Genomic DNA, 144,179 nt, shown 5'->3' on the forward strand with positions numbered 1-144,179 from the left:
ATGGCAATTTTAGGCCAAGTTAGGGTGAAAAGAGTAGAGTAATAAGAGGTGACAGAAGCCCTAGCTTGGCGAGAAGACGGGACAATAAAAAGACCTGAAGTTTTAATCTTACGAGTATTGATTTATGCAATAGTTACCTTAAAGATGCCTATTATTTACAAACAGCCTCGAAGGGACCAAGAGTGACTCCTGTTTGGTTTCCTTTGCACTCCTTTCTACTTCTTTCCTCCTCCACCTTTTTCCTCGTTTCATCTTCGCACATTTCCCTCACTCGATGTTCTTAACTTTCCTCTTCTTTCCTCTTTCCTTCTTTCTCCCCCCTTCCTTCCTTCTCTTCTTCTTTACTTCTTCCCCCTTCTTCCTGCCTTCATGCTTTCCTTCCTCCCTCCTTCCCCATCTATTGCTTCCCACTCCTTCCTTCCTTTCTCCCTTCTTCCTTCCTGCCTTCGCGACTTCCGTCAATCCCCTCTTCCTTCACTCTTATTCTCGAGTCATCATTCCTCCCTCCAGCATCCTCTTCTTCCTCCTCCCTCTCTCCTTCGTCCCTCCCCCTCTCTCCAATTTCGTTCCCCCTTCTACGTTTCTTCCATTCTACCTTTTCTCTCCGCCTTCCTCCACTCGTCCCTCGGCTGTTGAATACGAGACGGTCAGAAACAAATGATACCAGTGAAATCTCTCTCTCTCTCTCTCTCTCTCAGCCAGTGTTTTCAAATCCTCTTTGCTTAAGGGAGTAGATGAAAGAGAGAGAGAGAGAGAGAGAGAGAGAGAGAGAGAGAGAGAGTGAACATGAGGAGGACGTAAATTAGTATTCCTTGTCTTCATCGACAGGGCAGACATGCGAGGGACAAGGTAAAAGAATTGAAGAAAGATAGGAAGAGGGTAAGAAGTCACGAACGATATATATATATATATATATATATATATATATATATATATATATATATATATATATGGAGCCACAGTGGTAAAGTGTGCGTTTTCGCACACTGGAGAGCGAGGGTTCGCTCCCCTCCAGGGTAATAAACTTTGGAAGCGTTCTCCCGGCCATGTACTGCATTGGCGGACACCAGGGGTGCTGTTATTGAACCAGTGTCACATACTGTAAAGAATGTTTTCACCCACTCGGCTTGCGCGGGCCGATTACACTTGGTTCACAGACTACACACACATCCAAAGCCTCTACAACACTACAATTACACTTACAAGCACTTCTCATCCTACATACAATCTCTATCAGACAGCCTAAGCCACTTGGTAGAGATACATTGGTTGTATCGTCCTTACTTCGGTCGGGATATGCTGATCCTGCAGTGGATACTTAAACGGCTCATGATGATGATGATGATATATATATTTATGTTATGCTAGGTGCTTAAGGGGCGGCTTCCCGTCCCTAGAACGCCTAGAGTGCAGCTGGGTTCCCTTTCTAGACCGGAGCTTAGACAAACAAGAGAAAGCCAGGGCATAAAAACACAGGGCAACAACCTTACTCGTGTATTGACAAATTCAACTGCTGTGGGACAGGTAGACAGTCTTACACAATCTCATAGGCAGAAATCAATACATAGGCTGGTATTAGCGTGTAGGGTAGAGTACAAGAAACTGGATGTACAGGAGTCTACCTCCACTTTGTTTCACTGGGGGAAGGGGAGGTCCAGGGCTTACAACTCTCGGCCTGGGATAGTCCCTTCTTCCCGCGGCCACGTGACCACTCTCAGGGACGTCATCTCTCGGCTGGGGCTTGGGCTGTTTGTGGCGAAGGGCCCCTTGCTGTCGGGGCTGGGGACTAGGGTCTGGCCCTCGGGACTGGGGCCAAACAGGTGTTGGAGGCACTCACTCAGGTGCCTGGTGGAGGACGGGCATCGCCTTTGTTGGGGTGGGGAGTGGGCCCACCCGGGGGTCCGGGGGACGTCCTCGGAGGGCCGTCAGCTGTGGTCTTCTGCTGGAGGCACCACCGTCAGGGCTGGGCTGCGGAGTTGTCCCCAGCCAGAGTCCGTCAGGTGGGCGTCCTCTTCCTCCAGACGGAGGGAGAAAACCCCAGGGACAGTATGGGGCCTCTCCATCGATCCTCGGGGCAGTGGTCCTCCTCCTGGAGGTTTCCTCGGTCTGGGTGGACAGGAGAGTGATCTGTGCTCCTGCTGGAGGGCAGGACTGAGCACAACTCATTGTCTCATTGTGGAGTCACAGGGGGCGAGAGTGTCACGAGTCTGCGCGATTTTATACTTAAATAAACTCATGATATTAAACTTTGGTGGGAAACCGTGAATTCTAGTGGAATCCCAGTATGTATCACTCAGTCAACCGCCACGTATTCAGCCAATTGGGAGTGTTCTCAGAACAATTCTTCACTGTTTCATAAGTGATCATCTTTGTGCGCAACATTAGCACCTCCGCTGAGTGATTTGTTATGGGCGTGTTTTGCTCATTCTAGCCGTTTCACGTGGGTGTTATTGCTATTGAGTAACTCTTATCTGTCCCTCCAAGCAGACCCTTCAACTGCATTTTTTTTTTTTTTTATGCGAGGAAGAAGGGACCAAAGGCCACGAGCCCGCAATAACTGTTCCTTCCATGAGAAAAACAATATACAAGAGAGAGCTAAATTGAAGATCCTGCTGGACCGTGCGTTACAGAAAGCCGATATTCTTTTGCATCGTCTCGCCACAGAAAGGCGCGGGGAAAAGTATGGAAGTTTGGATCCTGGATGGACGCCGTATTTGCGCAGCTGCACCCACTAACAAAGGAACAATAATAATCTTCCACATCACACCGTTATTTGGTTACATCGTTACCATCCAGCGCTGGTAATGGTTTCCTGGGTTACCGGAAACCATTAGTCATGTCACTCAGGGTAGATTTGCGTGATGTGGAAAGAATAAAAGTGACAGGAAGGTAGGGAGAAATAAGAGATGAAGACAGACAAAAAGAGTGAGTGGAGGATGGTCGCCACCACACACCACCACATTGCAAGGAGTAATTGTAGATGGACAGACAGACAGGCAGATAGATGGATGAAAAAAAGATAGATGTATAGGTAGGCAGACAGATGGATAGATGAAGATAGTTTTATAGACAGATAAATATTGATAGATGGATGGATGGAGTGAAATAGAATAAATAAATAGATAGGTAGACAGATCGATTGGTATATACTGTAGATAGACATACAAGTGCACATACAGGTATATTAATAGATAGATAGGTAAATAGATAGATAGATGATTAGGCACGTAGATAAACAGATGGAGAGAGAGAGAGAGAGAGAGAGAGAGAGAGAGAGAGAGAGAGAATTACCTTCCTTTTCACTCTGTAATTTTTATTCCCCTTCCTACGATGTTCAGTTCATTTTCATCTCTCTTCCATCCGACGATTTTATTCAGCCTAGGATGGCCAGGAATAATAAAGAAGTTGAGTAAGACTATAAATTACCCCATCCTGTTAAAAAATAAAAAATCCCCATCTGAACCTATTAAGCCCTGGAATTTCCGTTTCAGTGTATTCTTACCACCTCCAGACGATTTTATTCAGCTCAGGATAGATTTAGAAGTTGGAGTTTAGGTACAGCGTTAACAGACCCTTATAATATGAATAAAATCGTCTACAGGCAGCAAGAATGAGTTTAAAATCGATCTTCATCATCCGACGATTTTCCTCAGCTTAAGACAGGAGTTTGGAACTGGAGGGGTTTAGAGTATAGCCTTAACAAACCCCTATCATACAAGAGGGTTTTTCCAGACCAATAAAACCGTGTGGAAGCAGCAGGAAGGAGCTTAAAATCAACCACAGCGTTAATAAAATCGTCTGGAGATAATATATAGGACATTCAAGGGGGTAAAAAATCTGAAGCTTGTCCTTGGTGATTGGATTAAAAGATTGTAATCGAAGTGGCATCGAGGCCTTCGTTGCGTCTCTTCTTTACCGAATTATTTTGCGTATTACACTTTAAACTTATATCTTTGTGTGTGTCGTTATAATGCTACGATATTTTACATAATAACACTGAAGGTATTTAAGTGCAATGCGCAGAATGAATCGCAAAGGCAAAGGTAATACGTCATTGCTATTCTCGTGAACCTTTGCAACACCTCTTCCTTAGAAATTTGTGTTGAATATTAGAGCCTAATATTCTCCTTCATTTCATTGATATCTGTTGACCACCGGCATACACCGCAAATACAATACACAAAGAAAAACAGTGTGACATATGAGGAAATAAACCATACACCTTTCACCTCAACCTGGCCCACTTTATCACGCATCAGCACGTTGATTCATGTAGCTCAGTGGCAGAAAAAGACAATACTGTGGCTTTACATTCTTTCCATGGTACTTCTTTGTGACTAGCACCATATTGTAGTGTTAATCTCCTGTCACAACTCAGCTTTTAAGATGAAGTGATGGCAATTTTAGGCCAAGTTAGGGTGAAAAGAGTAGAGTAATAAGAGGTGACAGAAGCCCTAGCTTGGCGAGAAGACGGGACAATAAAAAGACCTGAAGTTTTAATCTTACGAGTATTGATTTATGCAATAGTTACCTTAAAGATGCCTATTATTTACAAACAGCCTCGAAGGGACCAAGAGTGACTCCTGTTTGGTTTCCTTTGCACTCCTTTCTACTTCTTTCCTCCTCCACCTTTTTCCTCGTTTCATCTTCGCACATTTCCCTCACTCGATGTTCTTAACTTTCCTCTTCTTTCCTCTTTCCTTCTTTCTCCCCCCTTCCTTCCTTCTCTCTTCTTTACTTCTTCCCCCTTCTTCCTGCCTTCATGCTTTCCTTCCTCCCTCCTTCCCCATCTATTGCTTCCCACTCCTTCCTTCCTTTCTCCCTTCTTCCTTCCTGCCTTCGCGACTTCCGTCAATCCCCTCTTCCTTCACTCTTATTCTCGAGTCATCATTCCTCCCTCCAGCATCCTCTTCTTCCTCCTCCCTCTCTCCTTCGCCCCTCCCCCTCTCTCCAATTTCGTTCCCCCTTCTACGTTTCTTCCATTCTACCTTTTCTCTCCGCCTTCCTCCACTCGTCCCTCGGCTGTTGAATACGAGACGGTCAGAAACAAATGATACCAGTGAAATCTCTCTCTCTCTCTCTCTCTCTCAGCCAGTGTTTTCAAATCCTCTTTGCTTAAGGGAGTAGATGAAAGAGAGAGAGAGAGAGAGAGAGAGAGAGAGAGAGAGAGAGAGTGAACATGAGGAGGACGTAAATTAGTATTCCTTGTCTTCATCGACAGGGCAGACATGCGAGGGACAAGGTAAAAGAATTGAAGAAAGATAGGAAGAGGGTAAGAAGTCACGAACGATATATATATATATATATATATATATGGAGCCACAGTGGTAAAGTGTGCGTTTTCGCACACTGGAGAGCGAGGGTTCGCTCCCCTCCAGGGTAATAAACTTTGGAAGCGTTCTCCCGGCCATGTACTGCATTGGCGGACACCAGGGGTGCTGTTATTGAACCAGTGTCACATACTGTAAAGAATGTTTTCACCCACTCGGCTTGCGCGGGCCGATTACACTTGGTTCACAGACTACACACACATCCAAAGCCTCTACAACACTACAATTACACTTACAAGCACTTCTCATCCTACATACAATCTCTATCAGACAGCCTAAGCCACTTGGTAGAGATACATTGGTTGTATCGTCCTTACTTCGGTCGGGATATGCTGATCCTGCAGTGGATACTTAAACGGCTCATGATGATGATGATGATATATATATTTATGTTATGCTAGGTGCTTAAGGGGCGGCTTCCCGTCCCTAGAACGCCTAGAGTGCAGCTGGGTTCCCTTTCTAGACCGGAGCTTAGACAAACAAGAGAAAGCCAGGGCATAAAAACACAGGGCAACAACCTTACTCGTGTATTGACAAATTCAACTGCTGTGGGACAGGTAGACAGTCTTACACAATCTCATAGGCAGAAATCAATACATAGGCTGGTATTAGCGTGTAGGGTAGAGTACAAGAAACTGGATGTACAGGAGTCTACCTCCACTTTGTTTCACTGGGGGAAGGGGAGGTCCAGGGCTTACAACTCTCGGCCTGGGATAGTCCCTTCTTCCCGCGGCCACGTGACCACTCTCAGGGACGTCATCTCTCGGCTGGGGCTTGGGCTGTTTGTGGCGAAGGGCCCCTTGCTGTCGGGGCTGGGGACTAGGGTCTGGCCCTCGGGACTGGGGCCAAACAGGTGTTGGAGGCACTCACTCAGGTGCCTGGTGGAGGACGGGCATCGCCTTTGTTGGGGTGGGGAGTGGGCCCACCCGGGGGTCCGGGGGACGTCCTCGGAGGGCCGTCAGCTGTGGTCTTCTGCTGGAGGCACCACCGTCAGGGCTGGGCTGCGGAGTTGTCCCCAGCCAGAGTCCGTCAGGTGGGCGCCCTCTTCCTCCAGACGGAGGGAGAAAACCCCAGGGACAGTATGGGGCCTCTCCATCGATCCTCGGGGCAGTGGTCCTCCTCCTGGAGGTTTCCTCGGTCTGGGTGGACAGGAGAGTGATCTGTGCTCCTGCTGGAGGGCAGGACTGAGCACAACTCATTGTCTCATTGTGGAGTCACAGGGGGCGAGAGTGTCACGAGTCTGCGCGATTTTATACTTAAATAAACTCATGATATTAAACTTTGGTGGGAAACCGTGAATTCTAGTGGAATCCCAGTATGTATCACTCAGTCAACCGCCACGTATTCAGCCAATTGGGAGTGTTCTCAGAACAATTCTTCACTGTTTCATAAGTGATCATCTTTGTGCGCAACATTAGCACCTCCGCTGAGTGATTTGTTATGGGCGTGTTTTGCTCATTCTAGCCGTTTCACGTGGGTGTTATTGCTATTGAGTAACTCTTATCTGTCCCTCCAAGCAGACCCTTCAACCGCATTTTTTTTTTTTTTTTATGCGAGGAAGAAGGGACCAAAGGCCACGAGCCCGCAATAACTGTTCCTTCCATGAGAAAAACAATATACAAGAGAGAGCTAAATTGAAGATCCTGCTGGACCGTGCGTTACAGAAAGCCGATATTCTTTTGCATCGTCTCGCCACAGAAAGGCGCGGGGAAAAGTATGGAAGTTTGGATCCTGGATGGACGCCGTATTTGCGCAGCTGCACCCACTAACAAAGGAACAATAATAATCTTCCACATCACACCGTTATTTGGTTACATCGTTACCATCCAGCGCTGGTAATGGTTTCCTGGGTTACCGGACACCATTAGTCATGTCACTCAGGGTAGATTTGCGTGATGTGGAAAGAATAAAAGTGACAGGAAGGTAGGGAGAAATAAGAGATGAAGACAGACAAAAAGAGTGAGTGGAGGATGGTCGCCACCACACACCACCACATTGCAAGGAGTAATTGTAGATGGACAGACAGACAGGCAGATAGATGGATGAAAAAAAGATAGATGTATAGGTAGGCAGACAGATGGATAGATGAAGATAGTTTTATAGGCAGATAAATATTGATAGATGGATGGATGGAGTGAAATAGAATAAATAAATAGATAGGTAGACAGATCGATTGGTATATACTGTAGATAGACATACAAGTGCACATACAGGTATATTAATAGATAGATAGGTAAATAGATAGATAGATGATTAGGCACGTAGATAAACAGATGGAGAGAGAGAGAGAGAGAGAGAGAGAGAGAGAGAGAATTACCTTCCTTTTCACTCTGTAATTTTTATTCCCCTTCCTACGATGTTCAGTTCATTTTCATCTCTCTTCCATCCGACGATTTTATTCAGCCTAGGATGGCCAGGAATAATAAAGAAGTTGAGTAAGACTATAAATTACCCCATCCTGTTAAAAAATAAAAAATCCCCATCTGAACCTATTAAGCCCTGGAATTTCTGTTTCAGTGTATTCTTACCACCTCCAGACGATTTTATTCAGCTCAGGATAGATTTAGAAGTTGGAGTTTAGGTACAGCGTTAACAAACCCTTATAATATGAATAAAATCGTCTACAGGCAGCAAGAATGAGTTTAAAATCGATCTTCATCATCCGACGATTTTCCTAAGCTTAAGACAGGAGTTTGGAACTGGAGGGGTTTAGAGTATAGCCTTAACAAACCCCTATCATACAAGAGGGTTTTTCCAGACCAATAAAACCGTCTGGAAGAGCAGGAATGAGCTTAAAATCAACCACTGCGTTAATAAAATCGTCTGGAGATAATATATAGGACATTCAAGGGGGTAAAAAATCTGAAGCTTGTCCTTGGTGATTGGATTAAAAGATTGTAACCGAAGTGGCATCGAGGCCTTCGTTGCGTCTCTTCTTTACCGAATTATTTTGCGTCTTACACTTTAAACTTATTTCTTTGTGTGTGTCGTTATAATGCTACGATATTTTACATAATAACACTGAAGGTATTTAAGTGCAATGCGCAGAATGAATCGCAAAGGCAAAGGTAATACGCCATTGCTATTTTCGTGAACCTTTGCAACACCTCTTCCGTAGAAATTTGTGTTGAATATTAGAGCCTAATATTCTCCTTCATTTCATTGATATCTGTTGACCACCGGCATACACCGCAAATACAATACACAAAGAAAAACAGTGTGACATATGAGGAAATAAACCATACACCTTTCACCTCAACCTGGCCCACATTATCACGCATCAGCACGTTGATTCATGTAGCTCAGTGGCAGAAAAAGACAATACTGTGGCTTTACATTCTTTCCATGGCATTCTTTGTGACTAGCACCATATTGTAGTGTTAATCTCCTGTCACAACTCAGCTTTTAAGATGGAGTGATAGCAATTTTAGGCCAAGTTAGGGTGAAAAGAATAGAGTAATAAGAGATGACAGAAGCCCTAGCTTGGCGAGAAGACGGGACAATAAAAAGACCTGAAGTTTTAATCTTACGAGTATTGATTTAAGCAATAGTTACCTCAAAGATGCCTATTATTTACAAACAGCCTCGAAGGGATCAAGAGTGACTCCTGCTTGGTTTCCTTTACACTCCTTTCTACTTCTTTCCTCCTCCACCTTTTTCCTCTTTTCATCTTCGCACATTTCCCTCACTCGATGTTCTTAACTTTCCTCTTCTTTCCTCTTTCCTTCTTTCTCCCCCCTTCCTTCCTTCTCTCTTCTTTACTTCTTCCCCCTTCTTCCTGCCTTCATGCTTTCCTTCCTCCCTCCTTCCCCATCTATTGCTTCCCACTCCTTCCATCCTTTCTCCCTTGTTCCTTCCTGCCTTCGCGACTTCCGTCAATCCCCTCTTCCTTCACTCTTATTCTCGAGTCATCATTCCTCCCTCCAGCATCCTCTTCTTCCTCCTCCCTCTCTCCTTCGCCCCTCCCCCTCTCTCCAATTTCGTTCCCCCTTCTACGTTTCTTCCATTCTACCTTTTCTCTCCGCCTTCCTCCACTCGTCCCTCGGCTGTTGAATACGAGACGGTCAGAAACAAATGATACCAGTGAAATCTCTCTCTCTCTCTCTCTCTCTCTCTCTCTCTCTCTCTCTCTCTCTCTCTCTCTCTCTCTCTCTCTCAGCCAGTGTTTTCAAATCCTCTTTGCTTAAGGGAGTAGATGAAAGAGAGAGAGAGAGAGAGAGAGAGAGAGAGAGAGAGAGAGAGTGAACATGAGGAGGACGTAAATTAGTATTCCTTGTCTTCATCGACAGGGCAGACATGCGAGGGACAAGGTAAAAGAATTGAAGAAAGATAGGAAGAGGGTAAGAAGTCAGGAACGATATATATATATATATATATATATATATATATATATATATATATATATATATATATATATATATATATATATATATATATACATATATATATATATATATATATATATATATATATATATATATATATATATATATATATATATATATATATATATATATATATGGAGCCACAGTGGTAAAGTGTGCGTTTTCGCACACTGGAGAGCGAGGGTTCGCTCCCCTCCAGGGTAATAAACTTTGGAAGCGTTCTCCCGGCCATGTACTGCATTGGCGGACACCAGGGGTGCTGTTATTGAACCAGTGTCACATACTGTAAAGTATGTTTTCACCCACTCGGCTTGCACGGGCCGATTACACTTGGTTCACAGACTACACACACATCCAAAGCCTCTACAACACTACAATTACACTTACAAGCACTTCTCATCCTACATACAATCTCTATCAGACAGCCTAAGCCACTTGGTAGAGATACATTGGTTGTTTCGTCCTTACTTCGGTCGGGATATGCTGATCCTGCAGTGGATACTTAAACGGCTCATGATGATGATATATATATATATATATATATGTTATGCTAGGTGTTTAAGGGGCGGCTTCCCGTCCCTAGAACGCCTAGAGTGCAGCTGAGTTCCCTTTCTAGACCGGAGCTTAGACAAACAAGAGAAAGCCAGGGCATAAAAACACAGGGCAACAACCTTACTCGTGTATTGACAAATTCAACTGCTGTGGGACAGGTAGACAGTCTTACACAATCTCATAGGCAAAAATCAATACATAGGCTGGTATTAGTGTGTAGAGTAGAGTACAAGAAACTGGATGTACAGGAGTCTAGCTCCACTTTGTTTCACTGGGGGAAGGGGAGGTCCAGGGCTTACAACTCTCGGCCTGGGATAGTCCCTTCTTCCCGCGGCCACGTGACCACTCTCAGGGACGTCATCTCTCGGCTGGGGCTTGGGCTGTTTGTGGCGAAGGGCCCCTTGCTGTCGGGGCTGGGGACTAGGGTCTGGCCCTTGGGACTGGGGCCAAACAGGTGTTGGAGGCACTCACTCAGGTGCCTGGTGGAGGACGGGCATCGCCTTTGTTGGGGTGGGGAGTGGGCCCACCCGGGGGTCCGAGGCACGTCCTCGAAGGGCCGTCAGCTGTGGTCTTCTGCTGGAGGCACCACCGTCAGGGCTGGGCTGCGGAGTTGTCCCCAGCCAGAGTCCGTCAGGTGGGCGCCCTCTTCCTCCAGACGGAGGGAGAAAACCCCAGGGACAGTATGGGGCCTCTCCATCGATCCTCGGGGCAGTGGTCCTCCTCCTGGAGGTTTCCTCGGTCTGGGTGGACAGGAGAGTGATCTGTGCTCCTGCTGGAGGACAGGACTGAGCACAACTCACTGTCTCATTGTGGAGTCACAGGGGGCGAGAGTGTCACGAGTCTGCGCGATTTTATATTTAAATAAACTCATGACATTAAACTTTGGTGGGAAACCGTGAATTCTAGTGGAATCCCAGTATGTATCACTCAGTCAACCGCCACGTATTCACCCGATTGGGAGTGTTCTCAGAACAATTCTTCACTGTTTCATAAGTGATCATCTTTGTGCGCGACATTAGCACCTCCGCTGAGTGATTTGTTATGGGCGTGTTTTGCTCATTCTAGCCGTTAGCAAGTGCAGCTCGACACTTGCCCCTCTCTCACGATTTGAACTCAGTCAGGATTTGAGCGCCGTGCAAGCAGGTTAGCAGCGTGTGTGGCAGAGTCCTTCCTCAGCCGCCATCCAGTTCCCGCCGCCGCCGTTGTCCAGTTTCTGAATTCCCACCTAGCGTGATTTGGTGAGAGGCTCAGCGTGTGCAGCATCCTTCCTCAGCAACGACGCCCAGTCATCCACTTAGTCCACTCTCTGACCAGTATTTCTTTTCGTTTTCCTAGGTTTAAGAGTTTAGCTTTTGAATGAGCGAGTGAGTGCGATCTCCTTATTTTGAAGTCATTTGAGACGCATGTAATGTAAATTTATTTCATTGTAATCAATAAATTTACAGTTCTTTTCTCTTGAGCTTAATGTAATGTAAACTCGTGTTTTATTTCTCCACAAGTTTATTTCACTTATAGCTCCTAGTTTGCATAAACGCTTTGCATTATTCATAACTGGTACTTAGGCCAGTCCTTTTGTATTAAGCTTAAAATCCGTTGTGCAACCAGGAGTTAATTGCACCAGCAAGAACCTGTTTATCATTAATAGCACTAGTTATTGATTGTCAGGGGTGGAGTCACTTTCTCCAGAGGCCAACAGTACTAATAAACAGCACGAGTGAGTCATTAGTCTCTGCTGTGTACTGTTGAGAAAGTTTATAAATTCTCGTCCTTAGAGAATCGGCGAAGTAAGCCGGCATAAAGTAATCATTGCTTGATTTTCACAAGTCAATTCTTTGTCTTGTTCTCAAGTATTATTGAATATTATTGTTTAATATTCCATACTTACAAAAACCCTGTGACAGAGAGACTTTGGCGTCTCTCCCCGGCACGGCTACAGGCTGTCACTGGGTTCCCTTGGGCAACAGACAGAGGGTGGCTACAGGCCATCCCTTCACTGTAGGCGTGGCAACTGGTCGTTGCCGGGACCTGACTCCCTGATGGAAACACAGGTAAAGTGCAGCTACCGGCCATCACCTGCCTGTCGGTGTGGCTACCGGCCGTCACCTGCCTGTCGGTGTGGCTACTGGCCATCACCGAAGTCCCACAAGGAGGGCAATGTGCAGGAGAGGAGTGGCTGCAGGCCGTCTCCTCTCTACAGGCACGGCTACAGGCCGTCGCCAGTGTCGTGCCCTCCAAGGCAAATACAGAGAGGGGACGGACTGGTCTCTCCCCAGTGCGGCTACTGGCCATCGCTGATCTCTGTAGAGGGTGTGAGCAGCACTGGCCAGAGCGGCTACAGGCTGTCTCCTAATTAGTGGCCTGGCTACAGGCTGTGGCCCTTTTTTCAGAGTGGCTACAGGCTGTCTCAGGTAATGCGTGGCTACCAGCCATTGCTGGGGAGCTGCTCGGAAGAGTTAGACCAGTTCCACCCCGATCCTGTCAGTGGTCAGCTTGCCCAGAAGGTGGTGTACTTTGACTAATGTGGTGGCGGCGGGCGAGTTCTGGGTAATAGGGGCGCACGGCCCAGGTGAACTTACGTCCATATTGCCCGGACACATTGCGCACATCGTCTAGCCCTCCATGTCCTCCTCCTGGGGGTGTGGTGGAGGCCTGAACTGCCACAGCCAGCATTTTACCACCGTCGTCAGGGAAAAAGTCACGACCCTGTGACTGCAGGTAGTAGGTGTCGGTGGTACTGGTGGAGAGGGCTGGTGTTAGATGCTGCAGGAAGGCAGTCCAGTTTGAGGTGGTTTGAGTTTCGTCAAGATGTGGGTCAAAGATCAGAAAAAGTGTAGAGGGCTCGGGGGCCGTGAGAAGGAGTTGTAGGAGGTGATGAGGGCCTCAGACGCGGTGCCTCCTGCCAAGGAGTGCCAAATTGGCGTGTTGTAGTCTCACGGTGGGAGGTGTTGCCTTCTGCAGGGGATCAAGCTGAATGCTGGACATTGAGGCAGTGGTGGTGGTTTAATGCCAGGGTAATACGCTGTCATATTCCCTCGGGGCAAGAGATGGGGCGATTTGGGTTTGAGGTAGCATGAGTGTGATAGCGGTCATGTTGGGGGTGTGAATGGAGGGGAGGTGTGGTCTGGAGGCAGAGGTGAGGCTGGTGGTGCAGTGCAGGAGTGGTGGTGTATCTTACGGGAGGGCCTGAGAGGCGGCCGGAGAGGGTGATGGTGGGTTGTGAGGTGGGTGTGTGACGTCTGGGTGTGCTAGGGCATGTGGTGTAGTGTTGGGGAGGGTGGGTTGGGGTGGAGGTGTTCAAGGTGTTGTCCTGCGGGTGGTGTTGGAGGGGGAGGAGGAGGTGGTGCTGGTGGTGGGAGGGGTCAGTTTATGGGCATGCGGGGGGTCCGGGTTCCGGGGGGTGGTGGCTGGGCGTTGGGTGTGGGAGGGGAGGGTGGTGGTGGGGTGGTGGGTGGGTCGGGAATTTGCGGTGCAGGTGTGTCTAGCTGTGAGGTGCTAAACGATGTGAAAGATAGCGGGGTCAGCGTGGGTGAATCTAACTGTGTGGTGCTATGTGGTGTGACGTACAGCGAGGTCGGGGATGAGGGGGTGGGGGAAGTGGGGAGAGAGGGTGAGGGTGAGATGTAGCAGTTGTAGGAGTCAGGGGGAGGAGCGGGACAGGAGGCCGGAGGTGGGGAGGAGTGGGGGAGGAGCGGGGCAGAGGCTGGGGAGGCGGTGGAGTGGAAGGGGCGCACGTGTCAATTTCTCAGGGTGTGGGGAGTGTTGTTGTAGTCTATGACTACTTGATATGGATTAGGGACATGGGTGATGGTGTATGGGCCTATGTAACGGGGGGAGAGTTTATGTGGCATGGGGAGTTTAGCTATCATCACTGTATAGCCCGGTTTGTAAGGGTTGGGAGCGGCATCTGGCTGGATGTCCAGGCCATTCTATAGATGGTGGAGTCACCTCTTGAGGTGGTGGAGAGGATTGGATGTGGGTGGTGGGCAGGCGGCTGTAGGTGTTGTCATAGGGGTAGTAGGAGAGGTGCTTCTCCAAACACACGCTCGTGGGGTGATGTACCGTCCTCCCGTGGGCGGGAGTTTATCCCCCACTGAACAATTTTTACATGGGCTGGCCAGTCCTTGTTTTTAGTTTCCTCGATCTGTTTGCGGATTTGGTTCATGATGGATCGGGGGCTGCGTTCACAAATGGTGTTTCTCTGAGGCCAGTAGGGGGAGGAGAGAGAGATGTGATACCCAAATAAATATGAGAGTTCCCACCAGTTGTTGCTGGTGAAGTCTGGAGCATTGTCGGAATGTAGGGCTTGTGGGATTCCAAAGTAGGGGAAGACATGTCAGATCAGGGCGTCGGCTACAGATACAGCATGATGTTCTTTCGTGGGACAGGCGATGATGAATTTCAAATACGTGTCTACGAAGGTGATGATATAGCAGTACCTGGATCTGGGTGGCAGGGGTCCTACAATGTCTATCGAGAGCAGCTGCCAGGGTTAATGGGTGGTAAGCCGTCCTGAAGGGCCAGCCATGTGGGTGGTATCCTTGCCTAGTGCACAAGCTCGGCAGGATTGGATGATTTTTTTGGCAAGGTTGAAGGGGTTAGGGGTCCAATATGTGCCATTAAATACCTGGAGGAATTTCTTCATGCCAAGGTGAATGCCATTGTTGGAGTGGAGGTGTTTCATGGCATCAAGGGTGGTGTCGGGATCGAGGGTGGTGTGCCCGGACAGGGTGAAGAGGTGATTGCCTTGGCAGTAGAGTTTGTTGAATAGGTGGGAGGGGATCCAGGAGGGTCTGTTTTTGTCCTGCCAGTGCTGTAGGAGCTCCATGTCATGTTGAATGGCATGGATGGGGAGCTGGGATAGGGTTGGTGTGGAGTTTGCTGGGACGTTAGCATATTTCATAGTTAAATTCCTACAGGGATTCTCACCACCAAATTAGCTGTGCATTGTGGGTGTCCGACTGTTGGAGCCATTGGAGCAATTGATGGTCCATGATGATCATCACATTTGTCCTCAATAGGTTGCCCCGGAAGTGTTCGAGGGACCACATAATACTCAAGCATTCCTGCTTGGTTGTGGCATAGTTTTGCCCGGTCTGGTTGAGGGTGCAGCTGGTGCAGGCAGTGATGTATTCTTGTCCCTCCTGGACTTAGGCAAGGATGGCGCAAATCACTACTAGGGAAACGTTGGCATATAATTGGAAGGGTAGGGAGCAGTCGGGGAAGGTGAAGATCGCGGCTGTTATGAGTTTGGTCTTAAATTCTTGGAAAGCAGCTTGTCGCGCCCCAATCCAGGCAAAGGGCTCTCCCTTCTGGGTCAGGTCATGGAGGGACTTGGCGATGTTGGCAAACCCTTTGACAAAGCATCGGTAGTATGAAGGGAGGCCCAGGAAGGCTCTGACCTCATGGACGTCTCGTGGTAGGGGAATACTCGCGATGGAGTGGAGTTTGTCTGGGTTGGGGGATATTCTGTCTCAGATGATGTGCCCCAGGAAAGAAACAGTTTTAGCAGCCAGGATGCACTCAGAAGGCCAGAACTTGAGGCTGGCCTGGCAGATTCAGCGAAATACTTTCTTGAGGTGCTGGAGGTGATTGGCACAAGTTTTGCTAAGGACAATCATATCGTCCAGGTATGCCAAACAGATTTCCCAGGTGAGGCCTCTGAGGACAGACTCCATTAGTTGGGAGAAGGTAGCGGGGGCGTTGCAGAGTCCGAAGGGCAGGACGTTGAACTCATAATGCTTCTCATTACTGGTGGAGAAAGTGGTTTTTCCTCTGTACTCGGGGCATACAGGGACCTGCCAACACCCTGACTGGAGGTCGAGAGTGGAGAACCAAGAGGCGCCATACAGGGAGTTGAGGGAGTCATCGATCCTGGGGAGAGGAGTGGCTTCCTTGATAGTCACGTCATTAAGGCGGTGGTAGTCCACGCAGAAATGCATGGTGCCATCTTTCTTCTTGACGAAGACGACAGGGGAGGACCAGGGGCTGGTGGAGGGGGAAACAACGCCAGCATCGAGCATTTTCTGGACCTGCCGGTCTTCCTGAGCTCGTTGTTTTGGGTTCTTCCGCTGGGAGGGCTGGAGGATCGGTGGTCCTGTAGTGTGTATCTTGTGCATCAGGTAGATGGTATGGCCGATATCTGAGGAGCCTGATATGAAGAGGTCCTGAAAGTCCAGGAGGAGATGGTGCGGTGTCCAATTGGTGGGGGGATAGGTGATCGAGGACGGGGGGCAGGGGGGCAGGGAAGGAAGGGGGAAGGGTAGTGCTTGGGTCAACTTTTCCCATTTCTCCCACTAGAAGTCCCTTAGGTAGTGGGAGGGGGGGTCATGTTGATGTTCATGATCCGAACTGGCGCGATGTGTTTGGGGAGGAAGGTGGGGGGCAGGAGGCAGGCCGAGAGTGGTCCAGGCGGCAGGTCGGGGGAGAACAGGATGGCCTGTTCAGTGGGAGCCATGCTTTGTGATGAGGGAGAATTGTTACGGTGGTGGCGGTGGTGGCAAGGAAGGTGGGAGGGGGCGGGTCAGAGGGGGGGAGAGATGGGGAAGGGGGTGAGGGGGTAGGGCTAGGGGGGAGGGTGGGGAAAGGGGGGAGCAGCCGTGCAAGTGCACACCACCCTAGAGGGGTCGGGAAAGGAAGGAGGGGTTGGGGGTTTCCAGAACTAGAGCTGCCACTTGTGGCAGTCAATGGTGGCTTGTAACTTTTGCAGCAGATCCAGTCCCATTTATCCATCATAATTACGACAGGAGTTGAGAACTATGAACTTGTGTTACGTTGATGCTTGCTGGTGGGTGATGGTGCGTACGGCTCGGGTTTTCCCACGGATGGGTAGGGGGCCATCCCCTGCATCTATGAGATGGGTTGACGTAGGGAAAAGCAGGCCAAAAACCGACTTATGACAGGAGTAGAAATGGCTGTATACATGATCTGGCAGCTCCCGTGTTGACCAGAAGCCTTGCTTTTACCCCGTTCAGCCTCGTCTTGTCATAGACTGGGGGGCAGTATCTGAGAGAGGTGGCCCCTGCCACCATGGGGAGGTGTGGGGGCAGTCCTAAAAATCCAGCTGCTGTTGGGTTTCTTCCTCCTCCAGCTCCATTTCCCCGGGGTTGGTTTCTCCCGTGAGTACGGGTTCATCCTCGGGGCCCTCACTTTATAAAGAAGACACCTTGCATTATCCAGGGGTGATTAGTTTGCGCTTGACAGCTTTGAGCTGTTCACGGATGTCATGCAGTGGGCATCGTAGACTGCATGCAGAGAACTCCTTGGGGTTGATTGAGATGAGGTTCTGGTTCTCCTTGTGACTGGGGCACTTGCTTGTGGGGTAGGCCCTGGGTAAACTGGGTGCAGGTGCTGGGCTGGTCTGGGGTAGCGGTGGTCGGGGTTTGTTGTGCGGCGTGGGTTTATTCGGGAGGAATTTACTGACCACACTAATTTGTTGAGGGGCGGAGTGGGAGGTTAAGGGTCGTCGTATCAGCTGGATGTCTCGGTTGAGGTCTCTTGTTGGGTCATGAATTGTGAAATGTTCTTTGACCATGCTGGGGAGGACTCTGACGAGAGTGTTGAATGTATGTTGTTCCCAAGTTTCATCATCTGCTTCCAGGTAAGTGGGGGTGACGAGTCGCCTGGCCTGGATCAGCATGTCGTCCAGGTTGCTGTCGTATGCTAGGCTATCCAATTGAGATAGCGCTGCTACCTTTCCCAATGAGGGTGTGATAGCCTGGATTACTAATATTGTAAAGTTTGCCCATATGAGTTCAGGGACGACTTTTGGTGCGATATAGGCCACGGCTTTGCCTAGTAGTGGCAGTGTGACAGCAATTTTCTGCCTGTCATCTTCGAACCCAATATCCAGCAATGGCTTGATTATTGCTAGATAAGTGTGGATTTAGTACTGTTCTGAGTCGAATTTAGGCAATTGTACATGAGGATTTGTTGCCATTTTGACTGATTTCCCTGTCGGTCCTTTCTGTATATGCCCGGGTCAAGAACCATCGCTGTCCACCAATGTCATGCTAGTTGTTTAAGAGGCGGCTTCCCATCCCTAGAACGCCTAGAGTGCAGCTGGGCTCCCTTTCTAGACCAGAGCTTAGACAAACAAGAGAGGGCCAGGGCATAAAAACACAGGGCAACAACCTTAAACGTATATTGACAAATTCAACTGCTGTAGGACAGGTAGATAATCTTACACAATCTCATAGGCAAAAATCAATTCATAGGCCGGTATTAGTGGGTAGAGTATCGCACAGGACACTGGATGTACAGGAGTCTAAGTCTGGTTCAGGAGGGCAAAGCACTATTACACTGTCCATGGTGAGGAGACATTGTCATGAAGCGTTCACTGTTCTGGCACTAAGTTTTTGAATAAGTACAGAGGTAGGTGTTCCTGACTCTGCACAAGGGAGGGGACTTTGTTACAGGCGCTGTTATGGGGGGTGGGGTGACACTGTTGCCTACTGAGATAGATGAGAATGGCAGTGAATTAGTGGACATTTGTGCTGGGAGGGGGTTGGTGACAGCCAATACCCTATTCAGGCATACAATGATCCACAGGTATACAAGGCAAGTGATGAGAAGGGAGGGTGGTGAACTGAATGAAAGGAAGTCAGTGATTGATTATGTGTGTGTGGATGAAAGGATGCCAAGAATTGTAATGGATGCAAGAGCTTATAGAGGTTGGGGGAGTGGACTTTCTGACCACTACTTGGTGGTGGCCAGAATTAGGATCCAAGTAAGATGGAGAAATAGAAGAAGGGAAAGACGAGAGGAAGGAGTAGTTGCAAGGAGAGTGGAAAGGTTACAAGAGGATGAGAAAAAGGCAGAGTATAAGAGAGAAGTGGAGGAACGATTGGGCAGATATGAATTGGAGCAGATGGGGGACGTGGAAGGTGTGTGCAGGATATTTACAGAAGAAATATGTGCAGCATGTGATGTGGTGTGTGGGAGGAAGAGAAGACGGAGGGGGGTGCAAGGAACAGCATGGTGGACTGAAGAGGTGAGACAGGCTGTGGCAAAAAAGAAGAATGCATACAGTACAATGAATGGATGAGAAATAGGGGCGTGGAAGAAGTTGAGAGGCGGAAGAGAGAGTTATATGTAGAAAGAGAGAGGTGAAAGGATTAGTAAGAGAGAGTAAGATGAGAGTGGATGGGGAATTTGGAAGGAATTTGAGTGTAAAGTGGAGGGACTGTAAGAAAATGTTCTGGAAAGAGATGAAGAGAGTAAGACAGGGTGGAAGTGAGGTTAACAGGGGACCGAAAGATAAAAATGGTAGATTGCTAGTGGAGAAGGAAGAAAAAGTGAGCAGATGGAGAGAACACTTTAAGGAATTGTTGAACATACTGTACAGGATGGAAGTAATGCAAATATATGTGGCTGGGGAATGGCTGGGAGAAGGAGGGAGGTGAGAAGACAGGAAGAAATCAGTAGGATAGAAGTTGTGGAAGCAATGAAGAAAGTTAAATTGGGGAAAGCCCCAGGAATTGATGGAGTGTGTGGTGAAATGCTGAAGCATGGGGGAGAGATAGTAGTAGAATGGATGTGGAAGATGTGCAGATTGGCCTGGGAGGAAGGTACAGTCCCGGAGGATTGGAAGTCAGGTATAATTATTCCCTTGTACAAAGGAAAAGGGGAAAAAGAAATGTGTGGTAATCATAGGGGCATTTGTCTTCTTAGTATAATAGGAAAAGTGTATGGTAGGATACTTATTGACAGAGTTAGAGAAAGAACAGAGGAATTAGTTGGAGAAGAACAGGGAGGCTTGAGGAAGGGAAGAGGTTGTGTAGATCAGATATTCATTCTTAGATCTTTAGTGGAAAAGTTTCTAGAAAAGGGAAAGAAGTTGTATGTGGCTTTCATGGATTTGGAGAAAGCATATGACAGGGTGGATAGACAAGGATTGTGGAAAGTATTAAGAATATATGGAGTAGATGGGAAGTTGTTGAATGCTGTGAAGAGTATGTATGACGGTGCTAAGGCTGCAGTGCGTGTGGATGGTGAACTAAGTGAATTTTTCTCTTTGAAGATTGAGTTGAAACAGGGATGTGTCATGTCTCCATGGTTGTTCAATCTGTACATGGATGGGGTAATAAAAGAGGTACAAGGTAGGGTAGTGGATGTTGGAGTGGCCCTGGTGAGAGAAGATAGTGTTTGGAAACTCCCTGTACTGTTGTTTGCAGATGATACTGTGTTTTTGAGTGAAGACGAAGGGGAGCTGCAAGGCTCGGTGGATGAGTTTGGGAGTGTGTGTAAGAAACGGAATCTAAAGGTGAATGTAGGGAAGAGTAAAGTGATGGTCTTTGAGAGAGGTTAAGTCAGTGAATGTACAGCGAGATTGGATGGTGAGGAATTGGAAAATGTGAGTACGTTTAAGTACTTGAGTAGTGTGATGAGTAAGGATGGAGGTTTGGAGGGTGAAGTGCTTGAAAGGGTACAGCAGGGAAGAAAGGCTGCTGGTTCCTTGAAAGCAGTGATAAGTAACTGGGAAGTGAGCATGGAAGTGAAAAATTTACTACATGACAGTATTGTGATACCAACTCTAACGTATGGAAGTGAAGCTTGGACGTTGTTGGAAGGACACAAGTCAAGAGTGAGAGCAGTGAAAACGAGTTATTTAAGAGGAGCCTGTGGAGTCACATGGAGAGACAGGCTGACGAATGAGGATATAAAGGAGCATTGTGGTGTGGATGTGGATGTGATAGGAAGCGTTATGAGGAACACACTGAGGTGGTTTGGCCATGTGGAGAGGATGGAGGGTGAAAGACTGACGAAGAGAGTGTATGTGAGTGAGGTGAAGGGAGGAAGAGGGAAGGGGAGGCCAAGGATGAGATGGAGGGATGGGGTGGAGAGGTATATGAGAGAGGGGGGTGTGAGTTGGGAGCAGGGCAGTGAAATGGCAGGGGACAGGACGACGTGGAGGCGATTTGTTTGTGGCCACCCCAAATGGGATTGAGGTGTCTGGCAATAGATAGATAGATAGATCTTATGTTCTTACTTGGCCTCACCCTACACTTACAGCTTGATTTCTCTGGGGAGCCTGTTCTTTTGCACTCACTGGTCTGTCTTTTCTGGGCCTCACTGTACACATGCAGTATATTAAGTTACACTCACTCTCATGCCTCGAGTGCCGGCCTCACTGTTCACTGATAATTCACTGTCATTAGGTCCACTTTGTTTCACTGGGGGAAGGGGAGGTCCAGGGCTTACAACTCTCAGCCTGGGGCAGACAGAGGCCCTTTGGGAGTCCCTTAGTCCCACGGCATGAGACCACTCTCAGGGGTGTCATCTCTCGGCTGGGGAACGGGCTGTGTGGTGAAGGGCCCCTTGCTGTCGGGGCTGGGGACTGGGGTCTGGCCCTCGGGACTGGGGCCAAACAGGCGTTGGAGGCACTCGCTCAGGCGCCAGGTGGAGGACAGGTGTCGCCTTTGTCGGAGTGGGGAGTGGGCCTGCCTGGGGGTCTGGGGGACTTCCTCGGAGGGGCATCGGCTGCGATCTTCTGCTGGAGGCACCACCGTCAGTGCTAGGCTGCGACGTTGTCCCCTGCCGGAGTCTGTCAGGTGGGCACCCTCATCCTCCGGACGGAGGGAGAACAACCCCAGGGACAGTATGGGGCCTCTCCACCGATACTCAGGGCAGTGGTCCTCTTGGAGGTTGCCTCGGCCTGGGTGGACTGGAGGGTGATCTGTGCTCCTGCTGGAGGGCAGGACTGAGCACAGCTCACCATCTCATTGTGGAGTCACAGGGGGCGAGAGACTTTGGTGTCTCTCCCCGGTGCGGCTACAGGCCGTCGCTGGGTTCCCTTGGACAACAGATAGAGGGCAACCACAGGCCGTCCCTTCGCTGTCAGTCCAGCTACAGGCCGTCACCAGGACCCGACTCCCTGATGGGAACACAGGCAAAGTGCAGCTACCGGTCATCACTGAAGTCCCACAAGGAGGGCGACATGCAGGAGAGGAGTGGCTACAGTCCGTCTCCTCCCAACGGGCGAGGGTACAGGCCGTCGTTGGTGTCATGCCCTCTGAGACAACGACAGAAGGAGAGGGGACGTACCGGTCTCTCCCCAGCCCAGTTACTGGCCGTCGCTGGTCTCTGTAGGGAGTGTGAGCAGCACTGGGTGGAGCAGCTACAGGCCGTCTCCTAATTAGTGGCCCAGCTACAGGCCATGGCCTTTTTTGGGTGCGGCTACAAGCCGTCACTGGTGCCTGGCTACAGGCCGTGGCCCTTTTTTCAGAGCGGATACAGGCCGTCTCTTTTGTCTCTGAATGGCCACAGTCCGTTTCAGGTAATGCACAGCTACAGGCCGTTGCTGGGGTGCTGCTTGGAACTGTTAGGCCAGCTCCACCCCGATCCTGTTGGTGGTCAGCTCACCCAGAAGGTGGTGTACTTTGACTAAGGTGGTGGCGGAGGGTGATTTCCAGGGAATAGGGGAGCGCGGCCCAGATGAACTTATCTCTATATTGCCCGGGCACGTTCCGCACACCTTCTAGCCTTCCATGTCCTCCTCCTGGGGGTGTGGTGGCGGCCTGAGCTGCCACAGCCGGCATTTTAATCCATCCATCCATCGATCATCCAATCCTGCATTGCCCCATGAGGACCGTAGGAGCCTGAGGCTAGGCATTTGGTCTCGACATTTAAGATGAGAGTGACCAGCCTCACTCATCCCTGAGTGGCATTACATGAGCAATCAACCCCAACCACCTCTTGGATATAGACCTTCACCGGCCTCAATCCAACTGGAGCGCAATAATTACCCACTAAACCACCAGCTGCCAAAATTTGGTTATATGGTTACCACCCAGTGCAGTAAATGGTTTCCTGGTGTACAAGTAACCATTTGGCTTGTCACTCAGTGTAGAGTCACCCACAGGCAGAAGGATAAGGAAAGAATAAAGGAGAGAAAGACAGAAGAGGGAGCGAAAAGTCACCCGTAGGCAGAAGGACAAGGAAAGAATGAAGGAAAGAAAGACAGAAGAGGATGGAAGGAAAGAAGGATGGAAGAGAGGAAAAGGCAGACACCCGAGAGCAGCACTACATCAAGTGAGTGGATGGTGAGCGCCCCCACCTACTACAAATATATATATATATATATATATATATATATATATATATATATATATATATATATATATATAGATATATATGATGGTGATAGGGCTGCAGTGCGTGTAAATGGTGAATTGAGTGAATTTTTCTATCCGAAAGTTGGACTGAAACAGGGATTTGTAATGTTTTCTTGGTTCTTCAGTTTGTATATGGGTGAAGTTATAAAACAGATAAAAAGCAGAATAGTGGATGTTGGAGAGGCCATACTGGGAGAGGGTAGCGTTTGGTAGCTTCTTGTTCTGTTGTGTGCAGATGTTACTGTATCGTCCAGTGATGACGAAGACGAGCTGCAAAGCTTGGTGAGTAAGTTTGGAAGAGTGTGTAAGACACGGCATCTAAAGGTGAATGTAAGGAAGAATAAAGTTGTCCTCGAGAGAAATAAAGTCACTGAATGGACAGTGAGGCTAGAAGGTGAGGAAATGGAAAATGTGAGTGCATTTAAGTACTTGAGTAGTGTGATGAGTAAGGATGGATGTTTAGAGGTTGAAGTGCTGGAAAGAATACAACGGGGAAGAACGGTTGCTGGTTCTTTGAAAGCTGTGATGCAAAACAGGGAAGTTTGCATGGAGGTAAAAAAGTCGCTGCATGAAAGTATTATGATATCAACTTTACCGTATCGAAGTGAAGCTTGAGCCTTGTTGGAAAGACACACATCAAGAGTTAGGGCAGTGGAAATGAGTTATCTGAACGGAACATATGGAGTTACATAAAGATACAGACTGACAAATGAGTGTGGATGTGGATGTGATAGAAAGCGTTAATAGAAATACATTGAGGTGGTTTGGCCATGTGGAGAGGATGGAGAGTGGGAGACTTACGAGTAGAGTGTATATGAAGTGGAGGGGGGAGAGGGAGTGAGGCCGAGGATGAGTTGGAGGGATGGAGTGGAAAGGTAAATGTGGGCGAGGGGGGTGTGAGGTGGGGGGAAGGACAGCGAAATGGCAGGGAGCGGGGTGCCATGGAGGCGATTTTCTTGTGGCTACTTCTTACGGGATTAAGGCGTCTGGGTATGTATAGACAAACAGACGAATATAGATCTGTAGTTTCTTTTCGTTTTATTTCTTTTTTGTTTGCCCACTGAGTTATGAAAATCTGAGCCAAATTCAAAGTAGAAAGAACATAGTCCCATCAATATATATGCCCATTTGTCTAACGCATCATTTACCATATCCATCCACCTTCGTCTTGGACACCCACGCCTTCTCCCACCTTTAAATTCACCCAATTGTACTATTTTACTGCATTTTCTTCATCATTCCTATCCACATGAAAATTCCGCATAAGCTCATTGTCTTCTATCATATCTCTCGTGAATCACATTGTTTCTTAAATTATCCACTAAAAGGAACTCCTGTCAAATTCCTCAGCAGGCCCATTTCCACTGCATTTTCTCGTGAATTTTCACACTCACGTCGTAGAAAATTTCCACACTCTTAAGTCAGTGTGGCCACTTACTGCAGAGAAACGCCTTCACGCAGTGGCACAGACTTAACCTAGTGGTTCCACTCCATGGATATACAGACGTCTCTGATCTCCCCGTTATCTTCCGAAAAGAGGATGTATGCTGCAACAGAAGGACATCTTCACCCTGAAGTCCACCAAGATTATTTCCCATTGATATAAGGGCAACAACAACAACAACAGCTGGTATATTGCTCACCCTCGTGGAGTGGATGTGGAGAGGTTGCACTAAAACAACAGGACAAAGTTCAGAACAAAGCTATAAGAATAATTAATAACTCAGCAATTACAAATGTACCATACTACCTCCCCTACAAGTATGAAAGAATGGTGCACACTATTTTACAGATACTTTTATAGCAAATGCTCACACGACGTTGCGTCTATTGTGCCACCTCTTCACGCCTTCTCCCGTACTACGCGGGCTTCTGGTAGCGCTCATGAATGGACTGTCTGTCTATAGCCAGACGCCGTAATTCCGTAAGGTGTGGTCGTTTGTCTTTGAGTTAGCTGATTTGCGGAGAGGGACACTAACCCTGCACCAACCCACTTGCTGACACGTAGGGAACACGAATGGGTTGGTTATATGGTTACCAACCGCCGTCGTAAATGGTTTCCTCGCATACAGGAAATCATTAGGCTTGTCGCTCAATGTAAAGCCACCTGAAAAATAAGGAAGAGCACTAAAAAGTGACAGGAAAGATGGGAGAAATGGGAAGAGAGGTGAAGGAAGTAGACAACATACATAATGTAAGTGGATGAAGGTCACCATCATAGTGACATATTCCAGAACTTCTGCGTATCAGAATTCATTTATTCCCAGAAATGAGTCTCTTTGGAACTCGCTTCCTCATATTAGGTTCTCGGTAAACTTCAGTATGTTGCAGTTCAAATCCAACCGTTACAGATTTTTTTTTTTTTTAATTGAACGAAGGATACCTGTAATATGATATATGGATTATTTAAAAATTGAATTTCCTTCCTCTGTTCATTTTCTGTAAAAACCACAAAGACGATGAAAACGACGACGACGACAGCAACAACCAGAACAACAGCAACAACAATATCAACAATTATGTGAGCACTAACACTCTCTTGCAGTTCTTTTGCAACCTCCACACTCAAAACTGTATTGTATCAAGGCCTTCATACCAGCAGCTGCTTTTCTTTCTTAAACCCCAACACTCTCCTCTTTCTTTACACATCTCCATCTTGACCATAACTTCGCAATAATACTTAAAGTCATTCATCCGTTCAAATCTCTTTCCTTTAACCAGCTGCTACATCGAGAGTCTGTTTTAATCTTTACAGCCATCACCATTCAGTCATCTCTTGTTTTCTTTCAAACCACACACACACACACACACACACACACACACACACACACACACGCACACACACACACGCACAAATTACTGTGTGCGTGTTTATATAACACACACACACACACACACACACGCATATATATATATATATATATATATATATATATATATATATATATATTGTTACATAGCCTATGATTTCATCATCCTTTGTGTAATTCTAACGTACAGTATGCTGCATGTTTGATCACGAGCGTGTTCTACCTCACTGCCCCCTTCTCCCCTTATAGTAGAGTAAGTCATTCTTTCTGTTGTTCAGAGCAGGACTGTCAACTCTTTGTCCCCTATGGCTTCATTTGCGCGTCCTTCTTACAAGTTGTATCAAGCTCTGCCGGCCCCTATATAATGAGCTCAGTCTCTGCATTAATGGCCACTTAGATCTACTCCCCATTTTGCTCACATCTCTGTCCTCCTCTGTACAGTTGTTATTATTGTGAGTGCTCAGGAAGTCTCCAACCATCTAGCAGCTGTGTAATTTGAGTATGAGTGTTATTACATTTTGCTCTTGTGCTGTATAGCATAAGGTGTTGATTCGTAGGCCTTGTAAAGTTTTTGTAATTCATATTGTCAGCCAGTGGTAATAATATTTTGTATTTGTAATAATATATCTTGCATTCACTGAGTATTATCTGGTATTCTCATTTTATCAGGGCTGACTTAGATAAATTTACTCTTGCTAATTTCGTGTTAATAGAGGCTATTGCAGTTAACCATATATTTTAACCTGTTTTTTGCCATTACATTATCCTTATGAGTCCTGAATGTTTAGTTGTTAGTTTGAGCATTAAACTTTAACTTGTAATTTTACCTAACTCTTTTGTTTTGAACCTGGAACTTTACGGGACAGTAGTGATTTTTAGTATTCTCACTTAAAGTGTACATTATCTTTCTCTGTTCCGTAACATAAATTTGGCGACCTCTTATCAGGATATTCAGGATATTATCATAAGGATATTGCTTGATATTTTGTGACTGTGATTTATTCATGATGTCTACTATTACTACTCTTGATGAAGCCAAAGATTTTTTGTCAAATGTGCAAACAGTGTGTGATGTAGAAAACAGAACAAAGAATGAACTTAAGCTTGTTGCTCAACAATTGGGAATTGCTGTTCGCTCTCATCATTCTAAAGATCAAATTGTTGACATGATTAATGAAAGCTTGTTTAATGTAACTCCTCCAAATGAGCAAACGCAGATTGAATTAGCTAAGTTACAGCTAGCCCTGCAGGAGGCTCGTGCTAAGGAGGCTGAATTTCAGGCAAATGCTCGTATTCAGGAGGCTCAGGCAGAAATTGAACTTCCTAGGATTCAGGCAGGCCATGAGTATCGCATGAAACAAGATGAAACTGGATCATCTAGCTCTGATGATTTTGATGTGGCTAAAAATGTTAAACTTGTCCCTCCTTTTAATGAATCTGATTTAACAAAGTATTTTCAGTTGTTTGAGAGGGTAGCTACAGGTTTTAATTGGCCCAAAAAGTATTGGCCAGTACTCCTTCAAACTGTTCTCACTGGTAAAGCTCAAGTAATTTATGCATCTTTGCCTCAGGATCAATCTGATAATTATGATGTAGTTAAGAGCTTGATTCCTAAGGCCTATGAGCTTGTTCCTGAAGCTTATAGAGTAAAATTTAGGACAACTTATAAACAAGATAAGCAATCCCATGTTGAGTATGCAAAAATCAAAGATCTGTTAGAGCAGTGGTTAAATTCTAAGAATGTGGATTCTGATTTTGGTAAATTTAAGCAGATGATTTTGCTGGAGGACTTCAAAAGGTGTATTAATAATGATGTAAGCCTATATATTGATAAGAAAAGAATAGATAATTTGTCTGATGCTGCAGTTTTAGCTGATGAATATGTTCTCACTCACAAGAGATATTCTAGAGAAAAAAGGAAAGCTGAGAGTAAGTACGTTGCCTCTACTCAGAGTACAGGTAACAGGAAAGAGAATAAAGATGATGTTTCTCAGGAAGTAAATACCAGCTTCACCTCTAGATTTCAGAAAAGTAAATGTACTTATTGTTGTAAGCTTGGTCATGCTACGGAGAAATGTTTCAGGAGACAGCGTGATGTGAACAAAAAGGAGTCTTTAAATATTCAGTTAATTGGTCTAGTGTCCACCCTTAAGAGTTCCCAGAATTCTTTAACTGAGTTAACTGAACCTGCTTTGAGGGGGTATATTAAATCCTCATGATGAAGCTCCTCTTTTGAGCAGTAACGTGGGTGACACTCTCAAGAGTTCATGTGCTAATTTCCTGTCTGATGGTTTTGTCAGTCCTCTGGACAGTAATGACAGGAAATCAGTTAAAATATATCGTGATACAGGTGCTTGCCAATCCCTTATGCTGACCAGTGTTCTGGGCTCTAATGTTAATTCCTCTGATGAAACTGTAATCTTACAAGGTGTAGGGAATAATTACTTCTCTGTCCCTCTGTGCAGAGTGAATTTAGAGTCTGGTTTTTGTTAATAGTTCCGTTATGGTTGGGTTGGTTGAGACACTCCCAATGTCAGGTGTAACTTTCTTACTTGGAAATGATATTGGTGGAAGTCAGGTGTGTCCAGCTTCTCAGTTGTCAAGTGAGCCAGTGGCTGTGGCCCAGGATTGTGATGTCCCTGATGTGTTCCCTGCATGTGCTGTCACTAGGGCTAAGTCTAAAGTTACTGGTGACTTAGAGGATAATGATGATGATGATGTTATCCTAGCTGACACTTTTCTTGCTAATTTGGACCACTCACCAGATGAGGTAGTACCCAGTAGTGTTGATAATTTGTCTCGTCAAGAGTTGGTTGAGTTGCAGGTTGCTGACCCTGAGTTGAAAGGTCTAGCTAACTCTGCTTGCAGTGAGGAAGAGTCAGCCGATGCTTCTACTTGTTATTATATCAAGTCAGGAGTACTTATGAGAAAGTGGAGACCCCCAACAGCATCAGCCGACTGTGAATGGGAGGTTGTACATCAAGTTGTCATTCCTCGTGTTTGTAGGCAGGATATCATTAGAGTGGCTCATGATTCCAGTTTGGCAGGACACCTTGGAGTGAGGAAGACTGTGGCACGCATTTTGAAACACTTCTACTGGCCAGGTATCTTCAGGGATGTTTCCTGGTATTGTAAGTCTTGTCACACCTGTCAAGTTGTGGGGAAGTGTAATCAGACCGAAAAGGTTGCACCTCTAGTTCCCATTCCTCCTTTTGAGGCGCCATTCACCCGTGTGTTGGTGGATATTGTGGGCCCTCTTCCTAAGACTTCTTTAGGATTTTCTTATGTGTTGACCCTGATTGATATGGCTACTCGTTATCCTGAAGCCATTCCACTTAGAAATATCTCAGCAAAGAACGTGGTTAAGGAAATGCTAGGGTTCTTCACCAAGTTTGGTCTACCCAAGGAGGTACAGTCAGACCGGGGAAGTAATTTCATGTCAAATGTTTTCAAGCAGTCTCTGAAAGAGTTGGGCATCACCCAGATCACGTCTTCAGCTTACCATCCCTAAACCCAAGGAGCGTTGGAGAGATATCATCAAACACTCAAATCGATGCTCAAGAAATACTGTTTGGAACATCAGAAAGACTGGGATAAAGGTCTTCCATTCGTTGTGTTTGCTGCAAGAGAATCTCCAAATGAATCACTGGGCTTCTCACCTTTTGAACTACTGTTTGGCCATGAAGTAAGAGGACCCCTTAAGCTACTCAAGGAATGCTGGCTGTCGGAGGAAGATGACGTCAACTTGCTGGAGTATGTGATGAAGTTCAAAGAACGGCTGTCCACTGCTTTACAGCTGGCGGGAGAGAATTTAGGAGCTGCTCAGGAGAAGATGAAGACTTGGTATGATAAGAAGTCCAGGTTATGCCACTTTCAGCCAGGAGATCAGGTTTTGATTCTGCTACCAGTGCATGGGCAACCTCTTCAAGCCTAGTTTAGTGGTCCTTATTTCGTGGAGAAGAAACTCAGTGATGTCAACTATGTCATCGCCACACCAGATCGTAGAAAGAACAAGCAACTTTGTCACATCAACATGCTAAAGTTATATCACAGGCGGGACGAAAATAACCCAGTCTGCACTGTAGCTGTTCCACCCGAGTCTGCAAGTGAAGTTCTCCCATGCAGCATGAGCCTGAGTGATAGTTTGGGGAAGAATCCTTATATCATGAATGATCTCCAGACTAAGCTTTCTCATCTACCTCCCGAGGAAAGGCAGGAGTTTTCGGCATTACTGTAGGAGTACCTGCAAGTGTTCCGTGCCACTCCAGGAAGAACCACTGTGTTGATGCATGATGTCGATGTTGGAGACGCAAAGCCTATTAAACTGCCTCCTTACCGTGTGAACCCAGTGAAAGTTCCTCTCATCCAGAAGGAGCTTGGCTACCTGTTGGACCACAAGATGATTGAGCCCTGCCAGGGCGAGTGGAGTTCTACTGTCTCTCTAGTCCCTAAGCCAGGTGGGTCACAGCGGCTTTGCATCGACTACAGACGTGTTAATCAGATAACCAAAACAGACACTAACCCTCTCCCTCGCGTGGAAGATTGCATAGACAAGATCGGAAAGGCTAGGTACATAAGTAAGTTTGATTTGTTAAAGGGATACTGGCAAGTACCTATGACTGAACGTGCTAGGGAGATCTCATGTTTTGTAACACTAGGAAAGACTTTTGCATGTTCTGTAATGCCATATGGTATGAAGAATGCACCAGCCACATTTCAGAAGCTCATGAATGTGTTAACAGAGGGTTTGGCAGGGTGTGTTGTGTATATTGATGATGTATTAATCTTCAGTGACAACTGGAAAGATCACCTATGCCATGTCAGTAAATTTCTTGTGCGTTTGGTTCAGGCTAATCTTGTAGCTAATTTATCAAAGTGTGAGTTTGGTCAAGCTAAAGTTCAGTACCTTGGGTACGTAATTGGTGATGGACATGTTGCACCACCAGCAGCTAAGGTTCAGGTTATAAGTGATCTTCCCAGACCTAAAAGTAGGAAAGAGCTACAAAGATTTTTGGGAATGGTAGGTTATTACAGGAGATTTGTTCTTAACTTTTCAAATCTTGTATCACCACTTACAGACCTACTGAAAAAGGGAGTTAAATTTGTCTGGACCGATAACTGTGAATCCTCTTTCAACAAACTTAAAGCTATCCTATTAAGTCAGCCAGTGCTCGCTACTCCAAATTTTGCTAAGCCTTTTAAGATGGCTGTTGATGCAAGTGATACAGGAGCTGGGGCTGTTTTGCTGCAAGAGGATGATCAGGGTATTGAACACCCTGTATCTTATTACAGTAAGAAGTTCACTCCACCTCAAAAGAACTACTCAGCTATTGAGAAAGAGCTTTTGGCCTTGATTTTGGGTTTACAGCATTTTTCATTTTATTTGTGTTCTGGTTTTGACCCCATAGTCATTTATACCGATCATAACCCACTGAAATTCCTTAGTAAGTTTAAAGATAAAAATCAGAGATTGACAAGATGGAGTCTACTTCTTCAGGAGTATTCATTAGACATACAACATGTCAAGGGGGAAGAAAATGTTATTGCAGATTGCTTATCTAGACTTTAGACAGATTGTTTTAGAGTAATAAGAAATTTCCTTTGTAAATTTCTTTTTCTTTGTGGGGAGGTGTTACATAGCCTATGATTTCATCATCCTTTGTGTAATTCTAACGTACAGTATGCTGCATGTTTGATCACGAGCGTGTTCTACCTCACTCCCCCCTTCTCCCCTTATAGTAGAGTAAGTCGTTCTTTCTGTTGTTCAGAGCAGGACTGTCAACTCTTTGTCCCCTATGGCTTCATTTGCGCGTCCTTCTTACAAGTTGTATCAAGCTCTGCTGGTCCCTATATAATGAGCTCAGTCTCTGCATTAATGGCCACTTAGATCTACTCCTCATTTTGCTCACATCTCTGTCCTCCCCTGTACAGTTGTTATTATTGTGAGAGCTCAGGAAGTCTCCAACCATCTAGCAGCTGTGTAATTTGAGTATGAGTGTTATTAAATTTTGTTCTTGTGCTGTATAGCATAAGGTGTTGATTCGTAGGCCTAGTAAAGTTTTTGTAATTCATATTGTCAGCCAGTGGTAATAATATTTTGTATGTGTAATAATATATCTTGCATTCACTGAGTATTATCTGATATTCTCATTTTATGAGGGCTGACTTAGATAAATTTACTCTTGCTAATTTCGTGTTAATAGAGGCTATTGCAGTTAGCCATATATTTAACCTGTTTTTTGCCATTACATTATCCTTATGAGTCCTGAATGTTTAGTTGTTAGTTTGAGCATTAAACTTTAACTTGTAATTTTACCTAACTCTTTTGTTTTGAACCTGGAACTTTACGGGACAGTAGTGATTTTTAGTATTCTCACTTAAACTGTACATTATCTTTCTCTGTTCCGTAACAATATATATATCTATCTATATATATATATATCTATATATATATATATATATATATATATATATATATATATATATATATATATATATATATATATATATATATATATATATATATATATATATATATATATATATATATATATACACCATTGGATCCCAGGGGTGCTGGGCGAGGCAGGGCACTGGGTAGGTACTAAGCGTACCGCCCTCCGCCTATTGGCTCATAGTCGTGAAGCTCATAGGTCCCTACCTGGGGGTTCCCTACTTTATAAAGACTTGAAAAATCCCAGTTCTGTCCAATATTCCGGACACCAGGCTCGAATGGGTTAAATATATATATATATATATATATATATATATATATATATATATATATATATATATATATATATACATATATATATATATATACACAGTAATCACTCTAATATCCAACGTAATAGAGCCATAGGTAGGTCCGGTTATTGGTTTTGTCCGGATATTGGGCCCCAGCTTATGGACTTGTACTTATGGACCCTAACTCAGAGAAACACCTATACAACTCCCTCTGGACATGCATAGCACCTATTTAAGACCCAAATCACACCAATAAGGCACATAAATGACTGAAATAAATGCAAAAGAAACATAAAATGAGGGTTTAGAAGTATGTTCATACATTAATAAACATTCTGGTACTTATGGACCCTGATCTAGCCTAACTCAGAAAAACACATTCCTACTGCACATGCATAGCTACTAACACCCTATTCACACCAATAAAGGACATTAAAGAGTGAAATGAGGTAATTTTAGTATGGAAAAAAGTACAGTATGAAACATTCTGGCTACTTACAGCAAGTCCCTGGCCACCTCGATGAATAACCGCCTCCTCTCGGACTCTGACAGTAAGAACGATTTCCTGAAGCACTTGCAGTACACTGTTCCTGAAGTCTTGCACTGAACTTAGTCAATAACACACAGAAGTCCGTTCTCTTCACAGTATGCACTTTTGTCTAAATAATGCTCCATTGTAACTTACTTAGTGTTGCACTTAAACTTTTCCCATTTTTTTTAAATTTTCCAATGCCAAAACAAACAAGTCTATTTACGTTACATTTTTTTCTAGTCTTTTCTCCCACAACTTTAAATCCTTAACACAACACACTGTTTTTTTCACTGCACAACACTCAAAATTCCCGTGTGGTCTAGTGGAGAAGTTCTTGGTGTTTATTCACTGTCAGAGTCCGAGAGTATCACTGGCAGGCGACCTAGGGGTGCATCGCTGGGTCGTGGTGACGGCGTACCCACTGCAGAGGACTCTGAAGACAGCCGCAAACTCACATCGAGCGGTGACTCCACCGTGGCTGATGTGCTGGGCTGTGGCTCGGAGCATGAGGGCCTGTCTTGGGGAGGCAACGGAGTGGAGCCAGGGCTGGGCACAGCGGGGGTCACGGGCCTGAAAAAACTGTCAATGGTTGATTGACGCAATGACCGACGATTCTGACGATTGATGATGCGCTGCCTGAAAGCACGCACTTCCTCCACGAGTCCCAAGGGCCCCATCTCCCTGTCACAGTCCGGGTGTTCCAGGTAGTCTAGGACGAACTCTAGATGTTCCCGGAGTGTGCTCAGCTTGGGGATGGCTGGAGTAGTGTCCTGCTGAGAGGAGTCTGCATCATCGTCACCTTCAGCGTCGGAATCTTCAAGTTCGGTACTGACACCTGCAGCCGAAGACGCGATCTCGATATCAGACAACGGCTGATACCCAGGATCGCCCTCGTCGTCATCCAACCACTCATGAACATCGTCCACATCTACATCGTCGCCGTGCGTACGTAGCCGTGCATGGAAGTCATCCACGTCAAATCCTAGAAAATCGTACTCCACATCCGTTCCGAGAAGCAGACAAGACCAACCATTTTCCAGAGTTTTCACAGGGACTTCCTTCCATGCGCTAGCCCAGTTGTACAGCGCAGACTTGATGTTGTAGCGGCGAAGGTTTTCCAAAGTCTGCTTGCCTCGTGTGTCCCGTCCCTCCCTGCGCTCGTCCTCGTCCTCGAGAACAACTATCACCTCGTCCAGGAACTTCCGACAGTATAGGCGCTTTGTTGCCACGATCACTCCTTGGTCCATTGGTTGGATGAGAGCAGTCGTATTAGGTGGCAGAAACATGTACCTAATACGGCCATTTTCAGCAACCAAGTCCTTGTCGCACGGGTGGGCAGGTGCATTGTCGAGTAGAAGGAGAGCCTTTACCTGGTCGCGCGGGATTCCCAGTGTCTTCGTCTGGTAATGGATGGCCTCCTTGATGAAGTGACGGTGAAACCAGTCTTTGAAGATCACAGCTGTGAACCATGCCTTCAAAGAATGGTACCAGACGACAGGAAGGACATCCATCACCCCACGAAGGCACCGAGGCTGCTTTGCACGGTCAACAACAATGGGCTTAAGCCGGTGCATGCCGTTAGCACTGGCACAACACAAAGCAGATATCCGTTCCTTGGAAAGCTTGCGGCCAGGTACACGCTTCTCCGTCTCCTCGGCTAGAGTGTTTGTTGGCAGCGAGCGATGGAATAGGCCAGTTTCGTCAGCGTTGTAGACTTGTCCGAGAGTTAGGCCCTCCCTGTCGATCAAGCCTTTCACCTTGTGCCGAAACTCGTCAACTCCATCCTTGTTAGCGTCCAATGCTTCGCCATGTGCTTTACGGTTGGTAAGGCTATGTCGCAACTTGAACGCAAAGAGCCAACCCTCGGATGCCTTGAAGTCTAGGGCTGCGTGAAGCCTGGCGAACTTTTCAGCAGCAGCCTTCAGCTCCGTTCCACGTACCATCACACCAGCAGCACGTTGTTGTTGATACCAAATCAACGTGGATCGGTCGATTTCTGCAAACTTGGGGGTAAACATAACCTTCCTTTCCACATTGCGTTTGCTTCTCGATGAGAAGTCAGCCGTGTACTGCATGAGTTTGTCTCGGGACCTCTTGATATCGAACAAAGTAGACCGGGCCAGGTTGAACTCACGAGGAATCTGGGAAGAAGACCAACCCGCATCCACTTTCTCCAATATCTCCCTCTTCTTCTCCAGAGTCAACACCACTCTCTTCCTTTTCTCAGGTGGCGGGGCCATCATCACACACACTAAGAGGAGGCCCGAGAGCAGCAGGAGGCCCTGCAGTAGGTAGGGCACCACCACAAAACCGATCACGTGGGCAGCCATTACAACGAGCGTGCACTCGCGGTGAGAGACAGGCGGGAAGTGGGGAGGATGCAGCGGCGCTCCATCGGGCATCGGAGGAATGACGCGCCAAAACAATGCTCTCCTGCGGTGCGCGCGGTAAGTTCAAATTACGGACGGGAAAAAATCGTTTTTTTTTTTGGGGGGGGGGGAGTTTCGGACCATTTTGGGAATGTTGGATCCCAGGACGATTGTGTCCGGGTAGTGGGGATGTTTGGTTATTGGGCGTCTGGATATTAGAGTGATTACTGTATATATATATATATATATATATATATATATATATATATATATGGATACACACACTTTTCCGCATCCACAAGGACGACCATATCCAGTGTGATGTAATCGTGCCACTCACCCATTCACCGGATTCCTTTATCTTTTGATGGACAGTGCCTGGGCCATATGTGGGTGTGTGTTGAGGAATGGGAAATGTTGTTGCTGTATCTGGTTTGCGTCTGCAATCTATCCGGCATGTGCATGAGGTGCGTCTGGGTTGCTTCGAGTCAACTGTGTGCCTGCGTCGTGCTTGAATGGCCGATTATAAGATGCAGAGGAGAAGGGCGAGCACTGAACAGTTGACTGTACTGGGACGATCTTTGAGCCAGAAAGATGCCACTTAAGTGCTTATCCAGTAAATAAATGTTTCTTTCCTCATAGAATACTGTAGGGATGGACAAAGTTATCAAGGATGTCCATTATCTTTTAAGTATCTTCCGTCGCTAGCACGAACCTTGCTCATTCAGTAAAAGCATTATCGTTATGATGATGTCCTGCCAATAATGCCACTGCAATGTAAGGCTTAATAAGCAATATATCTCTGCGTACATTCGTGACGACATCTGCAGAGACAAAACTGTATACCTCTTTCACCAAACAAATCAAGCATCATCTCACGAATCTCATACACACCCTCAAAACCATCTTTCTTAACCGGTATCACTGGAAAGACACTGCAGATAACTAGGGCTTACACTAGATACATACATGAGATTTTCCTTAACAGACAAGCAATGAATCTGGTAGGCTCGTTACCATGAAGACAATCACAGACATTACCTTCGGACAGCAGAAAACGAAATACGAACGACAGTGAATTACGCGAGCCCAACCAGCGCCTCCACCAAGCTCCCACAAACATGAAAAAAAAAAAAAAGAGGAACGACAAGCTTCACAGACCACAAATACGATTAATAGCATTAAAAAAATACATCCCGTCAAAGGGAACAAACGAATATGAGAGGTACACAATTAACTGCCTCAGCTAAAGATCATCCGGGACAAACAAGATTATGTAGCATCACCTCCTCCACTAAGAAACAAAATAACGAACAGAATGCCTCAGTAACATCCGTCCTTATCGACCCAACACTACAAATGACAAACGCATATTTATAGACACAGCCACCACAGTCATCCAGAATCTACACTCAAATACCACCCTTCACGAACTTTCGCCAGACTTCCACATCAAACAAACTTCCATGCAAAGAGAAGCAGGAGTACACCAAGCCAGACTACGATGTGACCAGCACCTTTCCCTGTTCAGCATCAACACAAAATACTCGTACAATTGGCAGACAATAAAATATTGCCCATATCACAGTATAGCACCCAACACAACATTATACTTACACACCTCATGCATCACATTAATACAGTACACACACACACACACACACACACACACACACACACAAATACCTAAAAGCTCGCCAAAAGCTTTATGGGGGCAACCGGGAGAAGTGGCCTGTTTCCTGCGGTTCATTGGGTTCACGTTCAGACGAATCTGGGTTTGCAAAATCACATCACCACTGCAGTGTGTGTGTGTGTGTGTTATATATATATATATATATATATATATATATATATATATAAATATATATATGTGTGTGTGTGTGTGTGTGTGTGTGTGTGTGTGCAAAATAATCACAGGAGAAATGAAAGGAGCGACATTGAGTACTATCGTATATTAAATCTTCAGTGAGACAGAAACGTAATGGGTAGAGGTCTTTTATGCACACCCGCAGCAGGGAGTGGCACACAGAACAAAGGATGACCTGAATTTTTACTTGCGGCTTAACTTATGGACACCTGCAGCAGGGAGAGGCACACAACAAAGGATGACCTGAATCTAAAAATGAGCGATGAACAGAACAATAGGTACCATTCTTTATTCTTCCTCAGAGATGCACCTGTCTGAAGATGTAATATACGAAAGAACTCTCTGTCGCTCCTTTCATTTCTCCTGTGGTTATTTTCCGTACTTATCTTCACGGTGAAGTTTCAACGACGATATATATATATATATATATATATATATATATATATATATAATTCCATACACATATACACATATATATGTATGTGTATATTACACACACACACACACACACACACACACACACATATATATATATATATATATATATATATATATATATATATATATATATATATATATATATGCATAAATATGTATACATACATACATACATATGCATATGGAACCTCTGTGGTAGTGGTAAAGTGTGCGTTTTCGCACATGGAAGAACGAGGGTTCGCGCACCGCCAGGGTTCTAAACTTTGGTAGCGTTCTTCCGGCCACGTACTGCTTTGGGAAACATAAGGGGTGCTGTGGTTGAACCAGTGTCGCATACTATAAAATATGTTTGCACCCAGTCGGCTTGCGCAGGCCGATTACACTTGGTTCACAGACAACACACACATCCAAAGCCACTCCAACACTACAATCACACTTACAAGCACTTCTCACCCTACATACAATCTCTACCAGACAGCCTAAGCCACTTGGTAGAGATACATTGGCTGTATTGTCTCCACTTCGGTCGGTGTGTGTGGGTGTACACATACATACATAGATACATACATACATATATAGATAGATAGATAGATAGATAGACAGAAAAATAGATATAGATGCAGATATAGGTATAGATATATACACATCCATCCATCATCTGATCCTATCTCGCCCCATGAGAAGCGTAGGAACTCGGGGATAGGCAAGTTGGTCCTGACATTTAACATGAGAGTGACCAGCCTCACTCATCCCTGAGTGGCATTACGTGAGCAATAAACCCGAACCATCCCTTGGATATAAACCTACACAGGCTCAATCTGATTGGAGCACCTTAATTATCCACTAAACCACCTGGCGCTATTATTTGGTTATATGGTTAACACCCAGCGTAGAAAATGGTTCCCTGGAGTACAGGAAACCATTTGGCTTGTCACTCAGTGTACAGTCACCCATGGGCGGAAAGAAGAGGAAAGGATGAAAGAAAGAAAGACAGAAAAGAATGGACGGAATACAGGAAAAAGCAGACACCCAAAGCATCACTACATCAAGTGAGTGGATGGTGTGCGCTTCCATACATATATATATATATATATATATATATATATATATATATATATATATATATATATATATATATAAACACTCATATTTACCGAGAGAGAGAGAGAGAGAGAGAGAGAGAGAGAGAGAGAGAGAGAGAGAGAGGCAGGGAGGGAGAGAGGGAGTTGGTGAAGCGGGGAGAAGGTGAACGAAAGCGCTAGGGAAGGGGGGGGAGGGCATTGAAGGGGATGTGAGCTCTCATTTACGGTACACTGAAGCGTGCTGAATGACGTGTGGCCTGGGAGGTGGTGTGGTCATATCGACGGTTACTGGCACTTCAGAGGCACCAGGAAAAAATGTCCAGTGGTAGGATAGAGGATGCTAATCGAAAGGACATGAAAACGCCCGTGGAATAGTGCAGGAATGAGTTTGAGGTTACGAATTTCACAAATGCAGTCTTAAATGATGTTCCACGAGGTCCACCGGCATGTCATAAAAACCTCACTCCACTTCTGACTGATACAACCCTAGCTTGTATTGAATATGGGCACTAGGTATTAGTGCATATTCACCACATCGCCTTTGTTATGTTGTTCTCCCGCCACATACTGTTTTTTAATTACAGTAGACCTCAAACCGTACGAAAGTATTACCACTCTCAGGCTCCTGTGACTCACCGGTAACTGAACATGGTCGTCTGGCGTGAGATGCAATAAAGTACTTCAGAGTTCTCCCTCCCATAAGAGAGTTTATTTTAATCTATAGCCAAATAGATTAATTTATTTTTAGTTTCTTTAGGAATGAACAATTTGAGCTAATCCCTTCAATACAATGATGTCATTTAAGGTCAAAGATCGTTTAGAAATCCGGCCCTGTTTGTCTGTCCTTCATTTTTTTTTTTTTTTTTTTCTATTTGAGGGTATTCTGAGGGATGAACAGGCTGGTTTTAGAAAGGGACGTGGTTGCAATGATCAGATCTTTATAGTTAGGCATTTGATGCAGCAAGTTAATGATATGAGAGTACCGTTAAGTCTTTGTTTTGTTGATTTTGAAAAGGCTTTTGATAGTGTTTCGAGAGAGACTATGGGGAAGATCATGAGACATTATGGAATACCAGAGGAGTTTGTGAGGGTCATTATGAACATGCATGAGGACACATTTTGTAAAGTGATGGTTGATGGTTGTCTGAGTGATTCGTTTGAAGTCAAGTCCGGAGTAATTCAAGGTGGTGTTCTATCGCCTTTACTATTTATATTGGTCATTGATTACATTATGAAACGCGTTGGAACAGAAACCGGTGCAGGTATACTTTGGGGAGAGAACAGGAAACTTTTGGATTTAGATTATGCGGATGATATAGTTTTGATTTGTGATGGGCCAGAAGAGATGCAGAGAGTGTTGGACTGTTTGGTGAGTGAAGGTCGCAAGGTGGGTTTGGTTATTAATTGTGGAAAAACTGAAATAATCAATATGAATATGGAAAATGCACAGGAATGTGTAATTGGAGGTATGGTTGTAAAGCAAGTTGATAGGTTTAAATATTTAGGTACTTACTTAGCCAAGGATGGTTCTTTGAACTTTGAATTCGAGGAAAGGTTAAAGAAGGCTAATCAGGCAATGGGAATGCTTAAAAATATTTGGAATAATAACAATTTCTCTGTGCATACAAAAATCAAACTTTATAAGGTAATGGTTAGGAGTATCTTAATTTATGGACACGAGTCTTGGTACAGCACAGTGACTATGGTAAATAAATTCTTGGTGTTTGAAAATAAAGCACTTAGAAGAATATTAGGAGTTAAGTGGTGGGAAAGGATACCAAATAGTAGAATTAGAGAAATAACGGGAGTGCAGCCGATCGATGAATATGTTAGATTCTCACGATGGAAGTGGCTAGGACATGTGTATAGGAGACAGGGAATAGTACGAGGTACACCAGGGTGGGTGCCACTTGGTAGGAGAGGTAGAGGAAGGCCAAAAGAGACGTGGGTGAGGACAATGAGACGGGAAGCTGGAGATGAGTGTTGGGGAGATCTTGAGGAGTTAGCACAAGATAGGATGTGGTGGTGTGAGTTCATCGAGGCCCTATGCATCCCCGAGGGTGCCACAGGAAATGATTGATTGATTGATTGATTTTACGGACACGAGGTGCTAAATCCGCATAGACTTTAGCTGCATCAGCGAAGCTCCATATTAAGGCCTCGAAGCTCGCACATCTATGTAACACTTTTATGCAGTCAGTATCAAATGTCCTGACGCCTTTACTGGTTTTCTCTCTATGGTCTTTGAAAATCAGTGTGGTAAATCCTATGTGGCCGAGTTTTATTACATCTTGCCATTGATCACTGTCATCAGCGTCGGCTGCTGCTGAGTCACCACACTGTTTGTTCAAAGTTCATGGAGAGAACACCAGGAATGGCGACAAGAATTTTGATGCCGACCATACTTGCCTGGTATATTCTTGGTAATACGAAAGTATTTCATTCAACTTACGGGATATGCTCCGAACTACAATGGTAAAATATCGGTTTTGATGTCTTGCAGTAACAGGAGCCATTCCCAACTTATATATAATCGTGTGGTGGAAGCCTTGAGCAAAATGTACAGGTACACAACTATTAGACAGAGGCAGATCTATATATGGGGATTCGCTAAAGTGATGCAACTTGAGTGGGAAAATCCTTAGGGAGTGACTCACTGAGTGGGCTGCTCCAACAGACGCTCCATCAACAAAAAAATCGGCACCACAGTAAAGAGCTTAAGTAAAGTTACAAAAATTCTGGATCAAAGGCAATCAGTTACATGGGCCATGCAGGAATCAAACTTCACAATATTTGAATGGATCAAAAGCAATGAAATAAAAGAATCATGCAGAGCTTATTGCATCAAAGAATTATTGATGAGTAAAGGTGGAAAAAATGATCATGCACACACTGAACTGAACGACACTGGCTTCCTCGCTTTGCGTTAACTAGGATTGCAGTGATAACTGTTTTATGGCTTTACTTCAGATTAATCATTTGAATATGATACACTGTCTATCATTAGTCTCTCTTTGACCCATAGGGAGCGTACGGCCCAGGGTCTAGACTACTCAGCCCCACATTTAAGACTAAGATGATCAGCCCCACTCGTCCCTGAGTGGTATGTGTGAGCGGTAAATCCCAACCACCCCTAGGATGTAAAAAATACGGACCCCAACGAGCTGAGGTGCCATGACCCAGTGGATCCCCAGGTGCCCTTTTGGTTTTTGTGGTTACCACGCAACGTAGTGCATGCTTTCATTGATTACAGGGAACCAATTGGTCTGTCATTGGTGTAGAGCCATGTGAAGGCAGTTAAACAACGAGTATGTGAATGCTCGGCGTACCCACCTACAAAAGCTACAACAGTACTGATTTAAAGTGCTAATATGTGACATCATTTTACTGGTTCACATACTGTACAGTACTTAGAAGTGAATAGTTAAAGACAAGACTGAAAGGAGTTCTGAAATCAGCTGATATGGATTCTTTTAGCATGTATTCGAACTTGATAAAAGTGGTAATGAGCATTTTCGAAGCTTTTTATTGTTTCACGTGTGGAAAAATGAAGAAAAGATACTACTGAGGCGAGAAAAGGGTGAGTGAAATGTTTTACGATGTCTTTTTTACAGCAAGTTTACGATCGTGATAGAAGTCAGCGATAATAACATAATGAGCTGATTCGAAGCCTCGTCAATTGGTTCACTGGTTGAAGAGTGAAGAACAGATGATAACAAAGTGAATGGTTGAACAAGATTATTTATAGCGCCATCGATTGTTGATGTTGTGACCCGCAGTTCATCTGGACATGAACACGATGGACTGCAGACTGAGACTGTCCCCATCCAAAAGTCCAACATCCTCCTTTCAGGGAACAGGGAGCGAGGAGAGGACGTCTGTATCTTCGAGCGGAGATGCAGCTCGGTTAACCCTGTGCCACCACGTGAAAGAGTCTCTTTCCAGCACCTCGAACATGATATAACCCAAAAATAAAACCATATGAGCTAAAAGCGATGCTAATTACTTCACGTGTGGAAAAATTAAGATCAAATACCAACAGAAAATAACGAATGGCGAGTTAATTGTTTTATGATGGATTTTTTGTGTTTATAGCAAGCATTTGATCATACGGTAATGAAAGCCAAAAGTAATTTCCTAATGAGGTAATTAGAAGTTTTATCAGTTAGTTTACGTGCAGAGAAGGGAAAAAATGAAAAGAAAGAGCATGAAAGCAATGTTTAACCAGGGACAAAAGTTCACTTGATATTTCACCTCTTCTGCTTCTCACCCTTCTCTGTTGACTCTCATTCCTAAATAAAAGGAGCTTTTTCTATGCTTCTCTATCCACTGATAATTCTCTTCAGTATGATACATCAGTGAGGAGAGTGAGGGACGTAATCTAAGTGTGAATTAAGTGTGAAGTAGATGTACTGCAATATAGTTAGCATATTTTTGCCCCTCATCTTGGAGGTGTATCAAAAATCCACGAAAACACACGCGACTTCGATATTAATTGAATCTGCAACCCTTCCAATTAGTAGGCTTACCCCTTCAGTCCGATGATGCATTTTTCTATATTGGTTTTGTTATTTCCAGGGAACTTTATCCAACTTAGGAAAGCATGATAATACTGAATACAGACAGACATTATATTTAAACCCTTTATTTTGGAAATTCTCCCCTGACCCATATTCTCGTTTGATGGGAAGACTCCTGAACACCTCTTCTTAACCGATTTATTTTGTTATATCACATAAAACCCTTTTCCGTGTTTTATAAATTCTTCTTATATCGCCATACTCTGCATTAATAACGTACAAAAAGATATTAACCAGCTATACCTCAAAATAAATCGCTAAGGAAGAGGTGCTTGGGGGCTTCCTTAACTAACGAGAAGACGGGCTCAAAGGTGAATATAATAATCTAGAATAAGCAAGAATCCCTTAACACGGAAAGGGCTAATATGGTGTAATAAGCAAAACAAATCGGCTAGGAGGGGGCGTTAGGGAGCTTTCTCAACCAGCGAGAATTTGGGCCTTAAGCTGAATAAAATAATCTAGCAAAACTAAGGCTCCCTCATCCCTTTTCCTGTCCCCCGAAAGGAAGATGGTGAGCTGCAGCAGTAGGACTGCTTTAGCCTGCAGTCCAGTGGGTCCACATCCAATAAGAAGGTGTGCTATGGACATATTAAGCTTCGTCTCTGCCCGAATGACCAGTAGGATCACTCATTCGTTTTTCTTTCTTTTTATACAATACTCTTCCTGTTTACGGACATTCTTTTTTCCCATGTTTCGACATATTTTTTCTAGCTGTGTAGAGTAGATGTAACATTTTTAACTCTTTCGCTAGCAAAAGCCATTTCAAAGACGAAATTATAAATAACGTCATCGGTCTGAAGTGGCAGTCACACGAATTGTTTACATGGCAGAGAAGACGTCACCCAGAGAGAGAGAGAGAGAGAGAGAGGTTACAAAAATATCCACTGCAGATCTCATGTCTAAGGGTAGGGTAGGTTCGAATATCATAGTCTACCTAGAATGCATATTGAGGTGTTACCTGGCAAACAGAAAACGGGGTGGAAAGACTTCCTAGTATGTGTGTGTGTATGTATGTACCGTATGTGGAAGTAAGTGCAGTATGTGGGTTTACGTACGTTATGTATGTGTATAAGTATGTATACGTATGTAAGAATGAGCAAGGTTGTAAATATAGGTATGTGAATATGTGTGTATTAGTATGAGTGCACGTGAGAAAAGTGTATGAAGAAACATTTGTCTGTACATGTATGTGTGCATGTGTGTGTATCAATATGCCTGCAAATGAAAGTATGTGACCGTAAATAAGTTTGTAATTTTATATATATATATATATATATATATATATATATATATATATATATATATATATATATATATATATATATATATATATATATACATATAAAGTTTAATTAAGATGCATTTCTCTATTTTCATAGATCCTCAGGTAAAAATAGTGGCCCAGGAAGAGGTATGCTTCCTACAAGTGATTGATAGCCACTGATATTTGGTATGAATTGTCCACTGTTGTTAGTTTCATTTCGAGTTGTGTGAAGCTTCAGTTGCCCCATTTTCGTAATTCGGAAAAAGGTTTGTTTTTTGAAGCTGTAATTGGGTCAGTGTCTCATAGATCTCTGTTCAGTAATGGTTTAAATTTGCTTATGAAATATTTTTCCTTTGATTTTCTTAATATTGGATCATCCTTATTTACTTTATAGAAGGGCATAATATTGAAGTTTGGAGAACATTTTTTTGCACATTTAGCTATGTGGGTATTAACATATAAACCTTTACCGTGATTAATATGATCCCTATGTAGGTTAGTACGAAGCCTGAGATTTGAGGTCTCGCCTATATAAATCTCTTTGCATCCACCGCAGCGAATTACGTAAATGCAGCTCTGACAATATGCCCAAACCTTCATCTACACATAGTAATCTCAATTACAAAAGACCTAAGTCTTATACTATTAAAAGATTGAGCAATAATGATACAAAACATCCCTTAAAAAGTCAAAACAGAGACAGAGACAATTATGTTCCAGGGTTGAAAGAATTGGGGAACCTTTTCTCTATACTGAATGATGCCTCACAAGACCTATTACGTGAAAGAAATACTACTCAGAATTTTTTCAGGAGAAATCAGAATTGGAGGCAACCCAGAAAGTAGACCCAAAGATAATAAATCTTTCAACTCACACACTGAGTGATAAAGAAAAATCCTTACTTACTAAGGGACTAAAATATTGTCCCACACCATATCAACTCAATCACGAGGAACTTAATAGTGATATTGATGAATTATGTCGAAAATTAAGATTAAAGGAATTTTTCCACAACAGTGTGTTAAATGATGAATCATTGGTAAAATCTAAATCTACATGGGAACCAAATACTGGTAGAAATTCCACCCTCGATGCCGCAATTGATTTCCCAAGACTGAGTCGATTTACTATCACCAGACAAAACAGTAAACCTAAGTATAATTTAACACCTGGTGAACAAAAAGCTATAAAAGTCCTTAAGAACTGCACTGATGTTGTTATTAAAGAAGCTGATAAAGGGTCAGCAGTTGTACTAATGGATACATCATTCTATGAACAAAATGTGATGGATATTTTAAAGGATCAGGATACATATGAAAAGATACCAAAAAATATAGACCAAAAAACTATGAATAAAATAAAAAGGGTAATTAAAAATTACAAGGATAGATTAACTAAAGATGAAGTTAATTACTTAACCAACTTTGAATATAAGACAAGCCTATTTTACGGTTTACCAAAAGTTCACAAGTCCAAAATGATAATTGATCAAATTAATGTTTGTAGTACAGAAGTGATTTCCGTAACAAACCCTGTAGACCTTAAAATGAGACCAATTATTGCGGGACCAGCTTGCCCTACCCACCGTCTCAGTCACTTCTTAGATATATTACTGCAATCTTTTCTGAAATACATACCTTCATATATCAAAAACAATCTAGACTTTTTAAACAAGATTCCTACTAAATTAGATGATAATGAAATTTTCGTAACTCTTGATGTGGTAAACCTATATAGCAATATTCGCCATGAACTTGGATATGAAGCTATCACTTATTGGATTGATGAACACTATGATAATACAAATCGCATACCTGCAGATCTAATAAAAGAAGGATGCAGTTTAATTTTGGAAAATAACTCATTCGAATTTAATGGGCAAAATTACTTACAAGTGTCAGGAACAGCAATGGGGACAAAATCTGCGTCAAATTATGCCAATCTTGTATTGGGTTACTTAGAAAACACCTTATATTCTCAGGTGTCAGCACATTTTGGTAAAACAATAGCAGATAAAATGAAAAAGAACTATATGCGATACCTAGACGATATCTTTATGATTTGGGACGAGAGAGATGGACATTTCTCAACACTCATAAACATCATGAATAACCTGGACCCCAAACTAACATTTACATGTGACACAAGTGGAGACACAGTCACTTTCCTAGACATAAAACTCATTAAGCAAGATAAGAAAATAATTACTGACATTCATTACAAGGAAACTGATACAATACATTATCTAACATATAGTTCTAATCACCCCAGACACATAAAAAATAACATACCATTTAATTTAGCACGGAGGATATGCACAATAGTTTCAGAACCTGAGTTAAAAGAAATAAGATTAAGTGAACTGAAAGATTTTCTTCGACAACGTGCATATCCCAAAAGTATAATAAAAAATGGCATAGAAAGAGCAAAACAAATACCCATAGGCAACCTTCGGAGCTGCAGTAATAAAGAAACAGCCAGTGATACACACACAATACCATATATAACAACCTATAACCCAAATTATGATGATCACCACTTTGGTGGTGGGTTAGTGCCCCACCCCGTAAAAAGAACTAACTAAAAAAGCGAATAAAGCGCCTCGGACCCGGACGGACCATACGTTGACGACTAAGGAACGGACAAAGGACATTCTTAGGGTGGGAACATGGAATGTGAGAGGAGTGAATTATGAAGTGAAAGAGAGAGAGATTGTTCAGGTGCTTGAGGATGCAAAAGTGGATATATGTGGATTAACTGAAACTAAATGGAAAGGTGAAAGGGTGAGAGAATGGGAATATGGTGTAGGTATATGTGCGGGAGTCAGTGAGAATGTGAGGGCAAGAGAGGGAGTATGTCTGATGATAAGCAAGAAGTGGAAGGAGAATATAAGAGAGTATGGAACAGTGGTTGCAAAGATTGTATGGGTGAGGATGAAAGTAGGTATACAAGCATGGGCGATTGTATGTGTGTATGCTCCAACAGAGGATCGAGTGGCAAGAGTGAAAGATGAGTTTTGGGCGAGAGTTGAAGCATGTATGGACAAGTTTGAAAGGAGCGAGAGAGTAATGTTGATTGGAGACATGAATGGCAAAGTTGGGAATGTACGAGTGGATGGAGTGGTTGGTCAGTGGGGTGTGCCAGCTGAAGTAGATGGGAATGGTAGTGCTTTGGTGGACATCTGTGCTTGTAAGGGGTTGGCAATAGCCAACACCTACTTTCGTCACAAGATGATCCACCGGTATACATGGAGAGTAATGAGGAGGATGGATGGTGAACTTGTTGAACGAAAGACAGTGATAAACTACGTGTGTGTGGATGAGCGAATGAGAAGACAAGTGTTGGATGCAAGAGTGTGGAGAGGGTGGGGGAATGGAGTCTCGGACCATCACTTAGTGATGGCCAAGGTAAAGATGCAAAGAAAGTGGTTGAGGAGGCGAAGGAGAAGACAGGAGGAAGCAGCTCCTGTGAGAAGAGTGGAGAAATTGCAAGATAGTGAGAAAATGACAGAGTATAAGAGCATAGTGGAAGAAAGATTGGGAAGGTATGAGCTAGAGCAGATGGAAAGGGTGGAAGACGTATGTAAGATATTCACGGAAGAGATAGGCGCAGCGTGTGAGGCGGTTTGTGGAGTGAGGAGGAGATGCAAGGGTGTGCAAGGGACAGCATGGTGGAATGATGAGGTGAAACGAGCTGTGGAACAAAAGAAGAAGGCATATGGTGAATGGTTGGCGAGTAGAGGTAGGGGAGAAGATGAGAGAGAGAAGAGAGAGGTATATGTGAGCAGGAGAAGGGAGGTTAAGAGACTGGTGAAGGAGAGTAAGAAGAAAGTGGATGAAGAGTTTGGGAGGAATCTGAGTGTGAAATGGAGGGAGAGTAAGAAATTGTTTTGGAAGGAGGTAAAGAAAGTAATGCAGTGTGAAAGGGGAAATAATAGGGGAGTGAAAGATAGGAATAATAGATTGTTGGTGGAGAAGAGAGAGAAATTGAGGAGATGGAAGGAGCACTTTGAGGATTTGTTGAATGTAGAGAGTGAGAGCAGTGTGAGTATAAGTGGTTGGGGAATGGCTGGGAGAAGAAGAGATGAGAGGAGGGAGGAAGAGATCAGTAGGGCGGAAGTAGTGGAAGCGATGAAGAAGATTAAGCTGGGAAAGGCCCCAGGAATTAATGGAGTGTGTGGTGAAATGCTGAGGTATGGGGGTGAGATTGTTGTGGAGTGGATGTGGAAGTTGTGTAGATTGGCTTGGGAAGAGGGAAGGGTTCCAGAGGACTGGAAATCAGGTATAATTGTTCCTCTGTACAAAGGAAAAGGGGAGAGAGAAGTATGTGGTAACCATAGGGGTATTTGCCTTCTTAGTGTGACTGGTAAAATATATGGTAGAATACTCATTGATAGGGTTAGGCATATGACAGAGGAGCTAATTGGAGAAGAACAAGGGGGATTTAGGAAGGGAAAAGGGTGTGTAGATCAGATATTTGTTCTAAGATGTTTAGTAGAGAAGTATCTAGGGAAGGGAAGGAAAGTGTATGCTGCCTTCATGGACTTGGAGAAAGCTTATGACAGAATAGATAGGCAAGGTATGTGGAAGGTATTAAGAATATATGGAGTGAAGGGGAAATTGTTGAGTGCTGTGAAGAGTATGTACGAGGGAGCTAGGGCTACGGTGCGAGTGGATGGTGAGCTGAGTGAGTTCTTTGATCTCATTGTGGGACTGAAACAGGGGTGTGTGATGTCTCCATGGCTGTTTAATATATATATGGATGGGGTTGTAAAGGAGGTGCAAGGTAGGGCAGTGGATGTGGGGCTGGCCCTAATGAATGAGGGTGAGATTTGGAAGCTTCCGGTGTTGCTGTTTGCTGATGATACAGTATTGTTGAGTGAAGATGAATGGGAGTTGCAAGGTTTGGTGAATGAATTTGGGACAGTGTGTAGGAGGAGGAAGCTGAAAGTTAATGTAAACAAAAGTAAAGTTATGGTGTTTGAGAGGAATGAAGTCACAGAGTGTGCAGTGAGGTTGGATGGTGAGGATATGGAGAATGTGAGTGCATTCAAGTACTTGGGTAGTGAGATGAGTAAGGATGGAACTTTGGGGGATGAAGTATGTGAAAGGGTACAGCAGGGAAGGAAGGTTGTTGGTACACTGAAAACAGTGATGAGAAATAGGGAGGTGAGTATGGAAGTTAAGAAGTCACTGCATGATGGTATTGTGATCCCTACCCTGACGTATGGAAGCGAGGCGTGGACCTTGCAAGAGGGGAACAAGTCAAGAGTGAGAGCAGTGGAAATGAGTTACTTGAGAGGAGCATGTGGAGTGACGTGGAGGGACAGGTTGACGAATGAAGAAGTGAAGGAACGTTGTGGAGTAGATGTGGATGTGGTTGAGAAGATTAGGAGAAATACGCTGAGGTGGTTTGGACATGTGGAGAGAATGGAGAATGAAAGACTGACTAAGAGGGTGTATGTAGGTGAGGTGGAGGGAAGGAGAGGGAGGGGTAGACCGAGGATGAGGTGGAGGGATGGAGTTGAGAGGTATATGAGGGAGGGGGGGGAGTTGGAGGGAGGGTAGTCAAATGGTGGGTGACAGAGTGACTTGGAGGCGTTTTGTCTGCGGCCACCCTTTGCGGGATTAGGGCGTCGGGCTATAGATAGATAGATAGACTTTAAAGAAGTCTCATGTACAATTAATGTTCTTCAAAAAGCACCTGAAACACAAGAAATATATAAAGATGTCTCCTTAATTAAAGCAAAGCGGCAACCCAATAATCTAAAAAGAATTTTAACAAGGGCTAGGTTTAATAATATATCTAGTTTCAAAGTGAAGAAATGTGAAGACAAAAAATGTAAACTCTGCATGGAAATAATTGAAGGCAGTCAATTCACTTTTCCTAGTGTCAATTACACATTCCAAATTAACGAAAACATGGGATTCTCGACACAAAACTGCATTTACGTAATTCGCTGCGGTGGATGCAAAGAGATTTATATAGGCGAGACCTCAAATCTCAGGCTTTGTACTAACCTACATAGGGATCATATTAATCACGGTAAAGGTTTATATGTTAATACCCACATAGCTAAATGTGCAAAAAAATGTTCTCCAAACTTCAATATTATGCTCTTCTATAAAGTAAAAAAGGATGATCCAATATTAAGAAAATCAAAGGAAAAATATTTCATAAGCAAATTTAAACCATTACTGAACAGAGATCTATGAGACACTGACCCAATTACAGCTTCAAAAAACAAACCTTTTTCCGAATTACGAAAATGGGGCAACTGAAGCTTCACACAACTCGAAATGAAACTAACAACAGTAGACAATTCATACCAAATATCAGTGGCTATCAATCACTTGTAGGAAGCATACCTCTTCCTGGGCCACTATTTTTAACTGAGGATCTATGAAAATAGAGAAATGCATCTTAATTAAACACTGATTTTAGTTTACAATATATAATTTTAGTACATGTCTCCTGTTTGTGTGCATGCTCTCGATATTCTAATAAAAGGCATTAGTGTGCATATATATATATATATATATATATATATATATATATATATATATATATATAATATATGCTGTACGTGGTCAATAAGTATGTGTATATATGTGTGTTTGTGTATGAGTATGATAAAAATGTAGGTTAATTATAGTTCTGAAGGCTATTAGTCATTCTGCCAGAGGACTCATTATTATTACTGAATATTTCATCCTTATAGCTGCAAGGCCATTTTTTGTCTGACAGGGAAAAATCCCCTGGTACTGAACGGTGATGAGGACTTTATCCAGTACCTCCAGCTCGAAAGGAAGCTCCCTAACACCTCTTCCTTAACGAATTATTTTTGGATATGGCTAGTCATTATCCTTTTGTACGTTATTCATCCTGAGTATGACGATACTGAATATAAGGATTTATATAACACAGAAGAGGGCAATAAGTTGTAATAAAGAAAAGGAGTTGCTTAGGAAAAGGTGTTAAGGAATTTTCTCAGTCGATGAGAATACGGGCCAGAGTCGCATGGAACTGGCCAGAAATAAAGAACTACGTCGTTGGACTCAAGGGGTTAACTTCATACACCCAGGCTTAGGATTCTCAGCCATATTTGCGATCAAGTCCTTGTCGTAACAGTGGTATGTTTTAGCAGAAAGAACTGGAGACATGGAAGGTTTCTACTGTTTTCTTTCTCTGTCCTTCCACCCCAAACAGATAACAGTTACGACAGTTTTCCTACCGTAACCAGGAAATATTAATATGAAGAAAAAATGTTGGCTGGAAAAAATTCTAATGTTGACTATCCAGAAGAAACTAATACTGTATATCGTAAATATATTTGGGAATCCCTACTCAGTGTGCTACAGAATTTTATTGTGGTTCTCGCTAGGCCATTGCTCTCCAGCGAACGAAAATCATATGTACAGTCATAAGAAAAACTATCGTTACCCTTCAGAGCTATGAACTATGACACAACGACTAAAGCGGGTATCACACGGGGACCCGTGAACAATTTGTGCAGCACAAAACGGACGTCCAAACTGAGCTTGGACGTCCATACCCTATCACACGGTGGACGTCGACGGCCACCTTCTTCTTCTTTATCGAGTTCACCCCACGCGACTGGGAGGTCACTTCCAACTCCCTAGCAGATGACGTGTTTATCAGCAACAACAATGGACATGAACCAGATTGTGACTTTTGCAATGGGTGCTGCAGTCCTAACCCTGCAGGATGAGGAAGAAGCCTCTGCAAGAAGACAAAGGAGGGGGAGAAGGAGGGCATTGTGGATGAGAGAATGGCTCCCACGGAGTGAAGAAAGCAGCCAGTATAGAAATCTGCACAGTAGTGCTTTCTTCCCGAGTATGCCTTTCGAACGTGCGCGGGCCTCTCTTGGAAACAATCAATCCACATTCCATCATATTTACCACATTTTGGTATATATGAAAAGTTTCTATGACAAACAGAAATATTTAAAGTACAAAGTTTACTGACGGTTTTGAATTAATCATAATATATCACCTCAACTGACTACAGAGTTCAAGACAGCAGAGGACACACACTACGTGTAAACTCCATAGAGAAGAAGGAGATCACCAAGTCGTGGACGTCCAAGGTCACCGTGGACGTCCACGAATGGGTCAGGCGGCCTTCCACTCGTGGACGTCCATGACCCTCCCGCGGGGGCAAGTTTGGACGTCCACGGCCAGTTTGGACGTCCACGAGTCTCCCGTGTGATAGCCCCTTTAGTGTTGTGGAATGACGGGACAGGAACGTTTGTACCTCAAACCCGTCAGTGTCAGTTGAGACACAGATATTAGATTTTGTGCTAGAGGTAATAAAAACTAATTAGAGAGTTTGGCCTCTGTGCATGGAGACAATACGCTTTATTATCCGGCACCGAATACATTAAATAAAAATATAACCGAATGATCTGAAGTCTGCAACACACATGCAGACGGGCAATGAGTATGTGCACCCATGCCAGACGTATGATAGTACTTCAGCTGATACAAGCCTAGTTAGTAAATTTCAGTGTAATAATGATATATTGCTTTCCACAAATATTGAATGTTGAATAGAAGGAAAATAATAATACATGTTCAGTCTCATTGCTTTAATATTATGTATCCCCACCCTCTGCTTCTAAAACAGCCTCTAGACGTCTGAAGCATCCATCTGAAGCACATGACCACCCATCTAAAGCAAACAAATGAACTTGTACACCCCTGCTAGACCATGAAAAAAAAAAAAATACAGTCGATGCCTATAGATTTAATACCCTCCAAAATAATTTATTTGTTGTATTCCATAGATAATAAGTGTTGAATAGTAGGAAAATAATAAACCTGCCGAGTTTCATTATTAATCCCCGGCGGGGCACTCATGGTATAGGACTACATAATAGATAGATAGATAAATAGATAGTTAGAGAGACAGATAGAAGCAGGAAGTCAAATGATGAGAAGGTGTTGTGTTTGCGAGAAGCGAGCAGCGCTAAACGCTTACACGGGGGAAAGCTGACGACAGCGGCCAGTAAGGAGATGATTCAGTTAGCTGTCAGCAGTCCTCTCGTGAGAAAGATCTAGTCCACCCACGAGGAACACATGTGACACACCCCTGCTATACCAGAATTTAGGAAAGAGAGCTCAGACCTAGATTAGCCACCGAACAGGCTAGACAGAAGGAGACAAGCGACCCTAGAGAGAGGTCGAGACGGAGATTAGCTTGAGAACAGAGAGAGAGAGAGAGATAGCGAGACAGGGAGGTAGCTACCCAGGACTTATACTATTATACCTGTTTAATATTTCCAAGACAAATAAAAATAGTCCCATACTATTCTTTACCTCTCCCGTCACTACATGACATCTGGTGGGGAAACTACTACAAGATATAAAAGCCGCTCGACCACAAGTCTAAAATATACTTCTCTACAATTAACTACAAAGTCTTTATGACATTTGGTAGCAGCGAACGAATACGAACCTCGTCTACGAATCAACATTAAATTCCTACAAAATATCAAGACTGACAACAACCAACAATATCAGCTCCTGCCCCCTCCGTCTCCCAGATCATTACGCTGATGCAGAGGTCAAGAGATCACTCGACGCCTTGCAAGTAGCTTAACGACAAATCAGCAAATCTGCGGACATCGTCTCCGAATTAAAAGCAAATTTCTACAAAAGCAACCGAGACTACAAGGTTAGCTCCAGTTCTACAAAGTCTACAGCCATCTACAATCAACTACAATTAACAACTCTACGTCGTCTGTATAATCTTCTACACGCACCTACAAGTAGCGGCGGTCTTCATCCCACACCGAATAAATCACTAGAGAAAAGGACAGAGAAAACTTCCACATAGAATAAAGGGAACAAACAAACGAAGAGTGAGACACGATTTACAACTCATCTTACTCACTCGTCTTCACTCAAGTTACTCATCGCTACTCATTCACTCACCACAGCTACCAGTGTGGGAAGCCGACGTCACCATGTGCTGAGATGACATCACAACGCGAGTCTGCCATGCCAAGCAACGTGTGACGGACACCAGGCACTTCTCACCCACTACTCATTACTCATTATTCACATAGCTCCTACTCATATTCACTTATTTTCACAGTTAAGTTGGAAATTCGACGTTCTATGTTGAGGTTTGCCTGGGACAGCCGTTAACCACTACAAATACCAGGCCATGGAGTTTCCTGAGTAATATCGTCCATCAACACACCACTAGAATTATCAAGAGATCTTCAATCAAACCTGTATTTTCTTCCGAGATCGACTTTTGTAACGACACACCTCTACGATCTGTATCAAGTGGGTAAAATTATACTTGCTCATTTCTTCTCAGTGCTAAAATTAGCTATATTCAACTTATTTAATCATCTAGTTTGCTAGGACATAAATAAACAAGAGGCGTATTTCATAACATCATATCTTAATGACAGGAATATTTTCGCAACCACCCACGTTAATACCAGATGACACACAAATTGCCACAACATCAGACTCACAATTAAGAGACAGCCCACCCATTGTACAACCCACACCACACGTTATAGATAAGGAAACAAATACGGGAGTTTCGGATGATGAGTGGGAAACCCCTTCAGATGTTGAGAGTATCGACTTCGCAGCTGCCTTAAATACGTATGCCAATATACTTAACAGGGTTCACCGGTCCGGTCATACATATTCTACCATTCCCTCACATAACGATAAACTCGTACAAGTTGAATTAACAGGGCAATCATTAAAGATGAATCAAGAAACAAATACTGCTGATCTAAAAACCACACCTCACGTTTTTGTGTATCACGAGGATAAGACTGCCCCAAAATTCTCTGGCACAGACAAGGATCGCATTGATGTCATTTCATTAATCAGTCAGTGCGAACAAATGTTCATCAAGCGCCACATACTAGATGAACAAGAGAAAATTGCTATTTTTTCATCTTGCATAAGCCAGGAAAGATGTCCAGCAAGCAATTTATTGCGCTCCGATAAGCTACATCGTGCTAGGACATATGATGAATTTAAAACTGAATTTCTGAAGAAATTTTCTGGAGGTATGAACTTCTTGCCAGGTATAATTCCAGAATTACATAAAATTGTAGATCTTGTAAGGGAGCACACTACAAACCATGTGCTCAGTGAAATAACTGCTGATGTCTCCACAATCAAGAGAACCCTATTAGCTACTCTGGAGAATTCTAAGTGGATAACAGATGATGGAAAGATGTCCCCAGACCTCGTCGTGGACATCATTGGTTATGTAGCTGCCTTGTGTAAATTACCTGATAGAACCCTTAAGATCGCCAAAACAATCGCGTACATCCCTGGAATGTGCTTACTAGACTTAATGAACGAGGTAGAGATGCAGTGCAGTAAAGCAGGTGTGGTCGACACACATGCACATTCTGGTAGAATCAGGGTACCTGAGACAGTATCAGCTGTGAAAACATCAACACCGACCCCAAACAGAGAACAAAATCGATCGCGACCTGAAATGAGGCAGTCCAAACAGACAAAGACGCCTAGACCTCGTTCCCACACGCCTTCCTACAGGCAGTTTCATAAGTTTTCGCGCAGCCCGAGCAGGTCTCGCGCTATAAACAACACTTTTTATGGGAAATCACCTCGTAGGTCACAGTCAAGGGATAGGTCCATTCTGTGTCATTACTGTGCAAAACCAGGACACACAAGGTATGAATGCTTTATCAAGGCAAAAGAGGATAATCAAAAGACACAAGGGTTTGGTCCTTACTGTAGGCATCATAGATACCAAGGGCACTGGACTAGTGATTGCAAAACAGTAGAAAAAATTGTGTCTATGTTCAAATCGGGGAAGACCAAGTCATGACAAAAAACGAACAAACATAAAAAAGAACAAGGTTAAACTTCACATAGGAGGCATGTTGGGAAATGAGTGTATCTTGATACCAGCTGTATGTGAGGATCAAAACGTTTCCTTATTTTTAGATACAGGCTCTCCAGTGAACTTAATAACACATGAAGAACTAAATAGAATTCTTAAAAATTAAAAGAAAGTAACTTTTCTGGATGAAGCTGATTTAGAATTAAACACAGTAGATGGTCAAGAGATTACAGTAAAAGGTATGATAAGATTAAATCTCAGTTTCACAGAAACTACAAGACCATTCTCTGCATTGTTCTATATCGTTGAAAACTTAGCAATTAAAGCTCATATGTTACTGGGCTTAAGATCCATGAGAACTGAGAACATAACTATACTCCCACAAATGAATGGAATAGACTTTGATAATGAATTTATAGAGGAAATAACTTCAGAGCCCTCACCGATTGGTAGAAGAGAGCCAAAAAGAATTGGTAATATTAAAGGCTTAAACAAACATACACAAATAGATGAGTGTATAGATCCACTTACACCAGCAACCCCATCCTCCAGAATTAGTGACCCAGCTAACAGTACTGATTTATCAATTTTTCCAGCCCATCTCACTAATGATTTGGTTATACCACCTAATTCATACATGAAGGTTACCATAAAGAGCAAATTACGGAATAGTACTGTTCTTGTCTTAGAAGAATTATGTAAAGTAAAGGGATTGTCAGTAGAAAACGCATTATGTCATACGAACGACGAAGGGCTAACTCAGATATTCATTATTAATCACATGAATGGGGAAGTTCAGTTGAAGAAGGGAACTTGCATAGTTAATATTGAAAAATGTTTCGCCCCTGTAAAGGAAATAAATATTGGTGGAGTAACAAGTGAGATAAAATCTACGGATAGAGAAAGAATAAAAGAGAATTTAATTCACTCAGGTGAATTTGACGAAGAAAATGATTTGTTAACCCTGCTGGAAACACACAGGGACACCGTAGCCTTGCCCGGAGAACGATTAGGGTGTACTAACTTGATTAATCACATGATTAATGTGCACCCAGAAACACCACCAATTCTCGTACCAGCTTATCGCATACCACACTCCCAACGTACACTTGCTAATCAGTATGTCGATGAAATGTTAAAGCTTGGAATTATTGAGCCTTCAGTTTCTCCGTGGAACGCTCCCCTTTTCTTTGTGCCCAAGAGAAATGGAGAAATGCGTGCGGTAGTAGATTACCGTAAACTAAATAATCACACCATCCCAGACAGATTTCCCATGCCATTGCTAAGTGATGTTCTACAGAATATTGGTCCTGAGAATAATATATTCTCGACCATCGATCTCCTAAACGGATACTATCAGATTCCGGTATCTCAGGAGTCACGTAAATACACTGCCTTTTCAACAAACAGAGGCCATTATCAATATACAAGAATGCCAATGGGACTGAGGACAGCCCCTGGTACGTTCCAGCGTCTTATGAATTACGTATTGTCCGGAATTTTAGGACAAGGAATATTTGTTTATCTTGACGATATTATTATCGCAACGAAGAATATTAAGGATCATCTCAGGAAATTAGACTTACTCTTACAAAAGCTTAGTGATGCTGGATTAAAATTAAACTTTCTAAATGCAAATTTTGCTTTAAGGAAATAAATTTCTTAGGCCACAAATTAAGCTCTGATGGTATTCACACCACTGATGACAAAATACAGGCAGTGAGAGATTTTCCTGAACCCACTACGACTGACGAAGTTAGACAATTTTTAGGTCTGGCTGGGTACTATAGGTCCTTCGTACCACAGTTCTCTCATATAGCCTTCCCTCTATTCCAACTACTCAAAAAAGATGCTGTATTCCAATGGGAAGAAGAACAAAAAAGGGCATTTAACAATCTAAAAATTAAACTAACGAATGCACCTTGTTTAGCATATCCAGATTACACGAAATCATTTCTTATTTGTACAGACGCATCAGTTAAAGGATTAGGGGCTGTACTGATGCAGGAAGATAAAAGAGGAAAGAATCAACCAATTGCATTTGCCAGCAGACAAACAAGAGGTGCAGAAAAAAATTATAGCACTACAGACTTAGAGGCACTTGCAGTGATTTTTGCATTACAAAAGTTTCGAGATTTGGTATATGGTTACGAAATCCACTTATTCACCGACCATAAACCACTGGTGGGTATGTTTAAAGAAAAACTCCTTTCTGGGAGGAGAGCAAGATGGAAATGTACAGTTGAAAACTACAGTGTACAAATACATTATATACAAGGTAAAATGAATATAGTAGCTGACGCATTATCTAGGAACCCGAACACAATTCAGGTTGCGGCGTTAGATCTCAAAGGAAATATCCCAAACCACGAGGATATCGCAAAGGCACAAAGACTTGACCCAGTATGGTCAAAAGTAATATACAAGTTAGAAAGTGGAGATGACATACAATTACCCAAACTGCATGTCCCACTTGAACAATTCACAATGGTCAATAATACATTATACAAAATTAACTCTAAACAACCAAAACGCCAAAGAAATACTAACCAGTTGGTAGTACCTAATGACATGATACCCCAAGTATTACGAATGATACACGACAGCCCACATGCAGGACACCCTGGAAAGGATAAGACATTCAACCAAGCCCAGCTATTATATTACTGGCCTTCATTACGAAGAGATATACACAATCATATAGACAGATGCGAATCATGTGCGAAACACAAAGGATACCCAATCACACCTGCACCGATGGGTAATTACCCAGTACCACATCAACCATGGGACGTTGTCGCTGTTGATTTACTCAAGTTGCCATTATCATACAATAATAACCTATACTTATTCGTAGCAACGGATCATTTTTCCCGTTATGTCATTTTAGCTCCAATTAAAGATAAGACAGCAGAGACAGTAGCAAAGGCAATAACAGATAATGTAATATGTCGCTTTACTACCCCAAAGGTATTAATAAGTGATAATGGAGGAGAATTTAATTCTGAGATCTTACAAGAAATATGTAAACAATACAACATTAAAAAGGTTAACGTTTTGGCCTATCACCCAGCATCGAATGGGTTGGTAGAGAGACAAAATAAAAAGGTATTAGATGTGCTACGACACATTCTCAGTGAAAATTATGCGAGCTGGGATGATTGGATTCCCAGAGTAGAGGCCTCCATTAATGGGTCTATAAATAAATCCATTGGTGACACACCACATTTCATTATATATGGCACGGATAAAAAATTACCATATGAGCTCCTAGAAGGTGACAGCATGCCTATATACAATTACGATGATTACTCTAAACTCCGTTTACGTGAATTCCAGGACATACACAAAAGAGTACAAAAACAATTAACGATGTCCAAGGAAGAAATGACGGAGGCATTTAACAAAAAGGCAAAAGATTCACCTATCAGCTTAGGAGACATTGTTTACGGAGTCATTCATACGAGAGACAATAAATTATCCCCTAAATTTGAGGGCCCATACAGAGTAATTAACATAAAGGCAAACAAAGTTTTAATTAAGTCACTTTCAAGTGGCGAGGAAAAACAAGTTCATATTGACCATTTAAAACGAGTTTCAAGGGAATTATCACATAATTATTCAGCCTCGGATACAACCGAACAGGTGAACGTACCTCAAGAAACCAAGCAAGAACACAACAATGATTACAAAAAGAAATTAAGGTCATATACCAAACAATCGAACATAGGTGCAACTATTCCAATGAAATCTACAGTACATCATTTACGAGAATTAAATATCGATTTAAACTCCTTCTATAAATGAAATAACAGCCAACCGTAACGCACATCATCACTATCATCAACCACAGCTTTATAGGAAATTAATAGATTTTTTTTTTTCGGTAGGTTACGATGAAGGGACTTATGCTATGGATTCTCCTATACATAGTAAGAGTATATGCGCACCTAGACCCCAAGCATATAGTACGACAAGGATGCCTCATAGCTCCAACGGCCACGACTACAATCGTCAAGGATGTCATGAGTACTGAAATAAGTCTAGATTACTTGTATGACTTACCTACTTATATAGAAAGACTTGCGACGCCGATGCGAACTCTGGACTTCAAGATAGGGAATTATGTTTCACAATCACATATCACCAAGGAAGTGGATGAAATGGTGAAGTTAGCGAAATGGAAACTAGAAGAGGCGAAGTCAACTATGCTCGTCATGATCCAAGATCTCCCATCTTCTGGAACAGAGGTGCTGAGCGACAGGAACAACATCACACGTACTCGCCAAAAGCGCGGTTTGTTCGATCTGGGCGGCGCAATTCTTGGGAACATCTTTGGATTGGCTACAGAGGATGACCTTAAAGAAATAAACAAAAAATTTAATAAGATAGCTCAGGTACTAACATACCAAGATAAATTCATCACAGGACAGAACTTGGCAATGAAAGCAATTGTGAAAAATCTGAAACAAGCAGAAAACGTAGCTCTCGAGAGTATAGATAAAATAAATAACTTGGAGGGTAACGTTACCCTTTTCCAGCACTTCTCCATCATCACAGAACATATTGACACGATTCTACTACAATTAGAGAACACTAGAGATCATTTCAGGGCACTTATGCAAGGAATTTCGAATGCTGGTGATGGCAAGATCACAAATGACTTACTCCCAGTTCATGAGCTACGTCAGATAGTTAGTCAAGGCATACATAAACATAAATTGAAGCCATTGTTCCGCAGTAGGGAATTTATGCAATATTACCCGTACTTGGAAGCAACACTAACACCCACATCAGTGATAGTTCATGTACCATTCATCACGGAAGACCTGTTCACAGTATACCAAATACACCCCTTCCCCTATAGAACCAACAACACTTTAGTCATCATCAACATCAACACAGACACCGAACTCATCATGGTCTCCAAGAGACGAGACACTGTCACTTTCGCAAGTGAGTCAACGATTGAGCGAAAGTGCCGCACATCCTTACATGCTGTTCATCTTTGTCCTGCGTACATTTTCACGTTTCAGCCTACTGATACGGTCCCTTGTGAAATGGCTATCATCAGCAATAACAATATTCATCATCATTGCAACTTCACTTTTGCTCCAGATAAACTTGTACACCATCAACGCATTGGACACTCGCAGTTTTTTTATTTCCCTCATAACACATCAGTTTACATAGTCTGTCCAGATATACCACCATCTCATACATCAGCCTCAGGATTATACATAGCACCAGACTACTGTGCGGTATTTACACCATCCATGTCTACTTTTTCCACCATCAATCACTACGCCATCCTCAATCATACACACAAACATTTCCACCCACTGCCTGATATGGACTTAAACATGAGCACAAGTATTAAGCTGACTTCACCTAAGTTTGAAACTATGCAGCTGATCAATGAAACAATGAAGCCCTGGGAAGATTTGAGTTTGAGTATGTTCAACCCATATTATGTGTATAGCCAAGCACCTTCTGTCTTCATAATTATCTGCATTGTGGTTGCAGTAATGCTGTTGGCCATGCACAGAATGCATGCAAGAATTGCTAATTTGGAGTCATTGTTTAGTGGGGGGAGAGTTAACATCACAGTTAACCACCCTGAATGAAGTGTATATATTTTGTATATAGTATTAATTATATATATAAAAAAAAAAAAAAAATAATAATAATAATAATAATAATAACACAAAGAAGAATGACCCATATATGGCAGACCAGTACCATTATCTTTAAATGAAATATTAGTAACTCTTACAATAATCTTAATTTTAAACTATTTTTATTCTTGCATGTATGCATTTCACTATAATAACCCAAGTACATACTGTATTACAGTTAAATAATTTACTTTAATGCATTTATTCCAATATGTATTCAACTTATTTAAAATGTAATATTACTGAATAATCACTATTTACTATGAATAATATATGTATACAATATTCATACAATTATGTTACTTTACAATATTATGTATTTCACTTAATTAGCTTATAAGTTCATTATAATGTGTATGTAGTATGTATTAATATATATTAACTATTAAATGTCGATGGTACGTCATTTTCGCGCGGCCGAGCAAATATAGGACTACATAATAGATAGATAGATAAATAGATAGATAGAGAGACAGATAGAAGCAGGAAGTCAAATGATGAGAAGGTGTTGTGTTTGCGAGAAGCGAGCAGCGCTAAACGCTTACACGGGGGAAAGCTGACGACAGCGGCCAGTAAGGAGATGATTCAGTTAGCTGTCAGCAGTCCTCTCGTGAGAAAGATCTAGTCCACCCACGAGGAACACATGTGACACACCCCTGCTATACCAGAATTTAGGAAAGAGAGCTCAGACCTAGATTAGCCACCGAACAGGCTAGACAGAAGGAGACAAGCGACCCTAGAGAGAGGTCGAGACGGAGATTAGCTTGAGAACAGAGAGAGAGAGAGAGATAGCGAGACAGGGAGGTAGCTACCCAGGACTTATACTATTATACCTGTTTAATATTTCCAAGACAAATAAAAATAGTCCCATACTATTCTTTACCTCTCCCGTCACTACATGACATCTGGTGGGGAAACTACTACAAGATATAAAAGCCGCTCGACCACAAGTCTAAAATATACTTCTCTACAATTAACTACAAAGTCTTTATGACAATGGTAACGCAAACACGTCCTATATATTTCCCTGCCATATGGCTCATTCTTGCTCATTATTCCAACTCTTGTAATGGGATTGTGATATGGCAACACTAGATAGGGAAGGGATGAACAGCAATGACCCGCCCACATAGCCCAGCTAACGCTCGTCTCGCATCGAACATTCCTCAGGTAACGATACTTTTGTTATGACTGTACGCCTCCGGACAACAGAAACAGACGCCCGGGCAGCCTCTACACATGGGCAGTGGGTCGTTTCTGGCTGCCGTGTCGGAGTGTGTGGAGGGAGGGAGGTAGAGGTGTTGTGACTGGAGGTCTGGTGGTGATGGTATGCTGTTTTTTCTTGTCTTTTTTTTTTTTTTCGTTCCTCCGGATTTACGAATTTATTTAACCCATCGTGATAGCGGCAAGGATATACTGTAGACAAGGGGCCGGATGCACTAGCGCATTTACGGTCCCGTAACTCGCTACGGGCGGGGGAAAAGGTAGCGGCGTCGGATGTTGGCATGCACTAAACACTTTCGGAGACCTTACGGGAGCCGGAGTTACGATCGCCGCTAAGGTTGGGCCCGACCAACCTTAACGTCTCCCGTATCTTTCAGACACCCGAAAATAAATTGAATTAAGCATTCTCTCGTGTAAACGAATTATTTCACTAAACTGGGTAGTTAATAGAGGTGCTGTACAACAATATACAGTGCGCTGAATTGTACATTAGTGTAAATTGGTGGTTTCAGTATGTGTTCATTAGTGTTCTACTGTATTATATGCTCATCAGTGTTGTGTAGTACTATAAATTAGTGTTTTACAGTATTAACGTATGCTTTAGGTTGGTAGAAAATTATAGTGTGCTTTAATGTAGTCTATAGTAGTGTACAGCAATGTTAGTGTGAAATAGTGTAAGGTGTAGTGCTGTAGAGTAGTATAATATGTTCTGTTGTCAGTAGAGTACACCGTCAGGACAAGAACCTCTAGGAGAATAGCCTAATAGGTCAAGCCCCTAGAAAAAAAAACTCTCTTTTCTAATATAGTTTCAAGATAGGTTAGGTTAATTTAAAATCAAGGTTAGGTTATTTTTGATTAGGTTAATTTTTGTTAGGTTAGGTTTGTTTATATGTGGACTGGATTATTGTAAGGTTAGCTTAGTTTAATTTGGGCTCATGTAAGGTTAGGTTAGCACTGGGTTAGGTTAGGTTAATTTAAGAATTAGGTTAGGTTAGGTTAAATGTTGGTTAGATTAGGTTTATTTTTGTTAGGTAAGATTTGTTTATTTTTGGATTGAGTATTGATAAGGTTAGCTATGTTAAACTAATGTTAGGCTAATTTAAGGTTAGGTGAGATTAGGTTGGTGTAAGAATTGGGTTAAGCCTTGGTTACTTTTAGCTTAAACTTGATTATTTTAAATTTAGGTTATTTAAGTTAGGGTAGTTTATTACTGGAATGGGGTGGGTTAAAATTATCTTAATTTATTAAGCTAGGCTAATTTAAGTTTAGGGTTATGTTGAGTTAGCATATGATAGTTGTGTGAACAGGGCAAGGGGAATTTTGACATTTCAAGGGGGCAATTAATTAAAAAAAAAAAAAAAAAAAGCCAAAACGGTCATAAAAGCCTGTTATGTTGGTTTGATTTTATGGTTTTTGGCTTTTGATTTGTGCCTTCTGAGAGTAAGGACAAAATTTGGATCCTCACATAATTGTTATGGCCACATAAAAGTACAAAATCTTAATATAAACAGATTATACCAAAATTTTCACTAAAACCACTAAATTCCATGCCATAAAAATTTAAGATTAACCCGAGTATATATTTATTCAAAACTTCAAAGGAGGGATGGAATCCCTCTTGGGACTTAGAAAGGAATTATTCAGTATTTTCTGGCAAAAGCGAGGAATGACTGAGAACAGTATATAGGTGAATCTCAAAGCAAGGTTAGGGTTGGATAAATTTAGCTTGTTAGGTCGATTATTATTATTATTATTTTTTTTTTTGCTGGCTTAGGTTAGCTTGTTCTATGTGGCTGTTATGTTTCTTCAGCTAAGTTCTGTTAGGTTAGGTTATTTAGTTAGGTTGTTAGGTAAGGTGAAATTGTTTGGTTAAGGTTTGGTTTGGTTAGGTTCGTTGGCTTAGCTTAGGCTGTTCAGTTACCTTTGGTCAGGTTACTTTAGGTTCTTAGGTCAGGTTACTGTTAAGCAAAAAATAAAATAAAAAACTACACAAATTTATTTTCTTTTGCTGGAGCTTTTATCCCAGGGTGCTTTTTCTAGGGTGCTTTTGTTCAACATAAAATGTCAGGTACAGTACTGTACAGTGTACAACAGTGTCAGTTTAGTTTTGCAGAACGCACATTAATGTCGTAATAAGTGTTGTACGGCAGAAATGTTAAATATAAGAGCGATTCAGTCTGTACAGTATACTGAAGGCACTTTAATGTACTCGTACATTATTGTATAACAGTAATGTGCAGTACTGCTGCACAACATGCAGCAGTAGCTATGCTGGTAATATTGTGAGTAATGCTTTCTGCTCACTGCACTTCCCAAACTGACAACACTTCATATATTTCATCCAAGCCTGTCCTCTGTTTTGTTTTTGAGTTCTTCTCAGCTGAGAGTCAGTGTTACCAAACACGATGATTGGCTGAAGCGTCTAGGCAGAGAAGCATCCTGCGTTGTGATTGGCCAAAGCGACCATCAGCTGAGCGGGGAAAAATTCCCTCAAACACAGCGAGTTTTTCCCCGCCCTTATCCTTACGGTCACCGTACGATGGTGGGAGAAATGTTAGTACATAGCAAAACACCGACTATCGTATGGGGACCGTAGCGGCGGCGGCCTTACGGGGACCTTACGGGGACGTGTTAGTGCATCCGCCTCAAGGAATGGCACGATGTGGAGGATGGTAGGGAGTTGCATGACCATTTACACTTCATAGCGATACGCGTGTGTTTACCTGTGCTCATCGCATATAGGCTCTTATATCTGTGCAATATTTGTATCGATATGACTCATTCACGACCCTAGTTCTGTTCCAGTTAACGTCGGGCGATTTTATGAAACTAAGAGTAATTAATACGACCTGATTGTTACTTTCTCTAACTTGGTCCAGATTTTCGTCCTTTTGCAGCACATTTCACGGAACCCAGTGACGGAGAAAAGAGAGTACAACGGTTGTACCAGCATTCCACAGCACTTCTTGGCAGGCATCATATTCTACTGCTACTTAATTGCTACAACTCAGCATTCAAGGTGGAGAGATGGCAATATTGGGCAAAGCTAGAGTGAAACGGGTATAGCAGTGGTGCCATTTATATTCTCGCATACTCGGAACAATCCTAGTATATTATTTCAGCGAACTCCAGACGACTTTTCTTCATCCAAAGGTAAATACAAGAGCCCTTGAGTGACAAATTACATCAGGCAAGCTTAATTCATGGAGGCAACAATTAGTTTAATTTGTTAAGTACGGTAACTGAATTGATCTCTCGAATGAATACTTCAGATCTCATCTCGTAATTAGGTAATGATATTTACCGGCATAAGTTCTGCGTCAAAGGTAAATACATTAACCCACTCAGGTTCCTTTGACTCATACTCGGTTAAATATAGTTGAAGTTATCGTAAATATTAGAGCTGTCCCGACTATGAGAGGGTTTGTAGTACCAATATTAACACTCGGGCTTTTATGCTCACTCGCCTGAATAATATCACTTGGCGTTCATGGAATATAATAAGCGAAGATGCAAAAAGAAACATGAATATATTGATAACTGTATAGAAAATCATGGGGAAAACTTGAACGCGGTGACAAAAATTTTAGAGTCTTCTTGTCTCTTCTGGACGATTTCACTCTTGTAGTGGAGTGAAGGGGTTAATGAAGGCTATGTGTAACCTTTCCAGTTCGACAGTCGCTCCTTTGTTGAATTAAAGCACTTTGCAATATAAAGGACATTATATATGTCACTGCATTAACTGAGTCAATACTTATTTTCCCGTCACAGTTAATGGTCGATTGAATGAATCTGTCAGGCAACAGGAGGAAAATCAGCCTGTGTGTGTGTGTGTGTGTGTGTGTGTGTGTGTATGTATGTGTGTGTGTTCAGCAGTCCTCTTACATACTATGCACCTCCACTTGCCACCACTTCGCCGCTATGGTCGTACCATTCTAAAGTGGCGGTTTGGGTGGGGCACGAACCTCTGTACAGTGTTGCCACGTTTTCCATACTCGCGATGCCCCTCTCTTTCTCTCTCTCTCTTTCTCTCCTGGGGGGATGTGCATCACCCTAGGGAATTTTGTTTCTTTTATGTCTTATAAACTTGTGCTTTCATTTCTTTATTTTGTTTTTTATTATATTATTGTTTTACATATGGCGCCAGATGACCTCGGTGTTACGGCGCCTTTTCATTCAATCATTCTCGCCCTCCTTCCTTCCCTCCCTTCATCTTTCCCTCAGCTTGACAATGCACTCAACACTGCCCATTGCCTGCCGTCTCTCCCTCTCTCTCTCTCTCTCTCTCTCCTTGGGGAGATGTGCGTCACCCTTCGGAATTTTGTTTCTTTTATGAGTGACTTATAAACTTGTTCTTTCATTTCTTTATTTTGTTTTTATTATATCTAATTGTTTTAAAATATTATTGTTTTACATATGGCGCCAGATGACCTCGTTGTTGTGGCGCCATGATTTGTTTTCATTCAATCACTCTCTCCCTCCTTCCTTCCCTCCCTTCCTCCATCTCCCACTAAGCTGCACTCAACACTGCCCCTGGTCTGCCTCCCCCCCCCCCTCTCTCTCTCTCTGTGGTATTTTAGGATACATTTTGGTTATTTTCTTTTACGTTATAATGTACATATTGTAAATCTGACTCTATTTCCACACCACCCAGGAGGTTAAAGTCTTGGCGCGTTTTTTTTAGGTGTCCCCAAACAGGCCTATTCCTCTATCCCTCACAGATGACCAGGTCGGACTGGGTGTGTGTGTGTGTTGCCGCTCACGAGGGTTTAATGTATATATTTTTTTTTACTAAGAAACTGGCATATTTTTGCTTATAATCCTGCATATCATCTTATAATCATAATTGTGACATTATTACCAACCCCAGAAATACGGTAACAGCCAATAAAAGTGACTCATTTTTTTTAAGCAACACTGTAAAATAATTGTGCCACGTTTCTGTATTGCCGTATAAATATTTTACGCATAATCGGTTCACTGTTCTTTCATATATTATAATACACACGTTACCATTATATTCTTATGTGTTTATGTTATTGTGATGCCTATTACATATATCTGAGCCGTTCACTTAGCGGGTATGGAACACGTTGCACCACTGTACAGAGGTTCGTGCCCCACCCAAACCGCCACTTAAGATTGGTACCACCTTAGCACCCACCGACCATATTGAATACATGCTAGGGTTGTCTTATACAGGACTGTTGTATTGGTAACAGCAGGGGTATTATTACGACATGGCGGGTCTTAGTAAAGTCTGTTTTAACGAAACTGAGATCCTTAAACTGTTGCTTGCCCAAGACAGGATTCAAACCAGGGTCCATGGGAGTGCAGGCCATCTCTCTACCGACCCAGCCACCGCCTCCCATCCTTGTGATCTAGTTGGTTAGGACGCGGCAAGAAAATGGGACCCCAAGGGTTTACAACCGAGGGTGAGCGAGGCTAATCACTGTCTGTAAATGTCGAGACTGAGCAGATACTCCCGGATGTCGACACTCCTGATGGGGAAAAGAGAATGGGTGATGGACATAATAAGCAAAAAGTATGATGATCTTAATATACTAACAGGTTATATGGAGAAGACACCGAAATTTATAAGTTAAGGATTACTGTGTCCAACCCCTTCACAAACAAGGGTATTAAGAATATAAGAACATAAGAAGAGAGGATAGCTGCAGTAGGCCGGTTGGCCAATGCTAGGAAGCTCCTAGAAGAGTTACTGAATTACTAGGAGATAAGGATAGCAAAGAACAAGGCTCTCCCCCGCCCTCCAAACCCTCCAGCCCAAGCCGGCAGGAAAAAGTCAGAAAGAACATCACGCAATATAGAAAAGCTGGCGTGGATATTTTATAGGAAAGTATGAAAGGAGAAAAAGAGACGTCTCACTCCAGTTCCAAGTTTTACTCTCTGTCTGTTTGTCTGTCTGTCTGTCTCTGTCTGTCTGTCTGTCTCTCTCTCTCTCTCTCTCTCTCTCTGTCTCTCTCTCTCTCTCTCTCTCTCTCTCTGTCTCTCTCTCTCTCTCTCACCCCTATCCCGCCTCCCATTCTCACTCCCACACTGACTCTCTCTCTCTCTCTCTCCGCTTCAAAATATTTTATCACGAGATTAATTGCCTGACGCTCGCAGAAGTAAAATTATTATATGCTGTAAATAACTGCTGAAATCAAGTTGTAGAATCTGAAAATGAAAATATAAACGAAAAAAGCTTATAATCCGCCTGTATATCTGTGCAGCTTAATTAGCGGAAGAATATGGTAAAGGAAGAGCTGGAGTAAGAACAAGAGAGAGAGAGAGAGAGGAGGGAGGGAAGAAGTCAGGCAATGGACTAATAGTAGGAGAGGAGAGTCGTTCACATTGAGGGATAGAACTGCCCAGAGGGACTTACCTCTCACAGCAGCCGGTGTCAGGCAATAAAGAGATAGATAAACAGACAGATAGATGTATTTGAATGGCAGACATACATTAACAGACAGACAGATATACATTAACAGACACACCAGCATAAGACGGAATAAGATATATAGCTCAGTCACTCTTCCGTTCCACATTCTTCATTCACAAATCTCTCTCTCTCTCTCTCTCTCTCTCTCATTTTTATTTTCCCTCAAACATGTCTCTCCCCACCCACTCCTATCTCGCTTTTTACACATTTTTTTTCTCTTCCTTGTCGCTTTTTCTTTTGCCACTCTAGTTCCATCTTTTTTTCTTTTTTTTTCATTCGTATGGTTTATTTTGGTGTTCAGTTTATTCCATCCGGATTCCTTCTCTCTCCTCCCCTCATCTCTCTCTCTCTCTCTCTCTCTCTCTCTCTCTCTCTCTCTCTCTCTCTCTCTCTCTCTCTCTGTGGTTCTGGGTAAGTTCTTAATTCTAATACCACGTAATGTTTATCACGCAGTTTATCTCATATCCACTCAGTAATAGCATACTTAATTTTAGCCTAGTGAGTAAGTGATGTTCTAAGTAAGGGCTGAGAGAGAGAGAGAGAGAGAAATTCCTTGTAGGCTTTATGCTAGGCTCATCTCTCACAGCAGCCGGCGTCAGGCAATAGATAGATAGAAAGAAAAAAGATGTAGCTGAATGACAAATGGAGAGAGAATGGTATATTATAGGTAGATAGATACATTTAGGTAGGTATATATAGATAACTAAACAGATATACTGAGGTAGAATTTATAGAGAGGTATATTGACAGACAGATACTGTAGATAGATGGACAGACAGTCAGAATAATAGACACCTAGAAAGACTGATCAGTTGACAGACAGAGATGCAGACAGATAGACTGGCCGGTAGATAAATAGAAAGTTAGATATAGATAGATAGACAAATAAATAGATCGATTGACAGATAGTAGATAAATAGATACTGATATAGATAGACAGATAGAGGTAGAATGAGGTAGATAAGAAGACGAAGAAAGAGACAGATAGATAAATGAAGACAGATAAGGAGATAGATAGACATGACTAAGACGTAGCTAAACAGAGAGAGAGAGACATGTAAACAGTTAGACAGACAACAATATACAGAGAAACACTGAGACAAAGACACATAGAGATAGAAAGATAGATAGATGAATAGATAGACAGACAGAGACAGACAGACACAGATAGATGGATTAATATAACTCAATCCATCTCTTGTCTTTTCTTCCACATTCTTCTTTCACGGTTCCTTCCACACCTTCTTTCATTCCTCTCTCTTCCTGTCAGTCTTTTTTCCCCTCTCAATACCTTTAGGGGCGAGTGGATTAGCTTATGCCTCTGCCAGGGCTCATTTCACCCAGGTCATTGCCACACGTGCTTTACAAGAATTTATTTTCAGAACACTTTTTGCCGTGCATTTTCCAGCGCTTAAATTTAGCCATACCGTAAATAAACCTATATCAGAAGACGCAGTAAAGGCAGGATTTTGACGCGGATGATTCAGAAATACGATAGAACGACAGCTAACCTTTTTGAAGAGTAGGTCAAAATTGTGGAATATGGCTAAATTTCCAATCTTTCTGTATCACCATTAATTGATGTATGAGCATAAATCTGGTACAGATAGACAGAAATTTTACCTCTGAACACGATGCAACAGACAGAGACAAGGTACACCCAATAGTTAGGGAGCTCTAAGACTTTTAGTGGGAAAAATACTTGCGTGCGAAATGATTATCCACACTGTACAGTAGTCAGCTGTTTTCCACCCGTAGATTTTTATTATTATTATTATTATTATTATTATTGCAGAAGTGTAACGAATATAAAGCAAACTAGTCAATCCCATCATAATTACAGCAGGAGAAAATTTTGAAAAAGGTACTAAGAACCACTCCTAGCGCGATGAAGGGATGAACGGATTTTATTTTGTTTCTCTTCCATTACACAAACTCTCGGAACTCTTCTTTTGAACTGGATATAGATGAAAACGAAATTTCAGTAGCTAAAGCATGAAAGAAACCCCATATTTGTAGTGGAAATAATGTGACTTTTGTACAGGGTTATGTGCCATCCCGTACTACACCTTCATTATTCTTTTATGGATAAATATGGAAATTAGCATTTTCATCCTTGAATATTACAGGCCTGCCCTTTAGGAAGAGAATGAAGCCAATTGCATTTTTGTAATTATGTACGCTGTTTCGGCGCTACCAATTTGCATCTAAATAGCGTTTTTTACCATTTTAACTGACGTACCACGTAGCCCATAACAACGGTAGTGTTACTCTGTGGGTGTGTATGTGAGGCAGGGCTTCTGCTAACACAATGACATCAAACTCAGTGCTATGAATGGTAAAAGTATGAGTGTTGCAGGAGTGTAAATATGTGGTTTTGCACCTCCCAAAACTGTTTTATTATTATTATTTTTTTTGTTTTGCCTAGAGGTTGGCAATAGGTATCGGTATTTGCGACTGAGCAATATTGTACAATCATTTACAGAGAGAACGCAGCCAAATGTATGTTGATATCTTAAGCAGTTTCGGAGATATACTATATATATATATATATATATATATATATATATATATATATATATATATATATATATATATATATATATATATGAGAGAGAGAGAAAGAGATAGGTAAGAATTGTACCTGTTGTCATGCCAAGTGCGTTTTTTTTTTTTTTTTGTCATTTTCGTAAGCGTATCACGTACCCTATAATAACTGTATCGTATATTTATTCACCGATTACGTATATAAGAAGAATCGCTGTAAACACGACGAGAACAACTAAGATATTATTTGAATTAAGTAGGTGTTAGCGTAGTGGAAAGATGGAGTTCTTACCTCCGGCGCACATGCAGGCAGTTTTCCTTCACTTTCGCCGGTTTCCCACGCGACGTATATTGAAGTTAATTACTGTACACTGAATTTTCTGTACAAGTTTGGATGCTGCTGAACACGAGGGAAATAAAGAAATGCTTAATACCAATTAGTTTTGGATTTTTAGCTGCATCAAGTAAGGGAAGTCGCCTTTTTTGTCCACATATTGAAGGTGATTTGTGAATTTTTCCCATCAAACAAGGTGATTTACAACCCATTTTTAATTACTCCTGTTCTTAAGTAATGCACCTGCACATGGATGGAAAAGAAGGTTCATATTATTATTATTATTATTATTGTAAAAAAATTAAATGGTTTACTTACTCACCGAGGCAAATGGGTCAAAATGCACTACTTCTTAATGTACTCTGGAAATCTAAGGGGATGAACAGACTGAACACGGCTTTCCATGAGGAGCGCCCACACACCACTCAACCTCACCGAAGCTTAGAAGCCTGGGTGAACTCTGAACGCCTGCGGGTTTTCCATCACAGTGCACCCTGGCCTACCCTGGAGGGGGAGGACTCGCTTCACACACACCAACGGCGCAGTCCAGACAAGGTTCGAAGTATCTGTTAACAGCGCCAGGGTGTGTGTGTGTGTGTGTGTGTGTGTGTGTGTGTGTGTACAAAATGGCCTAACTCATGTAGTTTTGTTTTTATCTGATTTGAACCGAACTTGGTGGAAGAGTTGAGGGTTACTCAAGAGACTGAAGAAGTTTTAGAGAACAAGAAGTGAAATGTCTAGTGTACAAAATAGCCTAACTCATGCGGTTTTGTATTTATCTTATTTGAACCAAACTTGGTGGAAGAGTTGAGGGTTACTGAAGAGATTGAAGAAGTTCTAGAGAACAAGAAGTGAAATGTCTAGGTCACAGTCTGATATTACAAGGTCAACATCGACATTTATCCGAGTCAGACTATACATGGTGGAATGATTAAGGGTCAAGGAAGAGCACGGGGATTTGACTCTGAGAACCATATATAAAAGGTCGAGGTCAGAGGGCAAGGTCAAAGTTCAACCCGTATGACTGTGCATGAGCCAAATTACAAAAACAATTTTTCTATGGTTTGGCCCTAACTTGGTGGAAGAGTTGAGTATCAGGAAAGGGGATGCTCTATTTTTTTTTTAACACTAGATCAAAGGTCAAGGTCATATAGCAAGGTCAGCATAAAATTTTCATCTGATTTATACCAGCCTTCATGGGACAGTTCAGAGTAGGGGAAGGGCACAGTAAAGGAAGTCGATTTCGGGAACAATAAGGAAAATGTCAAAATTACAAGGAATGGTGAAATGTCAGTATCATAAGACGAGGTGAATCGAAGCGGTTCTGATCCGATTTTGACCTAACGTGGTGGAAGTGTTAGGGGTCAGACAAGAATAAAGTATTTCGGTCTAATGTCAAAGTCACAGGGTAAAGTCAGTTATTTGGTGAACGCTGATGCTGGCACTCTGGGTACTCTTTCTTGTTGTGGAGGTATTCTTGTGGCTCCCAAATCATTTTATTCAACTTAGTCCCTTAATTTTAATCATCTATATACCCTTATTCTTGTTACCCCAGTTGGATTATAATTACTCAGGCCAGGTGACAAATGAGCAAATTTCTTATTTTTCTTCATCCCCTGACACAGAACGATTATTATTTGATGGCAACTGTGCCAGAGCAACAGCCCAGAAGCCATTAGCATATAACTCTTACTTAAAATAAAAAACATCTGAATCACTCTCCCAATTTAAAATTGCTAGAAATCATGCAAAAGCTGTATTAAATCTATCTAAATCAAACTTTCTTCAAAAGCAAGCATCAAAACTACTTAACAACCCTAATGACAATAGAATATTCTGGTCAACTCTTAATTCTTTCAATAATAACTTTAACAAGTCATCTTCCATTCCCCCACTAAAATCTTCAGATGGCAACATTACAAATGACCCGCGTGGGAAAGCAAATATCTTTGCCAGCACCTTTGCTAGAAACTCTACCATAGATGATACCAGCCAGAATGTCCCAGTACTGGAACTTGATTCTCCCGAAATTGCCCCACTTAAAATACAGACAAGGTACGTAAAATCCATCCTAGACAATTTACCTACCAACAAAGCTCCAGGCCCAGATGGAATTCCGCCAATTGTTTTGAAAAAGTGTTCCCCTGAACTTGCCTCTGTCCTAGCTAAATTATACAGACTATGCATACGTATTTCTTTATTCCCGAATTCATGGAAAGAAGCCAATATCCACCCAATTCCGAAGAAAGGAAGTTCGTCTGACCCCTCCGATTACAGACCAATAGCTGTCACATCTTCTCTTGGTAAGGTATTTGAAACTTTAATTAATGAGCACATCGTTAAACATCTTGAATCCAACAACTTAATTAGTGATAGACAATATGGTTTTCGCCACGAAAGATCCACCATTGACATACTCAATCTTTTAACTCATACCATCTATCAATCAATTGATCTTTTTGGAGAAACTCATGCAGTAGCTCTTGATATCTCTAAAGCTTTCACATTCAGACACCCATTTACAAAGTCTAATATCTCTACCTCTCAACCCAGTACAACCATCTCCATAAATCAAGATCTATCTACGATCAGTGAATGGGGACAAAACAACCTTGTCTCTTTTAATGCTAGTAAAACTAAATATATACAGTTTACTGATAGACAGATATTGCCAGATTCTTACATTACCTTCAGTTCTACTAATATTCCCATCTCCAAAAGTATTGAAATTCTTGGTGTTTCACTTAACAGTGCCCTCAGCTGGACCTCTCATGTCAGATCACTTGCTAAAACCGCCTCAAAGAAACTTGGATTATTGTACGGAGTTCGTAACTTCTTCGCAGATGAGCAGTTAGCTATAATTTATAAGTCATGTGTGCTCTCAGCTTGAATATTGCTCACCCTTGTGGAATGGTTGTGGAGAGGTTGCATTAAGACAACTAGACAAAATTCAGAACAAAGCTGTTAGAATCATTAACAACCCTGTCCTTCCATATAAACTACCTCCCCTGCAAGTAAGAAGGAATGTTGCCTCCCTTGCATTATTTTACAGATATTATTTTGGCAAATGCTAAGACGAAGTTGTGTCCATGGTGCCACCTCTCCATGCCTTCCCTCGTGCTACACGGGCATCTGGTAGCGCTCATGACTGGAATGTCATTCAGCCATATTGCAGAGCTTCTGCCTATCAGAATTCTTTCATTCCCCGAACTGCATCTCTCTGGAATTCGCTTCCCCAGAGTTGTTTCCCTCCAAATTTCAACCCACAGCTGTTCAAATCTAACTGTTACAGATATTTTATGAATGGAGGACGCCAGTAATCTGTTGTATGGATTGTTTTTTTTTTTTTCTCATTTGTTTTTCCTTCCTCCGTTCTGTTATTTATAAAAAAATTATTATTATTATTATTATTATTATTATTATTTATTATTATTATTATTTTTATTATTATTATTATTATTATTATTATTATTATTATTATTTTTATTATTATTATTATTGTTGTTGTTGTTGTTGTTGTTGTTGTTGTTGTTGTTATTCTTGTTGTTGTTCTTGTTCTTGTTCTTGTTATTATTATTTTCATTTCAGGTCCTTTGATAGATCTGGCTGAAATAGTGACTGGGTATGACTGGATCTTTGAGGCTTCTGCGTTATATAGTGTCTTTCATAATGACAGAATACATGCCCTTAGACAAATTCACTCACAGCACCATAATTATGCGTTAATGATACTCTGTTTCGTGGATATGTAGTGGGCATTTTTTCCCTGTGAACAGCATTGGCTGCGCTGCATTCTCCACATAGAGGATAATATACAGTAAGTAGGTAAGTTTTTATCATGTCTGTCTGAGTGGAGTCCCCTTTACGTTTTCTTTTCTATATTTATTTATTTATTTTTTTTACTTTTTTGGGACACAATAATAGTTTCTTGCTGGATGTCATAGAGCCTCATGCAATTGGTTTACCTTCCATGCAGTCTATGTAATTCATAATCCATAACAAAAAATTTACCACAAAACTGCTCTACAGGCACCATATGTTAAAATCTGTCTTGAGTAACCAATGTATTTACAGACGACAGTATCCTCAAAGATCAGTGGTATTTTACATTCACACTTTTGTAAAACTTATCCCAATAAAACAATCTTGAAGCATTTTAGAAACAATAATTCAGCCAGTAACGAGACCCCATCTAGTCAGTCATACTTCAGCGTTACAGGAATAACAATCTGTGCTGCGAATCAGGACCAGGGCATCAGTTGAGAAAAGGTTAAACATCAAGGTTACTGGTGACTGCATAAGACTTTTTCTGATCTTATTTCTCTTTTCCTCTCTTTCTCCTGTTTCCATCCCTTCTCTCTCTCTCTCTCTCTCTCTCTCTCTCTCTCTCTCTCTCTCTCTCTCTCTCATTTTTCACTGTCCCCTCTTTCTTCCATTATCTCGCGCTTCCTCCCTCCATTCCTCCTCCACTAATCCTCTTACTGAACAATATTTAATATTTATTACCATCAGATTTTCCACGTTTATCAGTATACTCGACTTTTACACACACACACACACACACACACACACACACACACACACACAATTCAGTCAGCGTAGGAGCATAACTACTTATAATAAACTGACGCTTTTACAAGCAGTTTATTTTTTTCTTATTCTTTTTTTTTTATAGTTGCCGCATCAATCCCTTCATTACGGAGACGTTTCTGCAGCTTACTCTTGCTATCACTTCGTAATTTTTTTTAAGCTTACAAAACTTCTCCCATAATGAACGGGTTAATAAAGGCTATATTTAACCTCGCTAGAAAAAAAAAAATCCTAACCTGAACAGAATCACTGAAAGGTAGCAAGAATAAGCTTTTTTTTTTTTTTTTAAATATGTGAACGGAGACAAGTGGTTAATGAGGCTTGTATTAAAACTATCATGGTGAACAGACTCTGGGATGTGCTATGGAAACGCGAGACGCTGATGCCTTAGTTTCAAGTAAGACTTTATTGCAGAAGTAACTAAATACCAAGGACAGTGACGCCCTGCCTATGTTTCTATCATAACCCAATCAGATGTAAGCTACACTGACCTCTCCTTCACTAAGTCTAAGTCATTGTATCGCACATGCCTTAAATCTATGGATGATGAGGTTCAAATTCAAATTAAGGCTCCTGAAAGTGGCACCTGATACTGGATATAATTTGTCAGAATTTAGGTAAATCCTTTGCAACTGAATGAATAAAAAGGAAAAGCAAACATACCTTGTTATAATGTAAAATATACAGTACATACCGGCATGCTAACCGACTTGAACAGTCGATGTAATGATGATGATGATGATGACGACGACGACTGCCTTTTTTTTTTCTTCTTCTTCTTTTTTTTTTATGTTGACTTCATGTTCTTTATGTTTCTGACCACAATGCTAGCCTTAAAATGTGATGGCGTAATGCACCTGCCGGTCTTCCTCGGCCCGTTGCGTGGGTTTTTTTCCGGCGAGCAGGTTGCCGGATGGGGGTGCCCGTGGTGTGTATCTGGTGGGAGAGGATGGTGGTGTGGCCGATGTCGGTGGGTCCCGCTGAGTAGATGTCCTGAAAGTCCAGGAGGAGGAGTCGCAGGTTGGTGGTTTGTTGAGGGGAGAGGTGATGATGATGATGATGTTATGGCAGTGGTGGTTTGGCTTATATTAGGGGTGGGGAACGTTTCTCCTATTAAGGGCCATTACAATATTTTTAATATTCGCGGGCCATACAAAATTATCAACTAAAAATCAACTGTAGCCCAGTACATTATATATACAGTATATATATATATATACTGTATATATATATATATATATATATATATATATATATATATATATATATATATATATATATATATAATATATGTATGTATGTATGTGTGTGTGTGTGTGTGTGTGTGTGTGTGTATGTATTCGTTCATGAGTTTATGAAATTGTATTCATGAATTGCCTCGCGGGCCTGATCAAATGGTCTTGCGGGCCTTATACGGCCCGGAGGCCGGACGTTTCCCACCCCTGGCTTATATAGCCCACGTAAATTGTGTGATTTTGGCATCATAAAATGATGACTTTCCAGTGATGATTTTGATATTGATAATGATGATGTCATTGATAATATGCTTCACTTGATTATAGCGATGTTAATTATGATTTTCTGCAGTTCATGTCACTAATAATCCATATGTACGGTATACAATCAGAACAGGTAAATATTAATTGAAATTTGTCATTCATACTCCTATATACTTCCAATAACTTCTTGAATAATAAGCCCCTCGCAAATATGCCTACACCTGCTATTATCCTGGAACAGATATAACTAGAAAGCGCTCAGAGAGCGCATACCTCCTCCAATACCGGATCCGGATACGGATCCACCCCAAAATTCAATCAATTCTTTCTTGGCTCACGGTCCACCTTTCCATAAAATTTCATTGAAATTCATTGAGGAGAACTTTTGGAGATATCGTGTGGACAAACAAACAAACAAACACAGGCGAATACATAAGCTCCTTCAACTTCGTTGACGGACGAAATGAGCTTCAAAATTTAAAAAATAATCAAAACTGTTTGGCAAGTGAAACCCTAACGGAAATTTTCGGTCGATTCAAGATCTGACTACCAGATTAACAAAGAACGTGTTTTATTTTTTTTTTATTTTTTTTTTTTCTGCATCATGGCAAGTTTTCGTTGCTTACAGTACTGTACATGCCTAGTAGTGAAGCGATGGATGGGGGCATTACCTAACCACTCCGGTATTGAACCTCCCTTGTAACCTGAACTAAATCGTCTGGTGATAACCTGAATCAGTCAGTAAGTCGCCGGATTGAAGGGGTTAAGTAGGGCCAAGCTTATACTCAACAGACGATTTCTTAAGGTGAAGGAAGACAGGCAATTATCCATTACCTATTTTCCTTACTCTTTGTTGTTCCTAACGACGGACGATTTAATGTAGCTTTGGAGCGACTTTGAGGAAATAATAGGTTAAAAAAATGCTTATAATTAATCCCTCACAGCCATGATATATCTCGTAGTAAAGAGGTAGAGAAAGTTAGAAAGTGAATAGTGATAACAGAGAGAGAGAGAGAGAGAGAGAGAACCACTCGTCGAATGATATAACTTACCACTGTCAGCTCTTCAAGTATTCATATTAACGCCGGAATGCAGAATTCCGATGATTGCCAAATGGTGCAAGAAAGAGAGGAGGTGAGGATAGAAGAGAAGAGGAGAGGAGAGGAGAGAAGGGGGGAGAGGAGAGGAGTAGGGAGTAAGGGAAACGAGAGGAGAGGAGAAAAGGGGAGAGAAGAGGAGTAGGGAAAGGGGGAAACGAGAGGAGCGGAGAAAAGCCACGAGGAAAAAGAAAATAAACGAAAAGAGAAGGATGGAGACAAAGGGAAGAGAAGAAAACAGAAACAAGGAAGGAGAGTAAACGAAAAGAGAAGAAAAAAGAAATGAAGTGACGAGAAGGGAAGGGAAGAGGAAAAATAGAAAGAAAAAAAGGGAAAGGAGAGAAAAAGAGACAATACGAGAAAAGGAAAAAATAAGAAAAAAGAAGAGGAAAACTGGAAGAGAAAGGAAGGGAAGATAATGAAGGAATATAAGAAGAAATAAAGGTAACTGCAATGAAGAAAAAGAGAAGCAAGCTAAAGGGTTAATAAGAAAACAGGAGAAAAGAAGCGAAGAGAATGAGGGACTGGAAAACATTTACGTGTAGATGAAGAAGAAAAAAAGAGAGAAAAACAAGAAGATGAAGGAGGAGGAGGAGGAGGAGGAGGAGGAGAAACGAGGAAGAGGAAAAAGAGGAGAAGTGACGTAAAGACTATCGGATTCTTGAGGAAAGCAGAAATGAGAAAACGTTGAGATGAGATGAGAAATGAAGGGAAGGGAATTGAAGTCATGAGAAGTGAAGAATATGAAGAGAAGAGAATGGAAGAGAGAGAGTGTGAGTGAGGGCGTGAGTGAGTGCAAGAGAGAGTGTGAACCCCGTGAATCTTGGCTATTGAATGCTGCAGAATTAATGAATCTCTGGAGTGCCGCCTTTCTCTGAAGTGTTGGTTGTTGAGAGAGAGAGAGAGAAAGAAAGAGAGAGAGAGAGAGAGAGAGAGAGAGAGAGAGAGAGACGAACAATAAAGAAAAAGTTGAAAGAGAACAAAATGAGAGGCTGTTAAAGTGATGAAAGGTGGAGGACGAAGGAAAAATGAAATGATAATAATAACAATAATAATAATAATGATAATAATCATCATCATCATCATCATCATAATAATAATAACAATAATAATAATGCAAACAAAAATAATAAAATAGTAACAAATTTAAGAAGAAGAATAGCAATACTAATAACCCACTTTTGACTGTGTGTGTGTGTGTGTGTGTGTGTGTGTGTGTGTGTGTGTGTGTGTGTGTGCGAGGCGCGAAAGTGAGGTGGTTTTCAGGCCGTAATCCCCCGGATTGCTTGTAAAGGTGAAAATTGAGAAAAAGATTTGGTGTGATTAGGTCACGGTGGCTTTGAGAGAGAGAGAGAGAGAGAGAGAGAGAGAGAGAGAAAGAGAGAGAGAGACAGAGAGAGAGACAGAGACAGAGAGACAGACAGACAGACGGACAGACAGAAATACAATGGAGTACAAAGGGCAGCCAACATTAACAGATCTAATGGTTCTCTTATTTCTGTTTGTGGCAGAAAAGACTGCGACTATGATACCTATTTCAGTGAGATGAAGACAAGGATAACAAAGCAACTAGGCTCCTTCCTGCCCTCCGAACCTTCCAGCCGAAACTGACAGGAAAAAATTGCGAAGGACTACTGTAATAACCGAAATGAAACTTAACAAATTGATCACAGTCCTGGCCGAGATTTGATCGCAGGCCCTCGCGCTTGATACGCGCGCACGTTACCACTGAGCCAAAGAGAGGATCCCCACATTGCCTCTAGGCAACGCGGGCTTTATACACCCCATTACGCTACTCTGCAACATAGAATAGCTGCCATGGAAATCTCATAGGAAAGATGAGACGAAAAAAAAAGGATAATTAAAGTCTATCTATCTATCTATTGCCAGACGCCATAATCCCGTACGGGGTGGCCATTTGACTCTGAGTTATTTGTTTTACAGAGAGGGGCACTAAGCCTCCACCAACCCACTTGACACATAGGGAGCACATATGGTTTGGTTATATGGTTACCACCCAGCGTTGTAAATGGTTTCTTGGCTTACAGGAAACCATTTGGCTTGTCATTCAATGTAAAGCCACCTGTAACGGAAAGAAAAGCAATAAGTAGTGAAAGAAAAGATGGGAGAAATAGTAATCTGTTAAAATCATTGTACTATTGCCGCCTATTCCACTATCTGAAAGGAAGGAAAAGTAAGATTTTTCTATTACTAAGCGATGGCTGTGCTTACTTGGGGATTTGAAGCCAGAAACTTACTGAATCGACATTTAAATGCCATTAGTGTACTGCAGTCTACCACATTTGTAGGCAATTGTTCCATATGTTGACAACTCTGCTGAAGAAAGTATTTTGCTTCACTGGACTGGAAGTGTTAACGGATGAATTTATAACCATTAGCTATCTTAAGTCTAATTTGGTAGGTCTGTTGAGAGGCACTGACTAATTGCCTTACTGCCATGTTCCGTAAGAATTTTGTATACTTGAATCAGATCCCCATGCAGTCTTCGTTTTAATCAGCTGAATCGCTTAAGCTCTTCAAAACGCTCCTCATATGGTTTGTTTCTCAATCCGGGTATCATTTATGTAACTCTTGGCTGCATCCTCTCTAATTTCTTCATGTCTTTCTTGTGATAAGGTGACCATAAATGAACACAGAACTTCAGATGGGGCATACTAAGAAACTGTACAAGGTGTGAATGGTATTTTCTTATTTAAATTCATATTCTCTTCCTATAAATCAAACTAGATTAATAGCTTTTACTGCTTCTGTGCACAGCTGACCTCACTGCAAATAATTTGTTATTATTGTTATTCCCAAGTGTTTTTCTTCACATTGCTGAGTTATATACCGTTCATACTGTACCTAAGTTTTTCATTTTTACTCCCAATATTTATAACTTTCCATTTCTCAGTATTAAAATCCATTGGCCATGTTTTACCCCTGTTAAATAATTGATCAAGATCTCTTTGAATCATCAGCCTATGTTCGCGTGTAACTGCTTTTGTTACCAGTTTTTGTATTGTCAGCAAATATGAGTTTCTTAACATCATAGACCTTCATCAATAATATCAGTTTAAATTAGAAACAGTACAGGATCCAGAAATGAACCCTTTGGTACTGTGACTGCAACATTCATTCAGTCTAATTGCTTTCCATTAATCAGAACTCTTTGTTTATGTTCTGAAAGCCAATTTTCATTCTGTCTTTGAACATTGCCTCTGATCCCACAGGCTTTGAAATTTTCAGGAAGCTGTTTATGGTGAACTATTTCGAGTGCTTTCTGGAAACTGAGATAGATTACATCGAAAGATTTATTTTCATCATACATAATGCATGATGTCATTGGACTGTGATTAATTTTGTTTTGTTTTTTCTGAATATTGGCATTATATTTGCAGGCTTCCAGTCTTGTGGTACACTGCCACTTCTTAATGAAGTATTCAATATTTGAGTTAATGGTTTCGATACTCCTGCATTCACTTCCTTTAAGACTGTTGGAGATATTCTACCAAGTCCAATGTTATATTGATCTTAAGTTTATTGACTGCAGATAGTACGTCTCCATCACTGATCATAATGTCATTCATTTGTTCTATCGTCATCAACATGAACTGTGCAAAACGAAGGATTAAAACATGGATTCTTTATGGCAAATACTGATACAAAGTGTTTTTTAGCCAAATTGGTATTACCATTCATATGTTATCCATTCACTGAAACTAGTGGACCTACTGTTGGTGTCAATATCCTCCTATTTCTGATGTAACTAAAATATTCTTTATCGCCCAAATTTAGGAAGGTGAGGAGATAAAGTTTTGTTGGCGTGTGTCTGTGGGTGGGTCTGTGTGGATATGTGTACGTTGTTCCCAAAATACCTCGAAAAGTTGTGAACGAATTTTCACTAAACCTTCAGGAAAAAGCAATTATGTGGATGTGCAGAAGTCTACTTACTTTTGGTGAGAATCTGATCAAAGGCAACCGAATGACAGTCCCCATTTATACCATATATATATATATATATATATATATATATATATATATATATATATATATATATATATATATATATATATATAGTGAGTGTGTGTGTGTGTGTGTGTGTGTTTATTTTATTTATTTGTCTTTTTGTGAAACGCGTGTGTGAATTCCGTAGAGTTTTGCAAATTTCCTTCAAGTTTGGTCTGTCGGTAACTTGTACCTCAGGCAACAACATATTTTGGCGGGTGATTAGCATTTTGCCTTCAAATGCTTTTGTTTCATTTGTGTTTGTTTTGCTTCTTTTGGCAACATGCGTTTCATGTTTTTCCTTGCTTTGTCTTATTATTTTGTTTGTACTTCGGCAAAGGTTGTGATTTATCCATTTTTGTCTCCTCATTATTTGTGGCTTTATAATTTTGGTGAACGGTTGTGATAAGTGGGGGCGCTCACCATCCACTCACTCGATGCAGTGTTGCTCTCGTGTGACTGCCCTTTCTTCCCTTCCTCCTTTCTTTCCTTCCTTCCTCTTCTGTCTTTTTTTTCCTTCATTCTTTCCTCCTCCTTCTGTCTGTGGGTGATTCTACACTGAGTGACAAGCCAAATGCCTTTCTGTACACCAGGAAACCAATTACTATGCTGGGTGGTAACCATATAACCAAATTATGACGCCTGGTGGTTTAGTGGGAAATTAAGGCGCTCCAGTTGGATTGAGCCTGTGTAGGTTTATATCTAAGGGGTGGTTGGGCTTATTGCTCATGTAATGCCACTCAGGGATGAGTGAGGCTGGTCACTCTCATCTTAAATGTCAGGACCAACTTGCCTGACCCCAGGATCCTACGCTTCTCATGAGGAAACGCTGGACTGGATGATAATGATGATGGAGTTTCTTAGTTGTAAGACAATTCTTAATGTTGCTGTCCCACCATTTTGGCATAGACTTTTGAGAGGCTGTCTATTATGCATCGGTACTCATTCCTTGACAGCTTTATTAAGTCGATCACGTAAAAGCATTGAAGTATCATGGACATTTGTTGTTTCCCGGTCACTGCTACCCATAAGGAGCTTTTTTTTTTTTTTTTTTTACGTCATCGCTTTTGTATTCTACACCTTTCTAGTAACTGCAGCCTGTGCAATTGTCACTGAAATTAAGGTTGAATGTAACTATGTGGTAATAGCAGTAACCTAATCCCCTACAAGAATTATCACATTATCAACACATAAAATGAGAGACTTTTGAGGGAAATGAAGTTGAAAATGGATAAATTAGTGACGAAAACAAAGAAAAACAGGAGAAAATAATAAAAAATGACGGGAAGAAAGGAGAAATAGAAGAGGGAGGGAAGGATGAAGGATTTGTCATATGAAGGGATTTATGTGAATATATCAGAGAATGTGGAGGAACGACTAAAATTGCACAGAGAGAGAGAGAGAGAGAGAGAGAGAGAGAGAGAGAGAGAGAGAGAATGGAATTAGTGTGTGTGTGTGTGTGTGTGTGTGTGTGTGTGAGAGAGAGAGAGAGGGTGAATGGAATTGGTTGTGAATGGTGTGTGTGTGTGTGTGTGTGTGTGTGTGTGTGTGTGTGTGTGTGTGTGTGTGTGTGTGTTGTCTTTAGGAGGCCCTGTGGCACCTCTTCCCTACTATTATAATTTGGACATATAATATAGTTCGTTTTTTTTCACCCGACGGAACTGAACCATCCCCACAATTTGAATACAAAGCCATGGTTGTATAAAATTCGGTGACCCCTGGATATGCGGTAGAACTTAGTCTCCTTGGTTACTAGTCATTTTTCCCATCCACGGAACTCGGCTACACCCAAAAATTAAATACAAAGTCATAATTTCAAGGAATTCGATGCCTTTAGCTTTGAGGTAGATGTGAGTCTCCTTGGTTACTAGTCAAACAACTCTCTAATTTGACTTCGCATGGCCATCAACTGAGTTAAAATGATTTACGGATCTTGGTTAGCTTAGAACAAACGTTCTGTATTTATGGCACAGAAAAAATTAAAGTACATTCAGGAGGACTGTACAGCTAATAACAAGGGTTTCGCAGTTCTAAGAGAGTGAGAGAGAGAGAGAGAGAGGGAGAGAGAGAGAGAGAGAGAGAGAGAGAGAGAAGGCCCTCGGGTTGGTGTAGTAAATATTCCGTTGTGTAGGCCTCCTATACATCTTATGCTCTAACTTGGCCTAAAATTACCATTTCTCAAAATACAATGTTGAGTTGTTACGACAGATATGCACTACAATTTGATGCTAATCAGGCTGAAGTGCTGTGGAAGGGATGTAGAGCCGTTGTACTATATCTTTCTACGTGGAATAATCAACAAGAACAGGAAATTTGGACCATGTTACGGTGAATGGATTATTGCTGTAACAGTTAAAAATGAACATATATAACGAAAAATATACTCGAATATGAACGTGTCACAGGCAAAAATCTAGACGTAAGAGACACGCCAAAAGAGGTGAAAATAAACTCCCAACCTACTGCCCTGTTGCTGTGGTGGGCTTTGGTTTGGTCCCCCAGGGTCATGAAATTCGTGTTTTTTTTTTTTTGTTTTTTTTTTGGGGGGGAGGGGGACCGTGTTGCAGCCATACACGCTCCGTAATTAACAGGGCAGAAATGTGGAGGGGTGGTGGGTGATGCAGGAGGGGAAGGCAAACACGAGAACAATGTGAGGAGGTAAAGTTTGAGAGCATATTTTGAGAGAAAGTGGCTGGAAGTTGGAGCGTACAGAGTGGGTGAATACTACATCAAAGTGTAAGGACAAATCAAAGTGAATGGTGGGGGGGGGGATCCCTGTAAGGACAAAAGGAAGAGGTCAAACTTATCTGGCGAGGAAGAGGAGGTTGAAGTGTGTCAGGATGGAAGTTAGGGATGCAAGAGGTACAGCGAGAGCTGGGTAAATGTGAAAGGGAAATGAAAGTTTACTATTGATCTTACCTTGGCACTAAGTTCATCTGACACGTACACCCGGCGAGATGTAGGCTGATGTTACTGTCTGCAGTTCACCAGTCTCCTCTCAGAAGATAGGACGAGGGTTGATGATTGTGTTACCGGGTAAACTATAGGATTCGTCGGCCGGTGCCACCACGTGACGGCATCTCTCTCCAGAACGGAAAGCTGAATGAAAAGTGAATACAGGGAGTGACAGGTCTGAAACGTTATCTGGAAGAGGAAAAAAGGAAAGGGGTGTGGGAGGGGAGGAGAGGAGGCGTGGAATGTTGCTGGATGGAAACTGAAATGCTAGAAGAAACGATAAGAACTAACTCAATGTGCAGGGGAAGAGGGAGTGAAAAGCAGCAGGGATAACGGTAGACAGGTCTGAGAGGAATGCAAATCTGAGGCCAAATGAGAGTTGGAATTGGATATTACATAACTGTGTGGAGGCGTGAGAGAAGCAATGGTCACTAATATGTGTGGTGTGAGAAGGAGTGCTGAGTAATATGAGTGAGTGTGAGAGGGAGAGGATGTGCTGAGTAATATGAGTGAGTGTGAGAGGGAGAGGATGTGCTGAGTAATATGAGTGAGTGTGAGAGGGAGAGGATGTGCTGAGTAATATGAGTGAGTGTGAGAGGGAGAGGATGTGCTGAGTAATATGAGTGAGTGTGAGAGGGAGAGGATGTGCTGAGTAATATGAGTGAGTGTGAGAGGAAGTATGTATTATTTACTGCACCGGCCGGCTTCCACAGGACTGACAATGACGGCCAGCTCTTCTATTCACGTTCAGGGCATGTTCTGAAGAATCCTGAGGTGTAACTGAACTGTAGGCCCGAGGTACATCATTTTCTGGCTCTCGAGAAGTGTCATGCTCCCATCCAATGCTTCAAACACACAGCTATAGGTTCAAACAGGTTTTGCAATGCAGGATGAGAAATGCAAGTGGATATTTTTGTTGCAGTGGTTGTGTTTATGGATGAGACTGTAAAATTGTGCTTTCAAAGGAAACTCGTCACTTTGCCAATACGTCGAGTCACATAAAGGGACACTGCACCCTCTCAAATGTCCGCTCCCTTGTTGAACTGAACCCAGATCAGAAGTGGTGGATGCACTGAGTGAATAATGAGGGAGTTGGAAAGGGATACTAAAAGAATATGAATTAGTGGGAGACGGAGATCAGTAAGTGAATGGGAGTAGGAGTATTGTGTGAATATGAGTGAGTGGAGAGGGTGTACTGTGTGACTATGAATGAGTGAGAGAGGAACTGCTGTGTGAATTAATAAGCGGGAGAGGGAATGTTGAATATATATGAGTGAGAGGAGAATGAACAAATATAAGTGAGTGAGCGACGAGATGCTAAATAGATATGAGAAAATGATGGAGGTGCAACGTGGCTGTTAAGAGGAGGTAGATGTGAGGCAAGAGTTAGTCTGTAAGGGGAACTGCTAAGAATGACAAGGCGAAAACGGCTTTAGGGAGAGAAGGAAAGAAAAGACTTACAATTAATGCTTATCATCTTCACGTGAATGATTTAGGCAGACAATCACAATCTACTGGCGCTCAATTCTCCCCTAGAGCACAACCCACAACAGTCGACGTTCCAACCAGGTCCCTTTTTATACTGCTGGGACAAGAAGTAGAGCGATATAAAACAAATCCAACGATCTGGGAGAATCAAACTCGAGGTCTAACTGCAAGCTGGACATGTTAACCAATGCACCACCGCGTCCCCCAAGAAAACTGACGAAAATGATTTATTGTGAGATTTTAAAAAGGTGCGAAAGGGTGGGCAAGGAAAGTGTGGACGTGAAATGTATAAATGTTGAAGTGATGGGGAACAGATGAGTGGTGTGAGGGAGAGGGAGAAGAGTGTGGGAGAGAAAGAAGGGAGTGAGACAGAGAATGAGAAGCGTGAGGGAGAGAGGAGGCGGCAGCAAATTGGATGAGAAAAAATCTTGAGAGGTAAATTGGACACTGCATCAGAAAATTAGGAACGAGAGACAGTGTGTTGAAAAGGAGAGAGAGAGAGAGAGAGAGAGAGACAAAGAGACAGAGAGACAGAGATAGACAGACAGACAGACAGACAGAAGCTTTGTACAATCAACTTGGCAAAATAGTAAACGAAATGAGAAAAAAAACTCACAGCCAAGGAAACGCACAGCCCATCGAAAACCTTTAACATCCAAGAAAATAAAAATATGAACCACGATTAACAGAGATAAATTATAATGAAGCAGCGTATGGTACTCTCCTCTTCAGGAATGAGATTATTACACACACGACAGATACCTCTTGAACCTAACGCTCCAAACAAAGCAGCTATTATCATTATTCCATCCAACAAGGAGATTATGTTTTCACTCCTGTTATTTTTGTTAGTTTGTTTGTTTGTTAGCAGGATTACTCAAAAACTAAAAGAGAAATTTGGACCAATTGTGGTGGATAGACAGCCCATGTCCCAAGGAACAACCGGCTAACTTTTGGGACTGATCCAGATCATATTACAGATTCTGGATCCAGAAAACACCTTTTGCGAAACCCTATTCAGTGATGAGAAAACCTAACCCATTATGAAGAGTGGTTTGGAAATTACGTTGCCCTTGTCGGAGAGATACGCTCCAGTGAGTGCCCCTCTAATTAATTATTATTATTATTATTATTATTATTATTATTATGGTGTTCGTGAAGCAGGAAGACTGGCTAGGTTTATCCTAACATTTCTCTTTATTTGGATGGATAATCTGACTACATTTCATTTTATTTTCTTCATCTTCATTAATATCAAATCTCTCTCTCTCTCTCTCTCTCTCTCTCTCTCTCTCTCTCTCTCTCTCTCTCAACCCTACCAGCAAGCAATTAACCACCTACTCTCACCCTAAAAATAACTCTCACTTTTACAAACCCGGCCTCGTTAATCCCTATTGTTACTCACAGACGAGCAAACCGTCTTCAAACAACTGGAATAAATTAATGATATATAAAGGAAATAATAAAAAAGCTTACAAAATACGAATATAATGCAACTTGATTACTAAATACCCAGGATGAATATTGAATGACAACCTTCTTTTCTGAAGTTTGGTAAATATGAATATAAAGCTATGTGTTCCTAATAATAGTATCTTGCTATTCAGGTTTCCACACCAAAGCTCGCAATTTAAGTGGCTTTGGTGAATTTGTTATATCTCATCGTTAACTGTATTCTGAAAATTGTATCTAATTAATCTCTTGAATGATAATAACGCAAATTACGTCGATAGTGAAGCTATATAAATAGCGTACAGTAATAAGCAAAAATCTTGCAGTCAGGCCTACTTTTCTCTGTATCAAATTTCACAATCAGACCCAAAAATCAACAGCAACCTACACCTATGATCTTATTTCATTAGGCTACAGATCACTGCCATTAGTGCTGGCTGCTTCGGGCTCACCAGCCTAACATTTAACATATTTGGAAAGAAAGCCAAGGGAAGCGACATGACTTCTGTTGTTAACTGTTCAAGAGAATGTTAATGTAAAATTAGCAAAGTAAATGAGTACGGAAAAGGCGCTACGAAGCACTCTGGGCCAAATTAAATACGTAAATTAGTATACAGTCCCATTAAGCACTGGGTAAAAACAGGCGGTGCCTTTTTTCACCTGATTATATTTCCCCGGGGGTATTAAGAATAAGCTAAGATATAGGCAATCATCTTGAAAGGACTACCGGGGATTATTTCAAACTTTTTTAGTAGATGAATGTAGTCTCCTCGGGACTGTGAAACATATCAGAGTGAAATTGCTAAATGGAAGACATCTTTCTTGGATAAAATAAATGTCAAAAAATATTACCTGTCAGGCAGTGTTAACCCCTTCAGTCCTGATATAAGATGCTGCTTTATGCTTGCTTCTTCCTGAGGATTTTACTCATCTTACGAGATACTTTTTGCACTGGGGGAAGGGGGGGGGGGAGATTAAATACAGCCTTCATTTAGAGCTTCAGTAAAAGACAGCTCTCCCAGATTGGATATATTTGCTCGACAGTCGCTAGAATTCCATAATGACGTCATCGCACTGAAGAGGTCAATATCGTGCTAATATAACAGTTCTACCGGGCAAGCGCGCTCTCCTGTGTGTGTGTGTGTGTGTGTGTGTGTGTGTGTCGTTACGTCGTTATACACAGGGTCATATTCTAGATGGCAGAGGATGCATCGCAGCGCCTTGTACTCAGCGATGTATTATGCCTATTACACCTTAATTCTCTCTCTTAAGCTGGCATAGTTTGCTTCAGCAGAGTGCATGAGTATAAAAAGATCCAAAAGATAAAATAAGTCACCGAGGAATACGCACTACTAATTCTCTGAGGCGACCAAAAGACACGCCGCCTAGAAAGGGGTGGTACTAGCATTCACCCCATTCTCACAGGGTTTCCATGAAATATTGTGAGCAACTGGACACTCCTCTGCTATGAGTGTCCAACTGGCGGAATAGAGATGCAGTGCTGCCAATTTTTGTAGCCTGATACAAGCTAAGTACATAAGTGCACCATTTCTACACTCGACGTCGACATTCTATTGTCATCTCCAGCTTTTATGTCAATGCATTTCGAAAATAAATGTGGGTAAAGGAAGCAGTCCACATTGATAATATTTAGACCACAGACCATTATCATCAGAGTCGGTCGCTGTGGATGTACCCGACTATTTTCATTCTTAATGGAGGAAAAAGAATGAGGGCAGGCGAAAGTACTTTTGATGCTGACTGTACATAAAAAATCATTACAGTTTTCAATATTTTACCAGTGAACGTAATCCATCACACTTTCCAGGAATAATGGCGACACCCCTCAACACATACATTATTACTGAAGGAAAATCGGATACTATTATATCGGTGGTAGGTACTACATGACATACTCGTTTCCGACAGAACACTACAGTATGTCCTGTTAATATATCCCCTCCAATTCTGATTAAGCTAGGATAGTTTGCTGTTCATTAGGGGAAGTGAGATTAGCTTAGATTAGGTTAGAATAGCAGACCTGTTGCGTATACAAGAGGAAGCTGTACAATACATAAAAAACTACTGTATAGGAACACTCAGTGGAGCACATCTCTTCGACAAGGGCAACATAATTTCCAAACCACTCTTCATAATGAGTTAGGTTTTCTCATCAATGATTTGGGTTTCACAAAAAATGTTTTCTGGATTTAGAATCTGTAATACGATCGGGATCGGTCCCAAAACCTGAACGATTGTTCCCTGGAACATGGGCTGTCTACCCACCAAATTTGATCTAAATCGCTCTTTTAGTTTTTGAGTAATCCTGCTCGTAGACAAACGAACAAACAAACAAACAGGGGTGAAAACATACTCTCATTGTCGGAGAGAATAATACATTTACAATACATCCCGCCAGCTTATATATATACACCATTTCATATACAGAAGAATGATGGCAAGATTTGACACACAGCATTGTTGGAGGATTTTTTTTTTTTAATGCTAGGAAGAAGGAACCAAAGGCCACGAGCCCGCAAAAACTGTTCCTTCCAAGACAAAAACAAAATACAAGAGAGAGCCAAATTCAAGATCCGATCATTTCGAGATGCCTGGACACACTGAGTTTGAAAGACTGGAGATCATAGGAAGCAGGAAATACGGACAGAGGGAGACAGTTCCAGAGTTGACCTGTTCCATAAATGACGGACTGGGAGTAATTGTTAGCTCTTGCATTAGAGAGTTGGACAGAAAAGGGATGAGAGTTTGCTGCTTGACGGGTGCTACGCGCCCGTCGTAGAGGTGGAGGAATGCATGCAGACAGTTCAGAGGAGCAGCGACCATTGAAGTAGCGATAGAAAAGAGATAAAGATGCAACAGTGCGGCGAAGAGACAGAGGTTGAAGGGAGCCAGTAAGAGGAGGAAAGTTAATGAGACGAAAAGCCTTTGACTCCACCCAATTGAGAAGAGCTGTATGTGGAGAACCTCCCCACACATGCGAGTTGTACTCCACACAGGGGCGGATAAAACCCGTGTATAGACTCAACAATTGTGCAGGGGTAAAAAAGGAACGGAGTCGGCTTAGCACACCTAATCTCTTGGAAGCAGATTTTACAAGAGATGTAATATGATCTTTCCAAGATGAGTCCCGAGTGAATGAAAACCCAAGCATGTTCAAGGATGATGCAGGATTAAGCTGAGTATTATTAAACTTTAGTGGGTACACCTGTGGAAGATTTTGTCGGGTTGATAGGTGTAAAAACTGAGTCTTTGATGCATTAAAAACAAGATTATTTTTACCCCACTCAGAGATACGAGCCAAGTCAGACATCAGGTGTGCCACAGCCTCATCCCTTGTTTGTTGAAGTATCTGCTGAGATGGAAGTTGTGGGAACTGAATGGAAAGGTGAAGGGTGGAGTCATCAGCATACGAATGGATAGGGTTAGATGTACAGCTTAGAAGATCACTGATGAATAAAAGGAAGAGAGTTGGTGATAGGACAGAGCCCTGAGGAACACCACTGTTGATAGATCTAGGGGAAGAACGATGGCCGTCTACAACAGCGGCTAGAAAACGGCCAGAAAGGAAGCTAGAGATGAAAGCACAGATAGAAGGATAGAAACCGTAAGAGGGCAGTTTGGAAATTAAAGATTTATGCCAGACTCGATCGAAAGCCTTTGAGATGTCGAGTGCAATGGCAAAGCTTTCGTCAAAGTCCAAAAAGGAGGATGACCAAGAGTCTGAAAGGTAGATGAGAAGATCGCCAGTGGAGCGTCCCTGACGGAACCCATACTGATTATCAGAAAGAAGGTTGTGATAGGAAAGATGCTTTAAGATTTTTCTATTAAGAATTGACTCGAAAACCTTTGATATACTGGATGTTAAAGCAATTGGACGATAGTTAGAGGGTTGGGAATGGTCACCCTTTGGGACTGGCTGAATGAGAGCAAACTTCCAGCAAGAAGGAAAGGTACAAGTTGATAGACAAAGACGAAAGAGTTTGCCTCGACAGGGTGTAAGCACAGAAGCACAGTTCTTAAGAACAACAGGAGGGACTCCATCAGGCCCATACGCATTGTTAGTACTGAGGCCTGTGATGGCAGAAAATACATCAGCTGAAGAAATTTTAATGTCAGCCATGAGGAAGTCAGAGGGGGGAAGTGAAGGAGGAACAGCCCCGGAATCGTCTAAGGTGGAATTGGAGGAGAAAGTCTGTGCGAAGAGATCTGCTTTATCAGTAATGAAATAGCTACAGAACCATCAGAGTTGAAAAGAGAAGGGAAGGATGATGAGGTAAAGTTGTTAGAAAGTTTTTTGGCAAGGTGCCAGAAGGAGCGGGAAGAATTCGAGTTGGAGAGTTGAGAGCATTTAGTACGGATGAAATTATTTTTAGCAGAGCGAAGAACAGACTTAGCACGATTCCGGGCAGAAATGTATAAAAGATGTGATTCAGGGGTGGGTTGGCTCCGGTATGGTACCTTTTATAGGCCCTTTCCTTGTTGCGGACAGCATTAGAACAAGCATGATTAAACCAAGGCTTGCTTGCAAGTCAGAGGGTATGAGAAAGGAATGTATGCTTCCATCCCCGAGAGAATAACCTCCGTAATGCGCGAGGCGCACTCAGATGGCTCACGGCCATGGAAGCAATAATCATTCCAAGGAAAATCAAAGAAGTATTGCCTGAGGGCCTCCCAATCCACAGCTCCAAAGCGCCACAGACGACGTTTCCTTGGAGGGTCCACAGGCCGTACCAGAGCGATAGGACAGGTTAAGGTGATAAGGTCGTGATCGGAGGAGCCCAACAGAGAGAGAAGATTAACAGTGTAAGAAGAAAGGTTAGTTGTAAGGAAGAGGTCAATTATGTTGGAGCTCTCTCCAAGGCTGTCAGGGTTACGGGTAGGGTGCTGTACAAGCAGCTGCTCTAGGTCATTAAGGATAGAAAAGATGTAAGCTTGATGACCAGGTGGATCAGGGAAAGGAGAGGATAATATTATTACCTCCGCCAAGGAGGTTATGTTTTTGCCAGTGCTGTTTTTTTTTTTTTTTTTTTTGTCTGTTAGCAAGCTTGTTCAAAAAGTTATGAATGGATTTTGATGAAATTTTGTGGATGGGTGGGCCACAGGCCAGGAAAGAAATTATTAGGTTTTGAGGCCGATCCGGATCCGGAGTATCCCGCACAATATCTCCAAATGTTCTCAATGAGTTTCAATGAAATTTTGATGAATGGTGGGCCATGGATCAAGAAAGAACTTATTAAATTTGGGGGGAGATCCTGATCCTGATCCGGAACCTATATTCACGGATCGGTTAGCTGGATTAATAGAAAAAAAAAAGTTATGAACAGATTTTGATGAAATTTTGTGGAAGGATGGACAATGGGCCAAGGAGAAATGATTAAATTTGGGGGCGGATCCGGATCCGGATCCGAAGTATCGCAAACAATATTTCCAAAACTTGTCAATGAATTTCAATGAAATTTTGTGGAAAGGTGGGCCATGGACAAAGAAATGCATGATTAAATTTGGGGGCGGATCCGGATCTTGATCCAGATCCTATATCCACGGATCCTGATTCGGATTCTTTTTAATGGCAATGGCATTGGTGGAAGTATGCGCTCCCCGAAAGCTTTCTAGTATAATATTATATCTATGGTATTGCATAACATATTCTCTCACGGGCCACAATACACTGCCACTATCTCTCCTCTGAGCCACCAGGAAGATGATATTAATAAAAGGACGTATTGCAATACCGAGAAGCCTTGTTGATATAATTAAAGCATACTCGACCCACAATGAATAAATTCTGGGTTTAATATCCAATAGATTCTGGTTTTCATATCCAACAGAGCCTGAGTTTATACCCAACTGATCCTCGGTTTAATATCATTACTCGACAAGAATTTCAGTTCAGAGAAAACAATGAGTATCACAAGGCAATTACGTGGCGTTGATTTCAAATATGATGTTCATTTTGCTCTTACACATAAAGTGTTTCTGAATTTACTCCGCTCACACGCATCCCTATAGAACAGTCGTCTTTTTCACTTCTTTATTCGTGCTCATTATACGTCTTCATATATATGCAATATATAATATCCAAAATATACATTGCCAGTTGTCTACATCCACTATTTAAAGTATGTCTATATAAATTCATTATGCTTATTTTAACTCTTATTTCAGATTTATGAGTTGAAAATGCCTCGCAGATGTGTGAATGATCCTAATGCTTTCTGTTATATATGTGGACGTTTCACTCCAAAGAAGCAGGAAAGGAAGATCACTTCCCTTGTAAAGACAGCTTATCCACAGTATTTTAGCGTTATGATTGGCAACCGAGAAAAACGATGGAGCTGCTGCATGACTTGTTCCAACTCTCTTCGCGAATGGCTAGCAGGAAGGAAAACAGGGATGCCTTTCACAGTTCCCATGGTGTGGTGAGAACCTAGTGACCAGACAAAAGATTGCTACTTTTGCATGACAAAAGTTGTGGGATTTTCTTCCAAAAACAAAAACTGCATTGCTTATCCAAATTTACTGTCGGCAATAAGGCCGGTCGATCCCACGGAGGACCTTCCCATTCCAAGGCCACCAACAAAATAATGTGTATGCCAGATGAGAATGAAGATGGAGAGGCATCTAGAGCAGCTGCCCTGATTCTGACTTCGAATGTTGGCCGTCTAACAATTTACCCCATTATGTCACCCAAGACGACCTTAACGATCTTGTACATGACTTAAAATTATCAAAACAACAGTCAGAACTACCTGCATCGAGACTACAAGAATGGAACTTGTTGCATCCAGACACAAAGGTGACGAATTTCAGGACGCGCCAACAAAATATGGATTTTTTGTTTTTTCAAGTAAAACGAAGGAGTATGCTACTGTGGCAATATCGCACGTTTGTTCGAAGCCTTGGGAAGGACTGATGATACTGACGAATGGCGACTTTTTATTGACTTCAGCAAATCAGGTCTGAAGGTTATTCTCCTCCATAATGGAAACATGTTACCCAGTATACCACATGTTTTAGCTCCTGAAATGAAGGAAACGTACGAATCGATGCAAACTCCTCGTTTTGACTGAGTACAACGAATTCCGATGGAAAATCTTCAGCGATTTCAAAGCGGTAGCCATGCTGCTTGAACTACAAGGAGGTTTCAAGAAACACTGTTTCATCCTGTGTTTATGGGACAGTCATGATGTGCAGCAGCACTACATCCAGCGTGAGTGGCCTCACCGAAGTCCCTACGAAGCCGGTGTACACAACGACCGGAACGAACCACTCATCCAAGAGGAAGTTACCATATTTCCTCTTCACTTAAAGTTAGGCTTGATGGAAAAACTTCGTCAAAGCCTTGGATAAGACAAGTGCAGGCGTCGCACATCTGAAGAAGGTCTTTCCTAAGATTAGCAACGCCATATTGAAGGAAGGCATTTTCGCTGTCTAAATAATCCGTAGCCTGAAGAAAGACAGTTTCATGCAACCATCGAGGCAGTCGAACTTAGGACTTGGTCTCTTAAGAAATTTGTGTTGGTTTTCTGGACAACCATCGCAGTGAAGAGTACTGTAGGTGGAAATCGTTGAAGAACGTCGGCCAGCGGACATGAACTTGGATGCCGCATGTCCCTAAATATTCATTTTGTTCACTCAAATCTCGATTTTTTTTTTTTCTCCAACAAACTTGAGTGAAGTCAGTGACGAACAAGGTGAACGTTCTCACCCGGTTATTGCGGTAAAGGAACAAAGACACCGAGGTAGAGTTGACGCTGGTATGATGGCTGATATTGTTGGATGCTGACACGGGAAACCGATGTAGATCACAAAAAGTCATCAAAAACTGCACAATGAATACCTGTATTCTCAGCGAAATTTACGTACTGTGGTGGAATAACACACTTGATTTTGTTCCTGCATATTACTTTTACAACCCAATTAATATTTCTCGATTTAAAAAAATATTCCGGGCAAAACCAGGCGATAGGAACACATTGATTTCTGACTACAGCATGGAAGAAAATTTTAAGGCTAAATCTCGGAATATCTGTTTGTGATAGAGAAAAAGTAAGAACATACTTTTAATTAGCACCGTCAGTTTAACCCAAATCACCCATTCCCATGTCTGAGCTAGATAAATGCTGAAATTTGTCGACTAATGTATCCTGACCGATAATTATGGGCTATATGGGCAGGGCCTCTCTCTCTCTCTCTCTCTCTCTCTCTCTCTCTCTCTCTCTCTCTCTCTCTCTCTCTCTCTCATATCGGTGTGTTATCAAGGATGCTGACCACATGAATTTCCATTTTAGGCAATCACGTTATTAGCTTGGCCAGAAGTGACAGGTTATTGGCCCGTCACCTAGCTGAGTATATTCTAGATAGCTATATTCTAGCTTCGTATATTCTAGATGCCTGTATTCTGTCTGGTTATAGGCCTATTTTGCTCTGCTATATTCTGGTTGGCTATATTTTAACTGGATATATTCTGGCTGGCTATATTTTAACTGGGTATATTCTGGTAGGCTATATTTTAACTGGGTACATTCTGGTTGGCTATATTTCTGGTTGGCTATAATTTTGTTGTCTTGCTAACCATTAATCTCGCCAGTGAAGTGACTCGTTTCATATTCAATTAAATTTTGTTATTAATCAACGCTGACACCTTTCGAAGGGGGGGGGGGGTAGATACAGCCTACACTGAGAGCCACCGACGTTATTTGTGTCATTCTGGCTACTAATTTTCCATTTTGGTCTGGTTTCGAGAGACATTTTAAGGTGGAGGAGGTGGATACAATCTTCTCCAGCCCTACATTTGAGACTTAACCCCCAGCTGAATAAATCGTCTGGTATTAGGTGGAATAACACAAAAGAGAAAACACGATAAAGGTATTTAAGGGTAACGTTCTTAACACCCTCACACCCCTATACTCATTACCAGCTGAATAAAATCGTCTGGAGATAACTGGTTTAATACACAAGAAAAAAATATATGTAAGAAAAATAACGTGGTGTTTGGTGGAATTAAAGCAACAGAAAAACACGACCAGGAAGTTATTAATAGTGACAATATTAGCACTGAAATTCATATTTACTCTCAGCTGAATAAAATCGTCTGGAAGAAACTTGAGTAGAATGGCAGACTTTCCCCTTCAATAAGGCTGATCTCTCTCTCTCTCTCTCTCTCTCTCTCCATCCATCTATCTATCTATCTATCTATCTATCTATCTATCTATCAATCCATCCATCCATCCATCTATCTATCTATCTATCTACACATCTGTCTGCCTCTTCATCACTCTGTTGCTATCAATCTATCTGTCTGTATTTATCTATATATTTGTCCATCTATCTACCAGTCAGTTACACTACCTACCTCTGTCTACCTGTCTATCTATGTATCTGTCTACCTACCTATCTATCTATCTATCACCCAGAAGTATTGCCGCATCAGCACCGTAGCACCCCACAACTAACCTACTTATTTAGGGTTTAAAGGTGAGAGAGAACAACCCCTTCCTCCTACGTGGCACAAATATCCGTATTCTCATCATTGACGGAGGCTCCTTTGCACCTCTTCCTTAGCGATTTATTTTTGAATACGGCTACTTAATATCACTTTGCTCGCTATACAGTACGACAATAGAATGATTTATATATCATGAACGACGATATGGTGTAATAAAAATAATAAACCGCTTAGGAAGAGATATTAAGGAGATAAACCTGAACCTTACCTTGCACTTATTCCCTAATGGGCTAGTTGCGAGTCAAGCGCCTAGACCCACTAGTCCACGCAACACGTTCACCTATTTTTCTCACTATATTTTGAACGTAAGCTATAGTAAGCCTTTTTATTTATTTCAAAGCATTTTATACACCTTTGATATACTGATGTTTTCGATGTCATTCTCCTTCCACCGTCTTTCCTTCCTTCCTTTCATTTATTTCCGTCCTTCCTTCCTTTATTCTCTCTCTCTGTCTCTCTCTCTCTCTCTCTCTCTCTCTCTCTCTCTCTCTCTCTCTCTCTCTCTCTCTCTCTCTCTCTCTCTCCAGTATACATCAAAACTCTGAAATTTCGTTCGATCAGTGCCTTTTTTTCTTCTTTTCAGCCTTATCAGGAACACAACTTACCCTTTGAATACGACATGTGTGTGTGTGTGTGTGTGTGTGTGTGTGTGTGTGTGTGTGTGTGTGTGTGTGCGTGTGTGTACTGTATATATACAGTATATATACAGAGAGAGAGAGAGAGAGAGAGAGAGAGAGAGCGCCTCTGTGGTACAGTGGTAGTGTGTGCGTTTCGTACACGGGTGAGCCAGGGTTCGCGCCCCGCTAGGGTGATAAACTTTGGGGGTGTTCACCTGGCCACGTACTGCATTGGCGGACATGAGGGGTGCTGTGGTTGAACCAGTGTCGTTTATTATAAAGTATGCTTGCACCCAGTCGGCTTGCGCGGGCCGATTACACTTGGTTCACAGACTACACACACATCCAAAGCCACTCCAACACTACAATTACACTTACAAGCACTTCTCACCCTACATACAATCTCTACCAGACAGCCTAAGCCACTTGGTAGAGATACAGTGGCTGTATCGTCCCGACTTCGGTCGGGATAGGCCGGTCCTGCAGTGGATACTCAAACGGCTGATGATGATATATCTATCTATCTATATATATATCTATATCTATCTATCTATTCTATATATATATATATATATATATATATATATATATATATATATATATATATATATATATATATATATATGTATATATAGCCAGACGCCTTTATCCTGTAAGGGGTGGCCACAAACTAATCGCCTCCACGTCGCCCTGTCACCCGCCATCTCACTGCCCTGCTCCCAGCTCACACCCCGCTCTTTCATATACCTCTCCACTCCATCTCCATCTCATCCTTGACCTACCCCTCCCTCTCCCTCCTCCACCTCACTCACATACACTCTCCTCGTCAGTCTCTCACTCTCCATCCTCTCTACATGGCCAAACCACCTCAGTGTGTTTCTTCTAACGCTTCGTATCATATCCACAACCACACCACAACACTCCTTCACTTCCTTAATTGTCAGTCTGTTTCTCCATGTGACTCCACATGCTCCTCTCAAATAACTCATTTCCACTGCTCTCACTCTTGACTTCTGTCCCTCCAACAAGGTCCAAGCTTCACTTCCATACGTTTGAGTTGATATTACAATTCTGTCATGTAGTAACTTTTTCACCTCCATGCTCACTTCCCTGCTTCTTAGCACTGCTTTCAAGGAACCAGCAACCTTTTTTCGTTGTTGTACCCTTTTAAGCACTTCATCCCCCAAACTTCCATCCTTACTCATCACACTACCCAAGTACTTTAACGCACTCACATTATCTACTTCCTCCTCGTCCAACCTCACAGTACATTCACTGATTTCACTTCTCACGAAGACCATAATTTTACTCTTCCCTGCATTCACCATTAGATACCGTTTTTTACACACTCTTCCAAACTCATCCACCAAGCCTTGCAGCTCCGCTTCGTCTTCACTTAACAACACAGTATCACCTGGAAACAACTGTAAAGAGATTTTCCAAACAATGACCTCTCTCAATAGGGCCACTCCAACATTCACTGCGCTACCTTGTATCTCTTTGATAACCCCATCCATATACAGATTGAACAACCATGGGGACATGACACATCCCTGTTTCAATCCAACCTTCAAAGAGACAAATTCACTCAGTTCACTACCCACACACACAGCAGCCTTAGCACCCTCATACATACTCTTCAGAGCATTCAGCAACTTCCCATCTACTCCATATATTCTTAATACTTTCCACAATCCTTGTCTATCCACGCTGTCATATGCTTTCTCCAAATCCATGAAGGCCGCATACGACTTCTTTCCATTCTCTAGAAACTTTTCCACTATAGATATAAGAATGAATATCTGATCCATACACTCTATTCCCTTCCTAAATCGTTTTATTCCCTGTTCTTCCCTAGCTAATTCCTCTGTTATTTCCTTAACTCTGTCAATAAATATCCCGCCATATATTTTTTACTATCACACTAAGAAGGCAAATGCCATTATGATTACCACACACTTCTCTTTAATCTTTTCCTTTGTACAAGGGGTTATTTATACATGACTTCCAATCCTCCGGGACTCTACCTTCCTCCCAGGCCAAACTGCACATCTTCCACATCCATTGGACTACTATCTCTCCCCCATGCTTCGGCATTTATCCACACACTCCATCAATTCCTGGGGCTTTCCCCATTTTGACTTTCTTCACTGCTTCCACAACTTCCATCCTACTGATTTCTTCTTCTCTTCTCACATCCTTCCTTCTCCCAGCCATTCCTCAGCCACTTTCTCACTGGGTTTTTATGCATATGCAAAATTAAGAATAATATTCAATAATACTTGAGAAAAGGGACAAAGAATTGACTTGTGAAAATCAAGCAATGTTTACTTTATGCCGGCTTACTTCGCCGATTCTCTAAGGACGAGAATTTATAAACTTTCTCAACAGTACACAGCAGAGACTAATTATTCACACGTGCTGTTTATTAGTACTGTTGGCCTCTGGAGAAAGTGACTTCACCCCAGACAATCAATAACTAATGCTATTAATGATAAACAGGGTCTTGCTGGTGCAATTAACTCCTGGTTGCACAACGGATTTTAAGCTTAATACAAAAGGACTGGTCTAAGTGCCAGTTGTGAATAATGCAAAGAGTTTATGCAAACTAGGAGCTATAACTAAAATAAGCTTAATGGAGAATTAAAACACGAATTTACATTACATTAAGCTCAAGAGAAAAGAACTGTAAATTTATTGATTACAATGTAATATATTTACGTTACATGTTTCGAATGACTTCAAAATAAGATCGCACTCACTTGCTCACTCAAAAGCTAAACTCTTAAACCTAGGAAAACGAAAAGAAATACTGGTCAGAGGGTGGACTAAGCAGATGACTGGGCATCGTTGCTGAGGAAGGACGCTGCACACGCTGAGCCTCTCGCCAAATCACGCTAGGTGGGAATTCAGGAACTGGACAACGCCGGCGGCGGGAACTGGGCATCAACTGAGGAAGGACACTGCCACACACACGCTGCTAACCTGCTTCCACTTCGCTCAAATCATGACTGAGTTCAAATCGTGAGAGAGAGGCAAGTGTCGAGCCGCACTTGCTAACGGCTAGAATGAGCAAAACACACCCATAACAAATTACTCAGTGGAGGTGCTAATGTTGCGCACAAAGACAATCACTTATGACACAGTGAAAAATGATTCTGAAAACACTCCCGATCAGTTGAATACGTGGCGGTTGACTGAGTGATACATACTGGGATTCCACTAGAATTCACGGTTTCCCACCAAAGTTTAATGTAACGAGTTTATTTAATTATATGATCACACGAACTCGTGACATTATGCCCCATCAAAAATGAATTTTCTTTCTCAAGAAAAAAAAATGTCAATATACATACATATTAATCCTACTCAGTCACACATGATTCACACTGTGGTGTGTGTGTGCTATCCTGCTACAGGAGAAAGTCACAGTCGCCAGTGAGCGAAAAAACCTCGTATTTACATTAACAGAAGCAAGCTTGAGGGAAAAACTCCCTGTCGACGGTGAAAAATCCTGTACTCAGGTCAAACTGAGCGATAAGTTCGCTACATTTACATTAACAACTAATTGTTATGTAGCGTGATGTATGTAATACACGGTGCAGGTGTGACAGTTGTGGTGTAACTCTACCTACGTGTAAAATTACATAATGCAAATCAATAGTAAATGATGACGACGAGGCAGAAGAGAAGAGGCAGCAGCATGCGTCAGGGATAATCAGCTGTTCTGCATGGCAATGCTGCACCCACCAGCTGCACCTGCGAAAGGAATCAAGGTGGAGCATCAAAAGTGTCATTTCTCTCTCTGCCTAGCAATCAGTACTTATGTCATAATTAACCAGGAAACGTAGTCTTTGGATTTACAGATCTCTTAGAACCCTTGTAGTTTACTGGTTAACGCATATTAGCTAGGAAACGTGCCAGTTCTTGAATTCACAAAAATCTTAGAACAAGCAGTTTACTAGTTAACCTAACATTATTAACCAGGAAATGTGCCAGTTCTTGACTTCACAAATTTCTTAGAACAAGTAGTTTACTGGTTAACCTAACACTACACTTACAATTAATGACAGGAAGCTGAGAATCACTACGCAATCTCAGGCAGGTCATGTCTTAACACCCACCGTGGGTGTGAACACTTATGTGGATAATGTGCATTCTCCGGGAATCCTGAAAGAGGCCCACAGCTCAAGACGTTCCACAAGGTAATTCATACACAGCCTCGGACTGTCTCTGCGGGGTTCTCAAACTTCCCCCTTAACTTATTGTATACATGTATATACAGTTCCTGGACGTAATGTGTCCTGTGGGACCAATGGGCGAGATGTCAGCAAATTACTGGTACACTTTTATCTGGGAACCAGGTTGGTCCTTGGATTACTCAAATCTCTGAGGACGCCTATCTTACAGAACCCAGCATACAACAGTTGTCCGTGTTAGTCAGCAGTTAGCAGGCAAGACATCAGGTCTGCACCTACATTATCACTTCCCTTGATGTATCTCACAACAAGGTTAAACTGCTGTAAATACAGTGTCCAACGTGTCAATCTTGCATTAGCTGTCTTGGTCGTGCTGAGACTAGTGAGTGGCATATGATCAGTTTCCAGAGTGAATGGTGCTCCATATAAATAATAATAATATTTCTTAACACCATCAACCACGGCCAAGAGTTCCTTCTCAACAGTACTGTAATTCCTCTCAGCGGGTTTTAGCTTACGGCTGTGGTATGCCATTGGGAAGATTCCACCTTCCGATTCCTGCATCCATACGGCACCTACTCCATCTTGTGAAGCATCAGTGCGCAGTATGAAAGGTTTGTCGGAATCAGGCAACTGCAAGATAGGCTCCTTTGCACAACATGTTCTTAAGGGTGGAAAAAGATCTCTCTTGCGCTTCTCCCCATTCAATGGTGTTTGGAGCATATTTCCGTAGCACCTCGTACAACGGTTGGGCAATGAGAGCAAAGTTTGGGATAAAACTCCTATAATACCCCACTAGGTCAAGAAATGCCCTAACCTGTTTCTTCATCAAGGGTCTCGGGGCTTCTCTAACCTTCCTGATCTTGTCACCCTGACACCTGCAGCGATTGTTACCAACAATATGTCCGAGGAACTCCACCTCACTGTGAGCAATTTTACACTTGCTAGGCTTCACAGTCATGTTGAAACTCTGGAGTCTACTGAAGACAATTTCCAAGAGTCTGAGGTGCTCCTCCAATGTGGCAGAATGAACGAGGACACCATCAACGAACATCTCTGCTCCTACGATACCATGGAGCACTTGTCTCATGGCACGATTGAATACTGCTGGGGAATTGTAAAGTCCAAATGGGAGGACTTTATACTGATACAACCCCCTAGGAGTAGCAAAGGCAGTGAACTGACGGCTCTCGGGGTGAAGGGGAATCTGAAAGAATCCCTTCACCAAATTGAGCTTTGTGAAATATCGTGACCCTGCCAGCTTGGAGAAGATGGCAATGTGGTCACCCATTGGCTCAGCATCCACTTTGGTGATTGCATTGAGCCTCCTATAGTTGCAACAAATCATGACTCCACCATCCTTCTTGTGGACTACTACTATTGGACTGCAGTAAGGCGATGAAGACTTTTCAATAATACCTGCAATCTCCATGTCATCAATTTCATTGTTTACCACTCCCAGTAGTCGCATGGGAATCGGATATGGCTTAACCTTTACGGAGTATTGCTGGTCAACTCAATCTTGTGACAATCAATCTTTGCAAGTCTAGGTTGGTCAGAGAAGACATCACCATACTGACAGAGCAGTGACCTTATGGCATTCTGATCACCTAATGCTAAGTCAGCATTAGGTAAAACATCTCCGACAGTCTCTTCCTGACGGGACTGAGCGGTTAAGGGCTCGTCATCATGGTCATCAGTTAGGAGCACCACGGCTGCCCCGGTTTCTTCCAGTGGCTGGTCACTATCATCAGCTACTTGTAGGCCAGTCTCCTCGGGGTTTGACTCATGATAAGCCTTCAACATGTTAATGTGGAACCTTTTGCGAAGATTCCCCATCTGAATTATGTAGTTGAGGTCTGAAATGCGCTCTGCTACATCAAATGGACCCTTCCACTGTGCCAACAACTTGTTCTGGGCAGTGGGGAGTAACACCAAGCACTTATCGCCTGGACTAAACTTCCAAAGTTTTGCCTTCTTATCATAATAGGCTTTCTGAACTTCACGTGCCTTGATCAATTCTTCCTTAGCTAACTCGCACGTCAACTGGAGACGATCAGCTAGATCAAGGACGTAGGTGTAGGTGGTCTTGACTTCAGGGTCGGGTTCTTCATCGTCCCATAACTTGCGAAGGACTTGAAGTGCTCCATGGACCAACCTTCCATACACCAGTTCAGAGGGTGAGAACTTCAAGGAATGCTGTGGGGCTTCTCAATAAGCAAACAGAAGAGGAGCAGTGAACCACGGCCATTCCTTTGGCTGTTCGTCGGCCATGCGCTTTAACATCTTCTTGAGAGTCCCATTGAACTTCTCACACAGCCCGTTACACATGGGATGATAAGGCATAGTTTGAAGGCCTCGGATGGACAACAACCTGAATGCTTCGTTCATCATTGCAGAGGTGAACTGTGAACCCCGGTCACTTAAGACCTCTTTGGGGATACCTACGCGACAGAACACTTCGATCAATGCCTCAGCAACAGTGGCGGCCTCTATATTCTTAAGGGCCATGGCTTCAGGCCACCGTGTGCTGAAATCAACAATAGTGAGGATATACCTTGATCCATCACTTGCCCTAGGGGAGATTGGCCCAACAATGTCAACTGCTACTCTCTCGAACAGTTCAGAGATTACAGGCATTGGTTTCAATGGCACAGGACGGACATGTCCCCGGTCAGTGGTACGCTGACACACATCACAGGAATGCACAAGCCTTTTTATTTCCTGTCCCATTCCTGGCCAGAAAAAGTCAGCATGGATGCGGTCAGAGGTTTTCTTTTGGCCCATGTGACCTCCCATGACTGAACAATGACCCAATTCAAACACTGCCTGGCGATACTTCGTGGGAACGACGAACTGCAGTCGAACTTCGCCCTGGGGTGTTTGTGACTCACGGTATACCCGTCCTCGCTTGCGAAGGAACCTGGCTTGACCTCCCCGTGAATACTTAATCACTTTACCCTCCAGCTTCTTACGCACTGAGGCAAGTGTCGGGTCAGACTGTTGTTCTTGGACAACATCTTGACTACGAATCAAATCTTGCGGCGTTGCAACGGTCAACGGGGTGATAGATTCGAAGCCTTGGCCATGGCTCGTGTTACTGCAACAGCCGAAGTCTGAGTAGTAACATCTACGGCGCAACTGTTTTTGACGCCCGGTATGTTGCCGATAATGAGGTCAAACAAGGGGTCTGGCATGACAACAGCAGCTGTCAAGCCAGTGTAGAAAGGAGATGCCACCTGGATACGTGCCTCAGGGAACAATCTCACTGATCCATCAATAAGTCTAACTTGGATCTGCTTACCTGTGTACTCGTTGGTCCGAACTAAACTTTGCTTGATGGAGCAACCTGAGGAACCGTTATCTCTCAGGACATTTACAGAAACACCTCCCACAAACCCTGGCTGAACAAGAAAAGCAGTGTTACTGGTAGAAGGGTCTGAGGAGGTAGCAGCCAGTCATTGGTGAGACTGCGGAACAAATGATGCAGCCAATGTTGCGCCCTGAGAACTTGATACCTGAGGGGTCGTGCTCACCATCTGAGGAGCTGGAGCATTGACCACCTGTGGAGGAGGGTTCACTGTCACTAGGGAACTAGTGAACTGTGAAGTACCTGTACTGGTGGGGTTGGCACCACGGTACACTTGTTGTGGCATAAGGGCTGCATTTGCATCCTGCCTCTGATACACTAAAGTCGATTGTCCTGACTGAGGGTTACGTGGTTTGTCCTTGCCCTGCTGCTGCTTGAAATACCGGTACTGCTGCTGGTTAGGGTTCTGCTTGTCATACCGCTTTCACTCAGGTTTCTGTGTGTTTTGCCCCTGGTTCTTCTTCTGTGGTTTTGGACCTTGGCCATTATTCTGAGAACGGCCTTGTTGCTGGGATTCAGTCTGAGACGGTTTCCCAGATATATCAGGTTTCCTGTTCCAGGTATGCTGCTTGCGAGTTTGATACCCATATGCAGTGAAGAATGCGTCAGCCTTCTCCACCATTTGGCTGGCATCTCCCAACTGGTAGATCTTAAGCTGAGCCATAAGTTCAGTAGGCCACAACTTTTCTAGCTGCGTGGGCAGCATAAGGTCTATTATCCCCTCACACGTGGAAGGAGTTTCATCTTTCTCCATCCACTCACCTAAGTAAGCAGTAAGCCGGTCAAGAAACTGAATGGCAGTCTCTTTATCCTGTAAACGCGCCCTCATGAACTGACTCTTGGCGTCGTCAACTGTGAGACCGTACACTTTGACGAGTGCTGCCTTCATCATCTCATACATGAGATTGTCTCCACGAATTCTGTGGAGAATGTCGAGGGCAGGGCCCTCAAACAGGCTAAGAAACTGAAGCCGCTTAGCTGCATCATCCAGCTGATACAGTTGACCATGTCTCCAAAACGAGCTATGAATGGCTCAATTCGCTCGCCTTCCTTGTATGGGGGAAGCTTGATGTGTGGGGTCGCCATAATATGTGTAGGAATGGCGCTCGTGGAGCTTGGGCCAGCTGCATCAGATGTGTCTGAAGCCAAGGAATCTCTCTTGAGCTTCAACATTTCAGATTCATGTTTTTCGCGTGCTTCTCGCTCGGCACGTTCATGTTCTCGTTGTTCACGCTCGTATTCACGTTCTCTCTCACGTTGTTCTAACTCGTGTTGATGTTCTCTCTCGCGTTGTTCTAACTCGAGTTGGCGTTGTTTTTGCTCGTGTTCGTGCTGTTCTTGCTCGTGTTCGCGTTGGATTCTACGCTCTTCACGAGCATCACTCTCTCGTTGTTGCTCGTGACTAAGCCGAGAGAGGACATAACCCTTTACTTCTGTGGGGTCTGTAAGCCCCATATCTTTGGCTTCCTGTACATAGACGCTGGTAGACATGATGCTAAGTCAATCTAAGTGAATTAGAGACTCGGTACTGACTGCAATTTGCAGAGAAAGATGCCAATAATCGAGAATAAAGAATATAGGCACAGGTTAATGGTGACTAGTTTTATCTAATTAAACTGGTAAAGAAAGAAAATTAAACAAACAACTGACTGTGAAAACTATTACGTAAATTAATAGAACTGAGTTAATAATCACCAGTAAGATAGTGCCTATAGACTTTAATGATAAATACCTAAGTATGAATGAGTGAGTATTATCTCGTTAATAACTTTAGAGCTAGAAGTTAATATCCTGGAATGAGGTCGCCAAATGTCACGGGGTTTTTATGCATATGCAAAATTAAGAATAATATTCAATAATACTTGAGAAAAGGGACAAAGAATTGACTTGTGAAAATCAAGCAATGATTACTTTATCCCGGCTTACTTCGCCGATTCTCTAAGGACAAGAATTTATAAACTTTCTCAACAGTACACAGCAGAGACTAATTATTCACACGCGCTGTTTATTAGTACTGTTGGCCTCTGGAGAAAGTGACTCCACCACAGACAATCAATAACTAATGCTATTAATGATAAACAGGTTCTTGCTGGTGCAATTAACTCCTGGTTGCACAACGGATTTTAAGCTTAATACAAAAGGACTGGCCTAAGTACCAGTTGTGAATAATGCAAAGAGTTTATGCAAACTAGGAGCTATAACTAAAATAAGCTTAATGGAGAAATAAAACACAAATTTACATTACATTAAGCTCAAGAGAAAAGAACTGTAAATTTATTGATTACAATGAAATATATTTACGTTACATGTTTCAAATGACTTCAAAATAAGGAGATTGCACTCACTCGCTCACTCAAAAGCTAAACTCTTAACCTAGGAAAATGAAAAGAAATACTGGTCAGAGGATGGACTAAGCGGATGACTGGGCGTCATTGCTGAGGAAGGACGCTGCACACGCTGAGCCTCTCGCCAAATCACGCTAGGTGGGAATTCAGGAACTGGACAACGCCGGCGGCGGGAACTGGGCGTCGGCTGAGGAAGGATGCTGCCACACACACGCTGCTAACCTGCTTCCACAGCGCTCAAATCATGACTGAGTTCAAATCGTGAGAGAGAGGCGAGTGTCGAGCCGCACTTGCTAACGGCTAGAATGAGCGAAACACGCCCTTAACAAATCACTCAGTGGAGGTGCTAATGTCGTGCACAAAGACGATCACTTATGACACAGTGAAAAATGGTTCTGAAAACACTTCTGATCGGGTGAATACGTGGCGGTTGACTGAGTGATTCATACTGGGATTCCACTAGAATTCACGGTTTCCCACCAAAGTTTAATGTAATGAGTTTATTTAAATATATAATCGCACCAACTCGTGAAACACTTACACTCACATTACTTTCATTCTCCATGTTCAACAATTTCTTAAAGTGTCCTCTCTATCTGCTCACTTTTCTCCTTTCTCCATTAGTAATCTACCAGTTTTATCTTTCACTCCCTGACAAACTTCAATGCCACCCTGTCTAACTCTCTTTACCTCTTTCCAGAACATGTTCTTTCATTCCCTCCACTTTACACTCATATTTCTTCCAAATGCCTCTTCCACTCTCTTCTTACTCTCTCTTACTAATCTTTTCACCTCTCTCTTCCTCTCCACATATAACTTCAGTTCATTCAGTTCACTGTTCTTAACATTCGCCATGTATACCTATGGATATTCAAAGAGGAAATCTGTGCTATTCTCATCAATCTCAGCAGATACATCCTACTCATGAACCACTCCATCCACCTTCACAGTCCCTACTTTACCATTCATATCGCCAATCAAAAACACGCTCTCATTCCTTTCAAACTTTTCCATTCACTCTTCCACATTTGTCCAGAGCTCTTCTCTCACTCTGTTTGCACCACCTTGCGATGGTGCATACACACACACAATCGCTCACATTTGTATTCCAGCTTTCAATCTTACCCACACAATCCTTGACGTAACTGATCCATACTCTCTTATATTCTCCTTCCACCTGTTACTCACCACAATACACACTCCTTTTGCCCTCTCATTCTCATCCGCTCCTGCTCATATACCCCATCCATACTCCCATTCTCTCACACTCTCACCTCGCCATTTAGTTTCAGTTAATCCACATACTTCCACTCTCGCACCCTCAAGCACGTGGACAATCTCTCTCTCTTTCACCTCATCATTTGCACCACTCACATTCCACGTCGCCATCCGTATCATGTCCTTTGTTCGGTCCTTAGTCGTCACCTTTTGGTCAGTCCTGGTCCAAGGCTTCTTGTTCATATTTTTAGTTACTTGTTATCCGAGGAGGGGCACTAACCCTCCTCCAACCCACTTGTTGTCACGTAGGGAACACTTGTTGATTGGTTATAAGGTTACCATCCAGCACTGCAAATGCTTTCCTGGCTTGCAGGAGATCATTTGGCTTGCCACTCAGGGTAGAGCTACCCTAAATACAGAGTACCAGTACCACTACACTAAGTGGGTGGATGGTGAGCGTCTCCACCTACCACTATATAAAAAAATAAATAATATCCATATATATAGATAGATAGATAGATAGATAGATAGATGATATATATATATATATATATATATATATATATAGATAGATAGATAGATAGATAGATAGATATATATATATGTATATATATATATATATATATATATATATATATATATATATATATATAATAGAATCTCATAATTTTCAACATAGTTTCCAGTGAAACACTATCAAACGCCTTTTCAAAATCAACAAAACACATACTAAGTGGCATTTTCATCTCATTAACTTGTTGCATTAGATGTCTTACAATAAAAATCTGATCATTACAGCCTCGACCCTCTCTAAATCCCGCTTGTTCTTCTCTTAAAATTTTATCAATTACTGGCTCTATTCTGTTCAACAGGATTTTGAAAAAGACTTTTGTAACTACAGGTGTCAAAGTTATCCCCCTCCAATTTCCACATACACTCAAATCTCCCTTTTTTTTTGGTATTTTTATAATCACTCCATTTTTTCACTCTTCTGGAATTCCACCATTATCCCAAGCCACATTAAAAAGTTTCAAAAGCGCATTCATCAACTCATCATTTTCCACCTTAAGCATTTCAGGAAATATTCCATCCTCTCCTAGGGCCTTAAAATTCTTTAATTCCTTTATCAGTGTGAAGAGAGTGCTGGATGCGAGAGGGATGTCTGTTGAGCAAGGAAGAGTGGCTGTGCGTGACAGAAATAAATGGAGAGAAGTTGTGAATGAATAAGTGATGACGCAGCCCTGAGGGGATATTCTCCTGCATTTGGTCTGATCAGCTAGTCAGGTCAGGTGCGGGTAAGGGGATGGGTCTGTTATGATGTGGCAGGGGTAAACCAGTTCTGCTGTCGGGCCCTGCTGCGGATGTCACTGATTGCATTGCGCAGTTGACCCTTGTGCGGTGTGGTGCGGTGAGGATCTGTCCGTTCTACCCTTTGGGGCTAAGATGTGAATGAATGTGTTTGAATGGATGAGTAAATGGAGAGTGTGTCGTCCTGTCTCGGCTACCTCCCTTTCCTTGGGGGAAGCAGCCTAGGTATATAGATAGATAGATAGATCAATTTTGCTACCTCTTCCAAGGTTATATCCCCTGTTTCTATCTGCAGATCTCTCTCGGCTGGCAAAATGTCCTCTTCAGCTGGGATTGGTCTATTTAGAACAGATTCAAAATGCTCTTTCCACCTTCCTTTTATATCCAAATCTTTAGTCAATAAATTACCATTACTATCTCGTACAGATATTTCCTTCCTTCTCCTTTTAGTCCCAGTTAACTCCATTATGGCCTGATACGCTGCTCTTGTGCACTGACCGTCATTTTTACTTAACTTCTGTCTCTGTTGCCTTTTCATTATATAGCCTCCTCTCATCACGTCTAACGAGTCTTTTTACTTCAGAATGTAAACGCCAGTACTTTGCTCTAAGCACTTCAACTACCTGGCCATCAACATGTTGTTCTTCACTTCTTAGCTTCGCCTCTTTCCTTTTCCGAATTGCATTCCATGTCTCATCTGACATCCAATTTTTCCCTCTCGCTTTTCCCTTTTTCTTAATAGTAACCTTAGCACACTCACACAAAACCTCTTTTACCTCTCTCCACATTTGAGTAATATCATTGTCTTTTGATTCCATCAAATTCAACAGGACTAGAAACCTGTTCCTACATTCCCACCGAAACTTTTCCTTCTGTTCTCATCATTTCTCAGCTCATCAAAATCATATTTATTACCTCCTGTACAAATACCATTAACGTTTCTCACAAGTTTTATTTTAATTTTTGATACAACAAGTTGAAGATCACTACCTATATCTGCCCCCCTCCTTACGCAAACATCTTGCAAATAACTCCTATGCCTTCTGCTATTTGCAATGTGGTCAATCTGGTTACAATATTTACCACATGGTGGAATCCAAGTAGTTTTAAGTATTTTTCTATGCTCAAAGATAGTTCCAACAATCATTCTATGGTATACTAGAAAAGTTTGTAAATATTATTAGAAGCCTGCATGAAGGTACACTTGGTAAGGGAATGGTGGGTGGTTCTTTGAATGATTCATTTGAAGTTAGGACAGGAGTGATTCAAGGAGGACTTCTTTCACCTTTGCTGTTTGTTTTGGTTACGGATTATGTTATGAGAAAGGCTGTATTGAGAACAGGTGCAGGAATAAACTGGAAAGAAAATAAGAAGCTGATGGATTTGGACTATGCTCATGATATTGTACTGATCTGCGGAAGTTTTTACAAGATGCAGAGGGTGCTTCATTGTCTGGTACAGGAAGGTGAAAAGTGGGATTGGTAATAAATTGTGGAAAGACTGAAATTATTAATATGAACGTGGAGAACCAAATCGATTGTGTAATTGGGAATAATGTGGTGAAGAATGTAGAAAATTTGAAAAATCTGGGAACGATTGCATCATCTAATGGATCATTAAACAATGAAACTGAGGAGAGGATTAGACAAGCTTGGCGAGCTGTTGGAATGTTGAAATCTGTTTGGAATTATAATATGCTTTCGGTACATACTAAAGTAAAAATTTACAAGTCCATGAATGTGGTGAAGAATGTAGAAAATTTGAAATATCTGGGAACGATTGCATCATCTAATGGATCATTAAACAGTGAAATTGAGGAGAGGATTAGACAAGCTTGGCGAGTTGTTGGAATGTTGAAATCTGTTTGGAATTATAATATGCTTTCGGTACATACTAAAGTAAAAATTTACAAGTCCATGGTTAGACCAATAATATTTTAATTTATGAGCATGAGTCATGGTACAGTACAAATGCAACAGATCAGAAAGTATCAGGATTTGAGAATAAAATACTGAGAAGAAATCTTCGGGTAAAGTGGCAAGACAGAGTTACAGATAAAAGAGTAAGGGATATTACGAGAGTGGAACCAGTTGATGAATATGTGAGACTATCTCGCTGGAAATGGCTGGGGCACGTATATAGAAAAGAAGGCAGTCTAATACAGGATGTGCCAGAGTGGACTGCTAGAGGAAGAAGAGGCAGAGGTAGGCTGAGGAAAACCTGGTTGAGGAAAACGAAAAGAGAAGCAGGAGAGGAGTGTTGGTGGGACCTGAAGGAGATGGCAAGAGACATATTGGTGGAGAGAGTTCACCTAGGCCCTATGCATCCCTTGGGGTGCCACAGGAAATGACTGATATATATATATATATATATATATATATATATATATATATATATATATGTGTGTGTGTGTGTGTGTGTGTGTGTGTGTGTGTGTACATATATGTATGTTTTCTTTCTATCTCCTGACGATGTTTTCCAACACCCTTTGCCAAAGTTTCAAAATTTTGTCATGTTGTGGAATGTAAATGGGATATTTTCGTTTATCTAAATAGATAGAAAGATAGAGATATAATTACTCAGAAATGATGTAAGACTTTTCTCGATATGATGTCTTTTTTTTTTTTTTATTACACTTTCCACTCTTTTTCTGCTTATTTATTTATTTATTTTTTAATTAATTTTATATTTATTTATCTTAGTCATTCTGCCTACACCAAAGCCATGTAATTTCGCCAAATCGCTGAAAATATATACCACATTTTCGCTTACATGTAATTTTCTTTTTCACCTGGTCAAAAGCCAGATTAATTCTCGGCCTGGCTTTTAATTATGCAGTGGGCTGGGCAAACACTTATCCAGAAGGCACCTCATGTTTCTTGCAGTGAAGGTTCTGTTTTATGGTGTGTGTGTAATACAAACATAGATCGACATCGATCGACAGATAAATAGATAGACAGATGGACTGACAGGCAGCCGGATGGTCAGATTGATGTTAACGTGAAGTGATTTAGTTGGGACACAGAGCTATATGAACGTAGAGTATATGACAGACAGATACGAGTATAGACTGATAGACAGTTAGATCGATAGAAATGTACACAGAAAACGTTCAAGATAGATAACTACTTACAAACTGACATACCGGAAGAAATGTAAAGAGAGAGTTGAATCTGAGAGTTATTAAGACGAGATATATAAATATAACTAAAACAGATGGAGGGAGATGAAAATAAAACAACATGATTTGATATTAGCCTTGAATTTGCTAATGAATATGTAAGCGTTTCATATTGTTCAGACTCTTCCCTCATTCCAGGTACTGCAATATAATACCTAGGCATATTAATAACAATTAGGTTAACTGATCACTTGTCTTCTGATAATGTCTAGGGTGTCATATTTCGGACATCCACGGATCCGGATGCAAATGTGGGTGTCAAGCATTTACATTTTGTGGATGGGGATTCAGATATTTGGCTTTTACATTCTCACGAAGCGGATATGAAAAATTTTGTAATAAAAATACATTTAACGTTGCAATGCCGGTATTATTTGGCGCTTTTAACTGTATATGTTTAAAAATATAATTCTAACAAATAAATTCTTGTCAATTTAGGGCAGGGAATGAAGAATATGAAAAAAGAGTGGTTAATCATAATTTAGAGAAGGCTGGAAGGAATGAAAAGAGAATATGGGCAAGGAATAAAGCATAGAGAAATAACCAGGCGGAGATGTTTATTTCCCGCAGAACAGTGACAGAGTAAGACAGTGCTGCTGCCCTACATCCTTTCCATAACATTTCTTCATGACTAGCACCAAACTCCACTGTCAATCTCTGGTTATAGCTTGGCATTCATGGTGGAAGATATTGTATTAAGCTTAGTTAAAGTGAGCAGACTACTGGAAGGAGAGTGGTAAAAAAATTATTCAAGAGGAGTGAAAATGGAACTGGGAAATGCAAAACTGGAACTAAGACAGGAGGATGGCACTGCACTAGAAGGAATGATAAATGCAAATGAAAGAAACAGACATGGTAAAGGAAGAAGAGGCAGAAAAAGATGGGGAAAATGAAAACATTCACCGAAAACACCTGCTTTGTGCTGGCATAACACTCGGCCAACATAACCACCCTAAAATATCCAGTCAAGGCTTTCTCATCAGGTCATCCCATGTCAGTTTAATGTAATTTAGTCCCAGTCAGACCCAAATTGTTCTGTCCAGGTCGGAAAGGTCTACTTCGGCCCTTCATGTATTTAGGTTCAGACAGGAGAGTTTAAGGTTATTCAGGTATAATTAAACCCCTCAGGACCTTCTCACATATTCCATCTCAGAATCGAGGAATCTGCCATAAATATTTAAGTACAGTTCGCATAAACAGTTTTTTTCAAGTTAGCCACATCATTCCTAACGCCTAATCTGGCGGTCTCATTTCACCTAACCTACCCTGCTAACAAACTTGACCTGACCAAACCAAAGTAAGCCACCTAACCTAGCAACTTTTCCTGACAACCTAATAAAAATCTAACCCATCCATCTAACCTAATCTAATATCTAATGATCTTTTCTAACAACCACATGACACAAGCGAACCAAATCTCATTCAACCTAACGCAATAGCACCTAACCCAACCACCTCACCACCCTAACCTAGACACATAAGCTAGTCTAATAGAACATTACTAAACCAACTAATCAATACAGTAAAGAGCAACCAGACCACCTAACCTAATTAACAAGCAAACAACCGCCTAAACTACCCTAATCTAACTTTAAGTTACCACCTAACCTAGCCAGCATAATTAACCAATCAAAATTTGCTTAGCACATGACCTAATTCTATCTGACAACCTAATCACTCAGCCTAACCTAACCATATTTTTAAAACTGTAGCTTAAGCAAAAATTGAGGAGTCTTTCACAAGCACCAGGTATATCTTCATGTACAGTCCATGTTTTTCTCGGCAAATGTACAGAAGGTGAACAATCTTCAAAACACTATCTGCGTGAAAAGCCGGCCCCTTGACACTGATTTAGATTGAGCGATTAGGTCATTCTACATTTTCCTTCATTCAAATAATTTCTAATTCACCAGTACACGGCAAAAACCTACCAATTGTTCACCAATGCCCGCCTACTGCAGGTAACAATCCAACATTAACCCTTTCACAGTGGTGTCGTCTACTAAATTTTGCTCTTGCTACCCTCAGACGCTTTTACTCATTTTAAGAAACTTCTGTCGTATTGCAGGATTGTTTTATGATGCGTATCCAGCACCTTCTGTTCCAAAAATCTCTCCCCAGCTAAACATAATGGGTTAGTGATAGGAGTAAACGAGAGAGAGAGAGAGAGAGAGAGAGAGAGAGAGAGCCGCAACGTTAACAAGGTTTCTTTTTTCATAATGAGACGTTCCAGCAGTTTTAAACACTGGTAACATGCCCATCCAGCAGGTAGGGGTGTGGGTGCAGATGTTGGTGTTGATATCAATGAAAATGTGGAAGCGGATGTGGATTTCTATTTTAAGCCCGATGCCCCACGTATGCAGAAAAGGATGTCATATACATTTCTAATTATATGGTGCATTTAACTCGTTAAATTTAGATTTGGTAAGGGTGAAACTGATTTGCTATTAATTACCCTGAGGGTTAATTATTTTATAATATTCGTGTATTTTGCTGTGAATGAAATTACTATACAACAAACATGTTAAAAAAGTTTCTGTAGAATTAATGAAAACCGTATCCTGCATCTGGGATGTACTTTCTGATACAAGCATCAGTACGAGAAGCCTGTATTTTATTGCTGTAGACATGGAGGGACAGGTTGACGAATGAAGAAGTGAAGGAACGTTGTGGGGTAGATGTGGATGTGGTTGAAAAGATTAGGAGAAATACACTGAGGTGGTTTGGACATGTGGAGAGGATGGAGAGTGAAAGACTGACTAAGAGGGTGTATGTGGGTGAGGTGGAGGGAGGGAGAGGGAGGGGTAGAACGAGGATGAGGTGGAGGGATGGAGTTGAGAGGTATATGAGGGAGGGGGGGGTGAGTTGGGGGGAGGGGAGTCAAATGGTGGGTGACAGAGTGACTTGGAGGCGTTTTGTCTGCGGCCACCCTTTGCGGGATTAGGGCGTCGGGCTATAGATAGATAGATAGATAGAAATATTACCCAAATAAAATTATTTGTATTTAAATTAGCAGTAGTGACTAGAGCTGTGATAATGAATTAATCCCCCCCCCGTAAAAAAAAAAAAAAGTTGAAGTGGTATTACATTTTAATCAAAGTGATGGTAGTGGTAGTGACACTATTTTCAGCCACTAGTGTGCAAAATACTACAACACTATACACTCTCTCTCTCTCTCTCTCTCTATATATATATATATATATATATATATATAGAGAGAGAGAGAGAGAGAGAGAGAGAGAGAGAGAGAAGGAAATTCCAACGCTTTTCATTACCAAAACGCGGTACCACATTAACATGGTAATGGCCTACTGCTTAACTCTTCTCACAAACCAGCCAGCCCCAGTGATAACCGTTAACTGCAGTGTATGATGCTAATAGCTTGGCAAATCAGTGAACGCACCAGCAGTTTATGATGTTACTGTGTAGTTACATGCGCGTGCAAGCTCATTAAACAACACAATGCAGATGCTCTTGCTGTGCTCTGCTACTCACTCCGAAAAATGATTCTCTCTCTCTCTCTCTCTCTCTCTCTCTCTCTTCCCTAAGGCGCAGTCACAACAATGGTTCCTCTGAGAGCACTTAGATAGCGTCACCTCATCCCATCCCATTTTCTCTGACAGCCTCAACACACAACAGGAATTTTGGCTAAACTCTTTCAAAAGAGCATGTAATGATTTGCCCCTGAAGACATATTTGTTTGCTTAGTTTTCTGGTCGTATTCTACGTGGTATGCAAGACTTCGTTGTACTTCTTACATACTGTACCATTTTTTGTATTTTTGCGTGTTACACTTCTACATTCCCTTTCATGTTATTATATACACCCGTGTGCGGAACGCGATGGGATAATAGATTTGGTCCTGTTTTTCTGTTTCTCCTTCCGTCTTTTTGTGTGCAAGATTATTACAAAAAATGTTAATCGGCACGGAACCAACTTTGGAATAAGATTTAGGATTATCAGAGGAACAGGTGATTAACTTTTGGCTGTAAAAAGTTGTAGATTAAGGACAAGGTCAACCTAAATAATTCTGTCCCGATTTTAACTCAACTGGCTGGAAGGGCTGAGGGATTGGAAAGGTTGATGTGCTTCATTATGAGACCAATTAGCCAAAGGTGAAGGTGACAAAGCAAGGTCCAATACTCATCATTTTTTACTCCTATAGTTCTAATTTGACTTTGGTCAACCTGGGCGGAAGATTTTAATGCAAAACAAGGATGAAATTATTTTAATCTTTTAGAACAATAGGTGAAAGGTCAAGGTGACAATGTAAGGTCATTTAAAAACTTTTGATCTGATCTAAACCGATCATGGCAGATGGATTTAGCAGGGTGTTTATATTCAGATTTTAAAGCAATAATTCAAAGGGTCAAGGCTCAGGGAAGGGTCTAAGGTTCAGCCATACAATCAGCGTGCACCTGTCGCGTTCGAATGCGTTGCTCTTCAGTTTCAGCGCATGGACCAGACACGATATAGAGAGTAGATCAAAAACAGAGAAGGTGCTTTAACCATTCACGTTTACACAGTTATATATTTACAAGTGTATTGCATTACGCTCCAAAACACACACACACACACACACACACACACACACACACACACACACACACACACACACACACAGATGCAAATTGACAGAGTGGACACACCTTCGGACTGACTGAATGGCGCGGGTATAGTACTCCTTGGAGGCTTCTTCTTGTTTACACTGCTTTAACATCAGTAAAACATTAAAATTATTTTATGCACTGTGCAAAATAAATAGCTGAGGAGGAAGTGTTGCGAAATCTCCAAAACCATTAAAAATACGCTCCTTACTTTATCTATTCTGTAAACGTATGAGAAGTGGAAAGTTTGATTGTGCCCATCGACTTCACGTGGTTGTGGTAGGTGGTGGCGACCATCATCCACTCACTTGATGTAGTGCTGCCTACTTCTTGCTTAGCCTTTATCATTCTTCCTATTTCTCTCATCTTTCCTGTCACTTCTTATTGCTTTTCTTTCCTTTACAGGTGGCTTTACATTGAGTGACAAGCCAAATGGTTTCCTGTAAGCCAAGAAACCATTTACAACGCTGGGTGGTAACCATATAATCAAACCATACGTGCTCCCTACGTGTCAACAAGTGGGTTTGCTGGAGGGTTAGTGCCCCTCTCTGTAAAACAAGTAACTCAAAGGCAAATGGCCACCCCTTTACGGGATTATGGCGTCTGGCAACAGATAGACAGATAGATAGATAGACTTCACGTGGGTCATCAGCTCCTTGGAAATCAGGTGACGCATTCTCTTTATTCTCGGATGATATAATGCCACTTTAGACAGAACTCTCTTGTAGATGGGCTTAATGAAGGCTGCATCTAATCCCTCCAGCCCAAAAAATCCCCTTCCCTTGCTCAGTAAAATCGTCTGAAAAAAGAAAGAATAAAACTAGAATGGCTATCTGAAGCGATCAAGGTGTACAGTCAGTTTTTGCTAAGTACTTGTCTTCCCCGAGAATAATCCACAGTAGTCGATGTTATCTGAAGGCCCCAAAAAGTGTTTCTCGAGGCTGAGGGAAAAGAGGGAAACTAACTTTACCCAAGAGTCGGACCGGCCTGAGAATCGAACTCGGGTGTTTTCAGTTTCACCCGGGACATGCTAACCAGTGTCCCAACCGTTTCTGTTATATTATCTCGCATCCACGAAAGGAATTTGTGCTTCTGACTTTACAAATATAAAGGATGGGGAGACTCGACAAATGCTTCCCTGACTACCCATACAGTAGCTTCGTAGCACCCTGTCTTTTACTGTTTATTTCACACTTTCTGATGTTTTTAAATCGTTTGCATTAATAACATACAAGATGGCACCATGATGTAATGTGCCAAAATAAATCGCCATGGGAGAGGAGTTACGGAATATCCAATGTCACTTGTAATACGATCTTTTTGCTACAAATTTTAATGAGTCTGACCGTGCCTGGTGACTCAACTCCATGACTATCACACCCTGAGTCAAGGTCCTTAACTCCCTTTCCTTGGCGACTTATTTTGCTTATTACACTTTTATGTCCTACTCTGTGATATATATAGATCCATCCAACATCGCCATAGCCTGCATCAATAGCATAGAAAAGGGCATTAATCAGCCTTATCCAAAAATAAATTGCTAAGGAAGAGGTGTTAACGAGCCCCCCTTACCCGACGAGAATACGGACTTTTGTACTAACACTTCTTCGTCAGTGATTTATTATGTACATTGTACCTCATTTGCAAATCATGTCGGAAAAAAAAAAAAGTCGATATGAATAGAATACAAGAAAATGTTGAGGTGAATTCGAAAAAAAAAAAAATCGCTAAGGAAGAAGTGATATTTCCCATGACTCCTATGCCCTTCTCGTTGCTTAAGGAGACTCCCTAATACATCTTCCTCAACGATTTATTTTTGGGTACGCCAGGGTGATATCCTTTTGTACGTTTCTTATGCAGAGTATGGAGATAAAGGAAGGATTTATGTAACACAGAGGAGGCCAGTAAGGTGTAATAGAATAAATCACTTAGGAAAAGGTGTTAGGGAGCTTCCTTACCCGACGGGAACACGGGACCCACAATCTGGTCCCCAATAGGAAAAGAATGTAATTTTTAAGACTCAAGTGTTTAACGTTTCCTGGCTGGGGACTATATTATATTAAGCTAAGGAGAGACTTGCTGAACTTGGATGGTTAAATACAGGCTTCCTTAGCCCCCGCACCACAAGGATTGTGTGGAGGACATAGCATCCGAATCCGCCCCGTCATTCAGTCAATTGTTCCTTGACCCATGGTCCACTCTACCACAAAATTTTATTGAAATTCATTGAAAACTATTGGAGACATTATGCAAAGGATCCGGATCCGCCCCCAAATTTAATCAATTCTTTCTTGGCCCATGACCCACCCTTCCATCAAATTTCATTGCAATTCATAGAGAACTTTAGTTGATATCATGTGGACAAACAGACAGACAAACATAGGTAAATATATAGCCTCATCCAACTTAGCTGGCGGAGGTAAATAAATAAATAAATAAAATATCTAATGGATACACGAATTAGGACAACTACTTCCAACAATTTCACTTAATCACACACAACCACTGCTGAACTTATTTGTTAAATGGCACACACACACACACACACACACACACACACACACACACACACACACACACACACACACACACACACACACACACACATTTTTTTAAATTCTGACAGTATGGCCAAATGACTAACCCTCATTTTACCTACAAATATACTGTTTACAAAAAAAAGAAAATAAGAAATACATCCTGAATCCATGGCCTGAATCAAATGTTTCTACATAAAACCAGCAGTAACACTCACAGCTTTATAAAATCTCTCTCTCTCTCTCTCTCTCTCTCTCTCTCTCTCTCTCTCTCTCACATACACACACATTCCCTTACCCCTTACTAATTCATTTTGTTTGCTTTTTTTTTCTTCTTTTACCCAGTCACATAAATCATCTCTCCCCTTCCTTCTCCTTCCCACCCTCATGAGCTGTTCTCCTTCTCATACGTTCCCGTCCATCGTACTTTCAACATTTACGACATTTCCTTTCCCTTGCTCTCTCCATTGCTTCCTCTCTCTCTCTCTCTCTCTCTCTCTCTCTCTTTCTCACGCAAAACCACAGAACTTTTTCTACGAGGAAAGTTGCTGTACACTTTATATAAGAGGATTACAAACTGATCAGAACAAAAAGTTGGCCCAAAATAAGTTTTCAATATTATTAAGCCTTTCAGAAGGTAGAGTTTGAAATTAATTACAGGAAAAATGATATGAATGAGGATATGATATTTTATTACGACTACTGGGAGAAAATATAGATTCAGAGAGAGAGAGAGAGAGAGAGAGAGAGAGAGGGAGAGGGTAAGGAGGAAGGGAGGAAGAGAAAGTAACAGGACTTTGCAACTGAAGAAAAGTAAAAATATTCTATCTATAGCCAAACGCCTTAAGCCGAAAGGGGTGGCCACAAACAAATAGCCTCCATGTCGCCCTATCTGCTGCCTTTACGCTGCCCTCCCCCCAGCTTACATCCCCTTCTCTCATGTACCTCACCACTCCATCCCTCCATCTCATTCTCGCCCTTCCCCTCCCTCTCCCCTCCTCCATCTGACTCACATACACTCTCCTCGTTAGTCTGTCACTATCCATCCTCTCCACTTGACCAAATTATCCAGGTCTTAATGTTTCTTATAAGCTGAATAAAATCGCACGAAGGCAGTAAGAATTAAATAAAGTATACGTCACTGCAGTAAAGAGATCAGCACCTTCAATGACCTTTTATATCAACTTGCTTTTAACAAAAGATTTTATTTATTTTTATTTTAATTACCTGGAGGGGTTCTTTACAGCTTTCAATAAAACTTTCACTACCTGGGCAGTCTCCTAAGTCAAGTAAAGTGCTTCTGTTATCAAGAATATAGTATACAATAAAGTCCAGTGTAATAAAAAAATGTTAGTCCTAAGTAATGAGAAATAAATAATAATTTGCATCTTCCCTGCAGTTTTAATCAATCTGTCTATTTGTCCACCATAAAATACTATCTTTGCCTCAGTAGAAGTGTAGGGGCCCTGGGCTACGCTGATTAATCTCGACATTTATAGCGAAGTTGACCAGCCTCACTTGACCCTGAGAGGCATGATGTGAGCAGTAAACCCCAACCACCCTGGGATAAGGCCCCCATCTAGTTGAAATGCCTTATCAGTTAGACAACCATGAGTCCTTTGGTTAACAGAATAGTTGTTTGGTGACTCCCGAGTTTACGATATTTCTTTCAGCCCGATGACGTCATGCTGACTATATTCTTGCTATCTTCAGACTAATTAATTAACCTTTATATACACGAACTATATAGTGAAGGGGATTGAAACAGTCTCCATTCACCCCTTCATAGACTAATTAATTACCCTTTATATACACAACGTGGAGCCTCTGTGGTACAGTGGTAAAGAGTGCATTTTCGTACACTGAAGCACGAGGGTTCGCGCCCCGCCAGGTAATAAACTTTCGGAGCGTTCTTCAGGCCACGTACTGCATTGGCGGACGCAAGGAGTGCTGTGGTTGAACCAGTGTCGCGTACTATAAAGTATGCTTGCACCCAATCGGCCGGCGCGGGCCGATTACACTTGGTTCACAGACTACACACACACACACATCCAAAGCCACTCACAACACTGCAATTACACTTACAAGCACTTCTCACCCTACATACAGTCTCTACCAGACAGCCTAAGCCACTTAGTAGAGATACTTTGGCTGTATCGTTCCCACTTCGGTCGGGATAGGCCGGTCCTGCAGTGGACACTCAACGGCTGATGAGATGAGGTCAGATATACACAACTTATGAAGTGAATGGGATAAAAGCAGTCTCCATTAACTCCGTCACAGTCTCGTGTCTCCCCCCTTAGCTGAATGAAATCGTCTGAGAGTTCAAAAAATATAAAATAATACGTGATCAGACTGCATTTTTTTTTTTTTTTTAAGTTCATTGCATTTCACGATTATATTTTCAGTATTTTCTACGACTACCCCTCTCATGATGGGGATGCCTCATGTATTTTATTTCACCTACAGCCAGACTATTTTCTTCAGTGGAAAGAGCCTAATAATAATAACTCAGGTGCTGTCAACCCTTCCATCCTTTGAACAACTCTACTACACTCCTACTTGAGCCAGACGATTTTATTCAGCTCATAGTAAACCACAGGAACCTGAGAGTGTTGATGACAAGGCTTCATTTTCACAGCTGATGAATACTGGAAATTATTCAAGCTCTTTTTCTTAATCCACTTTAATATTTGCCTCTACGCAATTTATATCGTCTATGTTACTGAGTGTATACAGGTTGGGGGAGTGGACTTTCTGACCACTACTTGGTGGTGGCCAGAATTAGAATTCAAGTAAGATGGAGGAATAGAAGAAGGGAAAGACGAGAGGAAGGAGTAGTTGCAAGGAGAGTGGAAAGGTTACAAGAGGATGAGAAAAAGGCAGAGTATAAGAGAGAAGTGGAGGAACGATTGGGCAAATATGAATTGGAGCAGATGGGAGACGTGGAAGGTGTGTGTAGGATATTTACAGAAGAAATATGTACAACATGTGATGTGGTGTGTGGAAGGAAGAGAAGACGGAGGGGGGTGCAAGGAACAGCGTGGTGGACTGAAGAGGTGAAACAGGCTGTGGCACAAAAGAAGAAAGCATACAATGAATGGATGAGAAATAGGGGCGTGGAAGAAGTTGAGAGGCGGAAGAGAGAGTTATATGTAGAAAGAAAGAGAGAGGTGAAAAGATTAGTAAGTGACAGTAAGAAGAGAGTGGATGAGGAATTTGGAAGGAATTTGAGTGTAAAGTGGAGGGACTGTAAGAAAATGTTCTGGAAAGAGGTGAAAAGAGTAAGACAGGGTGGAAGTGAAGTTAGCAGGGGAGTAAAAGATAAAAATGGTAGATTACTAGTGGAGAAGGGAGAAAAAGTGAGCAAATGGAGAGAACACTTTAAGGAATTGTTGAACGTAGACGATGGAAGTAATGTGAGTATAAGTGGCTGGGGAATGGCTGGGAGAAGGAGGGAGGTGAGAAGACAGGAAGAAATCAGTAGAATAGAAGTTGTGGAAGCAATGAAGAAAGTTAAATCGGGGAAAGCCCCAGGAATTGATGGAGTGTGTGGTGAAATGCTGAAGCATGGGGGAGAGATAGTAGTAGAATGGATGTGGAAGATGTGCAGATTGGCCTGGGAGGAAGGTAGAGTCTCGGAGGATTGGAAGTCAGGTATAATTATTCCCTTGTACAAAGGAAAAGGGGAAAAAGAAGTGTGTGGTAATCATAGGGGCATTTGTCTTCTTAGTATAATAGGAAAAGTGTATGGTAGGATACTTATTGACAGAGTTAGAGAAAGAACAGAGAAACTAGTTGGAGAAGAACAGAGAGGCTTTAGGAAGGGAAGAGGTTGTGTAGATCAGATATTCATTCTTAGATCTTTAGTGGAAAAGTTTCTAGAGAAGGGAAAGAAGTTGTATGCGGCTTTCATGGATTTGGAGAAAGCATATGACAGGGTGGATAGACAAGGATTGTGGAAAGTGTTAAGAATATATGGAGTAGATGGGAAGTTGCTGAATGCTGTGAAGAGTATGTACGATGGTGCGAAGGCTGCAATGCGTGTGGATGGTGAACTAAGTGAATTTTTCTATTTGAAAGTTGGTTTGAAACAGGGATGTGTCATGTCTCCATGGTTGTTCAATCTGTACATGGATGGGGTAATAAAAGAGGTACAAGGTAGGGTAGTGGATGTTGGAGTGGCCCTGGTGAGAGAGGATATTGTTTGGAAACTCCCTGTACTGTTGTTTGCAGATGATACTGTGTTGTTGAGTGAAGACGATGGGGAGCTGCAAGGCTTGGTGGATGAGTTTGAGAGAGTCTGTAAGAAACGGAATCTAAAGGTGAATGTGGGGAAGAGTAAAGTGATGGTCTTTGAGAGAGGTGAAGTCAGTGAATGTACAGCGAAGTTGGATGGTGAGGAATTGGAAAATGTGAGTACGTATAAGTACTTGGGTAGTGTGATGAGTAAGGATGGAGGTTTGGAGGGTGAAGTGCTTGAAAGGGTAGAGCAGGGAAGAAAGGTTGCTGGTTCTTTGAAAGCAGTGATAAGAAACAAGGAAGTGAGCATGGAAGTGAAAAAGTTACTACATGACAGTATTGTGATACCAACTCTAACGTACGAAAGTGAAGCTTGGATGTTGTTGGAAGGACACAAGTCAAGAGTGAGAGCAGTGGAAATGAGTTATTTAAGAGGAGCCTGTGGAGTCACATGGAGAGACAGGCTGACGAATGAGGATATAAAGGAGCGTAGTGGTGTTGATGTGGATTTGATAGGAAGCGTTATGAGGAACACACTGAGGTGGTTTGGCCATGTGGAGAGGATGGAGGGTGAAAGACTGACGAAGAGAGTGTATGTGAGTGAGGTGAAGGGGGGAAGAGGGAGGGATGGGGTGGAGAGGTATATGAGAGAGGGGGGTGTGAGTTGGGAGCAGGGCAGTGAAATGGCGGGGGACAGGGCGACTTGGAGGCGATTTGTTTGTGGCCACCCCAAACGGGATTGAGGCGTCTGGCAATAGATAAATAGATAGTTATTGACAAAGGTGTAACGTGAAGAATAAATCGCTGAGGAAGAAGTGTTACGGAGTCCCCGAAGCCACTTAAAGATGACCCTCTGACTTTTCCAAAATGTCTCCCGTGAGCCAAATAAAACTCTCTTGGGTGGCGAGAATAACTGCAGTATATTTATTAACTACATTTAAATCAACAAAGACAACATGGGTGAAAATATTGAAGTACAATATGCAGAAGTCAATTAATGACAAGGTAACGTATATGAACAATTGGTGGTCTAGTTGGCCAGGGGAACTGAGCCGGATTTAGCACATAGGAGTTTAAATAAGAGGGGTGGTTAGGGTTCATTGTTCACAAAATACCATTCAGGGACAAACAACTGGCCATTCTCGGCATGTCTGAAGTAGGCAGCATAGAATCAGGCCTCTACGTTCCTGAGGAGGTAATAAAGGATGAAACAGCAAACAGAAGCAACAGAAAAACCAGAAGCAACAGAAACAGGAATGGAAGTGCCAGGTATACTTATTGTCACACCCTTTTTAAAAATTGCATACAAGCTTTTTAAATGTGACGGCCTTTATTGTTTGTTGTAATTACCTCAGTTTAGGTGGGTAGAACGGTGAAGGGTGGTAGTGTGAGGTGTAGCAGTGTGTTGTGGTTGTGAGGGGTGGCAGTGTGAGATGTGGCAGGGTGATGTTTGTCAGTGTCAGGTGTGGCAATGGGAGGTGTGGAAGTGTGAGGTGTGGCAGTGTGATGTTTGGCAGTGTGAGGTGTGACAGTGTGAGGTGTGACTGTGTGAGTTGTGGCAGTGTGAGGTGTGACCGTATAAGATGTGGCTGTGTGAGGTGTAGCAGTGTGAATTGTAGCAGTGTCAGGTGTAGCAGTGTCAGGTGTGGCAGTGTGGGGTGCAGCAGTGAGAGGTATAGCGATGTGAAGTGTGGCAGTATGAGTCGTAACAGTGTGAAGTGTGGCAGTGTGAGTCGTGACAGTGCAAGGTGTGGCAGTGGGAGGTGTAGAAGTGTTAGGTGTGGCAGAGTAAGGTAAGGTAGTGTGTGTGGTGGCTATGTGGCGTCGTAGTATGAAGCATGGTAGTGTGAGGGGTAAATGTGGGGTGTGGCAGTGTCAGGTGTATAAACTTCCATAGTTCATGGTATCTGTGTAAATAGGCGGATAAATGTTATTATTATTTAGTACACAGTATGAAAGCTGTATATGTTAAGTCTCTCTCTCTCTCTCTCTCTCTCTCTCTCTCAGAATTTTCAGAACTCAGTAAAAAGAAGTAGGTTACATGACTTTGGCCTTTTTAGGGCTTGTGAAATTGATTTATCTACTTTCATATTTGAGAGACAGACAGACAGACAGACAGACAGAGAGAGAATTATTATTAAATGAAACCAACGACCTTACGCAAGCATTGCCCTTCGTGTTTAAGAAATCAGAACTGAAATTGATCGGAAAAGAGGGAGTACGCATTTTTTTCAAGCAGTTTTATATATGAGTGTGAGTTGGCTGGGAAGAGAGAGAGACCCAGAACGAGATGGAAAATAAGAGACTGACTAGGAGAGTGTATGAGAGGTGAGTGGGAGATAGAAGCAGAGATAGGGAATACAGGGAAGTGAAAAGATGAGAGAATATGTAAGGGAAGGTGGTGGTGACGGTGGTGGTGGTGCTGATGGGAAGAGGTTCGTGACTGAGTAGGGACAAGAACGCCTGGATGTCATTTTGTCGAAACCAATTCTTACACGATCCAGCGTCAGGAGATAGACAGATAGATAGATAAACAGATACACAGGTGCGTAGACAGAGTGATTGATACGGATAAACATACAGATAGATTTACAAACAGACAGACAGATAGGTAGATAGATAAATGGGCAGATAATAGACAGACAGAGTGACGGACCGATATATACCGTAGATAGACTGATAGATAGACAGTCATGGATACACTGACTGACTGATACAGATAGATATAGAGACAGGCAGATGGACAGGTTTTATATATATATATATATATATATATATATATATATATATATATATATATATATATATATATATATATATATATATATATATATATATATATATATATATATATATATATATATATGGGTTAAGGCGTTGCCCCTGAGTAGAGGACTTTTGGACTGGAGCGTGTAGCATTTTATGACCGGATGCCCTTCCTGATATCTGCCAGGAAGGGCATCCGGTCATAAAATGCTATACTCTCCAGTCCAAAAGTCCTCTACTCAGAGGCAACGCCTTAGCCCTTTGGGGATACCTGGCGCAAAACCAAATTATTTTACGTATATATATATATAGACAGATAGATAGATAGATAGACAGATAGATAGATATAGATAGATAGATACATACATAGATTATATAGTTTTATACATGATATATACCAGTATTTTATATGTATAAATATATACCGTAAATATTTGTTATATATTGTATCTATATACCGTGTAAATATAAATATTGTTTGTGTGTGTGTGTGTGTGTGTGTGTGTGTGTGTGTGTGTGTGTGTGTGTGTGTGTGTGTGTGTGTGTGTATGTGAACAAAATACCTCAAAAAGGATTTTTATGCGAATATCACCCCAACTTAGAGGAGAGGTGAAGGCAATGTCTATGAGGAGACTTTTTCTCTGTAACAACAGGTCAAACGTCAATGTAAAAGGGCTAGGTCAAAGGTTGAACTAATTTTCACAGAACGAGAGATCTCCCCTCAGCTGAATAAAATACGTCTGATAATAGCAAGAAGAAATGAAAAGAAAAAGGACTAATTTAGTTTGCTAGTGAAGTTTAGATAGGATAGACAGTATGTGACCTGCTGAGAGAGAGAGAGAGAAAGAGAGACAGACAGACAGACAGAATGACAGACAGAGACAGAAACAGAGACAGAGAGAACCTCGTCTCAGATACGACATTTGGGATTGAATTTTCAGACACTGTTAGATCCATCAGATCGATTCAGGTTATTACAGGAAGCTTTACATCATGCCTACAGTATGTTCAATGTGTCTTGTATCAGCATTATCGGTGCAATGGTAAGCAATTCAGGTCTTTCAGGTTTGGATGGGATTGGCAGGGAGGGGAGGAGAGGATAGACCGGGATGGTGGTGGATGGAGGATCATGCCGAGGAAAATATATGTTTAGGTTAAGAAGATAGATTCTAAGTAGGCAGGTAAGGTATAAATTTAAGATCAAGGAGCCAAATACAGGTGAGATGGTCAGAGAGGAGAGGGTGGGTTGGCCGAGGATAGCAGTCACAGGTGGGACAGATCGAACCGAGTAAGTCCTGTGTAATGAATGCTGTGTAAGAGGCGGCGTTGGACAGTGTAAGGTGCATGTCACAGAACTCTTCTAGAAATTCGGTGGAGAAGGAGTGGAAAGAGAGATGGATTGGGTGGAGAGTAGTGTGGAGTACCACCTGGGAGGGTGGTGGGAGGGTGGGAGGACCAGGCGGGAAGAAGCACTCCGTGAAGATGGGCATTGTAATTTAAATATATCCATTTTACTCCTACCTGGCCTAAAATTACAATCCCTTTTTCTAGAATACTGACTCATTACAAGAGGTTGACACTAGATTACGATACTAGTCATGGAGAAGTGCTAGTGACGGTATGTAGTACCACAGTGCTCGCTTATTATGCGACTGAGTTACGTGAAGCTGCCTACAAAAAGGACAAAACTCGGGAAAAGTTACAGTAAAAGCCTTATAGTATAGCAGTGATGATTCAGTAATCTGTGAAACCAGAAGAAAATAAAAAAAGTAACAACTGGACACATTCACAAACACAAATCATCGTGACGCAGGTAAAACACCCCCCCAAAACCCCGCCTCTTGTGTCGCTGGCCTTGGTGGCATCTGTATTATTGTTTTTATGAAGCGTTTTGTTTAAAGGTTTTATTATTTTCTTTCTCAAGATCTGAGTTGGTGAGAGTATGTTTTCGCGACTCCGGGAAATTGAGTCAGGAGATTGTGTGCTTGAGGTAAAAAGTGGAGGGAAGAGGGGTAAGCAAGAAGGGGGAGGAAGAGGGAGGGGAGGAGGAAGGGGGAGGGTAGGAGGAAGGGGAGGGGAGGAGAAGGGGGAGGGGAGGAGAAGGGTGATGGGAGAGAGAAGGGAAGGGAAGGGAGAGGGAGGCGACGCATAAGAATAAAAGTGTTTGTCTCACAATAAGAATATAAGTGTTTGTCTCACAATGTTTGAGAGAAAGAGAGAGAGAGAGAGAGAGAGAGAGAGAGAGAGAGAGAGAGAGAGAGAGAGAGAGAGAGAGAGAGAGTCTGACTTGCTGAGATGGAGAGGGAGGGGAAGGGGAAAGGGGAGGAGGAAGAGGGAGGGGGAGAAGAACGACAAATGAGTGAAATGAGAACAAAGTAAGGGCCAGAACTGACATACGTATACTGGTCCTTTCGAGGCTGCTTAATACAGTGAAGACTACTGCATTGCTATGATACCTCTAAGTTGACGACAAAGATAATACAGCAAGAAGGCTCCACCCGTCACCCACCGTACCCCTCCACACCGAAGCCGGCAGGAAAAGGTAAGAACGAGCACCATGCAGCACAGAAAAGCTATCATGGAAATTTGAAAGGAAAGACTGAAGGAAGAACTATATTCTACACCATCTTAATCTGCATTTTCCATGATTTGCACGAGAGGAGAAAAATTATCAGGTTTTCGCATGATTCAGCTCTTAATGTGCTTAGTTGAGGGTTTCAAGCTTGGTACTTATGTAAGTGATTATTACATTTTATTACTGTATAGCAGTATGCCATATTCCGAGGCAATTTATATATTTGCCATCTTACCAAAGAAAATGTTTTGCTCCATTTGGCCAGACATGTTTGCCGATAATTTAATGTCCTTTATCATGTGTGTGATTCACGTGTAAAATGCTCATCGCCTGCCTATTGGCATGTCCTTTAAAAAATTCATATACTTGCATCAGATCCCCTCGAGTTCTGTGCTCTGATACGCTTCATACCTTTGGATAGATGAAACGCTCCTCGCGTGATTTGTTTCTTAAATTGTAAATCACTTTCGTCACTCTGCGCTGTACTGCCTTTAATATCTCTTTTCCAGTGTGGTGACCAAAACTGAACATAGCACATTAAATGTATGCTTACTACGACAGTGTACAAGGTGAGGGTGATACGCTCTGATATTCACTGAACACTCTGCCAGGGAATCTAGCTAGTTTCCTACCTTACTTTATTGCTCCTCTTCACTTGGTTTTACATATTTCTATATTTTCTCTTTTTGTATTATTATTCGTCGATCTTTTTTTGCTAGCTTAATATTGTTCATAGTAAAGCTATCTTTTATCATTTTTCTTCCCAATATTTCCTATAGGACTTTGCATCCACTAATTTTTAAATATATTTGCAGGTCTCAGCTATAATGAAGATTATCAATATATCTTTGAGTCTTTTGCCTTTGTTCAGATGAATCTGCCCTGTTGTCAATTTTTATATTATCAGTAAATCTGGACTTTGTGCAAGACAAACATTCATCAGTATCATCTTCTCGTATATATATCAGTAATAGAACAGGACCCAAAATGGAAACCTAAAGAATTCCGCCTGAAATACTTATCCAGTTTGATTCCCTCCCATTAATCATAACTTTCCTCACGTTGCATCAGCGGGTTTTCCATCCACCTTATTACGAGTACAATACCAGTGATTCCATAAACATTAAGATTTTCAAGAACTCTTTTATGGGGAACTTCATCGAATGCTTTCTGGAAACTGGGATAGATTAGACAGAGGAGAGAGGGAAGAGAAACAGAGAAGGGAGGGGGAGGAAAAGGGATGGGAGAGGAGAGGCAGGAAAAGGAGAGGAATGTGCAGGAAGAGAACAGAGGGAGGAGTATGGAAGAAGAAAAGGAAATAGTAGGGAGAAGAATGAGCAGGGGAAGGGGAGGGCAAGAAGATTACTCAGTAGAAATAAGGAGGAGGAACAAGTAAAAGGAAATGAGAAGAAATGATGATAGGAAGAATGGAGAGCAAAATAAATTCTATCGGCAAATCCTTCATTGCAACAAAAATACTTAAACTGTATTTTATTCCTTCTTTTTCTCTTAAAGGAATCACCACTCATGCTTCTTTCTCCAGGCTCTCCTACTGTCATTTATTTCCACTTCCTTGCCTTCCTTCCCCTGCCATTATATAGATCAAGGCCCCGTCATCACCATTACATTTTATAATTATCTTTATTTACACCTTTTTTTCTTTCCATCTTTTTTTATGTCAGTCTTCCTCAGTATTCTCTCTCTCTCTCTCTCTCTCTCTCTCTCTCTCTCTCTCTCTCTCTCTCTCTCTCTCTCTCTCTCTCTCTCTCTCTCTCTCTCTCTCTCACGTATTCATGATATACAGACCAAAATTCATCAGCGTAACTTTCGCAGCAATTAACCTCCCTGAAGTGTTGTGTCTTTTATCTCCGGCTAGAAATTGTTTTAAGAAAAGTTCAGACTGGGCATTTTGAACAATAATTTATTCATTCCATACTGTCAATTTTACTGAAATGAAATTTTATGATGAAATGAGGTGTGTGTGTATAGTGGGCTGAACGTGGCAGTGGGTGAATTTTGTGTGTGTGTGTGTGTGTGTGTGTGTGTGTGTGTGATTTTTACGTTAATAACAAAGAGCCAGGAGCTAGAAATTTGTAGAATATAAATATATATATCCATCCATCCATCATCCAATCCAATGTCGCCCCATGAGAAGCGTAGGAGCCTGGGGCTAGGCAAGTTGGTCCCGACATTTAAGATGAGAGTGACCAGCCTCACTCATCCCTGAGTGGCATTACGTGAGCAATACACCCCAACCATCCCTTTGATATAAACCTTCACCGGCTCAATCCGATTGGAACTCAATAATTACCCACTAAACCACCAGGCGCCAAAATTTGGTTATGTGGTTACCACCCAGCGTAGTAAATGGTTTCCTGGTGTACAGGAAACCATTTGACTTGTTACTCAGTGTAGAGTCACCCACAGGCAGAAGGAAGAGGAAAGAATGAAGGAAAGAATGACAGAAAAGGGAGTGTAAAGTCACCCGTAGGCAGAAGGACGAAGAAAGAAAGAAGGAAAGGAAGAAGAAGAGGATGGAAGTAAAGGAGAATAGAGGAGAGGAAAGGGCAGACACCCGACAGCAGCACTACATCGAGTGAGTGGATGGTGAGTGCCCCTATCTGCCACAAATATATATACTGTATATATATATATATATATATATATATATATATATATATATATATATATATATATATATATATCCTCCCTCCCTCGCGTATTTACACCTTCTTCCCTTTTCTTTCCTCTCCACAATCTCCTCCTTCCCTCCCTTCCTCTCCAATTTACCGTCTCCTTCACCGAATTTCCGGCTACCATCAGTATATAGATGAAAGGGAGCGGAAAGGGGAGCGGATTGAGGAAGGGGCGGGGAGGGTGAAGGGGATGAAGGAGGGGAGGAGGAAGAGTAGCTGAGTGAATTTTTCTTCCTTGTCTCAAAATGGCTTCCTAATCCATTCTCTTCCTTGTCATTTCATCCATTTATTCAGTATTCTTTCTCTCTCTCTCTCTCTCTCTCTCTCTCTCTCTCTCTCTCTCTCTCTCTCTCTCTCTCTCTCTCTCAATATCTGAGTGTGTGTGTGTGTGTGTGTGTGTGTGTGTGTGTGTGTGTGTGTGTGTGTGTGTGGGTGTGTGTGTGTGTATTTATCTATCAATATACCTGTCTATCTATCCACTTATCAGTCTGTTTCTATATCTTTCTACCTATCATTCCATGTCTATATGTGTGTCTCTCTATCTGTCAGACATTCTACCTGTCTATCTGTCTATCTACATATCTATCTATCCGTCCGACATAATTAAACGTCTGTAATTGGAGACTACACAAACCTTTGATACCCTTAATGAGGGACCATCTTCTTAAGAAAACGAGATCTGTGTGATTTGTTTATCTATGTAACACACACACACACACACACACACACACACACACACACACACACACACACACACACACACACAGGAGGGAGGGAGAGAGAGGGGGAGGGAGGAAGAAATAAAAGAAAGAAATAACAATTCAGAGGACGAGGAGGTGGAGGAGAAGGAGGAGGAGGAGGAAAAGGAGGAGGACGGTGGAAGTGCAAATGAACCTTGGGTGGGATATAATGTAAAGATGAAGGGGGAATGTAATGGTTGTGATAAAGAAGGGGAAGAGAGAAAAGAAGAAATCCACAGTGATGATGTGGGATATGAGAGGAAGGGAGTGACTATCAATTACTAATGTTGCGGTAATATCAGCATTTTTAAGGTTGAGTGACACCTGCGAACACCATCAGTAAATGTACGAGGTTACTGCGTTTGAAAACAAGAGAACCATTATTCTTGTGCGAGAAGAAAGAACCCAAGGCTGAGTCCGAAATATTTATCCTTATCAAACAAAACTGAACAAAGAGAAACTGATATTCAAGATCCGTTCATTTTGCGATGCCTGGACACAGTATCTTTAACAAACTGGTCGTAGGCAGTATCTGACCTCTTAAACATAGTAAAAAACTGTTCGATGATGATACACAAATGCAAAACGAAAAGAGAAAAAATACGTCATTGGTCTCTATCACTACAGTTCATCATCCCTCACTTTCTCCTCTTCTCATCCTCTCCATCATAAATTTGGGTCATCATTTCCTCCCCTCCTTTATTGCTCTCCTTTATTATTCATTTTCTCCGCGTTACTCTTCAATTTCGTCTTTATTTTTGATATTCCCTTTATCGTTCGTTGTAAATTTGTGTTTATTCTGCTTAAATCTCTCTCTCTCTCTCTCTCTCTCTCTCTCTCTCTCTCTCTCTCTCTCTCTCTCTCTCTCTCACACACACACACACAATAATCAATCGCATATCCGAACTAATTGGGCCAACGGAAGGTCGGATAAAGGAAAAAAAAGAATCGGATAATGACATACATTAAGCATGCAATTGTCTGTACAGTATAGGTGCATTTCATTACTCACCACTTTACAAGCCAGCCTCCTCAATCTCATCCTCTCTCATCGTCGCTCAAGGATATTGTGGTTGGATGAGGGTTTGTTAAGTCGTGGTAGCACTCTTATACTCACTGGTGTAGGCCTTGATTTTGCTCTTGGCTTTCTCGATACCGGAGACGTTTATTTGGCCGGGCGGTACTGCTAATTTTACTGTCTGAATAGTCTTCCTCAGGCAGCTGGATTATCTTTCTTCTGATATACAAAAGCACTAGCCGTGTGTGTGTGTGTGTGTGTGTGTGTGTGTGTGTGTGTGTGTTTTGGGCAGCCGAAAGTACACATTCAAATCGCACCAAAACTGGCATAAAAATCACAAAAAAATCGCTGATGTGAAAAAACTTGGTCCCAACACGATTGAAAAACTCTTACTATATCTAATGAGCGATCACATTTTGACCAAAAAACGCCACTCCCGGGGCCCGGCATAAGATCTCCGTAGAATTTTTTGCCCATAGCTGCAACTAGAATATACTATAGCAGTAGCTGTGTGTCTGTGTGTGTATTTCTGACTTGCGGTCGGACAACTTGGGTTCCATTACAAAAGCTGCAAATAACACAATCATTTGGTTAGCTGCAAAAAAATCCAAGTGACAACGTTAGACTAGAACAGCACATAAACGTGACTCGGGTTACCTGAAATGATCACAACGCGCGATTGAAGCGCGAGGAAACGAGTGAGAAGCACAAGAAAACGAGTGCAAAACACGAGAAAGCAAGCGCGCAGCGCGAGAGCTCTCCGGAGAAGCAAGCGCGAGGGGCCCGAAGCGCCCACGAGCACTTGTCTCCTTTAGGGACAGAACATTACCTGGGCGTTTGAATTTGGTGGGAGGCATAACGCGTAATTAAATTAGCACTGATTAAAAGAGAACATACGAGGTGTGTGGATAACGGCGACGCGGCGTGGGTGTTTGTTATTACTTTGATTTGCTCCGCCACCTACAGGTCACCGCGCGAATTTCGCTATGTGCGAGAAATTGAAATAACTTTTTTTCTTGCATTTGTTATTATATATTAATTTTTCTTATCATTCAATATGGAGGTTCGGAAAATGTCGAGGTTCGTAATAAAGCAGGGTCGGATATGCGAGTGATTACTGTATGCACATTTTTCTCGTCAAACCTATTGCCTACTTTTTTTTTTTCTTTTCTCCCCCCATATTTTCTTTTCTTTTTCTTCAGAACTACTGACTGGATACTTCCTTTCTGCATTTCATCTCATGTATTTCTCCGTTTTGCTCTCTGTTTCTTCCCCGTCTAACACCTCTCCCACCTCTCTCTTTTCTCCTTCCTTTTCCGCTGTTTCTCCTTTTTGGATATATTCTTTCTCAGTTTCATCTTCTATTTCTCTCAAAACCCTTATTTTCTTTTTATATCACCTTTTTTCCCTGTTACCATTAAATTTCCTAACGTACTTATTCTCTTCTTCTGTAACTAGTCTCTCTCTCTCTCTCTCTCTCTCTCTCTCTCTCTCTCTCTCTCTCTCTCTCTCTCTCTCTCTCTCTCTCAACATACAAAAAGAGTATTCGATGGGAAGGAGTAAATCCCGCCACAGGAACTTTTAATTAAAAGTACGCAAAGGGAAAGGTAACTATGTATATGGTTAATGTGGTAGAACAGTTGGTTGGAATGGTTGTATGGTTGTGGTAGGAATGGTAGCTGGTTGTAGACGGAATCTTTAAAAATACTGGTAACTGTAGCTGTGGCTGGAATAGTCTATGAGTACTGATGCAATACTAATTTTGGTTGAAATTATAAATGATGGTATGGTATTGTGTGGGATGGCGTCTGACTATGGTAGAAACAGTGATTGCCAGTGTTGGTAGGAGAGGATGGTGGTTGTGGAATGAATGGTTCTTCCTCCCCCCCCCCCCGAAGATTTGAATACACAAAACGAGAGTGATATTTCGGGTTTCCCTATCCTGTCAGTACCAGCACACACACACACACACACACACACACACACACACACACACACACACACACACACACACACACACACACACACGCAGCTATCTACCTATCTATATATGTATCTATATCTATATATCTGCCTATCTATCTATCTGTAGATAGATAGATAGATAGATATAGTACTGACAGGAAAGAGTAATATGTGAGTAGTTAAATATCTATCTATCTCTCAATATATATATATATATATATATATATATATATATATATATATATATATATATATATATATATATATATATATATATATATATATATATATATATGTATGTATATGGTCTTTGAGAGAGGTGAGGTCAGTGAAAGTACAGCGAGGTTGGATGGTGAGGAATTGGAAAATGTGAATACGTTTAAGTACTTGGGGTAGTGTGATGAGTAAGGATGGAGGTTTGGAGGGTGAAGTGCTTGAAAGGGTACAACAGGGAAGAAAGGTTGCTGGTTCCTTGATAAGAAACAGGGATGTGAGCATGGAAGTGAAAAAGTTACTACATGACAGTATTGTGATACCACCTCTAACGTATGGAAGTGAAGCTTGGACGTTGTTAGAAGGGGACAAGTCAAGAGTGAGAGCAGTGGAAATGAGTTATTTAAGAGGAGCCTGTGGAATCACATGCAGAGATAGGCTGACAAATGAGGATATAAAGGAGCGTTGTGGTGTGGATGTGGATGTGATAGGAAGCGTTAGGAGGAATACACTGAGGTGGTTTGGCCATGTGGAGAGGATGGAGGGTGAAAGACTGACGAAGAGAGTGTATGTGAGTGAGGTGGAGGGGGGGAGAGGGAGGGGAAGGCCAAGGATGAGATGGAGGGATGGGATGGAGAGTTACATGAGAGAGGGGTGTGTGAGTTAGGAGCAGGCAGTGAAATGGTGGGGGACAGGGCGACGTGGAGGCGATTTGTTTATTGCCAGCCCGTACGGGATTGAGGCGTCTGGCAATATTTATATATATATATATATATATATATATATATATATATATATATATATATATATATATATATATATATATATATATAGTACTGACAGGAGGGAGTAATATTTGAGTAGTTAAATATCTAATAAAGAGCTGAAGAAAATCGTCTGGTGTCAGCAATAATATACAGTAAATGACGTCATAAGGGTGAACGGTTGACCTTTTACTAAAAGGGACTCTCTTGGCTGTAGCCAGAATGATAACAAGGAGCGCTAAGAGAGTGCAATACCCGCGCCAAACAAAATTATGGTTATTAACAGATGTCTTTACACTCCCTCTTCTGTCTTTCTTTCCTTCATTCTTTCCTCTTCCTTCTGCCTGTGCGTGACTCTACACTGAATGACAAGCCAAATTGTTTCCTGTACACAAGGAAAACATTTACTACGCTGGGTGGTAACCATATAACCAAATTTTGGTGCCTGGTGGTTTAGTGGGTAATTATTGCGCTCCGATGGATTGAGCCGGTGAAGGTTTATATCCAAGGGGTGGTTGGGGTTGATTGCTCATGTAATGCCACTCAGAGATGAGTGAGGCTGGTCACTCTTATCTTAGAGGTCGGAACTAACTGCCTAGCCCCGGGGTCCTACGCTCCTCTTGGGGCAATGTAGGACTGGATGATGGATGGATGGATGGAGTTCATTCTCACCTGACCTTTACCCCTTCGAAGGAGTCTGATTTAAATGACATCAAAACTTTCTGACCTGCCTTTGCCCCGTGACCTTAACATTTGATCTTTCTGTGTAATTGTTATGTCTGGATGATCGTACTGACAATTAAATCCCTCCGACGATACCTTGCCCAGAACTCTTTCATAAAGTTTAGTCTAAATCGGATAAATGCTGTTAAGGATGGCCTAGTAATGTGATCTTGACCTATGACTTATCAAAAATAACAATACGTTAACCCCTTGGCTTATCTTCAACCCTGCCACAGAATTTGGTTCGTATCCGATAAAAATTGGTTTAGTTACTTGCTTCAGACACACCGGCGAGCTTTGCTCTTGCCCTGTGACCTCTCCATTTGATTGACCGTTTTCAAAATTGAATCCTTTGGTTCTTGCCTTACACTCAACACTTCTACTCTCTGTGGTGTAAATAAGACATTGACATTGCTGTTTGAAATTTTGCCTTTGTCTGTAACCTTCACCTTTGGCTTATTGTTGGGGGAAAAAAAAAAATCCCTTGGCCGATTCTTCAGCCTTCCATTGGTTAAAATTGGAGAAAAAACGTTTCACACACACACACACACACACACACACACACACACACACACACACACACACACACACACACACACACACACACACACACACACACACATGCTGTAATACCTGTTCTTATTTGGCGAAGACAGTTATAAAAGTGTTAGAGTTTATAAATTATGGAACATTTGAAAGCCTTTGATTAATCAAGTACACAGCTGATGCAGTATTTTATTATCAAGTACGATAAAAAGCACAAAATATTAATATTAATGATGATAGTGATGATGACGGTGAGAATGATTAAGATGGGGATGATGATGATGATGATGATGATGATGTTGATGATGAAGAGTATGATGATGATGTTGTCATTTTGAGTGCTAGATAGATAGATAATTAGATAGGTAGATAGATAGATAGATAGAAAAATTTCCCTAGGACCTATTGCCCTATTCATGTATTTATACGTATCAATAGCTGCATAATAGTGCTTTCATGTAGCTGTTCTTACTCATAGATGCAGATTTTTTTTTTTTTTTTCAATTCACATCCGACAGCCATTTCTGTTATTGTTCGTTCACTCTACCATGACAAAGAATTCTCACCCCTTTTATCTCTGTTGTTGGCTGGGTGTAGTACGACTGACTAGTAACCAAGGAGTCTTAGCCCTATCTCATAACATAGTCTCATCAGATTTCATGTAAAAGCAATATTAATTAGTACTGAAGATGCAGGAGTGGCACAGTTTAGTCAGGCAAACATAAACTGACAATAGTAACCAAGGAGACTCATTCTTACCTCAAAATTAAGGCTCATTAATTTTCATGCAACCATGGCCTAGTATTAAAGTTATGGGAGCGGCTCAGTCCCATCAGGTGAAGACAAACAGAATATTCACCTATGCATAATACCAGACATACAGTAGTTACGTATTATAATCACAGCCTTCCTACCACTACCAGCTCCCATCCAAACTAGCTATAATTCCAACCTCAGCCACCATTTACAGTCTGTCAAACTTTCCTACCACAATCACCAATCGCTTCCAACCAAAACCATACAACCGTTCCTACTACAACCAAAATATCCCCCCACCAGCAACCCTACAATCATTCCTACCAATCTATGCATAATACCAACAACAACTACCACGCTCAACAGCCACTTCAAACCACAGCCATACACTGATCCAACCACAAACAACAACAAATCCTACCACAACCATACACTGCTCCAGCCACAAACCACAACCATTCTTACCACAACCACACATCCAACCACGAACTGCAGCCACTCCTATCACAGTCATAATACCTTTCTAACCACAAACCAAAAACATTCCCACAGCATCCATACACTGTTCCAACCATAAACTGAAACCATTCTTACGACAACCACACACTTATCAGACCACAAGTTGGAACCTTTCCTACCACAATACAACCATTCCCACTCCAGCTATGCATCATACCAACCTGCATCAAGAATTATTATATTCAGTCAAATATCTTCCCTACCACAGCGGTCGTCCACTTCCAGCCAGAACCATACAGCAGTTCCTACCACACCAACTTATATTACGAACCATAACCATCAGAAACTCACAACCAAAACCTTACACGATTTCAACCACACAGAACAACCATCGCTACCACAACCACCATCCTTTCCTACCAACATTGTCAACCACTTTTCCAACCACAGTCATACACCACTCCACACAAAACCGTACCATCATTTATAATTCCAACCACAATTAGTATTGCATCAGTACTCAAAGACTGTTCCAACCACAGCTACCGTTGCAAATATTTTTAAAGGTTCAGTCTACAACCAACCACCATTCCTACCACAACGATACAGTAATTCGAACCACTGTCCTACCACCTTAACCATACACATATTTACCTTTCCCTCCTCCCATATATATTTCTAATTAAAAGTTCCTAGCAGGAAGAGTAAACACAGTGTCGTGGCGAACATTTATCTATCTATCTATTGCCAGACGCCATAATCCCTTAAGGGGACATAATGGACTTTATTACCAGACGTGTCGACATTTCTCTAATGTCATCTTCAGTGGTATAAAATCATTAAAATTACTTACATGTAAATATCGAAGTGCTTTAAAAATCCATCAGTGGTAAATAAGAGAATTAAGCTATGTTTAGGAGGTAGGATGATACAGTATTAAGTTGGGGCTTGTGCAATTTAATATACAAGGACTCTAAGATTCTTACACTGTCACTGGAGCAGCTATCAAGTATTTTAAAATATTCACCTTTAACCCCTACACCGCGGGCTTGTTTACCAATGACTTGTGTGTCCCGCGGGGTTATTTGGGCTCCGACAGACTCTCAAAAAATATTTGCCAAAAATCAGTTATTAGTCCTAGAATAATAAAATTAAATATGCTTATGGCACATACCTTCAGCTTTCTCCTGGAATGATTGTTGAGCCTTCGTCCGTTACCGTTGGACTTGTGGAGACCTCTGAAGTAGGGTAACGAAGTCTCCACTTTACACTTCCCGACAACCCGTAATATGATTACCACAGCCAGATACAAACACTATAAACACTATTCTACAATTTTCAAGTAGTTTGGGATCCATACTCAAAAAAAAAAAAAACACTGTGAAAGCAATGGAAATTACGAGCGCGTCTGATCGTCGCACTTGCACTAGTTCGCTCTAGGCACTCTGTCATTTATTATTCATAAAACCCCTCACACTTTATATTTCTATTACTATATCACACTTATATATGTCTGGAGTCTTTCTCCATGAGTTTCCTT

This window comes from Coenobita brevimanus, chromosome 75 (assembly GCF_032717465.1).
Source record: "Coenobita brevimanus isolate Jiangsu-jjx chromosome 75, ASM3271746v2, whole genome shotgun sequence".
NCBI classification, from domain to species: Eukaryota; Metazoa; Arthropoda; class Malacostraca; order Decapoda; family Coenobitidae; genus Coenobita; species Coenobita brevimanus.